The following is a 109,000-nucleotide window of genomic DNA, read 5'->3' on the forward strand; positions in this document are numbered from 1 at the left end:
CCTTCACCCATGGGTCTGGCAGAAATGCAGCATCTCAGATACCACAGAATAAAGAAGAAAAATAGGGGTGATAAAATCAGATCTACAGAGATGCCAGGGACCAAATTCATCCCTGGTCTCATTCCACTGACAGAGTGTTTAGTCCTGGGTTATACGGAATGGCCCAAATTTAGAACTGGTTAACGTCATTAAAACAGGTGCAGTTCCCATGAGCCGGAGTCATTACTTGCTTCTGCATTAGTGTACATTGTCCATAGGGCCTAAGAGGGTTGGACAATAAAAATGTGATGTAACTCACTCCAATGTGGCATTCAGGAAGAGTGCAACGTGAGTATAACTGACATGCTAAGCGGATGGAAGAGGGCTGCATAACGGGAAAAGCATTTAACAACATTGTAGTACAAAATAGCCCCTCCACACTTCATGGCATATGCTCCCATTACTTGCTTTTCCTGATGCAGTTTTAGACCCTGGGCGAGCAAGTCACACTCATTTCTCATACTCACTCAATACCAAACTGGTTCAATATTACAACTTACACCCCTTTATGACGGACTCTTTTCCAATTCATGTCACTGTTTAAGTCGCAGAATCATTTGGTCTAGTGGGCCTAACTCCCCTTTATATTATGGCCCACTTGCACCACTCTGCCAGTGTTAAAGGTCTGTAAAGTGGGCACCCACTTTACAGACCTTTAACACTGCCAGAGTGGTGTAAAATGGCCTTAGTGTAACTGAGAATCAGGCCCTAAATATCTATAACTCTATAGATGTGAAAAGAAAAGGAGTACTTGTGGCACCTTAGAGACTAACCAATTTATTTGAGCATAAGCTTTCGTGAGCTACAGCTCACTTCATCTGTATGCATCCGATGAAGTGAGCTGTAGCTCACGAAAGCTTATGCTCAAATAAATTGGTTAGTCTCTAAGGTGCCACAAGTACTCCTTTTCTTTTTGCGAATACAGGCTAACACGGCTGTTACTCTGAAATCTATAGATGTGACTGTAAAGAATGGGACACCTTCTCTCATAGATAGTGGAGGCAACTTTAATGTCAGATTTCTTTACATTAAAAATCTACGCTTCCAAACTAGACATCAGCTGTTTCAGACCCAATTTAATTTTTGATTATTCCACAGATGCTAACTTGGAAGAAGCATGACATATGTAATTGATAATGATGTTACACAGAACAATAAAACACCACCCCAGGCATAAAATAAACATAATTACAGAACAGTTGCCAGTAGAGCAACAGCTTAATTTGTCTCTAGTCAGCAAACTTAGAACACTTAAGTAGGTAGACTGCGGTGAGAGGTGGAGCTGCAATACTCACAAAATGGCTGGAGCAAAGTGGTGTCACTTCCACCATCTCCCTGTCCGGTATTTGGCAGATGTAGCACTTCCAGGGCTGGAACATCTGCTCCTTCATTCCCTTTCTTCCCCACATCCTGCAGCGTTTAGAAGCTCATCCCGTGAGGCAACTGAGTTCAATGCACTAGTGAAAGTAAAAAAAAAACAAACAAACAGGTACTTCAAGGTTTCAAAAAGCAGAGACCTGTCCTGATCCCAGCCCTTAAGCATGGCCCCAGGGTCAGCTCTGTCCAGGGGCTCAATATTCACAGGGTGCAGCCTTTTACTCCCCTCCTGTCCTGGACCTTCAGCATGGCCTCCTCTGCTTCCTCTATGCAGTTGAGAAGTGCAGGGGGATGGGTTCACAGCCAAGATAGCCTTGCAGTGGTCTGCCATTCTCAACTACTATGTGGTGAGTATCCTCCCCCTGCCGCCGCACCCTCCCCCCAGAGTATCAGGCACCCCTCCACCCCACTGCCCTTCATTTTCAGGTTTTACTGATTGTCACCCTTTTTTAACATTTTTGAATAAACACCTTTAAATTCCAGGGAAATTAAACAAACCAACAAACAAACACACACATCCTCCTCAGAAAAACAAAGGGCCTTAGCTACGTAATAATGTTGAAGTCTTTCTCCTTAACTTCTTATTGCCATGCTTTTAAAGCTTGGAGTGGATGGAGTATGTCCTGATGCCCCCTTAACTGGCACTAAATGTAGCTTGGGTTTGTTATTAGTCTATTTTTCATCTCGTGGGCTAATTCAGATCTGTTATTAAACCCTCAAATAATTCGCTAGCCCTATTTTAACCCACCTCTTAACTAATCTGTCATTATTCTTTTATTTGTATGTCTCTAGCTATGATCACCACCACTGTTCCCTTTTTGATTTGTATTGCTAATTAAGGACATAATTCAAAGCCCCTTAAAACCTCTTCATCACTTGTGCTTCTTGCAAATGACCCACTATTATTTAATCTTCCTCATACATCATTAAAAAGACAATGTGCATACAGAGGCCATGACTGTTGGTTGGTAACAGGTGCATTACAATAATTAAGCACAGGGTTCGCACTAAGGTTGTAGGTAGAACCTTCATTCCAAATGTCACCGCTTTAGACTATTTGTTTTAAAAATTGCAATATTGAATGCTATCGTTTCAAATTAATGTATATGTATTTTCAACCTTAACGAGTTTGGGCTTGGTCTGGGAATACACAGTTAAGGATGAGGGAAATTAACAGTGGCTCAGGCACAGGCAAATCTTCACGAGCTAAGAGCACTGTCCCTTCAGAACGGAAATTGCCCTCCCCCAATGCCAGCGCACTTGCCATAAAACAAAGAGGGCTGGCAGCACCGCCTGTCTAACCTGTCTGTCTGTCCGTCCGTCCGCCCCAGGCTGGCGGCGGCGGCGTCTGTTGGCCCTGCAGCCGGGCCCGGGGCCGCCGCCCGACGCCCGCCCTCGAGTCCCAGAGCTCGGGCCTCCGCCAGGGGCCGCCCGAGGGCTCGCGGCGTCCGGTTCCCCTGGCAACCGAGGGGCCGGCTGCGGGCGCGGCGGCGCGATGGAGGCGCCCTGCCGGGGGGTCCCGGCCCCGGCCCCGGCCCAGGCCGCGCTCGCGGCCCTAAGCCACCTGCACGGCGTGGGTGAGCGGGGCGGGGCGGGGCTGGAGCCAGGGGGTCGCTTGAGGAGGCCCCAATAAGGCGCTGCGGGGGCGAGCACCGGGCTGGGCGTGGATCCTGGGTGGGGTCCCGGGCTGGGCACGACCCCTGGACGAGGACGTTGGGCTGGGCACGGCTCTGTGGGGGAGGGGACACCGGCTGGGCACGGCTCCTGGGGCGGGACACCGGGCTGGGCATGGCTCTGTGGGGGAGGGGACACCGGCTGGGCACGGCTCCTGGGGCGGGACACCGGCTGGGCACGGCTCTGTGGGGGAGGGGACACCGGCTGGGCACGGCTCCTGGGGCGGGACACCGGCTGGGCACGGCTCTGTGGGGGAGGGGACACCGGGCTGGGCACGGCTCTGTGGGGGAGGGGACACCGGCTGGGCACGGCTCCTGGGGCGGGACACCGGGCTGGGCATGGCTCTGTGGGGGAGGGGACACCGGCTGGGCACGGCTCCTGGGGCGGGACACCGGGCTGGGCATGGCTCTGTGGGGGAGGGGCACCGGCTGGGCACGGCCCCTGGGGCGGGACGAGACGGGACACCGGGCTGGGCACGGCTCTGTGGGGGAGGGGACACCGGGCTGGGCACGGCTCCTGGGGCGGGACACCGGGCTGGGCATGGCTCTGTGGGGGAGGGGACACCGGGCTGGGCACGGTTCCTGGGGCGGGACACCGGGCTGGGCATGGTTCTGTTGGGGAGGGGCACCGGCTGGGCACGGCCCGTGGGGCGGGACGAGACGGGACACCGGGCTGGGCACGGCTCTGTGGGGGAGGGGACACCGGGCTGGGCACGGCTCCTGGGGCGGGACACCGGGCTGGGCACGGCTCTGTGGGGGAGGGGCACCGGCTGGGCACAGCTCCTGGGGCGGGACGAGACGGGACACCGGGCTGGGCACGGCTCCTGGGACGGGACACCGGGCTGGGCACGGCTCTGTGGGGGAGGGGACACCGGGCTGGGCACGGCTCCTGGGGCGGGACACCGGGCTGGGCACGGCTCTGTGGGGGAGGGGCACCGGCTGGGCACAGCTCCTGGGGCGGGACGAGACGGGACACCGGGCTGGGCACGGCTCTGTGGGGGAGGGGACACCGGGCTGGGCACGGCTCTGTGGGGGAGGGGACACCGGGCTGGGCACGGTTCCTGGGGCGGGACACCGGGCTGGGCATGGCTCTGTTGGGGAGGGGCACCGGCTGGGCACGGCTCCTGGGGCGGGACGAGACGGGACACTGGGCTGGGCACGGCTCTGTGGGGGAGGGGACACCGGGCTGGGCACGGCTCCTGGGGCGGGACACCGGGCTGGGCACGGCTCTGTGGGGGAGGGGCACCGGCTGGGCACAGCTCCTGGGGCGGGACGAGACGGGACACCGGGCTGGGCACGGCTCCTGGGACGGGACACCGGGCTGGGCACGGCTCTGTGGGGGAGGGGACACCGGGCTGGGCACGGCTCTGTGGGGGAGGGGACACCGGGCTGGGCACGGCTCCTGGGGCGGGACACCGGGCTGGGCACGGCTCTGTGGGGGAGGGGCACCGGCTGGGCACAGCTCCTGGGGCGGGACGAGACAGGACACCGGGCTGGGCACGGCTCTGTGGGGGAGGGGACACCGGGCTGGGCACGGCTCTGTGGGGGAGGGGACACCGGGCTGGGCACGGCTCCTGGGGCGGGACACCGGGCTGGGCACGGCTCTGTGGGGGAGGGGACACCGGGCTGGGCACGGTTCCTGGGGCGGGACACCGGGCTGGGCACGGCTCTGTGGGGGAGGGGCACCGGCTGGGCACAGCTCCTGGGGCGGGACGAGACGGGACACCGGGCTGGGCACGGCTCTGTGGGGAGGGGACACCGGGCTGGGCACGGCTCCTGGGGCGGGACACTGGGCTGGGCACGGCTCTGTGGGGGAGGGGACACCGGGCTGGGCATGGCTCTGTTGGGGAGGGGCACCGGCTGGGCACGGCTCCTGGGGCGGGACGAGACGGGACACTGGGCTGGGCACGGCTCTGTGGGGGAGGGGACACCGGGCTGGGCACGGCTCCTGGGGCGGGACACCGGGCTGGGCACGGCTCTGTTGGGGAGGGGCACCGGCTGGGCACGGCTCCTGGGGCGGGACGAGACGGGACACTGGGCTGGGCACGGCTCTGTGGGGGAGGGGACACCGGGCTGGGCACGACTCCTGGGGCGGGACACCGGGCTGGGCATGGCTCTGTGGGGGAGGGGACACTGGGCTGGGCACGGCTCCTGGGGCGGGACACCGGGCTGGGCATGGCTCTGTGGGGGAGGGGCACGGGCTGGTCATGGCCCCAGAGCAAAGGGTGATTACATAATACTCAGTTGTCATTTGCCCTATCTCTGGTCCTGAAGGTCAACGGGGTTCGTGACACTGGGGTGTAAATTGCCCCCCTCTCCAGCCCCACTGTGGGATCCAGACCAAGAGCAGCCCTGCTGCTGGGAAAGGGGTAGGGGAGTGGGATGGGGGTGAGTTGTCTTCCTGTCCAGCTCCACTGCCAGCTAGTTGGGGGTCCCAGAGGCAGAACAGGGGAACAGCTCTTCGAGCATATGTCTCTTGCCTCCTGTGGATCCAGAGGGGGTAATTTGCTGCGATAGGGGGATGAAACAATGGCTCATCCCACTGGGGTTCCCTTCCTTACCCAGATGGATTTTGGGGCAACTCCATGAGGATTCAACCCCCAATTGCCCTATTCCCATCCTACAAGTATTTCCACAGGAGGGTATTCTCTGGGCCAATGTTATTTACAGGACAACCTTTGTAGAGTTTTATTCATGTGTAAGTAGGAAAAGCTACCTTGGGAGGCATATACTTGGGATGCTTTATATGTATTTTACACTATGTATTTGTTCAGATATACCCACACTATGGCAGGCATATTGAGACCCCTATCCTGCAATGAGGTTCCTGTGGGCAGACCCCTGTATCCATGCAGAGCTCATTATGGTAGCAGGGCCTGATTTTGAAAATCGGTATTATTCAAAGTATCAGTTACACATTATTTCAGATATGTCTATAAAATATGACTAAAATATTATTTGTCTGTCATTGCTATGGGCTGTCTTGTTCCTACTTGACCCAGGAGGTGTCTGTCTATTAATGTGACTGCCATAGGCATGTAAATCAGAAAGCTGCTAATCTTTCAGAAACTAGCATTTTGTGGGGGTGGGTAATATGTGTAGACAATACATTTATTTGGTTTGATTGTCACATACACAACCATCTGGTTTCTCTGTGGGACTCAGACTTTTTGGCAAGCATATATGTCATGATCTGTTTAGGTCCCTAGATCCTCATGTTGTTCTATTGCTTCTTATTTTTGCAAACCATTCTTTTAAAATCTCCTTGAACAGGTAATGTTTCCACATGTGTAAAATCCCCTGTACCTACACATAGCACTAGCACCTTGGGAAAACCATACATGGCAAAGAATCCTTCTTTGACCTCCATTTCTGCTGATACATTGGAGAAGTGAACACATTTTACACACTGGGCAAATATTGCATTCAGGTGCTGAGACAGGTGGTGTGAGACAGACGCCTGTGGTCTCCTATGAGCTTCTGCAATGAGCACATGGCATGGCATCTGAAGGAAGAAGGTACTTTGACAAACACTCAAAATACAGAATCTTTCCTTTTGGGCCTTAAGAGTTTGGAAAGTCCTTGAACTGACTTGAATGTCAATTTTGTTCAGGCGATATCTGACAAGAAGCTGGTTGTGGTGCTCCCGAAAGGCCTGGAAAATAAATCTGCCATCTGAAAACACATTTATCACTATATCTGTCACAAGAAATAAAACGCACTCTTGGGACAACAGAAAGGGCTAGAAGATAGATACAACATTGGGAAACTTCAGCAATCAGGAGTTTGCTGCTAAAGCATTAGTGAAAGGAGGTTTTGCAATAACTAAGAATGGAAGAAATTGATTCAGGAGGAAAGATTAACCACTATCTAGGGAGAGGCATTGTATTAGAATAGTGTAAGCAATGAGGTATAGCCAAGAGTAATGGAATTAACTAGAACAAAGAAAAAAATAGATTAGATATTGGGGGCGGAAATTCCAAACTCAAGTTTTATTAGACTGTGGAATACCTTACAAGGGAAATTGTGGAAACCTTTTGTTGGATTCATTTTAAAAATAAATTGTACGGGAGGGCTAGACAGCTCTAGTGATTGGTAATGGGCTATGGAACATTTTTCCTTTAGGTTGCCAGTCAAATCTGGTTGATAGAGATGGAAAGTTGTTATTGTCTGATACCTGTTTAGTGCCCAATGAAAAACATGAATTGTTAGTCTTGGACTAGTTCCTTGTGGTGAGATGTCCGTGTCATAACATATTTACCACTGATAGCCTCAGCTGAGAGCTCAAGGACTGAATGGGGATGGAGGCTGCATATCCTTGTTGTTATCCCTGAGTAGATTTCTTTAGTTTAGGTTTGAGGCAAGTTGGCAGGGCTTTCTGACAACCAGGTTGAGCCCATTGTGCTAGGCACCATACAAATATATAATAAATGTCGGTCCCTGCCCCAAGAGCTTACAGTCTAAAAGACAAGATGTAACAGAGGGATGAGACAAACAGGTGGGTCAGAGTGGCATGAGATGGCGTAACATATAAATATAATAGGATGTGAAAATGCCTAGCCAGTAGTAGTGATCACAGCTCTCTACTTGCCTGGCCATTATCATTTTGCAATTTACCATATGCGTTACAGAGGAGGTGAGTTTTGAGGAGGGACTTGAAGCAAGACAAGATGATAGCTTTATGGATTTTGATTGGGAGCTTTTCTCATGTGTAAAGGGCGGCCTGGCAGAAAGAGCGTGTCAGAAAAGGGGAGAATTGGGAGATCAAGGCTGGTGTTGTTGAGAGAGTGAAGGGAGTCAACATTATGATAACAGAACAGTTACATAGAGAGGGGCTAAACTATCGAAGGTGGGGACTTTGTAAGTAAGGATAAAAAGGTTGTGTTTGATATACTGGAAACAGGGAGCCAATGGAGAGCCTTAAAAGGGATATGTGGCATAGTCAGTGCAGTGAGTCATGAAGATGATCTTAGCAGCAGCATTTTGAACGGATTTGAGGAGAATGAGGTCAGAGTGTTGATCACAGTCGTTAAGGCACAGGATGGTTAGGTCTTGGACAAGAATTTTGGCAATGTGGGCAGATGGATCACTTGATTACCTGTTCTGTTCATTCCCTCTAAAGCACCTGGCATTGGCCACTGTCGGAAGACAGGATATTGGGCTAGATAGACCTTTGGTCTGACCAGTATGACTGCTCTTATGAGAGGAAAAGTCGACTTTTGGAGATGTTGTGGAGGAAAGAAGTGGCAAGTTTTAGACACGGCCTGGGTGTGAGGGTAAGAGGACAGGGCCACGTCAAAGAGGAAGCCAAGATTATGTTCTTGAGTAACAGGAAGGATGATTGTGATCGAGAAAATAGAGGTCTTTGGTGGGGAGGGAGAATAGGTCATGTTAAGTTTCATTTGACAGCTGGATATCAGTAAGGAAATGTCAGAAAGACAGTATGAGATTTTGGGTTTAGATAGACTAAGGTTCCAGAGGGGAGAGAAATTTCTGTGAATTATTAACATAAAGATGGTAATTGAGCTGCGATTATGGATGAGATTCACTCAGAGATAAGGTGTAGGAGGAGCAAAGAAGGGGGCTGAGGATAGAGACCTGCATATATTGCCTTGTCATCAGCAGAATCTTCCTGTGAATAAAGAGTACTTTTCTGCATTTTGCAGGTTCCCTTTCTTAAGCCTGTGTTTGGTTGGGATTTACTTCCTTTAAAAAAAACTACATACCACCTTGTAAATGGGCACTATCCCGTTTAACAAATGGTCCTGAATGTAAGTATGCCAGAAAACTGGCAGATGCATTGAGTCAGATAATAAATGGCTGAATTTTTTTTATTTTATTTTTTTGCCCAAGGATGTGGAAGCAGCAGTTCATAAAGAGCTTTCCCGTATAAAGTTAGAGATCTATCATTCAGGACTTGGCATTCATAGTCAGCTGCCTATAGGCCTGCCCAGTGGGCCTCCTAGCTCAGCCTTTTTGTCTGCAAAATTGGGTGGGCAAGAGGAGAGGCCATCACCATGGAAAGCAGAGAGAGAGGGTGGGGAAACAAGGAAAGACATACTGAGGGAAGGGAAGGACAGCAATACAGAATAGGAAGGATACATTATAATGGTTTGTAAAGGGGACAGCGTTAGCTTTTGAAGTAAAAATGAGGGAGAGAGAGAGAAGACCAAATAAATAAAAGAAATCAAGAGGGAATCTGGGAGAGAGGACAGAATTAAAGCAATGGAAAAAGATAAAGAAAAATCAAGAAAAGACTTGACAAGCAGCAGTGTAATTAGTGACATGATTTTTATTTTTGCACAGTATGCCCTACATTTATCATGTTTCTGGGGAAAGTAGCTCAGAGATCTGTTGATCTGCAAGTGGTAAAGAGATTGCAATGACAGAATGTTGTTGTTGAAATAACTTGTCTCTAATTGCTGCTTACTGCTGGGCCTATAGCGCAGGGCCAAATTTTGCTGTGATTTACCTCCATTCAAGCCAACTATATCCGATGGACCTCCCTTCTGATCTCACTTACGTTGGTTGAATCATGAGTAACTTAATTCAAGTCAAAGGAGTTACACCAGCATAAAAGTGGTAGATTGTTAAAATCGGACCTAGAGACAACAGTGGGGTACGTAGGGTGTAAGTTAGAACTTGGCATGAAGGCCACTAACTTGACATAAAATTCTAATGAAGACAAGGTAGTTTGTAGTTTTCACCCAAGTTAGCAGGTCAAATAAAGAATATGGGCGAGCCTAGGGTTTTACTTTAAGTTAAATATTAAGAGTTAAGAATACACCATTTTTCCCAGTGAAGACAGCCTCCATTTTGTGGTCACAAGTTCATGACAGCCCCAGCTCAGAACTAGTACCCCTGTTTTATGGCACCTCAATAGACCAAAGTCCTTCCAGTTTTTCCTTAAGGATTGGGGCCCTCTGTGGACCAGAGGTCCTGACCATTTGCTGGATCAGAAAGAAGGCTATGGATCAGGTTACTACCAAGCTATTTAACCAAAAATCTTTCTTTGCCTGTTGGTCACTGGAGAATCCAGTTTGAACTAGATTATGTGAACCTCTCCGGGGGGTAGCTTCAAAAGGCATCCCGAGTACCTCTTAGGACAGGGGTTCTCAACATTTTTTTTCTGAGGCCCCCCCTACCATGCTATAAAAACCTGCATGGCCCTCCTGTGCCATGACAACTGTTTTTCTGCATTGAAAAGGTCATTGTTAAGAGGTAGCAAGCAGGGCAATTGTCCAGGACCCCACGCCACAGGGGCACCATGAAGCTAAGTTGCTCAGGCTTCAGCTTCAGCCCTGGGTGATGGGGCTTTCTGCCATGGGCCCTAGTGAGTCGAAAGTTGGCCATGCTTGGCAAACACCCTGAAACCTGCCCATGGCCCGCCAGGGGCCCCCAGACTCCTGGTTGAGAACCATTGTCCTAGGAAACCAGATTCATATGTATTGTCCCAAATAGTTCTTTGAAGATCTTAATTCTTCCCAAATATTGCATTAATTGTGTCTTCTTCCTAAAAAAGTTCTGTACAGTCCCACAATAATACATAAACCTTTGCATTTTAATACAATGAACTCCTAAACTACTTAAGCCTAATATAGTAGGGTTTAACTTAGTTCAGTAAGGTTTATCCAGTATTTTGTCATGTCTGTCATGATATGTTCCCCTAGAACTTTATACTTAATTTCTTATGTCTTTAATTTGAGGAATGTAAAAGGTGCTGCCCTAGTTTAGAACCATGAAAGTAATCAATTTAACAAATAGTTTTGGAATAAAGCCTTCTCTTTTAGAATAACACTTATAAAATAATGTAGCAGTATGAATAGATAATTTAAGGTTAAGGGAAAAAATTTGAAGCTTTTAATTTTATAATGTTTTCAATTTAGAAATACAACTGAAAAATGAAGCGTATGCATTCAGTGAGGAAGCTGTGCAGCACCTTGAAGATGCTGTTGAAGCTATTAAGAAACTGGTAACATAAAACGTGAAAGTATATTTAGAGTCACTTGTACATGAGAAAGATTTACAGTGTGAAATGTGTGAAATTAATATTTTACTGTTGTATCGTAAGCAACTTTCTGTCTGAAGGTCATATTTTCCCATCAGAGAAGGGAAGACAACTCCAGCTGAAAAAGTCAGTGGAAGCTGTGCATGCACTTTGCAATGTGCACAATTTGGCCCTAATAATATAACCCAACTAATCCAACCCTACCAAGATAAATCACACAGCCAGGGAAAATGTGGGATTCTGTTACTTTGGAGCAGGGGCAGATGTAAGCTCCCAATTCAATGGGTGTACTAGACCACATCCAGCCCTGCTCCTGCTCCCCCTGCTCCCCTTCTCATCTCCCCCCAGGATGTAAGGAAGTTGCCATTGCAGCCTGGAGTGGGCAGGAGCGTACTAATGAGGTACCCCTGCCCCAGAGGCAATGGCACAGGCTCCCCCGCTTTCCCCACACCATAGCTCCCTGCCAGGCTGGACAAGGAGAACAGTCTGATTTGCCCCTTCTGCCCCCACACCTAAATCCTTAGTGCTCTCTGCTTATTCAAGGCTTCCTGTTGGTGCATGGCACTGAGAGGAGCTGTAGTGGGTTCTGACAGGAGGGACAGGAAGGCAGAGTTGGACCTGGATGCTGGCCATGCTCCCCCCAAGCAGGAGTGCTCCCTGTCCACCCTCTATACCTTCCTGCTGGCTCGAGGCTTCCCGCCGCTGCTTGGCACTGAGAGGAACTGCTGCAGGTTCTGGCAGGAGAAGGGATCTGGGTGCCAGTTGGGAGACATGACATGCAGTCATGGAAGTGCACATGTGGGCTCGATGTCTATGGGTGCAGTTGCAGCCATGGACCCTGACTAGAGCTGCCAGTGCTTTGGAGAACTTCCCTAGGACTAGGACCAGTCCACACTTTGCGTAAGTGTATGCACTTGCACTGAAGTCAAGAGAGGAAGGATGCTCTTGTGGTCAATGCAATGGACTGGGACTCCAGATCTGGGTTCCCAGCGCTCTCACAGATTTCCTGTTTTGGTTTAGAGCAAATGATTTAGGCCCCAGTCTTGCAACGAGCTTGTGTACGTGGAACCTCACTGAAATTAATGGGGCTCCACATGAGTGCCAAGTCTGCTTGTGAAGGGCTCTTTGGAGGATAAGAGCCTTATTCTTTCACTTAATCCCCTCTGTATGAATGAGAAGAATACTTCCGTGTCTCAAAGGGTTATTGTGAGGATACATCCATTATTGATTGTGAGGTGCCCAGATGCTACAGTGATCAGCACTACAGAGAAGCCTGTATTAAAAAATAAAGCAAATAAGTAATTTTGACGTGGGTGTTTTTCCCTCTGACCCCAATGCACTCTTTCCTGGAGCAATTCTTAGTGTCCTTCACTACAGAGAGATGAGAACTCCCATATGCATGGTTAGGGTGTCATCAGTGATATTTCTTAACTGGGAATGGCTGTTCATAGATGATTGGCATCTGTCATAAGGACATGGTAGACATTTAAAGCCAAAGTGGTTTCAAATAAAATGTGTTTTAAAAAATCTCTTTAATTGATCTGCTGGTAAATGTAAATCTCTTATAAAACTCTCCTTTCCCACTTCAATACTACTCTAACTCACCTATTTCAACCCTTCTCTTCAGTAATTAATCATTAAGGCTGCAATTCTGTCATGGAGGTTGCAGAAGTCATGGATTCCGTGACTTGCCATGACCTCCATGACTTTTGCGGCTGCTGTGGCTGACCTCAGGGCCAGCTGTTCGGGCGCCCTGCAGCCAGCCGCACTGGCTGCTGCTGGAGCAGCCCTGAGGCCAGCCCCACTGGCCGCTGCTTGGAAGGCCTCAGGCAACAGGCCCCAGGGAGTACCTGAGCAGCAGTCCTGGGGGCAGCCCTGGGGAACGCCCAGACACCAGGACCTTGGAGTAGCCAGTGGCTGAGGGCAGTCAGCCCCTTCGGCCAGTGCAGGAGCTAGCCATTGGTCCCTGGGACCCCCCCAGAGCAACAGTGTTCTGGGGCTCCCCAGAGCAGCAGCACCCCATGCCCCCAGGAGCTGCTAAGTTTTAGTCAGGGGTATTTATATTGTAAAAGTCATGGACAGGTCACGGGCCATGAATTTTTGTTTATTGCCCGTGATCTGTCCATGACTTTTACTAAAAATACCCGTGACTAAATCTTAGCCTTATTCATCTTATTAATCAGCTTACTCATGAGTTATTTTTATGTCACTAGCTCAGTTCAGTAAAAGTGTTTTCTTTTTCACTTTTACTGCTAATTGAGGCTATAATTCCTCTCCAGTGAAACCTTCATATTTTCATTGTGTTTCTTGTATATTATTGCCAGCTCTTCAGTCTTTCTACACTTAAGAAGAGCAATGTGTACTGGGTGTAAGTGTAGGCATGTAGAATTGAGTATTTGAGGAATGGGTCTTGGGCTACCTCTTTTCTTTCCATCTTGCTTAGGCTGGTGAAGATAGCCGTTAGCAAAACTGAAGGGAAGGCACAAAAAGGCAGGTCAGGCATTAGGCAACCACCTAATTGTCTTGTAGGCAATCGCCTAGGTCACCACTTATTTATGGATCAGCCACTCTTCCTCACCCACCTCCAGCTGGAAGCTGTATCAGCACAGCATTGATCCAACCCTCCCTCCCCTCCCATACAGTTTCAGAGGTCTGCCCCTTTAAGAGCTCCTCTCAGCACTGACTCCAGCCTAGCTTTGATGGGTGCCTATTTAAGGGTGCCTCCAACACACACACCCTAGGGGTTCATAGCCAGGAGCTGACCTGCCAGTGTGCTAGCCCAGGATTTGAGGGTTTTTTTCTGACATTTAAATAATGTCCCCCCCCAAAAAAAACCCAGAAGCTGAGAGCCAGGATCTGCCCCAACAATGTTGTTCTTGCGCAGCTGCTCCCCCAACACAGCTTTTAGAGTGGGGAGAGGGTCTGTCCCTTTAAGAACTGTCCCACATGAGAAGCCTTTTACCACACCAACATGGCTCTGGCCAGCCCTCCATGGGACAAGGTTTTTTGGAGGGTGGGAGTGCCTAGGCTAGGGTAGCCATGTATAAAGGGGGAGAATTAAGAGTTTAGTAGCCCCAAAGCACTTTTTCACATATTGTTCTGTTAAGTGATTGAGGTTGAATCTAACCTTTACGTGATCATCTATTTGTTAATTGTCAGGAAAAATTAAGAAGACATACCCTTGAACTTCTAGAAGAGGAGACTATAAAAAATAGTAATCTCCGTTTAAAACTCCAGAATCTTCCAGAAATGGTTACCAAGGAGTTGGAAGGTAGTGTCAAGTTAACCAACTCTGAGAATATAAGTGGGGAGACAAAATAGAAATAAATATAAATAAAGTAAGAGAATCGCAGCTGGGGACCTATAGTTGACAGTTCCTACAGTAATGCATTAAAGATTACAGAAAATAAGCCATATTCAGATTGTTGTTATACAGGTTTGTTTGGTTTTTTGCAACAACTGCACATGTTATATTTCTAGCTCTTGTTGCTGCGGCCCGTGAATCCAGTACTGCTAAGATAAATCAATTACAGACTGCACTGAAAAACATCACGTGTGAAATCGAATCACTGAATCGGGAACAAATCCTTTGTGAAACACAGAATGCTGCTATGTGGTATGTATGTATTAGCTTCAAGGTTCAGTAAATCATATTGATAGAGTATTAAAGAGAAATGAAATGGAATCAGAGCCTGGTGAACGAGTGCTTGTCCCTCGCTTTTGCAGCAAGCTGCAAATCTTCCTAGGCAGCTCTTTGCTGCAGTAGCAGCCCTGCTTTTGAAGATCTTGTTTATTGAGCTGCTGTCACTGCCTGAGCCTGATGCCATCTGTCCCTTGCTGTAATGATAGATTGGCTTATGGAAAAGTGTCTACAGATCTGGCTATGATGACAGCGGCAGAGGGAGAGCCTTCTGCCTGCAACAGTGAATGTCAGAGGACAGTCAGAAATAAGGATAGTTTTAAATTTGCAGCCCCAGATCACCACCTGTGGGAGAGAGCTCTGAGTTAGGTGTTTATGCTGAGATAGTCCCCTAATGCTTTGGGGGGCAATGCCATGCATAGTTGTGTCAGCATAACTTCCTAGTATAGACGCAACATACAGTGACAGAAGGAGGAGTTCTGCCAGTATGGGAACACCACTTCTGCAAACAACATTAGTGATGCCAACAGACCCCCTTGTCTGTCAGCACAACTGCGTCTACACTGGGGATTTTGTCAGCATAGCTATCCTGGCTCGGAGGTGTGAAGTTTCCACTTCCCTGAGTGACATAACTATATTGGTATAAACTTTAATTGTAGACCAGGCCAAAATCTCTGCAAACACCCCCTCATGGAGATTCCTTTTCCACATTGTCCCACTGAGATGTAGGGGCATTTGCTTTGTCCATGCCAGATTTTATGTTCCTGTCACTTTCTGCCAAGGAGCTAGAGTTGTTCAAAAAGAGATCATAGCGTAGTTTTTTACTGCAGGAAAACTGATTTTTTTTCATTCCTTCTGTTTTGGAAAACAGTTCATCTATTTTTTATTAAACTTTCAGAAAATATTCACACCTGAAAAAGTAAAACTTTGAGAATGTTATAAGCAACTGAAAATTAACCTTTAAAATGGACAGGCTTAGATAGTCTTAATGATAGGCAATTCTATATGCACTTCTGTACCTATATTTTATATCTATATGGTGCTATAGTTGTCAGAGTCATGAATGTAAGCTTTACTGTATTGAAAGGTAGAAAATAAAGGTTCAGGTCTAGAGCTACACTGCAGTGTTTTTACTGACTTCCGCAGGCTTTGGACCAGGACTTTAATCCTTATGGCAGGTATGCAGTATAATCTGTCTCTGATTTATTTTTGCCAGTAAGGAGCAAGAGTGGCTGTGGGTCCAGCATGAAGAAGCTGTAGCCTTACTGAACCAGCAGATGGCACAAAAAGCTAACACAAATATACTTTTAAATGAGTTTTGCAACAAAAAAAGGGATGCAGAACAAGAAATAATCAACCTAATGAATGCTGTGCAAGAAGTGAAAGATGTTCTAGCTAAAGAAATAAAAATATTTAATGATGAAAAAGAAGTGTGGGCTAGAAAGGTAAATATCATGCACTGTACTCCAGACTCATAAACGTATACAGGTTAATATAGCTGCAAAACTGAAATGGTTTTAGGAATTATACTGAAATGTTGATGTTTGTTCAGTGCCCAGCACAATGGGGCCCTGGTCCATGAGTAGGGCTCCCTAGTACTATGATCATACAAATAATAAATCATAATAATATTTATGCTAAACATTTTACACAGTTTGCTCTCATGGAGTCAAATTATGTCTTCATACCAGTACAACAGAAAAGTGACTTCTAACAAACTCTTTGTATTGGAGAGGGGGTGCAAAACACACACACGTGATAGAATTTAAGAGAATATAAGAGCTTTTATATACATATATATATATATATATATATATATATATATATATATATATATACACACAATTTCTTATATTCTCTTAAATTGCCTATTGAATTTTGACTCATGTTTAATTACTTTAATATGAGGAGAGAGAAAGGAGAAAAATATCTTTATTTTATAGCTTTTATATTTTGTCTTTCTTGATTTCTGTTTTGAAAAATGCCATAAAATACCTCTTAAAGGATGTTATATTCTTTTAGTTTGACAAAAATATTTTTCTGTAGAACAAATTATAGGCCCAGTACTGCCAGAACCTAATCACGTGCCTAATTTTATGCACTGTGAGTAGTCCTATGTAAGTTAGTGGGACTGTTTATAGCATATAAAACTAAGCATGTGCGTAAGTCTTTGCTGGGTCAGAGCCTAAATTAATACTGTATTTTAATGAATTATTAATAGGATTTTCCTGTAGGGTTTGTACACACAAATTATAGACAGTGCTCCTGTAGAAAGTTCTTTTCTTCTAGTATAATTTTTATTGAAAGGCTCCAGAGACTGCCCTATTTACAAATATAGAGACTTTCTTCTTTAGTTAAGCAATACATAGTAGCTTGTAAAACTGGTTATATTTTTAAATGTAGAACGCAAAGATGAAAACAAAACTTGATCTTCAGAAGGCAAAAACTTCAGGAAAAAAGGATGAATTTGAAGAATTGTCCAAAAAGCTATCAGCTGTGCAGTCTGAGATAGCTCAAAATTCAGCGGTAAGGAGAAAATAGCTTCTCGCAATAGAGTTCTTATTTCAATGCAAATTTTTACTGTAAAGGGCATCAACTTTGAATTTAGTAGCTAGACAAATTGGAGGGAGTTAAGAGAAGAGGGCTGGAGGGACCAGCTTCTATGAAGAAAGAATGAAAGAGCTAAGGACTTATCTACATCAGGAAATTAACCGGCATTATTAACCAGTAATTATTCCATAATAAAGTCACTTTTGTTCTGGAATAGAGTGTCCGCATGGGGGAATTATACCAGTATTGCTATAGCACAGTGGTTCCCAAACTTGTTCTGCTGGTTGAGCAGGAAAAGCCCCTAGCAGGCCAGGCCGGTTTGTTTACCTGCCGCATCCGCAGGTTTGGCTGATCCCTGCTCCAGGCCAAGGGTTCACTGCTCCAGGCCAGTGCCAGCGCCGATTCCAGCAGCTCCCGTTGGCCTGGAGCAGCGAATTGCGGCCACTGTAGTGCAGACATGGCCTTAGCTACCATTGCCTGGGAAGGTGATGTTTCTACAATGACGGAAAAATTCCTTCTGTTGCTGTAGGCTGCGAGCACACTGTGGAGTTGTGCTGGCACAGCTATGTTGCTACAGGACCCTGAAGGGCAGACATGGTGAAATAACACATGAGCATCACAGAGTGATTGGATTAGCAGCTGATGGGTTGGCTCATACTTCCTGATGGGTCAGCCAACTTGAGTTAAAAGCACTACTGCACTTGTTAAGGCTTTTGTGTGTGAACAGGTGTTGAGTTAGGGGCTAAACTCAAATTATAATTCAAGTTAACTCTGCAGCGAAGACAAGTTAGAGGATAGTGTTCGTAGCTCAAAGATCTTTAAATCTCTTTTGGTTACCACTGTGACTCAGTTTATTAACACTGTTAGTGATAAAATAGAGTACATATAGAAAAGCACTGGCTTGACTAGTACCTTAAATATCTTTTTTTTGTATATTGGCTAATGGTTTTGTTTGTGACATTTCAGAATAAATATTAAAAAGTTATACAAAAATCATATGCAAAAATTACATGGTCTTTAAAAAAGAAAAAAAGTAGCAGTAAATGAATAATGTGAATACTATTTATGGAAATATTGTATATCAGTACTAACTAAATTAATTTTAATAGACTATTTTTAATGAGAAAGTTCAGATAGCACAACTGAAAGAAAGAACCGAACAACTAATAATGGAATTAGAACTTAAAATAACGGAAAAGCTGGAACTCTGCAAAAGGAAGTAAGTGATTTGATTGTACTCTTTGCTAAACTTGTATCGGCATTTAATATTTCTGTAATCTTTAAGGAGTTAACAACAGTATTTTTTTGTAACCAGCCAGATTTAATAAATTATTTGAATAATTGAATATATGGAATGGTAAGTAACTTCAAGTCAGCTATTGTATTTATAAATGTAGCTTTGGTATCTAATCTGTTCATTGGTTGCACAATCCAGTGCTATTCCTGGGAATCAAACTACCCCTCTTTCTAAAATATTGCAGGTCACCTGTCAGTCTTTCTGTTTGTGTGATTGTTTATAAAGACAGAATGGCTGACTTCATTCAAAATAGCAATATTTTAGGGGCCAATCGAGTGTTCACTGAAGTCAGTGGGATTCTTTCCATTTATTTCAGTGGGCGCGCACACACGAAAAGTAACCCAAATGATATATTGGTGAATTTGAGGTAGTTGCCATAGAATAAATATTCACATACAGTGTACATAGGGCTAGAATTGTGCCCAGCTGCTCCTCGTGTGTGGGCTGGGGAGGGTACACGTCACCACCAATGCACTCTGTTGCCCTCCTGCACAGCTACAATCCCTGTGTTCTGTAGGGCAGGGACACTCCTTCCATGTACTCCCAAAGGTGAAAGACACCCCAAAGGGGCAGGGAGGAAGCTGAGCCATGGATTACTTTAAATGGTACTACTGAGCTCATCATTTGGCTCCCAGATTACCCCGACTGAAGGGCGATAGTGAAATGTACACATTCTCAGTAATTTCTCTGAGCTTTTTAACAATTTTGAAATTAAGTGGTTTTTTAGTTAATGGAAAAATACAACATGGAAATTTTCTTCGCAAATCAGACTTCCAGTTGAAATCCAAGATCTTGCCTCCACCAATGGCCAATACCTGATGCTTTGGAGGAAGGCAAAAGCACCTAACCGTAGGGAAAATATTAATCCTGGGAGCTTATTGCCTTGAACTCTGAATTTTGACTACCCTTTTCCTAGCTGGCATGACTACGCGCATCTTTTCAAAATCCAGCTGCAGTCCAGTACCCGAACATGGCCCTGACCTGTCAACATTTATGTACATGCTTCATTTTACTACCATGAGTGTTGACTTCAGTGGGACTATTCATACTAATAAATTGAAGCACATGTATACATGTTCACAGGCTCAGGGCCTTTGTGACATGCTGCAGTGAATTTCACTGGCTGGTATGACAAAAGCATTCCCTTTGTATGATTGTTATATTTTATAGTCCCCAAACTGTGTGAGGTGCCTTTTTTGCTCTACATTTTCTTGCCATTATCTCTAGCTCCACCTCATATTATATAATGGGCAAGGGCATTAGTCAGTTAAGTTAAACTGTAGACCTGCCGTAGTATGTTCTTTCTTTCCCTGTAAATGGCACAGATCCCAAAGCCCACGCCACATGAGGTTCTCAGGTTTCCACATTTCTTTGTTATGAAGCCAGCAGTTTTTCTCCTCTTCCTTTCTTAAATTCTTTCCTCCTTTGTCAGATTTCTTACTTCTCACATTTTTCCTCTAGCTAGGAGGATGGGCCAGCTGGCTCCTTGCTTGACCATGGTCAATCCTACATGAGGAGCAAGGAAAGTGAATAGCTGTCATGCTTCTCCTGCACTCTCTAAGACACACAAGCACACAATGTCCATCAGAAGCAAGAAGTATGAATTTGTTTTCAATTTGAATTCCTTCCACGAGGCTGGTATCACTGGGTATGTCTACACTGCAGTCAAAGGTGTGATTGCAGCTTGGGTAGGCCTCCTAGCTCTAATTTTGTGGCTAATTGCAGTTTGGGTAGGCCTTATTAGAACTAAATTGGTTAAAATTAGCAGTGAAGATGCAGCTGCACAGGCTTCAGTGCAAGCTAGCAACATGAATAGATACCCAGGGTCTCACGGCAGTCTAGTATAGCTCACACTGAAGTCTGTGCTGCCACATTTTCACTGCTATTTTTAGCAAGCTAGCTAGACCACAGCTAGTGCAGGTATGTCTACACATGCCGCTATCAGATCTCCGGTTGCAGAATAGACATACCCACTGTCGTTGGCTGGCTTTATCAGCTTCATAAGTTGTATATTAATCAGGTGTGTACCTGGGAAACGCCCACTGCTGAGTAAAAAATCTCTGTATTTGATAAAAGTTCAAGGTGTATTCAAAAAAATTGTATGTTGTGTTTACACTAAAGGTATAAGAATAAGACTACGTAATATTTAATGGCCTATTGGTCATAGTGCTTTGTTCATGTTCACTCCTTAATATGTCTGCATTGGCTTTGCTTCATAGATATAGCCTTGATTCTGACCTCCTCCTTTTGCAATCAAAAATTGCCCAAGAAAGAGAGCATCTAAATATTGATATAGCAAAGGTAAGAAGTAGAAGATATTTTTTTACTACTTCATTGGTTTTTAAAATATATGAATATATATGAAATGTATGAGATCTTGGACCAGAGTTTATGAAAATGCCTGAAAAACTACACCAACAGCCAGCGTTTCTAAAATGCGGCCACCAGTGGTTTTTCTTGCGACCACGGCCTCCTGGGCTGTGATTGGGGGTGGGGGAGGGCAAAGCAGCCCCCCTCCCTTGCCCCCCGTTGCTCCTGGATTAAATGCCTTGGTGTTGTCTGCTGGGGCTGCAAGCAGGGGTTGGGCCCTGCCCCCCTCTGGAGACTGCTGGGGCACAATGCTGGAGGAACAGGCAACTGGTGAGTTCCCCCACCTTCCCAAGTGTGGTGGGGCTCAGGCTTTGGGTTTCACCCCTGGGGTGGCATGGTGGCAGGCTCCGGCCACAGGGCTTCGGGCTCCAGCTCTGGACACACAGTTTCAGATTCCATCCCCAGCCACAGGGCTTTGGGCTCTGGCTTCGGGCTCTGGCCTCCCACTGTCTCCCCTGGACCCCCCCAACACTGTCACCCCTGGCCCCTACTTCTTACCCCAACCCCCCATCTAGGGCTTAATTTGTTCACAGGCTTGCCGGGAGTGAGTAAGCCTTCTGTGAAAAGTGGTACGTGTATGTTTGTTAATATCACTTTTTATAACAGGCTTACTAGCTAGCAATAAATAGATTACAATGATTTGGACATGTGTATGTGCATATTTATTTGTTTTTCCTAAAGCTAATTAAGTATTTTAGGAAAAAGTATGACAGCGGCCACCAGCAAGAGTTGATGGCTGCACTCTGAGGCCACCAAAAAATTTGTCCTGGAATCCCTCTAAACAGCCAACAGGAATCATGAATAAGGCTCAGTGTTTGTCACGGAAATCATAGATTCCATGACCTCGGTGACTTCTGCAGCAGTTAGTGTGCCTGGCTCGGGGGGCCGCCTGAGCAGCTCAGGCAGCCCCTGGGCCAGTTGCACCGGCTGTTGCTGGGGCAGTCTCATCCATCCCGCCCCCCAGCAGCAGGCATTTGGATGTGGGGGAGGGCCTAGGGCTGGGGGTTCAGGTGCAGGGCAGTGCTTACTTAGGGTGGGCTCCCTGGCAGGGCTACAGGAACTCCCCTCCCTCAGCTCCTAGCTCCACATGCTGCCTCTGCCCGCAGGCACTGCCCCCGCAGCTCCCATTGGCCATGGTTCCCAACCACTGGAAGCTGCAGAACTGGGGCTTGGGGTGGAGCAGAGGCAGCACATGGAGCTCAGGAGCCGGGTAGGGAGCCTGCCCCAGCCTCGCCAACCCTCCCACCCAAGAACCCACAACGCTCCCCCCCCGCTGTGCTCCCCACTCCCCAAGCACCCACGGTGCCTCCCAGGCTACCCCCCAAGGCGTGCCCACCCACCCCACATCTTTTAGTCAGGGGTATATAATAAAAGTCATGGACACGTCATGGGCCATGAATTTTTGTTTACTATCCATGACCTGTCCGTGACTTTTACTAAAAATACCTGTGACTAAAACATGGCCTTAATCATGAACAATTGGCCTTCTTTTACACTTTCACATGATGGTGTGACGTTTGTAATTAGCTTTTGTATATAAGCCATTTTGGTATATAGTACTATGAATACAGCGCAAATCTATTAGCCATAAATAACTGCAAAATACCTGTGATCTGATCTGTTAATAGGTATAATTTATATAAGCAGCATTATTTTATGTTGTAGTGTGTATGCAGAACATTTATTTCTTGATCAGAACTACTTTTTGTCACTTTTTTTATTGTTATATTTGTGGGTGCACTCTAGGTTAATATTCTAATATTGGACTAATTTTTTTCAAGTAATCACTTGGGCCCAGAGTCTGCAAGTGGGTGAGCCATCACACTTGCACAGAGCCTCATTGACTGCAATTGTTTGCAAAAGTGGGGCCTGACAAGGCACAATCCTTTGCATGTTCAGGGTTTAAATAACATTTGTTTTATTTTGATCCATGTTTGTTTTAGGGCACAGAAAACATATCTTGGGAATCAGACAATTTTTATAGCAGGTATTATTTTCGATGTACCCTGCTATAGCATTGTGTTTGAGTTGTTTACATAGGAGTGAAGTAATAAACTCTAAATAAGTGGGTCCCAGTGCACAAGAATCAATGACAAAAAGTGAAATAGTATAACTGACCATTGTCTATAAATTGAGCATGTTTTCACCTTTGGATTTTACTGCTGTTTCATCCTCTCTTTTTTAATACATGCCATTTCCTTAAAACAGCTCTGTAGTGGGGCGGCTGCCCCACTCCTGCAGAACAGGGGTTAAAAGCCAGCCCTTGGAGAGGGCTAAGACTGAAAGCCGATAAGAAAAGGCTGATTGGGAAAGCAGCCACAGCTGCGGGCGGCTCAATCGGGGCCCAGCTGGCCCTTATAAGAGGGATGGGGGCCAGGAGCGGGAAGAGTCTCACTCTAGACCTGGAGGGAGAAGGGCTGGCTGCCTGGGAGATGAAGGTGCCTAAGCAGAGCAGGGCTGGGGAAGGGTAAGGGGAGCTCCCGCCTGGTAAACCCCCAGGCTGCAGGCCTTGGTGAAGGCCTACACAGGTACTGGGCTTGCAGAAGTGCAGCCCCGGGTTATGCAGAGATAACTGGTCCTACCCCCTTGCCTGTGATGAGTTGCCATTACAGACTGCAGTCTGCCCCAGTGAGCGGGGGCTATATGATGACTGGCAGTAGCCACTGAGGCAAGGTGGGTTTAGAGGGTTGGGGGTTCCCCTGGGAGGGGAGACCCAGAGTGTGGGGGTACTGCTGGGGCAGAACCCCAGGGTAAAGGGCACCGGGGTCCAGTGGCAAGCGAGACACTGGCCTGCAAAGGACGCTCCAGAGCTGGACATGAGCTAATTCCCAAGACGACCAGCAGGAGGCGCCACACCAGTGAGGCATCGCCTCGCTACAGGCTCACTCTTAGGCAAATGAACTTATTTCTCTAGTAGCTATCATCAGGTAAAATTAAGGACCCAAATTCACTGGTACAGCTCTGGCAGTTGTTTTTTTGTTAATCACTCCCATGATTCAAAGTAGATATAAACCTGACTTAACCAGCCAGTTAAATTGGGTTTGTGGCTTTTGTCTGGAGCTGGAGCAGCACAAAACGGTCAGAGTGGACTGGTGAATGTTTCCTAGGGTCTGTTCCAAAGAAGCTGTGCTACAATGGAGCTGAAGATTTGGGTGAAACAATAGATGAGGGTTATTGCGTGTCCCAGGTTGTGATATTTTCTTGGGGTGCCCAAGACTGAGAGTCACCTTGTTACCCACTGCTTCCAGTGAGAGGGAGTCTAAATTGTAATAACTGGGTGTCAGCTTCCTTACACTGCCAGCCTGTCAGCCACTCAAGCATTCTTCTCTGGGCTTATGACAGCCCTAACTTTGACTTGCAGATTAATACTAGATGCAACCCAGTCCCTGAGCTCCTCTGAAGTGTCCCCCAGTAGTATCTGGCTTCTGTCATGGGACACTCTCAGAAATTACCAGGTAAGCTGTTCCCAAGGGAACAGTATACACACAGCTTGACTGGTGCAAATCAGGATGCGGTCCTTTATAACATTCCTATGCTGAGCTGTATTTGTAAGGAAATAGTCGTAAGTGTATTATCAAAGATTAAGATTTAAGAGATACTGAGTCAGGCTGATGGAAACATAAATGGTTACATAAAAAAACAAGTATAACACACTTCTTATAGTCTGAACTTAACTTTAACAGGCTAAACATCTGTCTGAAAGCAGTTTTATCTCACGCAAAGCTTTCTTCCAACATCACTAACCAATATGGCTAGGATCCAACTTTCATGAACACAAAAAGGGCTGTTCTTTTTGCTTCCTCGGTGAAGGATAAAAAAGATGTCTGCCCTCTTGCCTTCCTCTTATACGCCAAAGACCGCTGTTTTTGTCCCCATAGTCAGGATGACCCCTGAGGTTCTTTTCCTGGGATGCTGGCTCCCAGGTGTCTTCACATACTCCTGCTTAGTCTGCAGGCAGATTTGGCTTCCATTGTGTTGGCTTATCATGCTTAAACTACATAGTCAACAGAGAGACAGGTGGCTAAACGTCCTTTGTCTGACCCCAAACCTGTTTGTCAGCTCTACCTTGGACACCAATTTTGGGACATATACACAGCTCCTTAAATAGTATCTGTACATACATCTTATAACAATTATGAAGATAAGTATGTTATAGACTTTGCTAGTTGGTACTGAGGGTTTCTTAGGGTCACACAGGGGTGCTGTGAAGTTTAATTAAGTAAAAGTCTCTCAGATTTTCTGATGGAAGGTGATGTGGCAGTACAAAGTATTATTACAATGACTATTAGATATATGTAAAATAGACTGGGAATTAGAATGAATATTTAGTAACTATCTTTGGTCTTTATTTCTAGGCTAAGGAAGAATTAAGTACAGCTGAAGGCCTGAATAGAAAACTTAAACATGAAAATAAATTTATAAGTAGCCAGTATCGAATATTACTGGTGGAAGAGGAACACTTACATGCAAAAAGGGACGAGGCAGCAACAGAGTAGGTTTAAACTGTCAATTTCTTAATTCTGAGAATTAAAAGCGTCGTAGAGCAGTTTTTAAACTAAGAGCTGAGGGAAAGCCGACAGGTGTGGAGGAGCATGTGGTTTGGACAGAGATGTCCCGTAGGGGAGGATCTATTAATGGAGATTCTCTGTATCTTAGTAAGGAGGAGAGGATGGAATATGATAAAATACAGGTAGGATCTGATAAGAAAACAGCCAAATGAAAAAGAGTCCCATTCAGTTATTTCACATAATGGCAGACAGCTAAAAAGTGACAAATTTTTAAGTGCTTATATACAAATGCTAGAAGTCTAAATACTAAGATGGGTGAACTTGAGTGCCTCGTATTAAATGAGGATATTGATGTAATAGGCATCACCGAAACTTTGTGGAATGAGGATAGTCAATGGGACACAATAATATCAGAGAACAAAATGTATCAGAAAGACAGAATAGGTCATACTGGTCAGGGAGTGGCACTATATGTGAACAAAAGTGTAGAGTCAAATAAAGTAAAAATCATAAATGAACCAAATGGTACCATAGAATCTCTATAGATAGTAATTCCATGCTTGAATAATAAGAATATAGCAGTAGAGATATACTACTGATCAGGATGGTGATAGAGACTGTGAAATGCTCAGGGATATTAGAGGAGCTATACAAATAAACTCAATAATAATGCGGAATTTCACCTATCCCCATATTAACTGGGTACATATCACTGTGACAGGTTCCCCAGGGCACAACCTGAAAGTGGGGTATCACCGAGCCCTCTGTCATAACAACCTGGGCTCCCTCTCACACTATGAAGCTGTGCCAAGCTGCAAACCTCTCCAGGTCTTGCACTTACACAGACACCCACAGGCAGGGACACAAGCAGCTGAGTTACATGAATGCTTCTCCTAGCCACTCATGAACCAACAATAGAGAGGCTCCAGCCAATTCCCCACGGCTCCCCAGCCTGACCAGTGTAAATTTATTACCCAGTTTGCCACTTCTACAAAGGAAAGCAGACATGTGCCAGCTTTTGTGCACTGAGCAGATTCCCCAAGCACTTCAAGGAAAACACACTGTTTTAGGTAAAATATAAAACAGATTTATTAACTACAGAAAGATAGATTTTAAGTGATTATAAGTAATAAACATACGGAATAAAGTTGGTTACCTAAGAAATAAAAATAAAATCACAATCTGAGTTCTATAAATTAGACAGGATTTCAATCAAGCCATGTCTCACCCTGATGGTATAGTTCCTTAATACAAAACCTGGGATTCTCCTTTCCAGCCTGAGACCGCCTCCCCATTTCAGTCTTTGTTCTCCAGACATGTTTCCAAGTGTTGAGTTGTGGGGAGAGTGAGGACAAATGATGATGTCACTTCCCCTCCTTTATAGTTCTTCCATCTTACTGGAAAGACCTTTTGCTAAGAGGTGCGTCAAGCGGTCTCCATTGTCTGTGTGCTCTCTCTGAGAGGCCTCCATTGTATACAGTTCCTGGAGTAGTCCTTGAGAGAGTGTATTCCTCTTAATGGGCCATTATCAGTGTCTGGCTGCTTCCTTGTTGCACCTGAAAGGCTGGTTGTGGGTGTTCCCAACCTTGCACCATATTTCAGTAACACACACATAGCAAAACTTCATAACTTCCCATACAATGATAGCACATACAGTCCAACAGGGTATTAATGTTCAACAGATCAAGACTTTTAAAATGCTACATCACAAGGCATACTTTGTACAAAGCATATCATAATCACAAAACTATGGTAAATATGGGGGTGCCAGGGAGTTGCTTTGGGCTACAGAGGGTCACAGTCACCTCAGGATGGGATGCAGAGATAAACTTTCTTGACATAAGTAGGGGCATAGCGAGCAGATCGAGGGACGTGATCGTTCCCCTCTATTCGACATTGGTGAGGCCTCATCTGGAGTACTGTGTCCAGTTTTGGGCCCCACACTTCAAGAAGGATGTGGATAAATTGGAGAGAGTCCAGCGAAGGGCAACAAAAATGATTAGGGGACTGGAACACATGAGTTATGAGGAGAGGCTGAGGGAGCTGGGATTGTTTAGCCTGCAGAAGAGAAGAATGAGGGGGGATTTGATAGCTGCTTTCAACTACCTGAAAGGGGGTTCCAAAGAGGATGGCTCTAGACTGTTCTCAATGGTAGCAGATGACAGAACGAGGAGTAATGGTCTCAAGTTGCAGTGGGGGAGGTTTAGATTGGATATTAGGAAAAACTTTTTCACTAAGAGGGTGGTGAAACACTGGAATGCGTTACCTAGGGAGGTGGTAGAATCTCCTTCCTTAGAGGTTTTTAAGGTCAGGCTTGACAAAGCCCTGGCTGGGATGATTTAACTGGGAATTGGTCCTGCTTTGAGCAGGGGGTTGGACTAGATGACCTTCTGGGGTCCCTTCCAACCCTGATATTCTATGATTCTATGATTCTATGACACCTTACATGACTGCTTCTTGGAGCAGCATATTCCTGAAACCCACAAAAGGAGAGGCAATTCTTGATTTAGTCGTAAGTGGAGTACAGGTTCTGGTCCAAGAGATGAATATAGCTGAATCGCTTGGTAATAGTGACCATAACGTAAGAAAATGTAACATCCCTATGGGGAGGGGGACACCAAAGCAGCCCACCACAGTAATATTTAATTTCAGAAAGGGGAGCTACACAAAAATGAAAAATGTAGTTTACAGAAATTAAAAGGTACAGTGCCAAAAGTGAAATCCCGGCAAGCTGCATGGAAACTTTTTTAAAACACCGTAATAGAGGCTCATTTTAAATGAAAACCTGTAATTAAAAAATATAGTAAGAGGACCAAAAAAGTGCCACCGTGGCTAAACAGCCAAGTAAAAGAAGCAGTTAGAGGCAAAAAGGCATCCTGTAAAAAGTGGAAGTTAAATTCTATTGAGGAGAATAGAAAGGAGCATAAACTCTGGCAAGTGAAGTGTAAAAATATAATTAAGAAGGCTAAAAAAGAATTTGAAGAGCAGCTAGCCAAAGACTCAAAAAGTAACAGCCAAAAAAAAAAGTGCATCCGAAGCAGGACCCCTGCTAAACCAACAGTGGGGCCATTGCATGATCGAGATGCTAAAGGAGCACTCAAGAAAGATAAGGCCATTGTGGAGAAACTAAATGAATTCTTTGCATCGGTCTTCATGGCTGAGGATGTGAGGGAGATTCCCACACCTGAGCCATTCTTTTTAGGAAACAAATCTGAGGAACTGTCCCAGATTGAGGTGTCATTAGAGGAGGGTTTGGAACAAATTAATAAATTAAACAGTAATAAATCACCAAGACCAGATGGTATTCACCCAAGTGTTCTAAAGGAACTCAAATGGGAAATTGCAGAACTACTAACTGTAGTCTGTAACCTATCATTTAAATCAGCTTCTGTACCAAATGACTGGAGGATAGCTAATGTGATACCAATTTTTTAAAAGGGTTCCAGAGGCAATCCCTGCAATTACAAGACAGTAAGCCTCACTTCTTTACTGTAGTTGCAATCAATTTGCCTAGTGCTGAACAGAATTATGACAGATAGATGAATGTGATTTGTTAGGGAAGAGTCAGCATGGTTTTTGTACAAGGAAATCATGCCTCACCAATCTACTAAAATTCTTTGAGGGGGTCAACAAACATGTGGACAAAGGTGATCCAGTGGATAGAGTGTTCTTAGATTTTCAGAAAGCCTTTGACAAGGTCCCTCACAAAAGGCTCTTAAGCAAAGTAAGTAGTTATGGGATAAGAAGGACGGTACTCTCATGGATCAGTAACTGGTTAAAAGATAGGAAACAAAGGGTAAGAATAAATTGTCAGTTTTCAGAATGGAGAGAGGTAAATAGTGGTGTCCCCCAGGGGTCTGTACTGGGACCAGGACTGTTCAACATATTCATAAATGATCTGGAAAAAGGGTAAACAGTGAGGTGGCAAATTTGATGATGATACAAAACTACTCAAGATAGTTAAGTCCAAAGCAGACTGCGAAGAGTTACAAAGGGATCTCACAAAACTGGGCAACAAAATGGCAGATGAAATTCAATGTTGATAAATACAAAGTAATGTACATTGGAAAACATAATTCCAACTATGCATATAAAATGATGGGGTCTAAATTAGCTGTTACCACTCAAAAAAGAGATCTTGGAGTCATTGTGGATAGTTCTCTGAAAACATCCACTCAATGTGCAGCGCCAGTCAAAAAAGTGAACCAAATGTTGGGAATCATTAGGAAAGGGATAGATAAGACAGAAAATATCATGTTACCTCTATATAAATCCATGTATGCCCACATCTGGAATACTGCGTGCAGATCTTGTTGCCCCATCATGATTGATGTGGAGAAGGTAAATAAGGAAGTGTTGTTTACTCCTTCTCATAACACAAGAATTAATGATAGCCAGCAGGTTTAAAACAAACAAAAGGAAGTATTTCTTCACACAATGCACAGTCAGTTGGTGGAACTCTTTGCCAGAGTATGTTGTGAAGGCCAAGACTATAACAGGGTTCAAAAAAGAATTAGATAGGTTCATGGAGGATAGGTCCATCAATGGCTATTAGCCAGAATGGGTAGGAATGCACAACCATTCTCTGAAGTGTCCCTATCCCCTGTTTGCAAGAAGCTGGGAATGGGCGATGGGATGGATCCAAAGAGGATGGCTCTAGACTGTTCTCAGTGGTAGCAGATGACAGAACAAGGAGTAATGGTCTCAAGTTGCAGTGGGGGAGATTTAGGTTGGATATTAGGAAAAACTTTTTCACTAGGAGGGTGGTTAAACACTGGAATGCGTTATCTAGGGAGGTGGTGGAATCTCCTTCCTTAGAAGTTTTTAAGGTCAGGCTTGACAAAGCCCTGGCTGGGATGATTTAATTGGGGATCAGTCCTGCTTTGAGCAGGGGGTTGGACTAGATGACCTCCTGAGGTCCCTTCTAACCCTGATATTCTATGATTCTATGATTACCTGTTCACGTTCATTCCCTCTGAAGCACCTGGCATTAGCCACTGTTGGAAGACAGGATAATGGGCTAGATGGATCATTGGTCTGACCCACTATGGCCATTTTTTTGTCCTGATTTTTAGAGAAGGCAGTTTTATTTCTGAAGCTTTTCTTTTTGAAGAGTAAAATCACTTTTTATGACTGAAGATATAACTGATCTTTCTCCCTTGGTAGGCTTGAACGATTATCCAGTTGGCTGGATGAAAGACTTGACATTATGTCAAAGCGTGTGGTGGAGGAGCAAAACTTGGAGGATGAAGTTGAGAGACTCGAAGATATCTTTCAGTATGTCACTTTTCAATATTGACTGTATTAATGACCTGGCTGCAGCTTAATCATGGGCCCATGTGAGTTTGGGAAAGACTAAAACTTAAGTATTCAAAGATACTTTAAAGAGAAAGCCAAATGAGTTTATAAACCATACCAGCAAATTGGTATAAAATTACATGCAAAGAAGTCTTGCTTTTTTAGTTACCGATAATGCCGTCTGCAATTTATTATCGCCAGGCAAAGTACACACAAACAAGAAGATTAAGAACAAGACACTGATTCAGAGAAATATTATAGAAATAGTATTGAATACAAAACTTCAAAATCAAACAAGTGTAATGGCTCAGATCCCAGTCCAGGCTAGAGCCCTTTTTTGGTGGGGCAAAGGGGCTGTAAACCTGCCCTAATTGGGTGGCTGAGGTTTTCTCTGATGTGGTGCAGTCCCTGGGTTGTGTAGACGTGGTGGTATAGCCTGCATCTTGCTCCCTGGTGTAGAGGATGTGCTTGGGATGAGTGTTCACGGAGCATTGGTGCACTCTTGTGATCTGTGGTTGCTGGCACAGCTTTTTGGGGCCTGTTATTGGCTGGTACATTAGAACAGCGGTTTTCAAACTGTGGGTCGTGGCCCAGTACTGGGTTGCGGAATGTAAGGCACTGGGTCACAGCAGTTCTGGTCAGCACTGCCAACGGGGCCATTAAAAGTCTCATTGGTGGTGCTGCCTCCCCACCTGTTCCCTCACCACGCTGCACTCCAGAAGCAGCTAGCAGCAGATCCAGCTCCTAGGCCGGGGGGGCCACAGGGCTCCATGAAATGCCCCTGCCCCAAGCACCGGCCGGGGGGAGGGGGTGGGTGCCTGCGGGCGAGAGCTGCATGGAGCCGCTTGTGCACCTCCGCCTAGGAGCCGGACCTGCTGCTGGCTGCTTCTGGGGCGCAGCGTGTTCCGCGGTGCCAGGACAGGCAGGAAGCCTGCCTTAGCACCCCCACTGCTTCGCTGACCACGAGCCACTCAATGTAAGCCTGTGCTCCAATCCCCTGCTCCATCCCAGGGCCCCTTCCTGCAGCCCAAACCCCTCATCCCTGGCCCCAGGCCAGAGCCCTGACCCCATCCTGCACCCCTGCCCCAGCCCAGAGCCCCTTCCCACACCCTGAACCCCTCATTCCCAGCCCCACCCCGCAGCCCTCACCCCCGCACCCCAACCCTCTGTCCCAGCCCTGAGCCCCTTCCACACCCCAAGCCCCTCATCCCGAGCTCCGTTGGGTCACGGGCATCAACAATTTTCTTCAACTGGGTCGCCAGAAAAAAAAAGTTTGAAAACCACTGCATTAGAGCAACTCATCCAGGGGGCTAAAAACAGCAGTGTGAATCCTGCAGCTTGGACTCTCAAGCACATCTGACCATAGGTTTAAGACCCTGAGCTCCAGCCCAAGCGGCAACATCCACACTGCTATTTTTAGCATGATAGCCCTGTATAGCATGTAGCAATCAGAATATATTATCCCTGATCCTTGAATCGCTGTGAAATGACAGAATTATGCTCTAATAACTGTCCTAAATGGGCAGGTCCCACATGGGGGAGTGGCAACTCCTTGAACTTCAGCTCTCAGAGCTTATTTTTCTGCCAGAAGGCATGGTCTGTCCCTCTCTGCAGAAAAGGGTGGGGGAGGTCAGTGCTCTAAGCCTACGCAGAGGCAAGGAGCGCATCTGCACAGACACCCCTTGTCTTTTAACTGCCACCTATTTTCCTGGCTTCATGCTGCCTCTTGTTAGCATGGTTCTGGCAGGAGCTGTGCTGCCAGCCTCTCCTTGCCTGCTGTTATCCCCCCTGAATCCTTCTCAGGAGCATTTCCTGGCACCTCATAAATATGCAGGTGCCCTAGTTATGGATAAAATGTAGGAAAATAATTGTTCTCACTTTTTATGTTGAAAAAGGAAAAGACCCAATAGATATAGTCTGATGTCTATCTTGGTATTTAACTTGAACTGACCCAACAGGATATACCTTCTGTGTATATATGAAATTGAGAAATAAAGGGTAAGGAATAGCCAAACAATGTTGTAAAGAGAAGGAAAATCTCATATTGAAGTACTCATGCAGCGAAGTCAGTAGTTTAAAAAATGTAAGGAATAAATTAACAAGAAGAGGAGGTGAACTAATTATCACTGTCTCAATATTATTTGGTTATCCGAAATAATGCTAGGAATCTCCTACAGAAGTGGTAGAAGCCCCATTGGTTAAGACTTTTAAAACTAGACTGGACCGAGCTCTATATCTTATGGAATAATCCTGCACTCAGAGAGCTGGATTGGAAAGTCTCTTCCATCTCTAATGTCTTACATTTTATTATACAATTCTGTGAACTCCCATTGACTTAATTGGCACTTAGTATTTCTCAAGATCAGCCCCAGTGTTATGTGCAGTGTTACAGGAAGGCAGCATGATATTGTGGATAGAGCACTGGATGGGGATTCAGGAGACCTGGATTCTGTTCTTAGCCCTGGAGTGCTGCGTGACCCATAGCAAGTCACTGCATCTCCGTATGCCTTAGTTTCCCCATCTGTAAAATGGGAATAATGATACTGATTCCCTTTTTAAAGCACTTTGAAGTCTGTTATGAAAACTGCTGTGTAATGTATTATTATTAGCAATTCCGTAGGAATTTAGCAAAGCTTTTGATACTGTCTCCCACAGTATTCTTGCCAGCAAGTTAAAGTATGGGCTGGATGAATGGACTATAAGGTGGATAAAAAGCTGGCTAGATCGTCAGGCTCAATGGGCAGTGATCAATGGCTCTATGTCTAGTTGGCAGCCAGTATCAAGCGGAGTACCCCAATGGTCGGTCCTGGGGCTGGTTTTGTTCAATATCTTCATTTATGATCCGGAGGATGGCGTGGATTGCACCCTCAGCAAATTCACAGATTACACTAAACTGGGGGGAGTGGTAGATATGCTGGAGGGTAGGGATAGGATACAGAGGGACCTAGACAAATTAGAGGATTGGGCCAAAAGAAATGTGATGACGTTCAACAGGGATTAGTGCAGAGTCCTGCACTTAGGACAGAAGAATCCCATGCACTGCTACAGACTAGGGACCAAGCAGCTAGGCAGCAGTTCTACAGAAAAGGACCTAGGGGTTACAGTGGATGAGAAGCTGGATATGAGTCAACAGTGTGCCCTTGTTGCCAAGAAGGCTATTGGCATTTTGGGCTGTATAAGTAGGGGCACTGCCAGCAGATCGAGGGACGCAATCATTCCACTCTATTTGGCATTGGTGAGGCCTCATCTGGAGTACTGTGTCCAGTTTTGGGCCCCACACTACAAGAAGGATGTGGAAAAATTGGAAAGAGTCCAGTGGAGGGTAACAAAAATGATTAGGGGGTGGAGCACATGACGTATGAGGAGAAGCTGAGGGAACTGGGATTGTTTAGTCTGCAGAAGAGAAGAATGAGGGGGGATTTGATAGCTGCTTTCAACTATCAAATTGAGTGGGGAGGGATAGCTCAGTGGTTTGAGCATTGGCCTGCTAAACCTAGGGTTGTGAGTTCAATTCTTGAGGGGACCATTTAGGAATCTGGGGCAAAAGTTGAGGATTGGTCCTGCTTTGAGCAGGGAGTTGGACTAGATGATCTGCTGAGGTCCCTTCCAACCCTGATATTTTATGAATGTATATGATAAGGAGCATGGGAACACACACACACAAACAAAGGAGAAGAAGGGTAAAGTCTTTGTTTTGGTTTGTTTTTTAAATAGCCACCTGTACACAATACTATTGTCTGTAAGGGTTCTCTCAGATAATAGTTCTAAAAATCCAGGAAAAATAAATCCACTGATGAGGGGTGAGCAAACAGAATTTTATAAATTGCTGAATAGCAAAATACTAGTATTATTTTGCTAACCAAATGTGGACAGAATATCAGTTAGGGCATGTTCAGCTGTCTCTGCGGGGCCACCCCACCTGCATACATTTTAAGTCTACTGGGGTGGCAGCCTGAGGGTTGGTGTAAGCCCTGCCCTTCAAGCACAGGAGAGTGTCCACTACCACCTACTGCCAAATCTTCTTGGGGCTTTGGGTAGTCGCTTTTCCATCTCCCTCTTGTATCTCAAAGGAGAGCAGGTCACTGGTAACAGTGTCTCCTGAAAACGCAGTCAGACATATGGGAGCAGGATTACATCTGCCTCCAACTACCAGCGTTTTTATTTTCTTAAACTAAAATCCTCTTGAATGTGTTGAGTCCACAAAAAATTGTTGCATGCTAGTGTTTGCCTTGGGACTTTTACATTAGCAAATATATATAATGTGTGCAAGTGAATGCATGCATCCATCTGCCTTGAGGCTCCAATCTGTGCAAGTTCTTCTGTATTAGTTACTGCACCTAAATCATACCAATGTAGCATCTCTGTTCTTAAACTTTTGCCCTAGTGTTTTGGGCTTGATTAATAGGATCTCTGATTGCCTTCTCTTGCAGTTTGTTATTGATTCTGGCATAAGTCAGGACTCTTGGCTTTGTCATAGCCTTTACCAAGTGCCTGTTTAACTTTGCAATCATGTCGCCTACAACAACAAACCATATGAAGCACAGAACCATGACTGCACACCAAAATAGGTGCATTTCTGAGAAGTGAGTCCCCAGCTGGTAGGAGTGCTTAGCTTGCTGCCTTGGAAAATGCTTTTAAAAATTGTATATTCAAAAAATGACTTATAAAATAAAGTAGTATGCAAAGGTTTAGCATTACTTTGAACCTTTATTCTTGTTTCAGAAACACAAAGGATGCCTATGCAAGAGAACTAGAGAATCTAGAGCAATGTTTAAAGAGAGAAAGTGAGATGAGGTAAAATTACAAGTCACCATCTTCATAAGGAACAGATCAACATATTAATGATTTACAGTGACTTTGTTTAGATTTTTCAAATAAGACCTAAAACCAAGGTCCTAACCACCCAAAGCTCCAGTGGTCCTTTTTGCTGGATAAAGAGTGATTCATCTCAATGTCTTGGCCAAATTACATCTGGGGTAATTGTATTCTGTCTTCTAAATTCCTCTGCTGTCTCATTTGGATGAGATATTCTTCACTTCCTGGCCTGTGGTGGTGTTGTGTGGTAACAGCTGCTAAACTTTACCAAGTAGATGGCTCTGTAACAGCAATTCATTAAATTGTTCTGGTTTGGGTAACAATTTAATTTTGTAAAGCACTTTGGGATCCTTCCAGATGGAAAAACACTGTATACTTGTAAGCTATCGCTGTTGTTTTCCAGTTTAGGGCTGATCTTACACAATTGAGGTCAATGGGAGTTTTGCCATTGATTTCACTGGGAGCAGGATCAGACCTTGAGTCTGTGTGGCCTAATTTTCTCAAGTTCCAAGCGCTCACAACTCCTGTTAAAGTCAATGGGTACTTAGAATGCTCGCACCTTTGAAAATCATGCCACCAGTCTGGTAGACATTTAGGACTCCAGCTGTCATGAGCACAGTGGACTGGGAAAGAGGATGGTCTGTTTTAAAATGATTTTGCATCTTGGATTATAACAGCTGCTTTCTTGGGGACTGCATATTTTTCAGCCTTTAAATAGAGCCTTCCATTGAGTTTGTTTTGTTTGAGGTGTGGTGGTGGGGAGGAGGGTGGAAGCATGTTCTACAAAGACCACTGAAAGCACATTATAATAAGAGTTATGCTAAATGCATCCCTATTGATGAGATCTGCCAAGATGTAAATTGCATCACTCTGCATTCTCTGTTTAAGCACTGATGCTTGGATTTAGATGCCAGGAGGCCCTTTCCTGTCTCACTCTTTTAGTGTGTATGGGCAGGGGGAAGCTAGCTATGGAAGAGGCCCCAAGTTGGATAAATCTGAATTAACTATTGTAACTGGAGTTGTGTGTGAAAGGATGATAAAATTTTCCCAGTTTGCTTTGAAGTTTACTTGGCAAACTCAGAACTCCAAGTGAACCTAAGGGGTAGGAAGGGGAGAAATACTCACAAGCTGAACCATCTTCAAATTCTGGTCTAAAACCCAGTTTTACTCAGCTGTGCTCAAGACGTGCTGCTCTTCCAAACCAAAAGGGACATGTGTTATTTTTAGAGAGGCAAGTTCTACATACTTCTCTTAGGGCTTTTCTCCATGAGAGCCTCCAAGCTGTTTGACTCTGTTTTCCTTACAGAGGTAAGAACTGAAGCTCTCTGGCCATATTGTTCCATCCTCTTTATTATCCACATCATTACCCCATTGCATGGCTAGATCTTCTCTAGGACTTATTTTTGGAAAAATCTACAGCCTGTGTTATGCAGGAGGTTAGACTAGATGATCACAGTGGTCCCTTCTGGCCTGGAAACCTGTGAATTTATGCTGTTGGTGGGATCCTCTCAGAATCAAGTCTGCTTTGTTACTTTACACATGCAATGCAGCTCTGATTTCCCAGTCAGTTACAATGCAATGTCATGTAATGGGTGATATTGTTTATCTACTTGCCACTAGAGCTTTGCTTCAGTGGAAGCAACTTCACCTAGCAAAGAAGAAGGAACTCTTGTGGGTAACAGAGGAGAAATTCATGAATGAAATGAATGTAAGACTTGAGACTGGTAAAAAACGTCATGCTGAGCTAAGTGGAGAGGTATGTTAACCAGTTGGCATTACAACAAAGCCTATCCATTGTAATCCCCTACCTTTCATGCGGTTCTTGGCAAAGTGGTTAAACTTTAAGGGCCAGATCCTCAGTTGGTGTACATTATGATTTTGAAGGCATTGTGTCAGTTTATATCATCTGAGAATCTGGCTTTAACCGATGATTAATAAAATTGTAAAGCAGTTATGATTACACAGCACTGTGTTTCAAATGACGACTACATCCATTTTACTTTTATGATGAGATTACTGGTTCTGTGGATGAAGGGAAAGCAGTGGATGTATTGTTTCTTGACTTTAGCAAAGCTTTTGACACGGTCTCCCATAGTATTCTTGTCAGCAAGTTAAGGAAGTATGGGCTGGATGAATGCACTATAAGGTGGGTAGAAAGCTGGCTAAATTGTCGGGCTCAACGGGTAGTGATCAATGGCTCCATGTCTAGTTGGCAGCCGGTATCAAGTGGAGTGCCCCAAGGGTCGGTCCTGGGGCCGGTTTTATTCAATATCTTCATAAATGATCTGGAGGATGGTGTGGATTGCACTCTCAGCAAATTTGCGGATGATACTAAACTGGGAGGAGTGGTAGATACGCTGGAGGGGAGGGATAGGATACAGAAGGACCTAGAGCAATTGGAAGATTGGGCCAAAAGGAATCTGATGAGGTTCAATAAGGATAAGTGCAGGGTCCTGCACTTAGGACGGAAGAACCCAATGCACAGCTACAGACTAGGGACCGAATGGCTAGGCAGCAGTTCTGCAGAAAAGGACCTAGGGGTGACAGTGGACGAGAAGCTGGATATGAGTCAGCAGTGTGCCCTTGTTGCCAAGAAGGCCAATGGCATTTTGGGATGTATAAGTAGGGGCATAGCGAGCAGATCGAGGGACGTGATCGTTCCCCTCTATTCGACATTGGTGAGGCCTCATCTGGAGTACTGTGTCCAGTTTTGGGCCCCACACTTCAAGAAGGATGTGGATAAATTGGAGAGAGTCCAGCGAAGGGCAACAAAAATGATTAGGGGACTGGAACACATGAGTTATGAGGAGAGGCTGAGGGAGCTGGGATTGTTTAGCCTGCAGAAGAGAAGAATGAGGGGGGATTTGATAGCTGCTTTCAACTACCTGAAAGGGGGTTCCAAAGAGGATGGCTCTAGACTGTTCTCAATGGTAGCAGATGACAGAACGAGGAGTAATGGTCTCAAGTTGCAGTGGGGGAGGTTTAGATTGGATATTAGGAAAAACTTTTTCACTAAGAGGGTGGTGAAACACTGGAATGCGTTACCTAGGGAGGTGGTAGAATCTCCTTCCTTAGAGGTTTTTAAGGTCAGGCTTGACAAAGCCCTGGCTGGGATGATTTAACTGGGAATTGGTCCTGCTTTGAGCAGGGGGTTGGACTAGATGACCTTCTGGGGTCCCTTCCAACCCTGATATTCTATGATTCTATGATTCTATGATACTCAGAGCGGTTATTGTTTAATACTGCAAGTGAGCCAGTGTGTACTGCAGAAATGATTGTCCCTGTTAATTTTGTTTTCTGCAACCAGAATGAGTATTTCCGAAAAGAAATTTTGCAGGCTGAGGAACAGGTCAAACACCTTAGTGATGATATAAATAAAAGGGAAGCTGAATGCGAGAAGTATGAAAACAGCTTAATAGAACACATACAATGGCTTGAGGTAAATGTCATTTTTTAAAAAATTCTTAAAAAGAGTTGTTTAAATGGGGAGATGACGTTTGCTCGTGTAAATTGACACCACTCTATTGACTTCAGTGGTGCTACACCAATTGCCACTAGCAGATAATTTGGCCCATGATTACTAATAGTTTCAGGAAAAAGTGATTCAGTGCCATATTAACTCTTTGAATGCTGTACTGACGTTCCTAGAACAGGAGAGGTTTGGGTTGGCTTTTTTGGGTTTTCTTTTTCTTGCTAAGCAGTTATGACCTGATCCAAAGCCCACTGATATCTCTGGGCTTTGAATTGGGCCCTTAGCACTTACTAGCAGTGGGTAAAGTCTTCCTTTGCAACTCGTACAAGGCTTTGTGTGCACTGAAAATAAGAGCAATGAAGTGGTGGATTCCATGCAGGGAGCTTTCCCACAGTTACTTGATTGCTAGATGCCAAAGGCAAAGAGGTCTGATCATTGTTTGGTTTAAACTGCCTTAATCCCACCTGTTCCCTGAACTGCTAGATGAGACCTAAGTGAGAAATAAAATAAAACTGGTTTCTTCTTAGTAGTCTTCCAGACAAACCAACAACAAAGGCATCAGTCTGAGTTTTGTGGCTGATATATCATCTAGTACAGGAAGTTGATTGAACAACTCATACTGCTACTAAATTGTGGCATGCCCTCCACATGTGTGTCCTTATCCATATGTATGTACTCATATCTATCAAATGGAATTCCATGCCGAGAAAGTGCCCATAAAAAGTGTAAAAGATCTGCAATAAAAAATGTAAAATAAAATATAGTGGACCAAATTCTTTCGTGATTTTCAACCCCGTTAACTTTGAAGCAGTTGCTTGGAGTTGATCAGTGTGAAATTTGTCCCACAATATTTAGATAAACAGCACAGGCTTTATGAAAATATTAGTCTCACTGCTGACATGATGGGCCAAATTCTGTTCGGAGTTACAGAGCTGTAAATCCATTGACATCACTGGTGTTGTGTGAGGCGTAATCCAGGGCAGTTTGGTCCTATGTGCACTAATCTTCTGAGTGCTCTATTATAGTTTCCAGCAGCCCTCCTTCAAAGAGAAAGGAGGACAATATGAGACTCTGAATGAGAACTGACTGGAGCTTCCAGAAACATCAGGCACTTCTCCCATCCGGTGTATGTAGCATTTCCTCTGTCTCTAGGTAACATTTCCTGGTTGTATGATTCTCAGCCGTCAGTCTAATGGTTCAGAATAGGATAAACCAGACATCCTTAATGTATGAAATATCCCAAGCCTCTTCTTCTCTCTCTCTTTCAATGCCTTTGTGTGTATGGATCTAAAATAATTACACACTGGATCTCTCCTTATGTGCACTTCCTGGCAGCTGTGCTGTTCAAAAACATACATAACGTGTGATAAATGCTCTTTAATTCCTACTCTAGTGTCTTTAATAGGGTTGCTCTAACATCCCACAATAAATGTGACATATGAGGATTACCCTTTGCATGTGGACTAGACTGAGTCAAGTCAAAGATAATGATATACCCTTTGGGGTAGAAAAATAATTGTAACTATTATTTCTCCTTCAGTGGTTCTCTCTCTGGTTTTTCTCTTCTTTAACTGTCTCCGTTTCTTCCTGTGTCTTCACTTTTTATCATTTTGGTGTTGCAACAACTTGTGCCTCTTCCTGGGGCTTCTACTCTTTTGTACTCTTCTCCAGTTGTGCACACCCTAGTCATTTCAGTCATACTTGCTGCAGTCTCTGCTCACTTATTTATCTTATTATAGTCTTATTTGTCTGTAAAGCAATGTGAACACCCATGGCTCTATCTGCTGTTTCTTCTATTGCGGTGTTCTGTGCACCCAGAGCATATTCCTGTGCCAATACAAGTATTGCTACTTGAATTCACTGCTTCTATTTAAATCACTTTGTAATGTGGCTGGAGATTCACGATGTGTAATGTCAAAAGAATTAATTAGGCTGTCTCCTCATTCTGGATATTCAAATTGCCTTCATTTTGCCACTCTTCACTTTCAAATCTATGTCTCTCAACTCTGCAGTTTCCAGTTAATCTGTTCATTTTGTCTTCCTTTGCTACAGTGATTATGTCCACTTTAATAGATCGTTAATTAACATTTATTTTCACTAAAGGATGATGTCAAAGGTAAAACTGAAGAGATATATCAAAAAGAACAACAACTAATTCTGAGCATCCCTCTCATAGAAGTAAGACAGAAAGAGTTGGAAGAGAAGCATGAAAAATATGAAGACTTGAAAAAAGTAGTCTCAGGTAGATATTAAATAACTCCGATGCACTTCGAAGCTTTCTGCTTCTGTCTTAGAAAGAGATCTGACTTGGTAATATGGGTGACCTCAAAGCTAATGAGCAACTGGCATTCCACAAAAGAGGAATGCCTGAAAAATTTGAAGATGACTTTGTAGAGGTTTAAGATTAATATAGACCCTGAAGATAGGTATTTTGTTTCCCCTCCCCAATCTTTATCCTAATCCTCTTTACTTAACTTTGTGTATTATGGTGAATCTGGTATTTTGATATATTTGTTGTATTTGAAAAAATTATTAAAATTATATATAAATAAGAGGTCTGACTGTACCAGAGCTGTCTACCATAGTTCAGATGAACTGTAAAGTACAGTAAAGCTCTGAGGGCTTTGTGCACCAGATAGATTATGACATCTGGACACTACTGAAACATTAATAATGAATAATAATGTCCCTATACAGAAGATCATTTGTTGATGGAACATCTAGTTCTGTCGTCTAAAAAAACCTTTTCCTGATGTGTAGAACTAAAAGATGAAGAGACAAGACTGACAAAATCCATTGATCGGTCAGTCAGGATGATTGGTAAACTCAAGAAGATCATGGTAATGGTTTAAACCTTATTTAACGTTATTTGTTAAAGTTTCCTAAATCAGTTTTCTTCCTCTCTGTTCTTGTGCTTTTTAATGATCTCCCTCCGCCCTTCCAATACCATCTTCCTATAGCTGCTGTGCAACTGGTCATGCACAGAGATTCTGGCTGGAGGATGCTTGCATAGCTTGATTCAGAGCAGCACTGTCCTTTGTCATGCAAAAAACTGACCTTGATCTTGTGACCCTTAGTCATAAGCGCTGTCCCAATGGAATTAAAAGGATGACTTAAGTGAGGAAGGGGCTGCAGTATTGAGCCCTGTGTGAGCTCTGTCCCTGTACAGAAGCTGACCGTGGCTGGTGCAAGAGCCTTTGCTGCTTCTTGGTAAAACTGTCGGGTATCTTTGTCTCATGATCTCTCCAGCTCATTGCCTATCTTGACTATATCAATAGATAACAGCATAAAGGGAGAGAAATTCAGAGTCACAGATGGTTTGTGTGAAAGACACAGTACTAAAGAAAGGTGTCTGAGTCACAAACAAAACCGCAAGGTTTGTGCCTGGCTGGCCTGATACTGCAAGGATGGAGCTCTGTGGTTGCTGACGCACAAAAGCCCACAGTCACAGATGCTAATCCTTATTCGAGAAGGAAATGCTCCTTCTCCAAGCATCTTTAAATAGGCAATAGCTTACCCAGAATCTGTGTTCCAAACATTTGTGTACCACCAAAGCCTTCATCAATAGAAATATGTTGTGTGTGTGTGTCGCTAAGCTCATCAATGTGACCCCATGTCTGATTTAAATAGACAGGAAATGAGGTTCAATGGTTAGTGTATGAGACAGTGTCAGGAGACCTGGGTTCTATTCCCAGCTGTGCCACTGGCTTGCTGACCTTGAGCAATTCCACTTCACCTTTCTGTGCCTCTTTTCCCTACTGTGTAAGATGAAGATAACTAGGATTCCTTTTGTAAAGCTTTGAAATCTTTCTGCGAAAGGTGCCCCATATGTGAAAAGTATTATTATTATTATTAATTTTTTAGGTTACAACAATTATAGTCCAAATACAAGATCAATTACAAATGAAGCAAAATAATGAAGGATTTATTCATTAATAGGCTGAGCTGAAGAATGAATTAAGAATAAAGCGTGACCTGGCATTTGACCAGTTGAAAGAGCATACAGAAGTTCTGAAGTTGCTAGAGAGGGACATCTATGAGGTCGACAGGAAGCTCGACATTGTGAAGACAGAAAACTGCAGACTGAAATTAGTGAGTATACTGAAGTATACTGATGGTTTACATCACAGCTTGTCAGCATGCAGGTCTCTCTTCAATTTTCTTTTCACAGGGAAAAATAGAATTGGAGAAGGATGAAACAGAATAAACACTATAAATGCTTCAGCATGCAAAATAGGAGCCAAATTTTGCCTTCTGATGCACCTGTGAGGCTCCCGGTAGCTTCGTTGGGAGACACGTAGGAACATCTAAAGGCAGGATTTGTCCCTTTTACATTTTGTCTGTGAAGGGATCTTTCATCATTGAGTAGAAAAAGCACTGGTGCATCCAGTCAGGTATATAGGGAAAGGCTTCCCTGCTAGCTGTGGAAGACTGTGTGAAAACTGAGGTATAAAAGCAGCCTGTGTTGTTTGGTATTGCAACAAGGGAGACAATCCCTTTTGACTTACACAGCCATTTTAGCTCATTCTTTTGTTCTGGAGCAGTGGCTGGAGCACTGTGTGTCAGAAAACCCAACCCCACTAAGTGATATGAAATGGTCTCAAGCTGAAACTAGGTGGTAAGCTATCCCCTCTTAGAATGGTGCACTGTTGTGATGAGAGGTGAGAAACACTGGGATTCATTGTGGTTACTGCCCAGAGAGGGTTAACAGTGCCTCCCGCCACTCTACAACAAAGATCACAGGAAAGCTGACTTGTTTTGACTCTACAGAAGGTTTGCATGCAGCATGCTGATGTTCAGCTTTCCAGGTGCATTTTCTTTCAGGGACTGTAGGAATCCCTACATTTTCCTTGATGGATCCAGCTCTGGACTCGAGTGATGATGACATGATCAGTCAGTTCTATCCTGGCTAAGCATTTGTTGCTGCCTATTGTTTTCCAGGGTTAACGTAGTTTTCAAAAGGGCCTAGTCCCATGTTAGAAGCGACTTCGAGCTGGAGGTGTGAATTCCAGCTTGAGGAGACATGGCCACACTAGCTCCGATCAAGCTAGCACACTAAAAATAGAAGTGTAGCTGCTGTGGTGCAAGCAGTGACAGGGGCTAGCCATTCTGCATGCGTACCTATGGTCTCAGATGGGATTGTACTTGGAGTGGTTAGACCCGCGTGCCACCATGGCTACACTTCTATTTTTAGTGCACTAGCTCTATCAGAGTGCAACTTATGTTTCCTCAAGCTAGAGTTTACATCTTCCCGCTCTAGACATACCTTTAGGCATTTAAGAGCCCAATTTTCATTGAAAGTCAATAGACTTAGGTTCATAAGTGCCTGAGTCATTTCTGAAAATGGGACTTAGGCTCCTAAGGCTCCTAGATATTTTTGGGAATGTTACCCTAAGTCTTCCATTGCTAGGTCCTGTGCTAGGTGTCAAACTAGCCTACAAGAATAAAGGAGTTACTTCTCCAGAAAAGATCTGAGCACATTAGACTATTGTGGAAGCAAAGTCTTGATTGCTGATCTATGTCAGGCCACAACTCAAAGCTGAAGCTACACCTTCATTAGACACAGTGAGGTAAATTTCCAAAGGGCTTTCTGAATTGTGTGTTGTATTTGTATGCGCCCCTGTTTGAATGCACAGAAGCCTGGTTTTACGAGTGCAGTTGCCTGTATTTGCATGCACTAATATTACAGATGCTCCTTAGGAGGTGCTTTGAAAATGTGACCTTATAATTTATTTTCCGTCATATAAACATAAGCCTTCTTTGGAAAGACAGCCCTTTTACCATAGTACAGTTATCCCTCTCCTTGATGCTCAGTATAGGAACAATTTCAAGATGGTCTGTTCATGCTGACACCCAAATGCTGGTTGCTGTACGTCAGGGGTGGGCAAACTTTGTGGCCCAAGGGCCACATCTGGGTATGGAAATTGTATGGCAGGCCATGAATGCTCACGAAATTGGGGTTGGGGTGTAGGAGGAGGTGAGGGCTCTGGCTGGGGGTGCGGGCTCTGGGGTGGGGCCAGAAATGAGGAGTTCAGGGTGTGGGATGGGGCTCTGGGCTGGGGCGGGGGAGTAGGGGGCAGGAGGGGGTGAGAACTCTGGCTGGAACTGCAGGCTCTGGGGTGGGGCTGGGGATGAGTGGTTTGGGGTGTAGGAGGGTGCTCCAGGCTGGAACTGAGGGGTTCAGAATGTGGGAGGGGGCTCCGGGCTGGGCCAGGGGATTGGGGCACAGAGGTGTGTGAGGGCTCCGGCTGGGGGTACAGGCTCTGGGGTAGGGCTGGGGATGAGGGGCTTGGGGTGCAGGAGGGGGCTCTGGGCTGGGATTGAGGGGTTCGGAGGGTGGGAGGGGTATCAGGGCTGGCCAGGGGGCTGGGGCATGGGAAGGGCTCAGGAGTGCAGCCTCTGGGCAGCACTTACCTCAAGCAGCTCCTGGAAGCAGCAGCATGTTCCCCCTCCGGCTTCTACGTGGAGGCGTGACCAGGCAGCTCTGCACGCCGCTCCGTCCGCAGGCGCCATCCCTGCAGTTCCCATGCCACAGTTCCCAGTCAATGGGGGAGTTGCGAGGGCACTGTCTGGGGCGGGGGCAGCTTGCGGAGCCCCCGGCTGTCCCTATGCGTAGGAGCCGGGGGAGAGACATGCTGCTGTTTCCGGGAGCTGCGGCATGTGCGTGCAAGCCTCAGGCCCCACTCCCCAGTGGGAGATGGAGGGCTAGATTAAATCGGCTGGCAGGCGGGATGTGGCCCATGGGCTGTAGTTTGCCCACCCTTGTTCTACGTCCTCTACTGCTGATGATGTAGCAAAGGAACTATAGAAAGAAGAAAATCAGTTTCAACTCCAAAAGCCAGAGCCACTGGTACCTGAAGTACAACAAAGATACGAGTTTGGAACCTGCTTTTGTACTTCACTATTGTCTTGGGACAGTTAGATATAGTAAAGAGACACAGGGAAACTAAACTGCGAGTGAAGAGTGAGGGCCAAAGCCTCAGCGGGTATAAATCAGCACAGCTACATTGACTGACTGGTTTAGAGCTGAGGATCTGGTCCTGAGATTTCACTTATTTTGGTTATCATTAATGTCATTGTTCTGGAAAGTGAAATGGATGCCTGATGTTGAGGAAAAGTGTAGCAATGGAAAGAGTTTTGTCCTGGGGAGTACACCACCCTCTGTATATCTGTAGGTCACAAAAATAGCTAAAGAGATCAGGAAGAAGAGACCAAACACAAATGTTTACATAGCTGCAATGATTTTCTCTGCAGTGCAATGCACAGATGAAAGCAGATATTTTGACAATGAGCCATGAAGCCGAAAACCACAAATCAACAACAGTAAAAATTCTGAGTGATCTGACAGTCCTTCATCGTGAGTAACATGTCATCAAAGGAAATGTTCAGTTATTTAAAAACAAAAATGATCATATTCTCAGTATTTGAAAAGGAAGACTATTTTAGAATGTTTGTTTCTCTGACAATCTGCTAACATTTTAAAACTGAATTTATTTTAGAGCTTTTTCTGAAGGGATGGTCAGAGGACAGTAGCATGCAAAAGGTGGGTTTCAACATTTTTTGACAAGGTATTTTTTAGCATTGAAAATAATTTGGTTACCATGCAAAAAAGAATAATAGAAGATTTGGCACTGTAAATAGTCTACTACCATTACTCTGCCACAGGGTAAAATACAGGAAATTAGAAATTTTCTAGCACTGCATAAAAATAATGATTGTAAAATTTCTTTGTCCTAGGTTGGTTCAGATTCTATTTCCCTCATGCTAGGTTCAAACAAACCTAAAGGTTGTCATCTTTCTTTAATGTTTTTTAAAACTCAACCTGCAATAAGAAACTCATGAAAAAATCTACAATAAGAGCTGTCTCTGGATCTCAAGAGTGGGTATGCCAACCCAGCAGAGCTATACATTTGGTGTTTGGACAATCTATGAAAAGTCAGGAAATGCAAAACAAAAGCATCCGAATGTTTTGTGATTTCTTTTTCTTTACAAGAAAATGATTTTTCCACTTTGTCTCATTATAGGAATTTGTGGCGAATGAGAAGGAAATCATGGCTGCAATAGCAGATCTTGTAATGAAACTTCATCAGAGAGAGAAAAAGATTGATTTTATTAACAAAGGGCTACAAAATAACTTTGATGGACTGGATTCTTTGTTAGAAAGTAAATCCAGCACAGAACCCAGTAAGATACACCAATCCCTTTTCTTTTACTTTGTATCCTGATGGAATTATGGTGAATTTGTTCATTTGGAATAAACAGTGATAACACTTCAGAAGTAAGCTCCATGGAGCTACATCAGTTTCCACCAGCGAGGATCTGGACTTACATTCACAGTGGAAAAGCTATTGTGTTCATTGGGAAAAGTATGCATATTTTATTGCACAGCCTGGGTGATGATGATACATTTAATTTCCTGTTCCTAAAGGCTAATTCAGTAAGAAAGCTGTGAAAAATATTTAGAGCTTCACTGTTCTCTTCAGAAACACATTTTAGCTTTTCCACAATGGACGTGCGAAGGCTAACAAGTCAGAGCTGCTGCCTGGCCTGGCGCTATATGATTAGCATTATGGCACTGTAAGTTTAATTGATGGTTAGGATGCCTAGAATTTTTTGTATCGGCAACTTCTATTGTTTACATTTTAAATAATAATACACTGGGACTGAGCATGAACGTGTCTCCTCTTAGGGCCATTCCCTCCATCCCCCATAATACCTTGCTACTCATTTTAGTTCCGGTGGTACAGGCTTGTGCTTTGGATGCTAAAAGTCCTAAGCTCTATCCCGGGGAATGTCCGTGGTATGTGCATGCATATGGCTATATTCCTGTAACAGAAGTACATTGGTTTTTTGATTATAGGATTTTTAAGCAGAAAGGTTCTTGTAGTCATACACCTTTGAGGTGATTGGGATTTGGATATTTGGACAGCAAACTAGAGAAAGGGATGGGTTAAATCTATAAGGAAAAGAATATTTCTGCTTCAGCTTAAGGCCTGATGCTGCCATTATTTCATGTGTGGAATGTTCACTGTGGTCAATGGAAAGTCATTTCATAAAAGGACCACAAGGATCAGGCAAAAATGGGTCTGTTTAATTACATCCATCTTAAACTAAGTATCTATAATTAACTTTTTTGTGCAAATGAGAGCAGATACTGAGAAAAGCTTGCTAAAATATGTATTTTATATTTAAATTCCAGATGTTTCTGAAGGATAGAATATTGGAGTGAAAAGGTAAGTATCCATATATGATCCCTAGGCTACATTTACCTACTATAAACTATGCTCTTAACAGATTACTGACTAATAGAAATTTTAGGATTAATATACAAGGTTCCCCAGTCTTATCCAATGACATGCTTATCATTAGTGCTACTTGGGTTTTGTTTTCACATTTCTTTTTGACAACTTAGGGCCAAACTTTTAAGCCTGGAGTCACGCTGTCCATGAACAGAAATGCATATGCAATTGCTTTTTTGTCATTACCATAGCTGTGCGTGCAAATGTACATTGCAGTTGATCCAGAAACCCAGTCACCCCAAGTGTATGTGCAGTCCCAGTAATTGTGTCTGAAAATACAGGTACAAGACTGTGCACAGAACACTTTTATTTAAAAAAAAAAAAAAGTGACAAAATACTAACCAGGGTAGTTGGTATTTTAATGTCTATATTTATCAGAGCCTTATGGATTTCGGTACATAAAAAATGGGAATGTTTGTATGCAAACAGATAGATGTACCCAATCTCATTTAAGTAAATGCCTATTTTCACACCCAAATGTGTTTTTGTGTGTACCATTGTAGAAGTCCTTTTTGAAATAGTGGCTCTAATTTTCCAGTTAGGCAGTATAGTTATTAGGACAAAAATCCTAAGTCTTGTAGTAAGAGAGAATACTACATAGTTTGCATCTGAACAAGGAACAGTGACATCTGGAGGCAGGTAAGCTGGTGTAGAGTCCAAAACAAATACCCTGAATTATCTGAAGGTTCCATAGTATGGTCTCCTTTGACTAGATCTGCATCAGCTTTGCTTTGAGAAGTAAGCTCTCAAGCAGCTCTCCAATTCCTTACAGCCTAATTGGGTAATAAAACACAACATGCTTCTGTGACTCTTAAATAAACACACTGACTGTTATACCAGGGTATGCCATGATCAGTACATTTTTATCCTCCTCTCCCCTCTTTGTAATTACTTCCACAGGCTCAAAATTTAAAAAACAGGTCACTGGTTAACTTGCCCCAAAAGAGTTGGCTGATCAAAATACCCTTGGGAAATGGCTGCTCATATTTTTACATCTGAAGCAGTTAAAGGCTATGTTGGTTACCATGTCACTTCCCTCTGCAGATTAATGATCATTTAAGTGTTGTAAGATGATGATTCTCAGTCTGTTTCATACTGTCACCCTTGTCTTATGCTAGCACACCTCTTGTGAATACCTCCATTCTAGCATGTAGATTGCTGTGTTATGTGTAAAAGTAATACTAGGAGAGCATTAAAGAATCCACTTAATGGGACAGGGACTGCTCCTTCGTGTCAGCAACCCCATTTCTTTCTCTGCCCTTTCTCCCTCTGTGTGTGTGTTACATACACTAGCATCAAGCTTTCTATCATTGCCTACAGTCCCCCTGCTCTAACTCCTCCAGATCAGTGCTGGGTGGCAGCCAACCAGCCACATTTCTCACCTTTACAATGTTAGTGGTGGCTCAAGCTTTATCAGCGTGATTGAGTGTACACCAAAGCAAAACCAACGGATATGAAGCACCCAATGAGGAAACAGACAATTATTTAATTGCACCAAAACCCAACAATTTTCAACAAGGGTGAAAGGCATGGAGAGGTCTCCCCCATGGAGGCTCCTTCATTGCTTAGAGATTGACAGATGCATCACATGTTTTACTGCAGAATGTTTGCTAACAACAGTTGTTAGCTAGGAGAACCAATTTCTGGATAGGAGTATGCAGGCAGCATATTAGGAAAACTGCCTGAGTGGAAGGGACAGTACTCTTTAATAGGCTCCATATGGAAGATTGTACAGTCAGCACATCTCAAACAAGACTGAATGATGCAGTAAGAAATGTACTATAGAGAACAATCCTGCTCTAACCATTCTGTGCTTCGTTTCCTCGCCCGTGTTTTAAGATCTAAACTGAATTGGGCTGCAAGTTAATAGGAGGCTGTAGCAGGGGAAGGGAGGGGGTTCTAGTGGGAGTAAAATGCTAATATATAACTACAGCTGCAACTTTAGACATTGAGTGTTCTCCACAAACCTCTTATTTTTAAGGAGATGGTAATTCCAAGTGAGCGGGTGACAGAAGCCAGACACTTTACCAGAAAACCACAGCTCTATTTTGCAACTTTATTCAAACAGAGGCTAATATATGGCATTGTGAAATAAATAAATAAGGTACATGTTTTTTGTTTGTATTACAAGGTATGTCCCACCAGTATTTACACATAGTGAAAAATGTATATAGATTAAGACATTATCCACTTCGATTTTTTACAAGCCCTTCATGAAGTTAAAGTACAGCACTTTAAGATTACATACTCTTAGATTCTGTACGGTGTTTTACCCAGAAAATGTTTTGTACAGAAATGACAACTGCAGTCTAAGAAGAGCTGAAGGGCATAACAAACAGTGAAATTCTTTAATCCATGTTACTGCGATGGTTTCATTGCGGGTGTTGGCACAAATTACATTTAATGTCCATTTGCTCCTTCTGAAAGGATGCGTGAAGGTTCAGTGTACTTTGCAGTAAGTAAGTAAAAGAGGGCAGGTGCAGGTACCAAAGCCAACAGTGGTAAATCCTGGCCAAGTCTCTCCAGTTTGGAAATAGAGATGATTCCATAGGCATGAAGTAACCAGTGGCTAGAAAGAACAACAAGCCTTTTCTTCCTGACAAGAAGATCCTTGAAAGACTTGTAAAAGAAAAAGTGGTGTTAATGTTTTCACACCTACATTATATCTGACACTTAAGTGAGAGGTTGTGCACAATGCAGGGAGAGGCACTATATATAAAGTCTATTGGACTTGAGAATGATTTGACTCTAATCACTCTCTATGATCTTTCCCTAGTCCTCCTTGGGAGAGGGAGTTGCATCAAGGACTACCAGTTCATGCTAGTTTCCTTGAGCTGGACCCATATGCCAAAAATGAAAAAGGCTTATTCCCAGAATAAGCACAAGAGTACAGACAAATACATGAGGCAAGGCAAGCTAGCAGTCTCCACTCAAGTCAGTATTCCAGAAGATATTGTAGCATATGCCAGATATCTGATCATGCATTAACAATGAGCTAGTGTTCCTTATCTTACTTCTCAGGCCTCAAGGCTCTGCTGGTAAAATTAAGTTTTAAAATCTATGACAGAAGAGACATTTCTACCTACCTCTACTTCAGAGGCAGACATGTACACAGCCAGAGTAACCAAAGATAACACCAATATAATATATGGGAATGCATAATCTAAAGGCAAACATTGCATGTATTAGGGGGAGGGAAAAAACACCACCACTTTAAGTACATTTCAGCAAAAGACGTTAACTACTGCTATGTATGCAACTGTTCCACTGAATCAGTCCAGCCTACTTTAGCCCACGGATTTGAAATTTAACAATCATGCACTACAGTATGAATGAGTGATAAACAAGCACAGAAGTTTACTTTTTGACCTTCTAGAGCAGTAATACTCAGATTGTGGCTCACAAGCCGCAAGTAGCTCTTTAATGGGTCTCCTGCAGGTCTTTGTAGCACGATATGAAAACACGGTGTGGTTTAACCAATCAGGATGCTTTTACTAGGTTAACTTATTTGCTGTGAGAATAATTTATATCCAAAAACTAAATATTTCCCCTGTCATTCACACTACTGTGGCTCTTTTGGGTAATGTTGTTCACTAATTTGGCTCCTGAACCACTGAAGTTTGAGCATCACTGTTCTAGAGGTTTCAAAATCCATTTCCTCCAAGGCCCAAAGGATCATATTTCTACATAACATAAGAACGGCCATACTAGGTCAGATTAATGATCCATCTAGCCCAGTATCCTGCCTTCCGACAGTGCCCAGTGCCAGATGCTTTAGAGGGAGTGAACGGAACAGGGCAATTTATTGAGTGATCCATCCCATGCTGTCTAGGCCCAGCTTCTGGCAGTCATAGGTTTACAGACACCCAGAGCGTGGGGTTGTGTCCCTGACCACGTTGGACAATACCCATCAATGGACCTATCCTCCCTGCATTTAACTAATTTTTTTAAACCTAGTTATAGTTTTGACCTTCACCCCATCTCCAGCAATAAGTTCCACAGGTTGCCTGTGAATGGTGTGAAGAAGTGCTTCCTTTTGTTTGTTTTACACCTGCTGCCTCTTAATTTCATTGCATGACTTCTGGTTCTTGTGTAACGTGAAGGGGTAAATAATTCCTTATTCACTTTCTCCACATCATTCATGCTTTAATAGACAGGTTTCAGAGTAACAGCCGTGTTAGTCTATTTGCAAAAAGAAAAGGAGTACTTGTGGCACCTTAGAGACTAACCAATTTATTTGAGCATAAGCTTTCGTGAGCTACAGCTCACTTCATCTAATAGACCTCTCTCATACTATTTCTAATTAGGCTCTGTACATTTTAACATGCATCACTGAAGTTTAATAGCCCTCTGGCTCCCTCCTCCACAGCTAAAGCACAAATGTGAATAGAAAAGTGGACAGAAGAGTCCGCTGAAATGGGAGCGTGCATGCTGAGTGATGGCACGGTGACATGCTGCCCTTTCACACAGGAACCCACAGCCTTATAGCGCAAGGCTAGAACTCGAGAATGGAGGGGGCCTAAGAATAGCTACATTTTCCAATTTGCTTTAGCCCCTTCTGAAAGGAGAGGTATTTCTGCTGGAAAAGAGAGATTAAGTTCATACCACTAAAATGCAGCATAATCTTCCAGTCCACACCCGCTGCTTTGAGGGGTAAAAGGCAAGGCACAGAGCCATGTGTCCAGGAGGGAGGGAATAGCACACGAGGCAACCTCTCCTCGTGGATTCCTCAAGGTCTGGAGGCCACAAACCCCTCTTCATATTGGCACAGGCAAGTAGCTTTTAGAATAATTTAGAACAATAATTTTCTCTCTTGAGCTGCTGACTGCATTTGAGTGTTCTCTAGCCTCCCATTGTCACCGCTTTCCCAATGCATTCCTTAGCATTTGCTAATTCTTGCCTTTATTTAAAATATTTCTTTCTGGAAGGCTGAATTTACAGAACTGCAATGAAGCTTGGAACAGCATTCCTACTACCTAGGGAGCGAGGCCAATGCTGCTTTGGAGAGGTCTGAAAGTTATCTGTGGTTTTAAACCAGTGTGTGTGTGTTAGGATATAGATATTCAGGCCAGTCTGCAAAGGCCTATACTTTAAGAATTTGTGTGTATTGTTATCACTTAGCTAGTTCTAGAGGTATAAAAGAAAATCAAAATCACAGTCTGCCTGTTTATGGGCCTTCTCTTACAGTGACAGTCTTAGGCCCTGTTCTTAGGCTAAGATCTCTGGCTAAACAGCAGAGGCAGCCATAAGCTAGGAAATGTATGGTCACATCCCAAACTAGTCACATTGAAATAAGGCAATCTGATCTATCATCTCCAGAGAAAGGGAAGAGCCTAGAGAATGTAAAAGGAGGTTTAGTTTGATAGCATTCTATTCAGTAAGAAATTATCAATAGACACAGCTGGGAAACCTTTATGGCTTAATAGATGTAGTTGTGAAATCCTCACTTCTGTATTGTTTTGTCATTATAGTTCCCACTTTGCTATTATTTGCATGGTCTGTCTGGTTCTGTGACTGTTTCTGTCTGCTGTATAATTAATTTTGCTGTTTCTGTCTGCTGTGTAAACTAATTAAGGTGGGGGGATATATTGTAACATGATTTAACCAATTATGTTACGATTGGTTAAGGTATAGCTAAGCAGAACTCAAGTTTTACTCTGTAGTCTGCAGTCAATCAGGAAGTAAGGGTGGGGAAATTGGAATCATGTTTTGCTACAGGGGGGAATGGGAACAGGGACACAGGTACGGCTCTGTGGTGTCAGAGCTGGGAAGGGGGGACACCAAGGAAGGAAACTGGAATCATGCTTTCTGGAAGTTCACCTCAATACACATCAAATTGTTTGCATCTTTGGACTTCGGGTATTGTTGCTCTCTGTTCATGCGAGAAGGACCAGGGAAGTAAGCAGGTGAAGGAATAAGCCCCTAACAGCATGCGTGCAAAGAGCTATCTTAGCTAAACTGATAGTATACTTAATGCACTGTCATGTTCTGCTAAGGCAGCACTGAGTTGATTGGCTAAGGAACTTACTATTGATTTACAACACCAGCTCTATGATTTGTCAATGTTTTCCCAAGAAGCGGGGGGGGAAGGGGCACGTTTCTTCATGTAATAGATGGCTGTGTGGAGTAATCTCATTTTATAATAGCACTGCGGGCAGATATTTGAACAACAAAGGTAATTTTGATGAATGTTTCTTTATACATTTAACGCAATAGCCTTACGCAAGCAAAGCAAAAAAGGACATACTTTGTCCACTGAGCAAGGTGTTCTTTTTGTTAAGGGCATACGTTTTAAAAACAAACTAAACAAAAAAAAAACACAAACAAACAACTTACAGAGCAGGCCTCCTCCAACTGCTTGAAGTACAGTTAGAATAGGAAAGAAGTAGAGTGCTGCATAAATACTTTTAAATCTATCTGACTTTCCTAACCCACAGGCAATCTTCTTAACCAGAAGCGGTCGGAGCAGCATCATCAACACCAGACAGAAGGCATAGTATATAAATACAATGGTGTATCTATAAAGAAAAAAATACTTAGTATTTGCATTACAGTAGTAACTACAGGCTCTAACAGACCTAGGATGCCTTGTGTTAGGCACTATACACACTCTCACACAAAGAAAACTTTACAATCTATATAGAGGGTGGGAGGGAAAAACAGGCCCAGAGAGTTCAGTTGACTTGTCATAGTTCACCCCAGAAGGCAGTGACAGAGGTGGGAGCAAACTGCAGGTTTCCTGACTCATAGTACAGCATCCTCTCTAGACCAAACTGCCTCCCCAGGGCAGTGAAAGCAACATGTAGGTTAGTTCTTAAAGGCTGCCCAAATCTATAGGTGTTTCTTAATTCTCTCTCCTGAAGTGTAACGAAGATGTATTGAAGCTCGCTGTTAGAGTCTCTGTACTCCTAAACCCTCATGAACAGGCTCCCTTGCATGGCTGCTCGCTGTGACACTAATTTAGGAGATGTTAAAAGGTACAGGTTGCTACTCTCCAGTGTAAGACTACTATAATTACCATTACTTGAGTTCTTTGTGCAACTACCTAGAGCAGGGGTGGGCAAACTTTTTGGCCCGAGGGCCACATTGGGGTTGCAAAACTGTATGGAGGTCTGAGTAGGGAAGGCTGTGTCCCCCAAACAGCCAGCCCCTGCCCCCTATCTGCCCCCTCCCACTTCCCACCCCCTCAGAACCCCCAACCCATCCAACTCCACCTGCTCCTTGTCCCCTAACTGCCCCCTCCCAGGACCCCCCCCCAACCACCCTCCAGGACCCCATCCCCTGTCCGACTGCCCCAACCCCTGTCTGCACCCCCACCCCCAACAGGCCCCCGGGACCTCATGCCCTATCCAACCCCCCCCGGCTCCCTGTCCCGACTGCCCTGACCCCTATCCACACCCCTGCCCCCTTACAGGCCCCCTAGGACCCCATGCCTATCCAACCCCCCCCGTTCCCTGACCCCGCCCCTAAACTTCCACCCCCTGACTGCCTCCACAGAACCTCTGCCCCATCCAACTGCCCCCCAGGACCCTCCGCCCCTTATCCAACCCCCCTGCCCTGGTCCCCTTACCATGCTGCTCAGAGCAGCATGTCTGGCAGCTGCCCTGCCCAGCCCAGCCAGAGCCAGACATGCTGCTGCTTTGCCCTGCAGGAGTGCACAGCTCTGCTGTCCAGAGCGCTGCCCACGCAGCAGCATCGCTATGGGGAAGGGGGACAGCAAGGGAGCAGCCCGGGGCTAGCCTCCCCAGCCGGGAGCTCAAGGGCCAGACAGGACGGTCCTACAGGCCAGATGTGGCCTGCAGGCCGTAGTTTGCCCACCTCTAACCTAGAGATATGTAGAATTTCTCCCAAAGAGCCAGCATGCTGCAATGTGCCAAAAACGCTGCCAGTAAAGCTGCAGTTACAGATTGTTGGCTTGCTGGTTTACTATGATTCACTATGCTGGTGCTTTAAAGAAGCAGCACAAAAAAGAAAGCTCACAAGACTTCAAAGGGGGTTTGGTAGCCCACTGGTCTGGGTTAGATAAGCCCTTTTACATTCTACACTGTCAAAGAGGAATTTCTAAAGAAGTCAGTCATTTAAACAATTGTTAAAATCAACATTATAAGCAGAAGAAAGGAAAATTGATGCACTCTACCAGATGAAAGAATGACTTCGTATTTGTGAAGTGTTGTGAATGTTCAGATTTTTTTTCTTCAATTAGTGGCATATGGCTATATTTCAGACTAAGGTTATAGTAAGCTGACTTCCTTGGTTTATCCTCATTTCATCTAGAACAGCACTCAGTATAAAGTTTTCTATCTCTACCTCTGTTTGAAAGTTATACAAACTTTAGAATTTAAAGCATGTATTTCTACCAATACCTGGAAAAAAATTTATTACTGTTCACTCATAATTAGTATAAGCTGCTGTTATAGACAAGCAGATTCACAAATAAACTGAAGTCTAGACTACCACTAGGACTTTCCATTTCTCACACAAGGGCCAATAAAAGAATTAATAAGCACTTACAGTGTTCCATTTTGAAGTGCCATATAAACACAGCCCCCAATTCAAGACAGCACTTGGGCACATGCTTAAGGTTAAGCATGTGCTTAAGTGCTTCTCTGGGTAGGGATGCTTTCCTGAATCCAGGCTACATTAAGTACATTTTGGCAAGCAGATTACCCTTCTTACAAGAAGTACTAACTTAGCAGAATACGGCCACATTTCAGGGTTAAATGTACCATAACCCAGCATTTTATAAATTTCTGAAACACATATGGTGAAATAGCAAACTGATAAAAAAATACTCTGACTTTATACTCACAGAGGATAGACAGCTTCATGAGTACAGTGTATAGTTGTAATGTAATCAGGACTTGGGTTGTAAAGCATCGTATACCAGTCAGAAAGCATCTCTACCTTGCAAGAACGGATATACAGAAAACCTACTGGATCACTCACAAGCAGTGTAACTATTGCTGCAATACTGCATTCGAATAAGGCAGTAAGATGCTGAAACAATGCACTGGAACTGCAGAGGGAGGAAGAAAAAAGTTCTTTAATACCACTTGAAAATCAACAGGGAAAAAAAGTCAAAAATATCAAATGCTGAGTGAAGTATAAAGACTCTTTCAATTCTAAACTGTCTATTGTGTTTAAATTCACTATGAAAGATGTGCCAAAGCCACAGTTATTACAAAATGAAGATTGAAGTAAGCATGATACTGAAAATAATCTTCTCATTTATCTGAGTCACACTATTTAGTGCACAAGTGCAGTTGTACTTCAGCTAAACTTCTGAAACTAACATTCACACCACATTTAGTCTAGCAAAATGAAAGATCAAATATGCAAGGCAGGTGAGAGTTATACAACTTCCTACAACGCAGAAAGCATATTCTTTGTTCAGCAAAACTAAACTATTAAGTATTGCAACATTATAAAGCCCTCTGCCTAATTCACTGGCAAAGTGAGAACTAAGCACCACCCTTGATATTTCCAAGGCATTAATTTCTAAGTTACCTATTCTTTATAAATGGTGGTTTTCATTTTCATAGTGACTTGCTACATACGTTTTTTAAATAAAAGGGCAAACATTTTAAATCAGATGCATGAAACTCTCACTGGAGCTGAAAGCTCATGTTAAAATGATATATTTTAGTGGGTTGAGAGTTTATAGTATGAAACATTAAGTGTTTAGTATACTGTTTGCACACCACATTAAATGGGCATCATTTGTAAAATATTTACACAGCATGAAAATACAGAACGCAGCCACGTTCTTTAACAAGTCTGTTATAAAGTGCATTCAGAAACCTAGGATACTACAGTAAAGGTTAAGTATCTTCCCGTCAGAGTATTACTATATCTTTATAACCCCTTTAGGCCAAAACCTGACATATGTGAGCGTTCCCTCCTACACCAATGAGGATTCCTTCAATACATTTAAAACAAGGAGTTGGGTATAGGGCATTTCCTGGGCACTGTGACCATCTGGGAGGAACTTGCAGCTCTAAGATGAAAATTAATAAACCCATAAGCACAGTGTGCCCAGAAAATTAGCAGCCTGTGTATCTGCCTGCCCAGTAGCCTGACTGCTTTAGCACAACTCAATTTGCCTTCTCATATGAATGATATACATTTATGGTGGGCCTTTTTGTTTTTAAATTAAATAAAAAGATTACTAACCTCTTTTTCCCTGAATACCATTCAATGAAGAACCAGTGCAAAATCAAAGGAAGCATAGCCATAAAGCCAAGGTATAGCCAATCATAATGCCCTGGAGATCCTGTACACTCCCGACAGATTTTATCACCATCTGTTCGCTGTCCTCTCGGACAAACCTACAAAAACAGCACCACAAAACTGTATTTACAAGTGCCTAAAAACCCAATAACTGATTGATTGCTTTGTTGGAAGCCCAGTTAAAGGGAGTGTGTGGGCTGACAAATTTACATTATTCAAGGAAGTTCAATCCCTCAGCCCTCCACTTGCCCCAATGATCCCATCCCCTGAGCAAACTCGTCCCACTCTCATTCCATCCCTTACGCTCACTTTCATCTAGCTTGTTCCCCTCACAATACAAAAATGCTTTAGTCTCTTGTGTCCTACAAAATCCCACCCACCTTTAACCCCGCTTGTCTCATTAACTACTGCCCCATATCCCTTTCATCTCTAAGCTGACTGCATGCACTGTTTACCAGCATTGTCTGGAGTTCTTCTCCTCCAATTCCATTGTAGATCCTCCAATCTAGCTTCCACCCCTTGCACTCTACTGAAATTGCTCTTGCCAGAGTCTCTAATGACCTCTTCCTTAAAGCTCAGAACCAGTACTCCATCTTGACCTGTCAGTCACTTAGTCAACTGTGCTCCTCGAAATCTTGTCCTTCCCTAGCATCCATGACTCTCCACTCTCCTGGTTCTCCTCCAACCTTTCTAATCGCTCCTTTAGCGTATCCTCTGCCTCCCTTCAGCTTTCGGGGGGGTCCACAGAGCTCTGTCCTTGGTCCCCTTTTCTTCTCTCTCTCTGCCTTATCGCTGGGTAATCTCAACAGCAAACACAAATTCAACTACCATCTCTATACTGATGACTCACAGATCTATGTCTCCACTCCAGACCGGACTCCTGTCTGAACTAAAATCTCAGCCTGTCTCTGACATCTCCTTGTAGATGTCTAGCCATCAAGCTCAACATGGCTATAACAGAGCTCTTAATCTTCCCCTACCTATCTTCTTGATCATTGGGGAAAATGCCACTCTCACACCTGGCACTCAAGCCCATAACCTCGATGTCATGTTTGACTCAGACCGCTCTCTAGGTCAGTGGTTCCCAAACAGTGGGTCCCAGGCATGGTGCAGAGAGCAGGGTTGAAGTGTGAGCCCACACTGCACTCATCTCACAGTGGTGGCTCCTGTCCTGCAGAGTCTGGGCCTGCTCCAGGCATTGCAACCTCATGCATGGGGTTGCAGCACCACTCAGGCTTGAAGAGGCAACCAAGCCAAACCTGAGTGCCGTTGCAATCCTGGGCACTGGGCTGCAAACACCCAGAGCAGGGACCCGGACCCAGGCCCAGCTCCACTGGACAGGAGCTACCACTGTAGGGTGAGTACAGATCAGGCTCTCTCTCCAACTTCCCTTTGCACCAGTGTTAGGGTTGCAGTGGTGGGGTGGAAAGTGCTGCTACAGGTGGTCGGTGCCCCCTCAGTGGGGCAGAAGAGGAGAAGGATACTGGTGAATGATTTTTGGCTCCTTCCTTCCATGAATTTGGACCCTGGGTGGGTCACAAAAAAAAGACAAAATGCATTTGGTGGGTCGCCTTAGTAAAAAATTTGGGAACTGCTCCTCTAGGTCTTCACAGCTAGGCTGTGCCTCAAGCTTGCTAATTTTTTTCTGCATAACATCTCTAAGACATGGCCCTTTCCATCCATTCACACATTTAGAACTCTTATTCAGGGTCCCCGTCATCTCATGTCTTGATTCCTGCAACATGGTTTTCTCTGGTCTTGACAGATGAAATCTTAGACCCATTCAGAATGCTGCTACTGCTACTAAGATAATTTCCCAAGCACGTCACTTTGACTATGTCACCCCTTTCTTGCATCCCTGTCTTGGTTCCCTCTTCTCTATCACATCGAACATAAGCTACTTGTGTTTCAAGGCCCTTCACAACCTATCCCCAGCTCTTTTTCACTATTCAGATGTCAGCTCCCTCCTCCGATGGGCCTAAGATGCCAGCCTCCATCGTCAACTTGGTAAATCTTCAAACACACAGCTACGTGCTTCCTCCCATGCTGCCCCTCTTGCTTAGGAGCTCCCTGTAAACATCTTCCTTCAAATCCCTCCTTAAAACTCTCCTTTGCTGGGATACCTATAAAAAACTTGACAAAAGTCAGGCCACTTGGTGTGCTGAGACCATTGATTAGCATGCTGATCAATGCTACCTCAGTTTCCTTGCACTCCCGTCTATTTGTCTGTATCTATCTGTTGTCGCTTGTCTTACACTTAACGCTACGATTTAGTCGCAGAGGTCATGGATTCCGTGACTCTACCGAACCTCCGTGACTTCTAGGGCTTGAGGAGAAGGCGGGACTGTGCGCCCCTGCCCTGCAACTGGGGCTGGCTGGAATCAGGATCCTGCAGCCCCAACCCCACGACTTCTGCCAGGGGCTGCAGCTGCGTGCCCCAGCCCCACAGCCTCCACTGGGGCCGCCACTGCCACCCCTGAGCTGATCGAGGTAAGTGGCACTGGGCTGGGGCCCACACCCCTCCTACCCCCCACACCCAAACCCCCTGAGCCCACTAACCCCCTGCCTTGAGCTCCCTGCCACACCCCTCCTGCACCCCAACCCCCCTGCCCTGAGCCCCTTCCTGCACACCGCACCCATTCCCAAACTCCTGCCCCAGCCCTACATTCAACTTCCCCACCCCGATGTAGCCCTCGGGCCAAAAAGTTTGCCCACCCCTGGTTTAGACAACCTTATGCCTCCTTTGCACGTGACACAGGCGACACCACATCACAGGCCAAGATCAGGCCCTAGATCTCGTTCACAAATTCAAGAGTCTGTCGGAATTCGGCACTTACCCCACAGTCGCCGTAGATTTGAGTGGACGCATTTAAGTATTGTGCGGTTCTCCCGCAATACAAGCCAAGGCAGGCTGGCTGGATAGCTACAGCTTTTAAAAATACAAGGAGTTGCAACACTGTAGTACCTCACGTTACTGGAGATGCAACAGCAAAGCCGGTGGAAGAGTTTGCGGCACCGCACTTAAGAAATGGAGTTCTAGGCCCCCACTGATCCCCCCCCCCACTCTTCCCCCCTCCAGCTCCCAGGCATCCCTCCCCTGCCCCCCTCCCGCCCGGGGGCAACCCCCCCACCCCGTCCACTCCCTCGGCTCCAGGGACCGCCCCTCCCCCGCTGCAGGGAAGGGGGGGCGGGGCTGCTTTGACCCCGGGACAACCGGGTCTCAGGCTGGGTCCCGTCAGGGGTCCCCGCCCCCACGAGGGGGCACCGGGAGGGGCCCGACAGGCGGCGGCCCGGGGAGGAACGGGACGGAACAGACCCTCCCGGCCCGGGCCCCGGCACGGTCACCCCGGGGGCTGCGCTCACTCATCTTGCCGCAGCAGGGCCCACCCGCCGGAGCCTCCCCGCAGAGCACCAGCACCAGCCGCCGCCGCTTCCGGACTCCTGGGGCGGGGAGAGGCGAAGCTCCACCCCGCCCGTCTGCGTCACTTCCTTCTCCCCTGCGTGGCAACGGCGGGCTGACTCCGCCCCTACTGGGGGCGGGGTTTCACATCCCCCATCCCGCGTGTGGGCGAGGCCAGGATAGCCCCCGCCTACCTGAAGGCGGAGCTCCTTGCGGCCTCTCGCCCGGTTGGGCGAGGTTTCCCCGGCGCTCCTCCAATGGGGGCCCGCTTGGCCGCGCACCCGCCCTTATGGGCGCGGTTACCGCGCAAGCCGCACCCCGTTGGTGCACGACGTCGGGCGGACTCCGCCCATTTGGGCGTGGCCAGCCTGGACCCGACAGGCTCCATTGGTCCTGCCCCCGCCTGGGCGTGGCCGCCACGCGGCGCTGGCGGGGCGAGCGGCGATGGCGGCGCCCGGCTGGCTGCCGCCCGGCGCGCGGGCCGTGGCGCGCGTGGTGGACATGCACACGGGCGGGGAGCCGCTGCGCATCGTGCCGGGCGGGCTGGAGCCGGGCCCCGCGGGCCCCACGCTGCTGGCCCGGCGGCGCCACATGGGCGCGGAGCTGGACCACGTGCGGCGGCTGCTGGTGCACGAGCCCCGCGGGCACCGCGACATGTACGCGGCGGTGCTGGTGCCCAGCGAGCTGCCGGCCGCCCAGCTGGGCGCGCTCTTCCTGCACGGCCAGGGCTACAGCACCATGTGCGGCCACGCCGTGCTGGCGCTGGGCCGCTTCGCCCTGGACGGCGGCCTGGTGCCGGCGCCGAGCCGCCCGGAGACCGCGGTCACCATCCACTGCCCCTGCGGGCCCGTCACCGCCTTCGTGCCCTGGGACGGGCAGCGCAGCGGCAGCCGCGTCCGCTTCCACAGCGTGCCCGCCTTCGCCGCCGCCGCAGGTACCGGCCCCTGCCGCGGGCAGACCCCGGGCTCCTGTTCCTCAGAGCCGGGGCGCCCCCGTCTGTGTGGGATCCCCCCCCCGGGGGCGACCCCTGCCGGTGTGGTACCCCTGTGAGCCCCTGTCTGTCAGCCCCCTAATCGTAGTGTGGGAGCGCCCCTTGTCTGGGTGATCCCCGAGCCCCCCTCTGTGGGACCCCCCGGGGCGACCCCCGCCTGAAAGCCTGACCCCTTGTCTGTCAGCCCCCTAATCGTAGTGTGGGGGCACCCCTTGTTTGCGTGATCCCCGAGCCTCCCTCTGTGGGACCCCCCGGGGGCGACCCCCGCCTGTGTGGCACCCCGTGACCCCCTGTCTGTCAGCTCCCCAGTTGTGGTGTGGGAGCGCCCCTTGTCTGGGTCATCCCCCAGTCCCGCTCTGTGGGACCCCCTGGGGTGACCACCGCCTGTGTGGCACCCCTGAAAGCCTGAGCCCCGGTCTGTCAGCCCCCCTGTCGTGGTGTGGGGGCACCCCTTGTTTGGGTGATCCTCGAGCCCCCCTCTGTGGGACCCTCATCCACTGGAGCCTTGGGGACGGGTGCCCCTGTTCTCTTCCCCCCCCCCAGACTGTACGGCCCCCACGGGTGAAAGTGATGACTGTGTGCATGACTAACAGCACTAAACCTGCTCTCGCTTTCCCCACGTCTGCCCCCCCGCCCCCGGTGTGAATTTGTGAGGTATCTAGGGAGGGGTGTTATGGGTGCTTTGGTTCTGATGCTGCAACCAGCTTCAAGCATGTTTCAGAGTAACAGCTGTGTTAGTCTGTATTTGCAAAAAGAAAAGGGAGGACTTGTGGCCCCTTAGAGACTAACCAATTTATTTGAGCATGAGCTTTTGTGAGCTACAGCTCACTTCATCGGATGCATGCCGTGGAAACTGCAGCAGACTTTATTTATACACAGAGAATATGAAATTTTTTCATAATTTTCATAATTCATTTTTTCATATTCTCTGTGTATAAATAAAGTCTGCTGCAGTTTCCACGGCATGCATCCGATGAAGTGAGCTGTAGCTCACGAAAGCTCATGCTCAAATAAATTGGTTAGTCTCTAAGGTGCCACAAGTACTCCTTTTCTTTCTTCAAGCATGTGTGCAGGCCCCTTGCCTTTGGAAGCAGGTGGCAGCATCAAAGGGCGTGGCAGGGCTCTGGCAGCCAGCAGACTTTCTGCAGAAAGGATTATAGTTTGTGCCCTGCATGATGCTGCCACCTGAGCCCATATTGGGCTGGCAGCCTCCAGCTCTGCAAAACTGAGTGCACCCTTATTCCTGGGAATTAGAGTGGGTAATTTAAGACTGTGTAAACATCAATAGTTTGAAGGAGAAAGCTTGTCCAAGATTGGTGTCTCTTGGTCTGCAGGGTAGTTATGGAGATACCATTTACTGAGATCACTCCAGAAAACAGAGGAATGATTTGTTTTTAACTTTGTATACTCCACTCATTAAGGGTAGGAAGAGGACAGGCAGGTGAATGTTTTGGTGGGGAAAGGTTTCAGAGTAACAGCCGTGTTAGTCTGTATTCGCAAAAAGAAAAGGAGTACTTGTGGCACCTTAGAGACTAACCAATTTATTTGAGCAGAAGCTTTCGTGAGCTACAGCTCACTTCATCAGATGCACTGGCAGTTTCCACGGTATGCATCCGATGAAGTGAGCTGTAGCTCACGAAAGCTTCTGCTCAAATAAATTGGTTAGTCTCTAAGGTGCCACAAGTACTCCTTTTCTTTTGGTGGGGAAAGGGGTTTTTTAATGAAGTTTGTACCTACTTTTGACTCCACAGAAGAATAGACCTGACTATGGATCTGCCCGATGTTGAAATTGGTGACCAGGTCGAGAGGATGAAGAACTCTGCTTTGTAGGGCTCTCTGCAGATGACCTACCTAATGTTTCTGAGACCCTTTATTAAGTAACAAAAGAGCAGAACTTCGGATAGATTAGAGACTTCACAATACCTGCAATGTTTTAGGATGATATGCTATCCCAAATTTGTGTCTTCATTATTGCATAACCATATTCAGCTTCTGTAAGTACACTAGGAGTCACTCACACTCTTCAGTCTGATGGTCTCCTGCGTTTTGCTATTTCATTTTGCTACTGCATTAATTCCTTTAGCTGTTCCGCTTCCTGCCCTCCAGCATCCTTTCCTTTCCAAGACTCCTTGTTTCCATTTTATATCTGCATCTAATAATTGGTCTACTCACTGTCGTTTGTTTTTTGGTTTGGGTTTTTTAATATTTCTAATGATTGAAACTCATGACACGATTTCTAGCATTGTGTTCCTTGACTTTCCTGTGGAGTTCTGTGCCATTCACTTGCTTTAGCATCTAACTATATTTACATCTCACTTCAAAGTAAATCTGACACTGTAATTAAGTTGATTTACCCTACTGTGTTTGTTGGAATCCTTCTGAATTGATTGAATCTGATTGCATTATCTTGCATTAATAAGCATGAGATAAATTGTTTTTAAAAAAATCTAATACTTCTAATTTGGAAAGAGTACAGTCTGTATAGTTGGCCAAATTCAGCTCAGCAAGGACAAGGACAAATTGTTCCCTGATTTAGAACCCAAACTGACCTATGGATTTTAACAGGAGAGTTTTTCCATTGACTTTAATGGAAGTTGGATCAGGCTCTTATAAGACTCAGCACTTACCTCTATCCTTTGTCAAAGTGCTACACAAAATTATCCTTGTTACTATGCTAACAGTTGCATTAAAATCAGCAACGTTGCACTGGGGTGTGAATTAGGATAAAATTTGGTTTCCTGTGTTGAGAGGGTTGGGGTGGGGGGGGAGATAATATTAGCCATATATGTTCATGCACGGTTCTGTTTGCTTTTCCCTCTCTCCTGTTCTGTTTAGATGTGACCGTTGATGTTCCTGGCCATGGGAAGGTGGTGGTCGATATTGGATATGGTGGTGCTTTCTATGCCTTTCTCAGTGCTGAGAGATTGGGATTAGATGTTTGTTCTTCAAAGACTCAGGATCTTGTAGATGCAGCAAGTGCAGTAACAGAAGCAGTAAAGAGACAGGTACAGAAGATGCCAACATACCCCAAATACTTTTCTAACAACGTAGTAATATTGCAGGGTTTTTCTTAGAGGAGATTATTCATGACGTTGGAATTCTATACCTGGAATTTAAAACAAAGAGTAAATATCATAATAGACTTTCTCAGGTGTTTATGGGTGTGACTGTTCTTGCCCTGTTAATGTAATTTTACAGTTTAGTTAACTTAAACTGTTGATTATATTGCTAGAAATGTGTTGAATAATCCAGATAGCCAGAGGTGCTGGAAGTGGGGGAGTTTGTGTCCAGCTGCAAATACAAATTTTTTTAAAATGCAGAAAACACACACAGCACAACTTGCTTCAGGAAACATAGGCACTGCCCTTCTGGATCAGACCAAGGTCCACCCAGTCCAGTATCCTGTCTCTGACAGTGGCCAACACCAGCTGCTTCAGAGGACGGCATAAGAATACTCCAGTAGGCAGGTTTCATAGATTCTTTTTGTTTTGTTGGTTGGTTTTTCATAGAATATCAGGGTTGGAAGGGACCTCAGGAGGTCATCTAGTCCAACCCCCTGCTCAAAGCAGGGCCAATCCCCAATTTTTGCCCCAATCCCTAAATGGCCCCCTCAAGGATTGAACTCACAACCCTGGGTTTAGCAGGCCAATGCTCAAACCACTGAGCTATCCCTCCCCCCTGTGTGGCATAGTCTGCCTCCCACATTAGGTCTCAGCATACACTACTGTGAAGCAACTGCATTGTTGTGTTTTGTGATGTGTCTAGCAAGATTAAGTGGCGTGTACGCCATATACCTATCAAATACACGCCCGACACATTAGGTGCTGAATGCAAATCATTTATTTGTAGAATTGGGCATTACTCATAGCAGGTTAATTTAATGTTTTCTTCACTGTGGAAGATGTTATGTTATAACTTCTCCGTGTGATCAATATTCTGTGTTTTTTTGACACAGTTTCTATATCACGCTTTAAGGGGAAAAAAGCCATAAAGTTTCAACTATGTTCTATATTTCCCATGCTTTAGTTGTCTTAGCACAATACCGAATTACAGATGCTTTGTGTCACAAATGGCTCTGTTTTAACCATCATAATACCCAAATAATATTTAGCATCTTTCTAGCAATTTACATTTTCAAAGCTCTGTATAAATATTAGTCTTTCCAACACCCATATAAGGTAGGCAGCTATTATCCTCATTTTACTGTTAGGGAAACCTCTTCATCTCAGTGTGCCTCAACTAAGGGCTTGTACACACTTGCGCTTACTTCGCTATAACTTAAGTCGCTCGAGGTATGGAAAAGCCGCCGACACAGCTACCGCTGCTCAGGGAGGTGGAGTACTTGTGCCAACGGGAGAGCTCTCTCCCATTGGCATAGAGTGTCTGCACTCGTACCACAGCTGCATCGGTACGGCTGCCTCGCTGTAGCCATTCTAGTGTAGACTAGCCCTAATCCAAATTCAGAGCCAGGGCTGAGGACTCTGGAGTTGCTGTTTCCAGTCTACTGTACTGCCTTCTGAATGAGTGATCTTACTAAAAAGTGTAATATTAGCATATTTTTAGTTTGAATTTTGTATTTATGTCTTCTTAATGACTTCAGGAGCGCCCATATCTAGCATCAAATTGTCTACTGTAGTCTGTTTAAATGTCTGTCATGTTTGTGCGTGTCCCACCTCCCACTCAATGCACACATCCCTGTACAGCCCCAGGCAACAACATCACACTGATGGTTTGTAGTCAAGCAAATATTAGACCTGAAAAATGCATCCTGAACAGAGCTTAGGAAATCAGTGAAGTCAAATCTTGAAGAAATACCTGAGGGTTTGAGTTGCACATGGGAAATTCCACAGTTCCACGATGTCTGTAGTCTTAAGTGAACACAAGATAAAAAAGTTGTTGTCCTCACTAATGAGCCTCAGTTGTGTTACCTGTGGGCTAGAAACAAATGTGCCCAAGAGTCATTAGAATGGCACATTTATACCTGTGTGCACGCCCACCTCGGTCATCTTGAAAAAATCTTACTGCAATTTCATTGAAAATATTTGATTGTTGTATATGTCTGTATATCCATTTTGTGTGTTGTTCCTAGTTTAAACTTCATCACCCTGATAACGAAGAGCTTGCTTTCCTCTACGGTACTATATTAACAGATGGAAAAGATGCATTTAGTGATGAACCAACAACCAACATCTGTGTGTTTGCAGATGCACAGGTATGAAAACATGCTACTTTAAGAGATACAAGATAAGTAATGCCTGGTCTGTGTGTCTATTAAGAATGAGTTAAATTCTCTCACGGTGCTGCAAAGGCATTGTCTTTGAAGTGTCATCTGTTCCTTAACAGTAAACTATTTCAGTACAGAATGAAAGCAGGTAAATATTTCTGAAAACATGAGAGAGGCTTTCAGTAAGGATTAAAAATGAGTTTAGTAGGTAGGACTCTCCCAACTGTCACATAGGAATGATCCAGAGAATACCAGTCGAGAGAATTTAGTTGCTCTGGATTCTGTTAGTGATTATCTGCAAGTGTTACAGACCTGAAAGTAACATGAAGGTTTAATACTTGAGTAGTAATTATGAATATTGTCAAACTAGGATCCCTCACTCCTAGTATTTTGCCAAACAGAATCATAGTCTAAAAGTGCCAGAACCCACTTAGTTTCTTTTGTGCTTCTCTCAGCCTGTCTATTTACAGAACCCCAGAGCTAGGAAATGCCAATGTCTGTAATGCTATGGACTGTAGGGGGAGGCGTTTTTCGTGTTTTTGTAATAAAAGAGAAAAATTAAAAGCTAACGAACATTTTATTTTTTAATTTAGGTCGACAGAAGTCCGACAGGCTCAGGCGTAACTGCTCGCATTGCCTTACAATACCATAAGGGACTCATCCAGCTGAATCAGACCAGAACCTTTCGAAGCAGCTCAACTGGTTCCTTGTTCACTGGAAAAGCAGTGAAGGCAAGCAGCAAACCTCTTCTTTTCTGTGTATTTTAAGGTGTTTGTTGTGAATTCTGTGCTCATGCCAGTGAGGAACTAACAGCACAGGCTTAAACCAGGCATAGTTGCACTGTCTACAGACAGCTCTGCCACTGTAGTCACTTCTGATCTGTAGCATCCCTATAGTTTCAGTCCTGGGCCTGTTTTGAGCAGAGATTGCAAGTCTTGACAGATTGTGTGTCTGAGAGCAGTGTGTTATGGATAAATAGGGACGAAGATTCACCTGACACAGTAATCTTTCCATTATGATCATAGGCTATACAGAAAGGAATAAACAGTATGATGATGAAATTCACAGATGATACAAAATTGAAAGGAACTGAGGCTGGAGGAATAATTCAGAGACCTAAAATAATTAGGAACATAGGCAGAAAATAATACAAATGGGGGCAGGGGCGGAATAATCCAAAACAGACATTGTGTGTGACAAACCGAAGAAGTGGCACTGCTGAAAGAGACTTGGGGGTGACAGCCAACTCCAGATCAAAGATGAACTCGAAGTGAAAGGAAAAAAGACCAGTGCAGTTTTGCACTGTATATACAAAGGCTCCTCATCAGAGGAGAGCAATATTTGTATGGCTTTCGTATGGTTACAGCTAGAATCTTGCCTTCTGGGCACTTGTTCTCCAAAAAAAGATTTCTGAATTGGAGGGAGTTGAGTGAAGAGCACCAGCAACATGGGCTGGTGGGAGTGATTTACAAAGAAGATTAGGTTCAGCTGAGTAACAATTAGAGAGAGACATAGGAGGCTGCATACATTGGAAGGAGGAAAATTGGGTTGAACTTGGGATGGGAAAGCTTGTGAATGTCAGAAAAATTTCCCCAACAACTATTGGACTAGGAAAGGGAAGGAGCCATGTGTCTGAGGCAGGCTTGCCAGAGGTAACTGCAGTTCCATTTAAAGTGCAAAACTATTGATTAACAAAACCAATAAGCAAACCGCACGATCTTAGGCCATGTCTACGCTACCACCTATGTCGGTAAAACTTATGTCGTTCAGGGGGCTGAAAAAAACACACGCCTGAGCGACATACGTTTTGCCGGAATAAGTGGTGGTGTGCACAGCGCTATATCGGCGGGAGAGCTTGTTCTGCCGCCGTTCGTTGGGGTGGTTTAATTATGTCGACGGGCGCGCTCTCTCCCATCGTCGTAGAGCAGCTACACGAGAGATCTTACAGCGGCGCAGCTGCGTTGGTGCCGCTGTGAGGCCTCTAGTGTAGACACAGCCTTAAACTGTGATTTCTGTTCCTGCAGCAATAGTGGAGCCTTTCCTTGACTTGACTTGCCTTCCTGGAGCTCCCCGCAGAAGTCGTCATAGGCTGCTATTTCAAATCTTTTATACAGCAGCTATACACTTCCTGCCTGTTAACTGATGGCTCAGTCCAAGCTAGGTTGGCCTGTGCCAAATAGAAGCCATTATCAAGGTGTGGCTCAGTAAGGCCTAGTTTACTCTTGAAAGACAGGTTGACATAGCTAGTTGGTCAGGGGTGTGAAAACACACTCCTGACTGATGTAGCTGTGGGTGTAGGTGGGTTATATCTGCGAGTGACTCTGTAAGTAAACAAAAGCCCTCTGACTGTAACTGCAATTGGTAAGAGCTGAGGAACACCCAGAGAAGCAGTGCCATTGGTGACCCAATTTTATTGTACTCCGCTACCTACTGTGTAGTAATGCTCTTTTGTAAACAGCGAAGAACCCCCTCAATGCCCATTCAATTTAAATCTAAACCTTTTCTCTTCTCAGGAAGCAAAGTGTGGGGACTATAACGCTGTTGTAGTAGAAGTCTCAGGAGAAGCCTTTTATACTGGAACAGCAACCTTCGTTGTTGAAGAGGAGGACCCACTGAAATACGGATTTTCTCTAAAGTGACCTTTGCCATCATTCAATTGCCAGCTTTTAGATAGTAACCAATATCAAAAAGATGATCGTTGTAATCTGTAGGGGGGAAATATAAATACACTGTATTTACTTAGCTCATATATTCCTCATAGACTGCTGCAGCTATGAATGGTTAAAAACAAATTCATTTAAATATCATAGAGCAGAGCTTAAAAAAAACTTTCCTGGTATCATGATTACTTGTATTACAAATAAAGATCACAGGCCACATTATTCTGTAGTGATTAGCATGTATTATACAAGTCTGGGTCTGTTTGAAACTGCATTTACAATTATATTTCAAATGCTAGATAGTAAACAAAGCGAAGTTTGAAGGGACAATTTCAAATATAAGTGCCTCTTGTAAAGACATTATGTACTTTAAACTCTACTTCAGTGCAAGGATTCTGTTAAAATGCAGTATTCTAATCTCCCATTTTTATTGTTTTAATTCTTGTAACATGGCCTCCGTCACTGATCTTAAGCGTTTCACAGTCATTGTTTTTGGCTCAATTGCCCTGACTTGGTCATCTCACTTTAACTACTGTAACCTGTCTGGCCTGCTTCCTTGTTCAGATCTCTTAAAAGATACCAGAGCTGAAGTTATCTTTCCTGCTCTACAAACATTACCCCTGTCAGTGGGTACTTCCATTGACATCCTGTCTCAAGTCACTTCGTATTCAGGCTCCTTGTCATGACAAACAAGGGGCTACCATGCCTCTGCCTGCTATTCATCTGTCTCCTTTCTGCATTCTTGGCATTGTGTCTTTTGATATGCTGCCCTCTGCACCTGGCGTAGGCTGGGTCATACTTTGCCAATACTTTTGTCCTTCCAATCATTTAGCCTCCATTTCTTCAAATATGATCCCTCCTTACTTCTCAATAATCCCCACACTATGTTCAGATATGTAGTCCAGTGTCCTCTTTGTTTCAGATCACAAATCCGTTGGGGGCAGGGAATTTCTCTATATGGGCTAAATCCTAATCCCAAAGAAGTCAACCGTAAAAATCTGACTTCAGTAGTGCCAAGATTGAGCCCTATGTTTGTAAAATGCTGGGTATGTTTGTAGCACTACATAATATGCAATCCACTGTTGTGGTTGGATGTAACGTACTAAATAGTAAATAATGCCTTTCACTTGTGTAGCTAGACCCTTCATAATCTATTGCAAGCTAAATCTAAATTGTGAGCCTGGAGTCTGTGCTACCATGATAGAGCAGACTAGAAAAAAATGTGGCAGCTTGATATAAAAATGCTAGTAAATGTGATGAATTGGTACAATCCAACCCTAGTGCCTGATAAACTCATTTTATACTGTCCCATAAATTCAGATTTTATATTTACAATGCATATCTGTAGTTGGATGAAGAAGCTGGTGGCTTTAACAGCTAGTTGAGACATGAACCCGTTTGGCACCTAGGAAAGTAGTTTGGAGTCTTGGAGTAAGTACTTTAACTAGAAGTTTCTGTTGAAACTGTTACCTATGAAACAGTTAAACTGATGCTGAAATCTATAAGTGATTATAAGAGGTGTAACGCCCACTGAGATAACTGAGGTCATTCACCCTCCAAGTTTTTGTTTCAGGATGCCTGCAGATTCAGGAAAGCAACACTACTCATTTTGCTCTCAGGCATGTTTTCAGTGTTATCTTCAAAACTTCAAGGACTTGATATCTTTCTCATCCATTTCATCTTGCCCTTTAAAACCACAAAAGTGTTATGAAACTCAGTTTCATAAGACCTCTTTAAAGTCTGCTAAGTCATTCAATGCATGCAGAACTGTTTAAGTTAGCATTTTTGGAGGGGGATTATATATTTGCTACTATGTGGTATATATACATACAATGGAAAAATACAAAGAGCATGAGGCTTTGTCTGCGTGGGAAATATACTTCAGTATAGCATAAGATGTGAATTTAAACTGCTGTAGTTATACAAGTATTGCCCCCAGGTGGATGCTCTTATTCTGGTTTAAGAGGGACCTTTTCTGTGGTTTAGCTTATTGCTTAGGAAGGAGTTTAAGCTATACTGAAAAAAGGCACTCTGTACCAGAATCAGCATCCACCTAAATTATACTGCTGTAACATAAAATTTCCCTGTGTTGACAAGCCCTTAGTAACAAATTAGATTAGGCCTTGTTCAGATGTGCTGAGCAACCCTAGCTCCTGTCAAAGCCAAATGGAACTGCAGGTGCTCAGCCCCTCTGAAAGAGAGGTAATTTGTTCCTCAGTTTCCCCACTTGTAAAAATGAGGGCAGTAGGAGTGGGACCCCTGAAGGGACTTAGGCATTGCAATGCTGAGCATCACAGTGCCTACTTTAGCTGTGTAGAAAATTAGGAACAACACTGTGATCCTCAAAGCTGAGTTAGGCAACCAGGCTCTCTAGACAGTGAATGGGAAGAGAGAGGGAGGACTTTAGAATGTGATCCACAAAAGCCATTGTGCTAAGCATGGAGCTGCCTAATCTAGCCAACTGGAGATGCTGATCAGAGGGGGGATTGTGCTAAGCCCTGCCACTCTAAGACTGGGCTGCCTGGAGGTGCCTAGCTCTGCTTAGCGATCCATGAACGGGCACCTGCAATCAGGCAGCTTAAATGCCTAATACTCACTGGGCCAGGGAGCGAGATTGTCTAGTGGTTAGGGCCCCCATGTGGGAGATCCCAAGTCCAGTCCCTGTTACAAAATGTTTTATTTATCTACAGTTGAACAGCTTCAAGGGGAGAAACTGAAGAAGCCCCCCTGCCCATCAGAATATCCCAGGTGCTTTTTTAAAAAACCAGCTGCAATGAACCAGGCTATTGTAGCATCAGAGTAGATACAATTGGTGGCATACTATGATGTATGGTTTGCTGGGACACGTCCTCAGTTGATGTAAATTGAGGCCAATGGAGCTATGTCAATTTAGGCCAAGTGAGCATGTGCTCCTCTGTAGCTAGGTACTGATGTGCCCTCATCGTTGTAGCAGAGTCCCTGTATTTTGCTAGGCTTGTAGGGCCAAATCCTGCAGTCCATACTGTGGTAAATCAGGACAAAGAGACAGCAAATGAGAAAAAAAATCACAATCACACCATTTCTGAGCCAGAGAAATTCTTGGATGTGGTCTGGAAAAAAAGAGTCAAATTAAAATTCCATGTACATTTTAAAAAATGTAAAAATATATATTGAATAGTATCTGATAACTCCATTTGAGATCAATCTCTCTATTAATTTCAATGAAGAATGAGTACCTTACTGTTTTCAGTGATGTTGCAGCCATATTGATCCTAGGAGATGAGACAAGGTGGTGTGGTCATATCTTTTATTAGACCAACTTCTGCTGGTGAAAGATGTTTCTAGCAGGCAAATGGCAGCTTCCATGGAACAAGCTAGGAGATATCCATAGTTTGAAAGGAGTTTAGGCATTGAGGTATTTCTTAATGTTTGTCAATTTTAATTAAGCTCTAGGGCATATTTATCCACCTATAGAATGCACAATAGGAAAACAGTGGAATCGTCCCTTAAAAAGCTTAACAATGATTTGAGCCAATTTGATTTCTGCCTTTCCTATCACCTAAGTCTATGGCTACAGCGACACAAACTTGCCGTGAGCTAGCATGAGTATAAACAGCAGCATAGCCAGGGTAGCATATGGGTAGCGGCAGCAGAGGACATGGGTGAGCTATGCCTAAAAAAAACCGTCTGGAACCTGGTGGGTATGTAGTAGCCCAGTGCCTCTGCTGTGGCCAGGGGCGGCAGGTTTCTATAATTTTTTGTGGTGCCCAGAATGGTTTATCTTCAAAATGTTTTGGGCTAGATCCACCAAAGGCTCAGAACTACAAAGCCTAATATTTAGGCACCCTGCTACCTAGTGGAATCCACAGCCACAACCAGCACCTGTCAGGGGTGGTCAAAGTATTCTGAGTCCTGCCCCTGTGCAGAAGGCTGGACTAGATGGTTTCTTGAGGTCCCTTCTAGCCGCACATTGATTCTAATAGTTAGGTGCTCAGTCTCCCTATATAATCTATGGGGAGGGATAAGTGCCTAAAAAAGGGATTCACAGAAACCAGCAAGCTAAGCGGGCAGCTACCCTAAGGTACCACTAGGAAATGGTGAGGGCTGTGGGTGTTAGCCTGCCCCAAAGAGAGCCAGGTCAGCCCTTTTTTACAGACACTCGTGAGGGTGGTATCTGTGCCTTCCCATATACACAATAGGCCAGTGTTCAGAGCACTGCCTGATTCAGAGCCAGGTCTTGAACCCAGAGCTTCCCCTCTGAATGCTCCCTCCACTCGGCTATAGGGTAGTGTCCTTATTATCAGGGGTGTCGTAGGTAAGACATGGGCGATGATTTTTCCACCATACGTGGCACTGATGAGGCCCCAGCTGATGACTGTCAGAGATGATGGAGGTATACTCAATCCTGCGCATGCAGGGGGCTGGATGAGATGACCTCCTGAGGTCCCTTCCTGCTGACATTTCTATGACTCAGGGGTGGATCTCTTTTAATCCCGCTTCTTGGAGCAGTTCCACTTTGTATTAATACTTGAATAGTCATTGGGCCAGTGAGCGAAAATTACACTATAGCCAGTGGTTAGCAAACGCTCCTGGGAGACCCAGGTTCCAGTCCCTGCGCCAATGACTAAGTCAATAGTCCCCAAACTGTGGGGCGCACCCCTGAGGGGGCATGGAGGAATGTTCGAGGGGGCACGTGGCAGGGCCCAGACCAACCCCTATGGGGGCGCCACTCAGTCCAGCTCTGCCCCTAGCCGCAGCTCAACTCCGCCCCCTACTCTTCCCCCACCCCAATTGCAGCGTCACTGCACCCCATCCCTGCACTGCCCTCAGCTGCACCTCCACTCTGCCCCAGCCCAGCTCTGCCCTCAGTCCCACTCTGCCCCCCAGGCCAGCTCCGCCTCCAGCTCCAGCGCCTTCCCCCAGCGTCAGTTCTGTCCCCAGCTCCACCTTCGACTCCCCTGCTGAGCCAGCCGTGCAGTAATGGAGGGGGCACGGACAGCTTCCATTACTAGTAAGGTGGGGGGGGACGCGGCAGGAAAAGTTTGGGCATCACTGGACTAAGTGAAGCAGCTTCAACAGGAGAGACACAGAAAAGCGCACGCACGCACACCCCCTTCCCCAGGCCCCAGTGATGAGGGCGCTCACCTCGGAGGTGGACGATGTTGTTTCAAGTCCCTGCTTCAAAGCTGGCAGTGTGGGGATTTGAAACTAGGTCTCCTACGTTGTTGGTGCGGGCTTTAACCACTAGCTAGTGGGCTGAGGGAGGCAGGAAGGGGGTACCATCACTAGGGTTGCCAACTGTCTAATCGTGCAAACCCAAAGACCCTTGCCCCGCCCCTTTCCTGAGGCCTCGCCCCTGTCCTGCCCCCTTCTCTGAGCCCCCCCACCCTCACTCACTTTCTCCAGGCTGGGGAAGGGGGTTGGGATGCAGGAGGGAGTGCAGGTTCTGGGAGGGAGTTTGGGTGCGGGCTCTAGGCTGGGGCAGGTGGGTGGGGTGCAGGAGGGGTCAGGGGGTCGACACTTACCTCGGGCAGCTCCTCAAAGCAACCGACACATCCCTCTGGCAGCAGCTCCTAGCCAGGGGGAGCCGGGGGGGGGGGGTGTCTCCGCATGCCACTGCCTGCAGGTACCGCCCCCGCAGCTCCCATTGGCTGCAGTTCCCAGCCAATGGGAGCTGCAGAATTGGCGCTCAGGGAAGGGGGCAGCATGTGGCAACCCCCTTCCCCACTCCCAGGGTCCACAGGAATGGTGCTGGCCACTTCCGGGAGCAGCGCAGGGCAGGTAAGGGTGGAGTCTGCCTTCACTCCGCTGCCACGCCAGCCTGTTAGTGCCCAACATCTGGAGTCTGGCTGAAGTAGCCACTGGGGGAGAGAGAGAGAGAGAGAGAGAGAGCGCGATTCCAGGAGACTCCTGCTGAAAGCAGGAGGGTTGGCAACCCTACCCATCACCCCAGAACACCCTATAGTGCCATGGTTAGGCCCCTCACCTGGGACATGGGAGACCAGCATTCAAGTACCTGCTCCAAATCAGGCAGTGTGAGGCTGTGAACTATACGTGCTCTCACCACTGAGTTATAGGGTGCAAGGCACTATTCCCTCTGGCTTGGATTTTTGTGAGAGAGGCTTGACCTGGCTTAAATACCGAACTGTGGGAGAGGGCTCACAGCTGTGCATCCCAACAGGCGATAGATGCCTCCCTCATGTCCAGATTTAGCCCCCCCCCCCACAACTCCGTTTGAGGGACTAGGCTTAGGCCACCCCATCCCTCTCCGCTGTATTTCCTACTCGCTAGCTTGGGGGGGGGGGGTCCAGCTTATCGTGCTGCCTTGTGTGTATTCCTTTTGCAGACACCGAACTTGTCCCATGCATTGTATGGGCAGCCTGGCCTTAGGCAGCACAATGCTGAGCCTAAGTCCTGGATCTGGTGCCTACAGGGCTAGGTGATAGCTGAGCAAGGGGGCTGAGGCTCTGCAATTTGGAGGCAGTGGCGGTGAGGTTTCTACACCACTCTGTGTCTAGGTCTGTAGCTACGTGGTGGAGCCGTTAAAAAAATAACCCACTGTTAACGACTGCATTTCCCCTGGACAGTGCGGGTTCTCGTCGGTGCTCAGCGCTGCTGGCTCATGAACTAGCCATTGCCAGAGCAACTGAAGCCCTGTAGCTTCTCCAGTCAGGCGCTTTGTTTCAGCAGTGCTTTGACCAGCAGTAATGGCCTTGCCGGCCAAAGGGCAATGCATGCGCGACGTGGGTAACACACGCATCAGCCCTGCAGCTAACCGCCGCTGGAGCCATTTGTAGTTATGAGCCGGCGGCTGCACAGTAGAATCAGGAGATTAAATGCCAAGCTGGGAGGGAAGAGCCAGCGTGCTCGTCAGCAGGGCCATGGAGGCACAGGTCGAGGGGGGCAAATTCTGTTTCGGCCACCCGTGTAATTCCACGGCGCCCAGATGTCCTCTTGCCAAACACCCGCTACAACAGTGTCCTGGGCCGTCTCCCCTGTGGCTGGGTGCTAAGTTCTTTGGTGGTGAGCGTGTGCTCATCAAAAGGTGTAAATGCTGTGCCGTATAGTTGAGGGCGGTCACACACATTAGCTGTAGGTTCGTGTTTATGGCCTTTTGTGTGCGACTGCCTTGCAATTGTTTGTACTAGTAAAAAGCCAAGCTGTGAGTTAAAGATCATAGAATCATAGAATATCAGGGTTGGAAGGGACCCCCAGAAGGTCATCTAGTCCAACCCCCTGCTCGAAGCAGGACCAATTCCCAGTTAAATCATCCCAGCCAGGGCTTTGTCAAGCCTGACCTTAAAAACCTCTAAGGAAGGAGATTCTACCACCGCCCTAGGTAACGCATTCCAGTGTTTCACTGTCACTGCATTACATGCTCCAGCTGCGTAAACAATTACATGCGTAATGGAGGCTGCCAGGGTAGCGAGTGCCAGCCCAGCATCTATTCTGGGGAGGAAGGATGGAGGGAAACGTCTCAGCTCCCCTTTGTAAGCTTTGGGGTCGGGGGGGAGAGCACTTGTCCCAGCACGCTAGTGGGGTGCAGGGCTTGTACGCTTGCCTTCCCAGGATGGCCTTACATCTCAGGAGCAGGGATGCCTGCCAGTAATTCTCCACAGGATAGCTATACGTTCGATGAGTAAAGTTAAGCATGTGTGGATTTGGAAGCTTGAGTATTTAGTTCCTTGGCATTGTTTATTAGTAATAGAAACTATTATCCATTGTGGGGCTGAGTCCCTGGCCTTTTCTGTCACTCGCCTGCTTTTAACAGGCAACATACTGTCATCTCTCCAGCACCAATGAACCTGTGCATTATGAGTCGCCTTTAGCTCTCAAAGGGGATCTAAACCTGTAGTTACATGGACAAAAGATCCAAAGGGCGTTTTTATGAAGGGCAATCTACTATTCTTCGGACAAAAGTTTCCGAGGGGCCAGCGGCTAGGAAGACAGCTGCTGGATGCATGCTGCGGCTGCGTGGCATTGCATCCTGTGCATCCTGTGCCAGTTGTCAGCCAGGCTGTTGCAGAGAATGTCTGCCTTTTCGGGGGTGTTGTATGCAGGGCTATGTGTCTAGTAGCAGTCAGGGGCGCTGGGATCCTCACATACACACAATCTGCTTGGGGGGATAGGAGGGGCTGTTTGAGGGAGCAGTCTCAGGTCCTATTCTGGGGGGTGGGAGGAGTCCCAGCTCCTGGAGGAAAGACAGGATGCGGTGCGCATGTGTGAGGGCAGGGTGGTCCCAGTCCCGTCTGTATCTGTGTATGGGGGGGACCGACGGTTCCAGCCCCTGTGTATATGTGTGTGTGACAACAGGGCGGCTGCTCCGGTGTCCTACCTCTTTGTATGTGTCTGTGTTGGGGGGTAGTGGCTACTCCCAGCCCCTATCTTTGTGTTGCGGGGAGATGTCTGTCTGTCTGTCTGGGGGGGGGGCGTGTATTGGGAGCTGTCTCTGTGCTGGGTGTGTGTGTGTGTGGTGAGGGGTTCCTGGGTGTGTGGTGGGATGTGTTGAGTGTCTGTGTGTGTTGGCGGTATGTGTCTGTTTTGGAGTGGGTGGGTGTCTCTGTGTGTCTGCCTTTGGGGTATGTCTGTGTGTGTATTGGGGGTCATTTGCTGAGTGGGGGTCTGTGTGCCGAGTGTGTCTCCAGGGTGGGTGGGTGTGTTGGAGGTATGTATGTCTGGGTGTGCTAGAAGGCATCTGTTGGGTATGTCTGTCTGCTGGAGGTGTGTGCGCTGGGGTGTGTGGATGGCTGGGTTATGTCTGGCTGTGTTGGGGGTCTCTGACGGCGGGGACTCTGTGTTGGGGTGTCTGTGTGTGTGTTGGAGGGTGTCTTGGTATGTGTTGGGTGTGTTTCTGTGTTGCGGTGTCTGTGTGGAGTATGTCTGTGTTGGGGTGTGTCTATCTGTGGGGGGTGGTCTGTCAGTGATATGCCTGTGCGTGTGCTGCGGCTGTGTGTTTATATGTTGGGGGTATGTTGTCTGTCTCTTCATTTGTTGTGGGGTCTGCTGTTGGGGGTGTCCTGTGTGTCTCTGTGTATTGGGGGTATGTCTTTGTGTTGGGGGGTCTGTGTGCTGGGGTGTGTTTGTGCTGAGGGTCAGGGGGTCTGTGCAGGTTTTGTGGGGGGTGTCAGGTGGTGACTGTGTGTGTGTTCGAGGTGGCCACATTGGGTATGTATATCAGTCTGTTGGGGGTGTCTGGCAGGGAGTGTCTGTTGGGGAGGGGCATGCACAAGGGGACAAGCACACCGCCCCATAATCGTCGGGGGAACAGAACTCCTCCAGCCCTGGGACCGTGGTGGCAGAGAGAGGGAGCGCTTCCTGGCCACAAGGCTGTGAGGAGGAGAGCGAGTTCCTGCTGGAGCGCAGGGGTGCACTTTTTGACCCCAAGGGGTCAAATTTAAATTTCTGCACATGCCCCTGATGTTGGGTATATATATGTGTCAGTCTGTTGAAGGGTGTCTTAATGGGGGGAGGGTGTCTGTCAGGGGGTGTCTGTTGCATATGTGTGTCAGTCTGTTGTGGATGTCTGTGTCAGGGGCTGTCTGTCGGAGATGTGTGTCAGTCTGCTGGGGATGTCTGTGTCAGGGGCTGTCTGTTGGGGGTGTCTGTGTCAGGGGCTGTCTGTCGGGGATGTGTGTCAGTCTGTCAGGGATGTCTGCTTCAGGGAGTGTCTGTCGGGGATGTGTGTCAGTCTGTCGGAGGTGTCTGTGCCAGGGGCTGTCTGTCGGGGATTTGTGTCAGTCTGTCGGGGTGTCTGTGCCAGGGGCTGTCTGTCGGGGATTTGTGTCAGTCTGTCGGGGTGTCTGTGCCAGGGGCTGTCAGAGATGTGTGTCAGTCTGTCAGGGATGTCTGCTTCAGGGAGTGTCTGTCGGGGATGTGTGTCACTCTGTCAGGGGTGTCTGTGTCAGGGGGTGTCTGTCGGGGATGTGTGTCAGTCTGTCGGGGGGTGTCTGTGCCAGGGGCTGTCTGTCGGGGATTTGTGTCAGTCTGTCGGGGTGTCTGTGCCAGGGGCTGTCAGAGATGTGTGTCAGTCTGTCAGGGGTTTCTGTGTCAGGGGGTGTCTGTCTGGGATGTGTGTCAGTCTGTTGTGTATGTCTGTGTCAGGGGCTGTCTGACGGAGATGTGTGTCAGTCTGCTGGGGATGTCTGTGTCAGGGGCTGTCTGTTGGGGGTTTCTGTGTCAGGGGCTGTCTGTCGGGGATGTGTGTCAGTCTGTTGGGGGTGTCTGTGTGAGGGGCTGTCTGTTGGAGATGTGTGTCAGTCTGCTGGGGATGTCTGTGTAAGGGGCTCTCTGCTGGGGGTGTCTGTGTCAGGGAGTGTCTGTCGGGGATGTGTGTCAGTCTGTCGGGGGGTGTCTGTGCCAGGGGCTGTCTGTCGGGGATTTGTGTCAGTCTGTCGGGGTGTCTGTGCCAGGGGCTGTCAGAGATGTGTGTCAGTCTGTCAGGGGTTTCTGTGTCAGGGGGTGTCTGTCTGGGATCTGTGTCAGTCTGTTGTGTATGTCTGTGTCAGGGGCTGTCTGTCGGAGATGTGTGTCAGTCTGTTGGGGGTGTCCGTGTCAGGGGCTGTCTGTTGGGGATATGGGTCAGTCTGTTGGGGGTGTCTGTGTCAGGGGGTGTCTGTCGGGGATGGCTGTCAGTCTGTCTGGGGTGTCCGTGTCAGGGGGTGTCTGTCGGGGATGTGTGTCAGTCTGTTGGGGGTGTCCGTGTCAGGGGGTGTCTGTCGGGGATGTGTGTCAGTCTGTTGGGGGTGTCCGTGTCAGGGGCTGTCTGTTGGGGGTGTCCGTGCCAGGGGGTGTCTGTCGGGGATGTGTGTCAGTCTGCTGGGGATGTCTCTTTCAGGGGGTGTCTGTTGGGGGTGTCCGCGTCAGCGGGTGTCTGTCGGGGATGTGTGTCAGTCTGTCGGGGGTGTATGTGTCAGGGAGTGTCTGTTGGGGATGTGTGTCAGTCTGTCTGGGGTGTCCCTGTTAAGGGGTGTCTGTCGGGGATGTGTGTCTGTCTGTTGGGGGTCTCTGTGTCAGGGGGTGTCTGTCGGGGATGTGTGTCAGTCTGTTGGGGATGTCTGTGTCAGGGGCTGTCTGTTGGGGGTGTCCGCGTCAGGGGGTGTCTGTCAGGGATGTGTGTCAGTCTGTCTGGGGTGTCCGTGTCAGGGGGTGTCTGTCGGGGACGTGTGTCAGTCTGTCGGGGGTGTCCCTGTCAGGGGGTGTCTGTCGGGGATGTGTGTCAGTCTGTTGGGGGTGTCTGTGCCAGGGGGTGTCTGTCGGGGATGTGTGTCAGTCTGTTGGGGATGTCTGTGTCAGGGGCTGTCTGTCTGGGGTGTCCATGTCAGGGGGTGTCTGTCGGGGATGTGTGTCAGTCTGTTGGGGGTGTCTGTGCCAGGGGGTGTCTGTCGGGGATGTGTGTCAGTCTGTTGGGGATGTCTGTGTCAGGGGCTGTCTGTCTGGGGTGTCCATGTCAGGGGGTGTCTGTCGGGGATGTGTGTCAGTCTGTTGGGGGTGTCTGTGTCAAGGGGTGTCTGTCGGGGATGTGTGTCTGTCTGTTGGGGATGTCTGTGTCAGGGGCTGTCTGTCTGGGGTGTCCGTGCCAGGGGGTGTCTGTCGGGGATGTGTGTCAGTCTGTCGGGGGTGTCCGTGTCAGGGGGTGTCTGTCGGGGATGGCTGTCAGTCTGTCTGGGGTGTCCGTGTCAGGGGGTGTCTGTCGGGGATGTGTGTCAGTCTGTTGGGGGTGTCCGCGTCAGGGGGTGTCTGTCGGGGATGTGTGTCAGTCTGTCGGGGGTGTATGTGTCAGGGAGTGTCTGTCGGGGATGTGTGTCAGTCTGTCTGGGGTGTCCCTGTTAAGGGGTGTCTGTCGGGGATGTGTGTCTGTCTGTTGGGGGTCTCTGTGTCAGGGGGTGTCTGTCGGGGATGTGTGTCAGTCTGTCGGGGTGTCCGTGTCAGGGGGTGTCTGTCGGGGATGTGTGTCAGTCTGTCGGGGGTGTCCCTGTCAGGGGGTGTCTGTCGGGGATGTGTGTCAGTCTGTTGGGGGTGTCTGTGCCAGGGGGTGTCTGTCGGGGATGTGTGTCAGTCTGTTGGGGATGTCTGTGTCAGGGGCTGTCTGTCTGGGGTGTCCATGTCAGGGGGTGTCTGTCGGGGATGTGTGTCAGTCTGTTGGGGGTGTCTGTGCCAGGGGGTGTCTGTCGGGGATGTGTGTCAGTCTGTTGGGGATGTCTGTGTCAGGGGCTGTCTGTTGGGGGTGTCCGCGTCAGGGGGTGTCTGTCAGGGATGTGTGTCAGTCTGTCTGGGGTGTCCGTGTCAGGGGGTGTCTGTCGGGGATGTGTGTCAGTCTGTCGGGGGTGTCCCTGTCAGGGGGTGTCTGTCGGGGATGTGTGTCAGTCTGTTGGGGGTGTCTGTGCCAGGGGGTGTCTGTCGGGGATGTGTGTCAGTCTGTTGGGGATGTCTGTGTCAGGGGCTGTCTGTCTGGGGTGTCCATGTCAGGGGGTGTCTGTCGGGGATGTGTGTCAGTCTGTTGGGGGTGTCTGTGCCAGGGGGTGTCTGTCGGGGATGTGTGTCAGTCTGTTGGGGATGTCTGTGTCAGGGGCTGTCTGTCTGGGGTGTCCATGTCAGGGGGTGTCTGTCGGGGATGTGTGTCTGTCTGTTGGGGGTGTCTGTGCCAGGGGGTGTCTGTCGGGGATGTGTGTCAGTCTGTTGGGGATGTCTGTGTCAGGGGCTGTCTGTCTGGGGTGTCCATGTCAGGGGGTGTCTGTCGGGGATGTGTGTCAGTCTGTTGGGGGTGTCTGTGCCAGGGGGTGTCTGTCGGGGATGTGTGTCAGTCTGTCGGGGGTGTCCGTGTCAGGGGGTGTCTGTCGGGGATGGCTGTCAGTCTGTCTGGGGTGTCCGTGTCAGGGGGTGTCTGTCGGGGATGTGTGTCAGTCTGTCGGGGGTGTCCGCGTCAGGGGGTGTCTGTCGGGGATGTGTGTCAGTCTGTCGGGGGTGTATGTGTCAGGGAGTGTCTGTCGGGGATGTGTGTCAGTCTGTCTGGGGTGTCCCTGTTAAGGGGTGTCTGTCGGGGATGTGTGTCTGTCTGTTGGGGGTCTCTGTGTCAGGGGGTGTCTGTCGGGGATGTGTGTCAGTCTGTTGGGGATGTCTGTGTCAGGGGCTGTCTGTTGGGGGTGTCCGCGTCAGGGGGTGTCTGTCAGGGATGTGTGTCAGTCTGTCGGGGGTGTCCCTGTCAGGGGGTGTCTGTCGGGGATGTGTGTCAGTCTGTTGGGGGTGTCTGTGCCAGGGGGTGTCTGTCGGGGATGTGTGTCAGTCTGTTGGGGATGTCTGTGTCAGGGGCTGTCTGTCTGGGGTGTCCATGTCAGGGGGTGTCTGTCGGGGATGTGTGTCAGTCTGTCGGGGGTGTCCGTGTCAGGGGGTGTCTGTCGGGGATGGCTGTCAGTCTGTCTGGGGTGTCCGTGTCAGGGGGTGTCTGTCGGGGATGTGTGTCAGTCTGTTGGGGGTGTCCGCGTCAGGGGGTGTCTGTCGGGGATGTGTGTCAGTCTGTCGGGGGTGTATGTGTCAGGGAGTGTCTGTCGGGGATGTGTGTCAGTCTGTCTGGGGTGTCCCTGTTAAGGGGTGTCTGTCGGGGATGTGTGTCTGTCTGTTGGGGGTCTTTGTGTCAGGGGGTGTCTGTCGGGAATGTGTGTCAGTCTGTCGGGGTGTCCGTGTCAGGGGGTGTCTGTCGGGGATGTGTGTCAGTCTGTCGGGGGTGTCCCTGTCAGGGGGTGTCTGTCGGGGATGTGTGTCAGTCTGTTGGGGGTGTCTGTTCCAGGGGGTGTCTGTCGGGGATGTGTGTCAGTCTGTTGGGGATGTCTGTGTCAGGGGCTGTCTGTCTGGGGTGTCCATGTCCGGGGGTGTCTGTCGGGGATGTGTGTCAGTCTGTTGGGGGTGTCTGTGCCAGGGGGTGTCTGTCGGGGATGTGTGTCAGTCTGTTGGGGATGTCTGTGTCAGGGGCTGTCTGTTGGGGGTGTCCGCGTCAGGGGGTGTCTGTCAGGGATGTGTGTCAGTCTGTCTGGGGTGTCCGTGTCAGGGGGTGTCTGTCGGGGATGTGTGTCAGTCTGTCGGGGGTGTCCCTGTCAGGGGGTGTCTGTCGGGGATGTGTGTCAGTCTGTTGGGGGTGTCTGTGCCAGGGGGTGTCTGTCGGGGATGTGTGTCAGTCTGTTGGGGATGTCTGTGTCAGGGGCTGTCTGTCTGGGGTGTCCATGTCAGGGGGTGTCTGTCGGGGATGTGTGTCAGTCTGTTGGGGGTGTCTGTGCCAGGGGGTGTCTGTCGGGGATGTGTGTCAGTCTGTTGGGGATGTCTGTGTCAGGGGCTGTCTGTCTGGGGTGTCCATGTCAGGGGGTGTCTGTCGGGGATGTGTGTCTGTCTGTTGGGGGTGTCTGTGCCAGGGGGTGTCTGTCGGGGATGTGTGTCAGTCTGTTGGGGATGTCTGTGTCAGGGGCTGTCTGTCTGGGGTGTCCATGTCAGGGGGTGTCTGTCGGGGATGTGTGTCAGTCTGTTGGGGGTGTCTGTGCCAGGGGGTGTCTGTCGGGGATGTGTGTCAGTCTGTCGGGGGTGTCCGTGTCAGGGGGTGTCTGTCGGGGATGGCTGTCAGTCTGTCTGGGGTGTCCGTGTCAGGGGGTGTCTGTCGGGGATGTGTGTCAGTCTGTCGGGGGTGTCCGCGTCAGGGGGTGTCTGTCGGGGATGTGTGTCAGTCTGTCGGGGGTGTATGTGTCAGGGAGTGTCTGTCGGGGATGTGTGTCAGTCTGTCTGGGGTGTCCCTGTTAAGGGGTGTCTGTCGGGGATGTGTGTCTGTCTGTTGGGGGTCTCTGTGTCAGGGGGTGTCTGTCGGGGATGTGTGTCAGTCTGTTGGGGATGTCTGTGTCAGGGGCTGTCTGTTGGGGGTGTCCGCGTCAGGGGGTGTCTGTCAGGGATGTGTGTCAGTCTGTCGGGGGTGTCCCTGTCAGGGGGTGTCTGTCGGGGATGTGTGTCAGTCTGTTGGGGGTGTCTGTGCCAGGGGGTGTCTGTCGGGGATGTGTGTCAGTCTGTTGGGGATGTCTGTGTGAGGGGCTGTCTGTCTGGGGTGTCCATGTCAGGGGGTGTCTGTCGGGGATGTGTGTCAGTCTGTTGGGGGTGTCTGTGCCAGGGGGTGTCTGTCGGGGATGTGTGTCAGTCTGTTGGGGATGTCTGTGTCAGGGGCTGTCTGTCTGGGGTGTCCATGTCAGGGGGTGTCTGTCGGGGATGTGTGTCAGTCTGTTGGGGGTGTCTGTGCCAGGGGGTGTCTGTCGGGGATGTGTGTCAGTCTGTTGGGGATGTCTGTGTCAGGGGCTGTCTGTCTGGGGTGTCCGTGCCAGGGGGTGTCTGTCGGGGATGTGTGTCAGTCTGTCGGGGGTGTCCGTGTCAGGGGGTGTCTGTCGGGGATGGCTGTCAGTCTGTCTGGGGTGTCCGTGTCAGGGGGTGTCTGTCGGGGATGTGTGTCAGTCTGTCGGGGGTGTCCGTGTCAGGGGGTGTCTGTCGGGGATGTGTGTCAGTCTGTCGGGGGTGTCCCTGTCAGGGGGTGTCTGTCGGGGATGTGTGTCAGTCTGTTGGGGGTGTCTGTGTCAGGGGGTGTCTGTCGGGGATGTGTGTCAGTCTGTTGGGGATGTCTGTGTCAGGGGCTGTCTGTCTGGGGTGTCCGTGTCAGGGGGTGTCTGTCGGGGATGTGTGTCAGTCTGTTGGGGATGTCTGTGTCAGGGGCTGTCTGTCTGGGGTGTCCGTGCCAGGGGGTGTCTGTCGGGGACGGCTGTCAGTCTGTCTGGGGGTGTCCGTGTCAGGGGGTGTCTGTCGGGGATGTGTGTCAGTCTGTTGGGGATGTCTGTGTCAGGGGCTGTCTGTTGCGGGTGTCCGCGTCAGGGGGTGTCTGTCAGGGATGTGTGTCAGTCTGTCTGGGGTGTCCGTGTCAGGGGGTGTCTGTCGGGGATGTGTGTCAGTCTGTCTGGGGTGTCCGTGTCAGGGGCTGTCTGTCGGGGATGGCTGTCAGTCTGTTGGGGGTGTCTGTGTCAGGGGGTGTCTGTCGGGGATGTGTGTCAGTCTGTTGGGGATGTCTGTGTCAGGGGCTGTCTGTCTGGGGTGTCCGTGCCAGGGGGTGTCTGTCGGGGATGTGTGTCAGTCTGTCGGGGGTGTCCGTGTCAGGGGGTGTCTGTTGGGGATGTCTGTGTCAGGGGCTGTCTGTCTGGGGTGTCCGTGTCAGGGGGTGTCTGTCGGGGATGTGTGTCAGTCTGTTGGGGATGTCTGTGTCAGGGGCTGTCTGTCTGGGGTGTCCGTGTCAGGGGGTGTCTGTCGGGGATGTCTGTGTCAGGGGCTGTCTGTCGGGGGTGTCCGTGCCAGGGGGTGTCTGTCGGGGATGGCTGTCAGTCTGTCGGGGGTGTCCGTGTCAGGGGGTGTCTGTCGGGGATGTGTGTCAGTCTGTCGGGGGTGTCCGTGTCAGGGGGTGTCTGTCGGGGATGTCTGTGTCAGGGGCTGTCTGTCTGGGGTGTCCGTGTCAGGGGGTGTCTGTCGGGGATGTCTGTGTCAGGGGCTGTCTGTCGGGGGTGTCCGTGCCAGGGGGTGTCTGTCGGGGATGTCTGTGTCAGGGGCTGTCTGTCGGGGGTGTCCCTGTCAGGGGGTGTCTGTCGGGGATGGCTGTCAGTCTGTCGGGGGTGTCCGTGTCAGGGGGTGTCTGTCGGGGATGTGTGTCAGTCTGTTGGGGGTGTCCGTGTCAGGGGCTGTCTGTCGGGGATGGCTGTCAGTCTGTCGGGGGTGTCCGTGTCAGGGGGTGTCTGTCAGGGATGTGTGTCAGTCTGTCGGGGGTGTCCGTGTCAGGGGGTGTCTGTCGGGGATGTCTGTGTCAGGGGCTGTCTGTCTGGGGTGTCCGTGTCAGGGGGTGTCTGTCGGGCATGGCTGTCAGTCTGTTGGGGGTGTCTGTTGGAGGGTGTCCGTGTGCGTCGGGGGCGCGCATGGTCCCCGCCCTGCGGGTGACCAGGGGTCTCGGCAGCGCGGGGGTGGCCGCTGAGTCTCGCCGGGCGCCGTGTGCGCAGTCTGGCAGGCTGGAGTCGGTTCCCTGGGCAACGGGCTGGAGACGTCAGCGGCTCCCGGAGCCCCCGGAGCCCGCACGCGGCAGGGGACGCGGGCGCGCGGCAGGCAGGGCTCAGAGCCCGCCAGGCCGGGCAGGGAGCAGCAGCCCGAGCCGCGGCTCCCCCGACGCGGGCGGCTCCGCGACCCCGCAGCAGCCGGGACCCCAACCCCTTGGCCGGCCTCGGGCCGAGCGTGCGCCCCACGCCCGCCGCTCTCCCCGGGGCGGCGGGGACGGGGATGCTCGCTGCTCATGGAGCCGCCGCCGGCGAGCCCGGGGCTGCTGAGCGCCCTGTCCCGGGCGGGGGCCAATGAGAGCGGCGGGGCGGCGGAGGAGGCGGGCTGGTCGGGCGCGGCGCTGGCCTCGCAGGCGCTGCTGCTGGCGCTGATCTTCGCCCTCTCGGCGCTGGGCAACGGGGCCGTGGTGCTGGTGATCGCCCGGCACCGGCAGCTGCGCACCGTCACCAACGCCTTCGTGCTGTCGCTGTCGCTCTCCGAGCTGCTGGGCGCGCTGCTCTGCCTGCCCCTCGCCTTCCTGCGCCTGCTCAGCCGCCCGCGCGGCGCCTGGCTCTCCGGCCAGCGCCTGTGCCTGGCCAGCGCCGCCCTGCACGCCGGCCTGGGCATCGCCGCCACCCTCACCATGGCGCTGCTCTCCTTCGACCGCTACTGCGCCATCGTGCGCCAGCCGCGCCGCAAGATGGGCCGCCGCCGCGCCGCCCAGCTGCTGGCCGCCGCCTGGCTGGCGGCGCTCGGCTTCGCCGCGCCCTGGTACCTGCTGGCCCAGGCGGCGGGCGCGGGCCGCGGGGCCGGCGCGGGCCGCTGCACCTACGTGCTGCTGCCCTGGGGCTCGTCGCGGCTGGGCCCGCCCTACAGCGCGGCGCTGATCGTGCTCTGCTACCTGCTGCCCTTCGCCCTCATGTGCTTCTGCCACTACAACATCTGCCGGGCCGTGCGCCTCTCCGAGAGCCGGGTGCGGCCGCTCTCCACCTACGGCCACCTGCTGCGCTGCTACGGGGAGATGCGCACCGCCACCACCGTGCTCATCATGATCGTCTCCATCATCTGCTGCTGGGGGCCCTACTGCGTCCTGGGGCTGGCGGCCGCCGCCGGCCACCTGCCCTTCTCGCCCACCGTGGACGCCGTGGCCAGCTGGATGGCCTGGGCCAACGGCGCCATCAACCCGCTCGTCTACGCCGCCCGCAACCCCAACATCGCCATGCTGCTGGGCCGCAGCCGCGAGGGCGGCTACCGGACTAGGAACAACGTGGCCGCTTCCCTGGCCGCCCGGGGCCAGCGCCTGGAGGCCCGCGGCCGGGCCGAGCCAGGCCCGGAGCGCTGTGCCCGGCAGCGGCCCGGCGGCCACGCCGCCAGCACCCTCTCCTCCTCCAGCCCGGCCAGCGGCGGCGAGGTGGCCATGTGGGCCTGCAAGAACCCGGCCGTGCTCTTCTGCCGCGACGCGCAGCCCGGCGCGGCCGCCCTGCCGCCCAAATCTGACGCGGCCGATACCAGCCTCTGACGGGGCCCGCTGGGGAAAGCTGCCTGGCCGCGAGCTGGCTCGGGCGGCGGCACGGGGGCCCACGGGATGGGCTGGGAGACCTGCGGCTTGGGCCGTTGGAAACTCGGCTGAGCAAAGCGCTGGGTCCTGGGGAGCAACGTGCAGGGGGCTGCCCTGGATGAGCTAGTGGGTCTGCTCCAGTTCTTCATGCGCTGGCTCTCCCCATTTCAACAGGGGCTCAAAGATGCCCGGGAAGAGCTGCTGAAATGAGCCCAGGACACAGCTGAAGAGAGGGAGGGTGGCAGTAATCATCCTGTGACTGGCTCTCTATGAGCTCATCTCGCTTTAGCCAAAAAGTGCCAATAGGAAGTTAAGAACAACACGAGCCCCCTGGCCCTTGGGAACCATTAAGTGCCAAAAAAAAAAGTGTCTGAAAGCTGAGTATTGCCAGCTCAAAGACACACAAAACGTATCACACTGTGAAAACCACAGCTTTGCAGGAGACAATTGCTTTAACACATTATATGTGGAAATACACCAAGTCTCAGCCTAAGACGGACTGAATACCTTGAGGTTCATTTTTAAATCCCAAACAAGAAAAATCCCATTCAGAGCTCTCCAGATTTAAAGAAAACATGCAAGATTAGCAGGCAGAAGAATGAAACTTGAAGCCCCATAAAATCTGTGATATTTCAGTATATACATTCAGTGTGAGAAGTATTTCAAATGGGGAAAATTCCCAGAAATGGGAGATCAGTACTATATTCTGATCCAGACAAAATTGAAGAAAGATAAAATATGGGTTTGGAATAGATGCGGCATCATTCAGTTTGTAGACTTTTGAATTTCCTCTTGGAGATGGACAAAATGTCTAATTTCATTTAACATCCTTTGAATAGATTTATATGAGCCCCTAGGGAAAGGCAGGTATTCTGCTGAAGGAGAGAAAAAGCAATGTAATGAGTCTAGTTTGTGTTTTGGGGTGCACATTACCTGCTCACTGCATTACTCAGTTGACCTCTTAGAATTTAACGATATTTGGAAAACAGCTTTGATTGCCAGTACTGATATTATATATAAAAACAAAAAGAGCACAAATCAATATGTTGAAACCAACTCACATGAAATGCTGCTGCACAACCAATCCTCAATTTGGGATTAGGGAAGGTCATGCCTGACTAATCTAATCGCCTTTTATGATGAGATTACTGGTTCTGTGGATGAAGGGAAAGCAGTGGATGTATTGTTTCTTGACTTTAGCAAAGCTTTTGACACGGTCTCCCATAGTATTCTTGTCAGCAAGTTAAGGAAGTATGGGCTGGATGAATGCACTATAAGGTGGGTAGAAAGCTGGCTAAATTGTCGGGCTCAACGGGTAGTGATCAATGGCTCCATGTCTAGTTGGCAGCCGGTATCAAGTGGAGTGCCCCAGGGGTCGGTCCTGGGGCCGGTTTTATTCAATATCTTCATAAATGATCTGGAGGATGGTGTGGATTGCACTCTCAGCAAATTTGCGGATGATACTAAACTGGGAGGAGTGGTAGATACGCTGGAGGGGAGGGATAGGATACAGAAGGACCTAGACAAATTGGAGGATTGGGCCAAAAGGAATCTGATGAGGTTCAATAAGGATAAGTGCAGGGTCCTGCACTTAGGACGGAAGAACCCAATGCACAGCTACAGACTAGGGACCGAATGGCTAGGCAGCAGTTCTGCAGAAAAGGACCTAGGGGTGACAGTGGACGAGAAGCTGGATATGAGTCAGCAGTGTGCCCTTGTTGCCAAGAAGGCCAATGGCATTTTGGGATGTATAAGTAGGGGCATAGCGAGCAGATCGAGGGACGTGATCGTTCCCCTCTATTCGACATTGGTGAGGCCTCATCTGGAGTACTGTGTCCAGTTTTGGGCCCCACACTTCAAGAAGGATGTGGATAAATTGGAGAGAGTCCAGCGAAGGGCAACAAAAATGATTAGGGGACTGGAACACATGAGTTATGAGGAGAGGCTGAGGGAGCTGGGATTGTTTAGCCTGCAGAAGAGAAGAATGAGGGGGGATTTGATAGCTGCTTTCAACTACCTGAAAGGGGGTTCCAAAGAGGATGGCTCTAGACTGTTCTCAATGGTAGCAGATGACAGAACGAGGAGTAATGGTCTCAAGTTGCAGTGGGGGAGGTTTAGATTGGATATTAGGAAAAACTTTTTCACTAAGAGGGTGGTGAAACACTGGAATGCGTTACCTAGGGAGGTGGTAGAATCTCCTTCCTTAGAGATTTTTAAGGTCAGGCTTGACAAAGCCCTGGCTGGGATGATTTAACTGGGAATTGGTCCTGCTTTGAGCAGGGGGTTGGACTAGATGACCTTCTGGGGTCCCTTCCAACCCTGATATTCTATGATTCTATGATTTATGAATTTATTTTTCCTCAGAGGTTCAGGATCTCAAGCCTTAAATTAATACTTTAATTAATCCATATGCTCTAGCTACATTACTTTATTATAAAAGTACCTACATGCTATAAAACTACAGAGATAATAGGAATTTGTAAGGTACATGATTTCAGAATACTATTTATCAGTTTTTCACCATCATTTAATTTATTATAATTGCAAACATGCAAGCAGGCTTGGTTTGTGTGTCCCTCAACAAACAGCATCTCCAGCATTGTGCTCGAGGGCTGGTTTAGTACTGGCTTAAGTTGCATCTACTCTTGAGACATTGAACATCCCTTAGCAAGTTTGTGCCAGAGTAGGGGTGTTAACTGGAGTAACCTGGTCAAATTCCAGCTCAAGATATTACCTTCCACATTCCTAAAACATCCCCTGAACTTTCAACTGAATAGAATATTCTTTACCTTCCTATCTGAAATCTTGTTGCTGAGTGCTGTTAAACCATTTCAGACATAGATGTTTTGATCTCAGTGTTCTTTTCCTATCTGTTTAAGTTCCCAGTCCTGTAACCCTTTCACACACAAATAGTTTCACATCAATGGGGAGCACCTGTGTGACTAAGGATTATAGAATCAGGCCATTAAAGTTTGTAAAACAGAATGGAAGACTGTATAAAAAAGCTTCAGGTGGGAGCTAGAGAGTAGTAAAGTTAAATAAGCATGGCCAAGATAGTTCCTCTTAATTAAATTACTAAATATCTATACATTTAAGCTGTGTCTATAAATTGCTTCTTGATTGTTTAATTGATTCCACATAGATAGGCTAATAGTCTTCATAACACTTCATCAACACATCAAATTTGTGAATTAATTTTGCCATGTTTGATCTTAATATACAGCTAAAAGACCCCCCAAAAAGTATATTAGTGCGTACAAATTCTGGAAAGAAGAGGGTAGAATTCACCACAGCACAGATGTATCAATTCAAACATTTTTTAATGTATGCATAACTATTATTATTATCCCAGTTTTTCCTTGAGCAGGATTGTTTCTGCCATCTGTTCAGATCTTCTCTGTGGTTACCTTCTGAGGAAACATGGAGATGTCCTGACGCTGGTCTCTGATAGGTGTACTATTGATACATAGCTCTGCCAAATGGAATTCACTTGGTCTAAACAGACAAACCAAGGAATTGATCATTTTTCTCTTTGGGTTATAATCTGTCTGCCAATATGTCTTAATTTATTATTATTATTATTATTCTTGTTGGTTTGTTGTTGTTATTATATAGCTAACAAAAATCGAAGAACAAACAAAAACCACAGTGGGATGATGGAATGGATTTAAATAGTGCAGTAGAAACATATCTAAGAAAAATAAACCAAACCATTGTGAGGTTTAACCACTGTTTACACAGAGCTGTAAATCTGATGCACTGGCTTAATGTACTTTGTAGTGCGAACCTGGCTGGCAATTTTTAAACCAACTGTGTGGCAGACACAATAACTATTTTATGTGCTATATCTTAGGACCAAATGTTGCATCAGTGGGTGTGCAACTGCTTGCACAGGTTTTGTGTACTATGTCTTGTGCACACAATGAACGAAAATTTCTCTAGGTAGTACTCTTCAATGCTTACTCTTATTACACTAGTATCTGAGCCCTGTCTAAACAGAATGGGATAGCACCCCTGTGAGGTAGGCTATTAGTTCTATTTTAGAGCTGGGAAAGTGAGACACAGAGAAATGAAGTGACTTGCCCAAAGTCACAGGCAGAGCTAGAAATTGAACTCAGATCACCTGAATCCCAGTCCTCTATCTGACCCACAAGACCACCTGCCATTCTTTACATCTTCAACCGTGCTTGCATGCACGGAACAAGAGCAAATGCAGTACAGAGTATAATGTTTACAAGCGAATGTTAGTGCATACCAATCGAAACATGCAAGTGATTCGTATGTGCAAAGTTGCATGTGCGCAAATGGATGCATGGTTGAGGGCCCTTTGCAAATTAGGCCCCTTGTATGAAACACCAGCTTTTTCAGGAGTCTCTGGGAAGGAGTCTCTTCACTTGCTCTCTTCTGAAGTGGAACTGCATGAATATCTGCTAGAAATCCAGCCTTTTTAAGCAAACATCTTCACCCTCCAGTCCCGGCAACAACACTAGAGCTTGGCAGTTCAGGTACAAGCCACAGGATGTGCACATTTTTAAAACTCTTGTTTTCAAAGTAAAACTGAATGATAAGGTATGTTCAATACACACTGCAGCAAAGCCTAAGTAGAGAGATGGAGTTAAAATTGTTCTGTCATTTAAGCAACCTGTGCTTGTTCTGATGGACGAATCCCTCAGCCCACATGATACCTGACCAGAGATGGGACCTTGCGTCACTAGCAAGGATCACAAGATGTAAGATTCCATTTCCAACAGGTACCTTCCTCATATACTGTCACGCTTCATCCAGCACTAAGGAGTCTGTTCTCAAGTGTAGCAGCCGCACAGTAACTGTTTCTGCAGGAAAATCCTTCCCCTTGTTTCTCATACCGCAAGGCTCACGTCCTTGTCTGAATTTCCTGTTCTACCCCATACAAGTTTGTGCCTAGAAGCCTGCAATACCTCTTTCTCCAGGACAGTCTGTCTCATGGGATCCTCACGCTGTACATGACAATTTTCCTTCCCTCCTCCACCACCCCTCCTGGGCTACCTTGGTAGTCATCCCCCTATTTGTGTGATGAATGAATAAAGAATGCATGAATGTGAAGCAACAATGACTTTATTGCCTCTGCAAGCGGTGATCGAAGGGAGGAGGGGAGGGTGGTTAGCTTACAGGGAAGTAGAGTGAACCAAAGGGCGGGGGGTTTCATCAAGGAGAAACAAACAGAACTTTCACACCGTAGCCTGGCCAGTCATGAAACTGGTTTTCAAAGCTTCTCTGAGGCCTACCGCGCCCTCCTGTGCTCTTCTAACCGCCCTGGTGTCTGGCTGTGCGTAACCAGCAGCGAGGCGATTTGCCTCAACCTCCCACCCCGCCATAAACGTCTCCCCCTTACTCTCACAGATATTGTGGAGCACACAGCAAGCAGTAATAACAGTGGGAATATTGGTTTCGCTGAGGTCTAAGCGAGTCAGTAAACTGCGCCAGCGCACCTTTAAACGTCCAAATGCACATTCTACCACCATTCTGCACTTGCTCAGCCTGTAGTTGAACAGCTCCTGACTACTGTCCAGGTTGCCTGTGTACAGCTTCATGAGACATGGCATTAAGGGGTAGGCTGTGTCCCCAAGGATACATATAGGCATTTCAACATCCCCAACAGTTATTTTCTGGTCTGGGAATAAAGTCACTTCCTGCAGCTTTTGAAACAGACCACAGTTCCTGAAGATGCGAGCGTCATGCACCTTTCCCGGCCATCCCACGTTGATGTTGGTGAAACGTCCCTTGTGATCCACCAGAGCTTGCAGCACTATTGAAAAGTACCCCTTGCGGTTAATGTACTCGGCGGCTTGGTGCTCCGGTGCCAAGATAGGGATATGGGTTCCGTCTGTGGCCCCACCACAGTTAGGGAATCCCATTGCAGCAAAGCCATCCACTATGACCTGCACATTTCCCAGGGTCACTACTCTTAATATCAGCAGATCTTTGATTGCGTGGGCTACTTGCATCACAGCAGCCCCAACAGTAGATTTGCCCACTCCAAATTGATTCCCAACTGACCGGTAGCTGTCTGGCGTTGCAAGCTTCCACAGGGCTATCACCACTCGCTTCTCAACTGTGAGGGCTGCTCTCATCTGTGAGGGCTGCTCTCATCTTGGTATTCATGCGCCTCAGGGCAGGGGAAAGCAAGTCACAAAGTTCCATGAAAGTGCCCTTACGCATGCAAAAGTTTCGCAGCCACTGGGAATCGTCCCAGACCTGCAACACTGTGCAGTCCCATCAGTCTGTGCTTGTTTCCCGAGCCCAGAATCGGCGTTCCACAGCATGAACCTGCCCCATTAGCACCATGATGCATGCATTGGCAGGGCCCATGCTTTCACAGAAATCTGTGTCCATGTCCTGATCACTCACGGGACCGCGCTGACGTCGCCTCCTCGCCCGGTATCGCTTTGCCAGGTTCTGGTGCTGCATATACTGCTGGATAATGCGTGTGGTGTTTAATGTGCTCCTAATTGCCAAAGTGAGCTGAGCGGCCTCCATGCTTGCCTTGGTATGGCGTCTGCACAGAAAAAAGGCACAGAACAATTGTCTGCCGTTGCTCTGATGGAGGGAGGGGCGACTGAGGACACGGCTTCCAGGGTTGGCTTCAGGGAGCTAAAATCAACAAAGGGGGTGTCTTTACATCAAGGAGTATTTCAGGCAGGACTTCACGGAGGGTTCCAATAAGAAATGGTGCACCTAAGTTATTGTTCTTATTGGAACAAGGAGGTTACCCTGGCCTCTGATTGATACATGGCTAGATTTACCTCGCTGCACCTTCTCTGTGAGTGACTGCAGTGTGACTTAGAGGAATGAGTCCCCTAGACAGGGGAGGGCGGGAAGCAAATGAGTACAAAACAAATCTGGTCTATTTCTTGTTTTGATCCACTCCATCTATCTTTTACATCTTTGGCTGGCAGCAGACGGTGCAGAAGGCCTGCATGCCATCCTCATCTCTTGCCTGCCCGGCAGAAGATGGTACAGTACGACTGCTAGCAATCTGTATCGCCTGCCTGCTCACCATAAGACGGTTCAATAGGACTGACTGCAGGACTAAAGAGAATGACCTGGTCAAGTCACTCCAAATTTAGTCCCTGCGCCCATGTCTGCCCAGGCGCTCCCAGCCGATGTGGCCAGGAGCACCTCGGACACGACGAGGATGGCTACCAGTCGTACTGCACCGTCTGCTGCCACAAGGCAATGGGTTGCTGCTACTGTGTAGCAATGCCTTACCGCATCTGCCAGCACCCAGGAGACATACGGTGACGGTTACCTGAGTGGGCTCCATGCTTGCCGTGGTATGGCGTCTGCACAGGTAACTCAGGAAAAAAGGTGCAAAACGATTGTCTGCCCTTGCTTTCACAGAGGGAGGGAGGGAAGGGGGGCCTGACGATATGTACCCAGAACCACCCGCGACAATGTTTTAGCCCCATCAGGCATTGGGATCTCAACCCAGAATTCCAATGGGCAGCGGAGACTGCGGGAACTGTGGGATAGCTACCCACAGTGCAACGCTCCGGAAGTCGACTCTAGCCTTGGTACTGTGGAAGCACTCTGCCGAGTTAATGCACTTAATGCACTTAGAGCATTTTCTGTGGGGACACACACACTCGAATATATAAAACCGATTTCTAAAAAACCGACTTCTATAAATTCGACCTTATTCCGTAGTGTAGACATACTCTAATAGTAGTTAAGCACTGAAATAGGCTTTCAAGGGAGGTTGTGGAATCCCCATCATTGGAAGTTTTTACGAACAGGTTAGACAGTCAGCTGTCAAGGATGATCTCAGTTAACTTGGTCCTGCCTCGGTGCAGGGGACTGGACTGGACGACCTCTTGAGGTTCCTTGCAGCCTAAGATTATAAGCTTATATGTGGTTCCAATTTGTTCTGTACTTATTCTTTTGGTGGCAACCAAATCTTGCAATTTCAGCAAAAGTAGGCCATTATAGAAGACCACTGAACTCAGCTTTGCATGTGTGGAACAATGTTTTCCAAACAGTGGAATCCCTAATTTAATGAATAAATTCGCATCCATGATCTTTATGTACATTTTCAATTCTACCTTATACATAAATGATTTGTAAACCTAGCCCTTCTTATAAATTAGTAATCATGATGGCCTCTTTAAAGTATTTATAATTTTAAGCATCACCATAAACCCCCTGTCTGTGCTAGGCAATCAATTATTTATCTGTAAGTACAACCGCTTGCACTAGATGACCCTATTTATAATTTAGATGGAATGCTCATCCTATATAATATTACACACACACAAAAACGATGTATTTTCCTCATTGGAGCAAAGCCATTTAGGATGTATCCCTTGGCACCTTGCTGATGCGCAGTGTCTCATTCATCCTTTCCCAATCCCAGAGTGGAAGGTAGCTGCATGGTAGACACTTACTTGGATATTGTTCAAATCCAAGTGAACTTTGATTTGTTCTCTCTCGAGGTATTTGTATTTCCCCATATAAGGGTAGCTGAAGGGATCTGTGTAGAAGGTCATGCTACAGCTTCATGAAGAACAAAACCAAATGATTCCTATAGACTAAGAACCTCTGAGTCATATACATGGACAAAGCAGTGAGACAAATTTATTTTGAATCACTGAACCAGCAATTCCCTCACAACAGAATACATTTAATTTGATTATCCAACCCAGGCACACACACTGACCTAGTCTCAGTGTTAGGAAAAACATTCTGAATAAAAAGGTCACTTATTTCTACTGTGAAATCTAATGTACCAAGGCATTTCTCTTCCTCGCTGAACTATGCCCATAGCTGCTGTGTTTAATCTGGTGCATTTTACAGAACATTTGATAATATATTAGCCCCAAAGTTGTGTCAAGTTTTGAATTAAGCATCTCGGTGTGGATCATTTCCAGAAAATGTTTCAAGCTGTAATCTAGCCCTTCTCTTTGACTGGAATGACCCATTATACAACCCTTCATTTAAAAACAAAATTATTTTGAACAGATGTTACAGTCTGGCTTGACTACACAGCAAGCGATCTCCGCACAATCATTTTGGCGTCCTGAAATGCAGTGAGACACACACCAAATTAAAGATGGGTCGACCCTGTTCACAGGGCTGCCTGGGCTCTACAGCTGTGGCAGTATGTTTCAGTGCTGAGACTTCGTAGCCAAGGTGGTCAATAGTTCATTGTTTGCTGAATCACTAGGATGGCATTTTTAACCAGTTAGGGAGCAAATGCCTATTGGCCTTGGAAATCACATGCCTTGTATTGGTTTATGGCAGGGGTGGGCGAACTTTTTGGCCCAAGGGCCACATCTGGAAATAAAAATTGTATGGGGGGCTATGAATGCTCACAAAATTGGGGTTGGAGTGCGGGAAGGGGTGAAGGCCCTGGCTAGGGGTGCGGGCTCTGGGGTGGGGCCAGAAATGAGGAGTTCAGGGTGCTGGAGGCAGCTCTGGGCTAGGGCAGGGGAGTGGAGTCTGTGCGGGGGGGGAGGGCTCTGGCTGGGGGTGTGGGCTCTGGGGATGAGGGTCTTGGGGTGCAGGATCTGGGCTGGGATCGAGGTGTTTGGAGGGCGGGAGTGGGATCAGGGCTGGGGCATGGAGAGAGGCTCAGGGATGCAGACTCCGAATGGTGCTTACCTCAAGCGGCTCCCGGAAGCAGCAGCATGTCCCTACTCTGGCTCCTTTGTGGAGGCGCAGCCAGGTTTTCTGCATGCTGCCCCATCCACAAGCACACCCCTGTAGCTCTCATTGGAGCGCCAAGGGGACCATTGGAGCACGTAGGAGCCACAGGGGGCCATGCCGCAGCTTCCGGGAGCCGCGTGGAGCGTCCCCCGACCCTGCGCCCCGGCTCTCCTTCCTTCTGGAGCAGGGGCCCATGAGCCAGGAACATGCACACAAATCTAGACCCCTTTATAAGGCTAAGTATTGCAGAACACTGACCATACATTCTGCACTGGGGAGGATGGCTCCGCATCCTTTTAAAAACAAATGGCAAAGTGAATTCACCGAGCTCATCAAGAGTTCAGTTTTCTGAGCTAAGATCGCCTGTCAAACGCGAAACTAAAATGATAATTTGAGGTTCTCCCCCCCCATTGTTTGAACGGCACTGTAATCCATGTTCACTAACCAATAATCGGTTTATGGGCACAAGTTTGTTCAATAATTAAAAAGGCCTCAGATAACCAAGCAGGACTGAGTTGATTAAATGATTGTTAGTGCATAACAGAAAAGATAAGCATTAGCAAATTCAACCCATTAGAACCAATTCCTACAGCCCTTTGCAAGCAATCGATATCAGCCTGCTTTGGTCTGCTTGCTAGTTTTCAGCCTGTCACACTTATACCCCAAGATTCTTGGGGATGAGGGGAAGGTTACAGTTTCAGCTCCTAGGAGTTCCTCTTTGCTCCCCTAAATATATCATAGTTTGGTGCTGTTCCAGATTTTGTCATAGGTCATAAATTTCCTACCTGCGTAATTAACACCTGCTCCTTACCCATTGTTTCTGTGTTGGGGCACTATATTTATATATATTCCTGCCAGTTGAGGTTAAAACATTACTTGCTCAGCCAAAAGAGCATGGCACTTGTGTTAAACATCACTAGATCTTTCTTAACAAGTTTAGCAAGCTTGTATTTTTTTCTCTTCTTAGCATGACCACAGCAGTTTATGGGAGGTCTGGTTCACAAGTGAGCTATAGGCCCTTAAAAAGTCCGGCTCGGAGGTCAACATCACATACTGAAGACATTCACAATGAAATGCTACCCCATATTTTTGTGTTCAGTTATTTGCACAACTGGATGTCGCTAAACCTGACTGTCACAGGCATGTTTAAAATGAATCTTTATTAACGTGGGTATCAGGGGAGTTTAGATATAGCACGTGACATTTTGGCTGTCCCAGGCCCTGCAAAATCGCACACCTTTAGGTATGCAACAGAAATATGCGAAATGCAGAGACAAGGGCATTCTGGAGTTCTCCATTAGGGATGGCTATGAAAGTTTAAAGAGCTCAAAAGTGCCACCAGATGGCACTATTGCTTTCTGTAATGGGCCTTTGCCGTTGAACTGTATAATCTCACGCACACACCTACACAAAAAGAAAAGGAGGACTTGTGGCACCTTAGAGACTAACCAATTTATTTGAGCATAAGCTTTCGTGAGCTACAGCTCACTTCATCGGATGCTCACGAAAGCTTCTGCTCAAATAAATTGGTTAGTCTCTAAGGTGCCACAAGTACTCCTTTTCTTTTTGCGAATACAGACTAACACGGCTGTTACTCTGAAACACACCTACACAGAATCTTGTTCACAGAATTTCAGGGTTCGAAGGGACCTCAGAAGATCATCTAGTCCAACCCCCTGCTCAAAGCAGGACCAATCCCCAATTTTTGCCTTATAGCTGAAAAATAGAAAAGGTTCTGAAATCCGTCCAGACATTTTGATCAGAGCAGTGGAACCTCCTGCCTAACGAAAGGAAGTAGTTTTTGTAGGGCAAGTATCTCCTTGTTATATACAGTACCCAGCACCAGTCTGGCTATTATGGCCCAGATTTTGTGAAATGTTAAAGGGGGGGGGGCAGGGAGGAGGAAGAAATCCTGTGGGTTTTCCCAGATGGATTTTTCTTGCAGAGGGGGTTTTCCATCTGCAGAACAACCAGCAGTTCTTTCCCCAGACTCCACAGATCCCAGGGACTGCACCAGAAGCCAGGGTCCACAGATGTTGGGTGCCTTCACACTGGTGCTGAATCCCCCCACTTCCCTCCCCAAGCAGTACAGCTTACAGTACATAAACTTTATGCTAGATTCCCTGCATGTCTTGGGGGTATGAGATGAATCCCTAACCCCCATGAGCCTGATCTTCCTGGATCTACAGTCCCCATGCAGGGTTCTCCGTGGGATCTGGGCCATAGGTTCCAGCCAGTTTCTGAAATGGTTCTGAACATGGTACCTGCTTGGCTACACTTACAGCTAAACCACATCCTTTGTCAGCCACAGGCTGTTCCACAGTTCAGACAAAGCTCAAGAGGGCAAGTGCACAAGGCCAACCCATGAGTCAGTGGGACAGCTGGGATTTGAACTCTGGCCCTGGGTGCTATGCTCTGACCACTGGACCACACAGCCTCCCATAAACCATACAGGCCCCCCAGGCTGCTCTCACACAGATGTAAAGCAGGAGTAACATTGTTGCTGTCAATGGAATTACACCCCTGTAAAACTAACGGGAGAGGAGAATAAGTTGCGTTTTCTGCTCAAAGGGGAAGGAAAAGTGACCACCAGTGGAAAGCAGTACCCGTATTTTACAACTCCAGGCAGGCCGTTCAAGTACAGGCCACTTTTCCCGGGCAGGGGCAACTGTTTTCCATTGTACACCTGCAGTCTACATGACAAAATAGCGATTTACTCCAAAACAACAGATACCCAGCATGAAAAACCACTCACTTCCCTCACCGCACTATCCTGACTGAAGACATAAAAAAAGAGGCCGACCACAGGCCCCAATCCTGCAATCGCACGTGCAGCAGAGTAATGCCATTCAGCTCACTGGGCCTGTTCACGGGCAGGAAGCACAGCACATGCACAAGGCTATGGCTCTCCATGGTACAGCAGCACTCAGCCATGGGGGAGCAACCCAGGCTGCACGAGGACCCCTGCAAAGCGTGGGTGTCGGCAGAAGCAGCAGGCTGAGAAACGACACTGGAACTGGCTTTGGGAGGAGGTCAGCACCAGCACTAGGAAACACTGGCCCAGGCCAAATAAATGCTTCCAGCTCTCTTCTAGCTCCTCCGATGTGGGGCAGAGTGGGGCCTGCTGCCCCCCATCCCTCCTGGCCAGCGCAGGAGCAGCCGGTTGTGTAGAGAGCGAGCATGGAGGGAGATTGAAAGGGGAAAGTGGGCGAGAGGGAGGACAAATGGACCTGGGGCGGGGGGAGCCCGAGAGGGTTTTATATCACCTCTGGGCCCCCCCCCCCCCGACACCAGGGGCCAGTTTGGTCTCCAGCACAAGTTCCTGCAGCTGCCATTGTGGGACCCTGCGGGCAGCACGCTCCAGCCATGCCGCCTCCCTGCCATACTCAATGTGTGCAATTACAGCCATGCCTCTGGCCAGTGAAGAAGGGGGACCCCCTGTGGTAGATGCTGTGTGAGCACAGAGTTGCAGACAGTCCCTGCCCCAAAGAGCTGATCGGCTCCCTTTGCCAATGGCTGTGAGAGGGGCTGGCTCTGCACCGCCTGGGAACTCCCCGCCCTGCCAATTGCGCCAGCTTTACGGCTGCTTTGCACCACTGAAACAGTACCAAGGATCCAGCCCATTATTGGTACAGGAGTGCACGTCGCCAAGGAGCCGCTGGCCAGAGCACTGCCCTCAATGAGCCTGACCCTCAGCCCCAAAGCTCGCGGGGTGGCCATTGGCGTGTTTACCTCAAACAGCACATACACAATGACACATTATTGTGAGAAATAACCTCGTGTACAGCAACCTTCAACCATTACAGCTCACGCCATCCCCCTGCCGGATGCAGCGAATATAAATGTGGAGCGACGTCCAGAATTCAGAAGACAGCAAACCAGGAGCAAAGGCGCTGGCCTAGTACCCACAGTGCGCCCGGAAATGATCACAGCCGCAGGGGGGTCCTGGCACACTGCCCGTACGTACGCTGCATTTGGGGATGAGGAGGCAATGCTGTCCCGCTGGGTGTGATGGGCGTTGGCTCGGTTTTGCTCTCTGGCTTTCAGATCTGAGCTCCTTGCAGCCCAGGAGTTAGTGTGCAAGAATCACACCACATCACAGGCCAATTATCACCTGGGAAGTGCTGAGCGGTACAAGGACAAACAGCACCGCCGCTGGTTCAAGTCCAGGTGTGGTGCGAGGGAGAACTGCCTGAGCCCACGTAGGCTTCCTGAACGGCCAGGCTCATGCTGCTTGCGGGCCAAATGCTGAAGAGCTAACTCATCCGGCAGAAATCCTACTCCCTTTGAGGGTTGAGAGGGAGCGTGCACGTGCATGGTGGGTGTAACGAAGACCAGCTCAGCTGTGGTTTATTTCATTTTGCAGAGCTCAGTATTCACATGGGACCAGATCCTCGGCTGGTGTCAATCAGCATAGCTCTGTTGACATCAGTGGAGCTATGCTGATTTACACCAGCTGAGGCTCTAGACCACTGTGTCTTCCTCCACTACAGCACTGCCTTCACCCCTTCTCTCCCCTCTGCACGGATTTTCGCTCACTTGCTGCCCTCTGTCCCAGTTTTGGAGTAGTCAGGAAGAACATGGGTGAGTTAATTCCTTGGTGGGAGAGAACGCCCGTCTGCTGGTAAAGGGATCCTTTCCCAGTGTAGTCATGGGTCAGTACAAACACCTAGGTCAATAGACTCCTAGTCTGATTTTATTGACAAGGTGCACTTGTTTTCATGAATGAACAGCTAAAACAGGAGCAAACCTCGCACAGCTGGAGTAACCCCCTTCGGAACTCCAGCAAAGCGGCTGTGTTCACACCGTCAACCAGATGGCTTTGCCCACCCAAACAGACCCCAGGTGCTGTCCAGAACTTCTGTGTCTACTCCCCCGGCACATTTCAAAGTCCTCCATGAGCTGAATGCGCTTGACCTGCCATTTCACAGTCAGTGCAGTAACCGGGATGTGGGGAGTCTGGCGAAGGATTGAGTATTTTATATCCAGCCCTTCAGGACGACACTCCAGCTGACCAAGATTTTAGGCTGCTCTTAAAGCTCAACTCTCCCACCAGCTTCTCAAATCCACCTGATCCCACCTTCTCCAGACGAGCCAGGCCTCTGTGAGCCCCTCCCCGGTTTCCAGACTCTCCAAAGGTGGACGGTGGGTGCTGCTTTGCTTAGTGCCTTGGCCAGATGAGCACCAGCCCTCCTAGCTGGTGGTGGGGACTGGCTTAGGTTTCTGTGTCCTTTCTTTCCCGACACTGGCTGGCTGCATCGTACATCACCAGACTGGAGTACGCTCAGCAGATGCCTGGTAAGGGAAACCCTCAGTCACCTGCCTGGACCAGTAGCAACAGTGCACCAGCCTCCAGGGTCAGGCGGCTGAAATGCAGAGCCTGGAGTGAGCCACAATCTGTCGCTGTGGCGCATAAGGAACCATCCACACTGGGGATGACCGTGGAAAATCTGGGGATGGCTGCCCTCTTGGTGGGAACTAGGCGCCTGTGGTAAAGGTTTCATGAAGTCTTGTAGCCTATTCAGAATAATGGGTGTTTACTGCTCTGTGACTAGGGTGACCAGACAGCAAATGTGAAAAATCGGGACGGGGGTGGAGGGTAATAGGAGCCTATATAAGAAAAAGACCCCAAAATCAGTTCTGTCCCTATAAAATCGGGACATCTGGTCACCCTACCTGTGGCGTTTGCTCTATTCCTAATCCTTAAAATAGGAACTACTACAAATGCAGTGATGAATTTAACAGTAAAGGTCTGCTTAGTAAAGGCACAAGCTTGGCTGGCTGTTCCTGACCGGTGTGTTTTGTGTGACGTTATTCTGAAATTCAGGATGAATCAAACGTTTCTATAGAAAAAGCAAAGGCTATTGCACTCCCTCAGCATTCATTCAAGGGATCATTTGAGTCTATTTACCTTCACCACAGCAGGCCGGGCGCTGCACCATGTCCGAGACACGGAGACTGTACGATCAACAATTCAAAGCAGGTTGTTCATCAGATTGTTTATCAAGTGCTTATCAGACCCTTAGACAAAGCTCCCAGCAGGGAGACATGAAGTAGTGAGAGTGATGGATTGGGATTATCCCCTACTAGGGATGAAATCAGGAAGGTGTGCTTTTACTTCTGTTTCTAATTAGTATGGAAAGAAGTGGGGGGAAGAAAAGAACACTCCCACCCCAAAAGGGTTTGGATCCCTCCAAAGAATGCTGGTAGCTTGTCCACCTCCCCAGCCCTTAGACACAGGAATAGATAGGAGAAAATATTATTGTGTAATATATTTTTACATGTGAAATGTTACTTTAAACCCTTCCTTTCTCCTTGGTTTTTCATGGTATAAAGCCCTGCACTGGTTTCATGTTATGTTAACAATCAAACCGTACGGCGAAACTCTGTAACAAACAGCTGTGATGTTAATCACCATTACACATGCCAGGGCAGCTGGAGTTTGACAAAACATGAGGTCACACAAGCTCTCTTCAGTGGGAAGCACTGGTCTATAAATAGGAAAACCATCCTGTATTTGCCAAGACTGACATTGCCTGTGCGTTTGACCACACCAAAAGGAAGCTACAACGAATAAAGACTAATGGTGAGCTGGACAGAGGTGCTCTGAATTACAGACATCATCAATGTACAGTGTTGTGCTTAACGGGTGCAATGCTGCTGTTAGTGGCCAGCTTGAAATTAAAGTTTTTAAATGCAGGCACTTCTTTTGAGCAAGAATCCTGAAAAAATGAGAAAGCACTGAAAATCCAGGAATCTTGATGGAAAGTGTATAGAAAGAAGAATTGCGTTATGATCGGGGATTTCAATCTGGAGGATATATGCTGGATGTGTCATGCTGCAACTAGTAAAGTAACTCTGGAGTTCCTAAAAATCATAGATGATAACTATCTAAGGGCTTGTCTACACTTACCGGGGGATCGACGCATGGCGATTGATGCATCGGCAGCCGATTTAGCGGGTCTAGTGAAGACCCACTAAATCGACTGCAGATCACTCTCCCGTACTCGACCTGAACAAGAAGTGCAAGGGGAGTCGACGGATCGACATAGTGTAGTGTGGACCCTGCGGTAAGTAGATCTAAATACGTCGACTTCAGTTATGTTATTCATGTAGCTGAAGTTACATAACTTAGATTGACCTCCCCCTGTAGTGTAGACAAGGCCTAACACAACAAATATTGTAACTCAGTGTAATTCCATATTAGCCCTCATTTTGACAGATAAAGATAAATTGATCAGTGACCTAAATATTGACGGTTGCCTAGGTGCAAGTGATCATGACCTAATCTCATTTGCTGTGTGCAACCAGACTATAGTCCCAACAATAAATATATTTGGTGCTTTTAAAAAAGCGGTTTCCCAAAGCTGAAAACAATTGTGAGCAAAATTGAGTAGGAGAAAAAGAATGTGAATGATAATTGGGAATTGTTTAAGAATGCTTTTCAAATACCTAAACCACACTATACCACAATCTGGAAAGAAAGCTTCTTTGGGTAAAAAACTTCCTGATTAAGAGGAGAGATGAAAGTAGAAATGAAAAATAAAAAAAAAAAATATATAGCAAATGGAAAAATGTGGAAGTTAATAGCAATGAGCACAAATTGGCACTTCGTACATGCAGACGATTGATAAGGGAAACTAAAGGTATCAGTAAAACATCTGTGGCCAATGGGGAAAGGAAAATAAGGAATTCTTTAAATATATCAGTAACAAACAAAATCCTAGCAATGGTATAGGTCTGGTACTAGATAAGGATGGTGAAATTGTAAATCATGAAGTAGAAAAAGCAGAAGTGTTCAATAAATATTTCTGTTCTGTATTCAGAAAGATGATGATGTATTCATATCTTACTCTGATAATACAATACTTTCTACTCAGTCAGTAACTGGGGAGGATGTTAGACAGCAACTATTAAATGTTTTTAAAACTGCAGGAATGGATAACTTGCACCCAAGAGTATTAAAAGAATTGGGCAAGATGCTATCTGAAACATTTAAAAAGTTGATTTAAAATGGAATGGTAAGTAATGAAAGAGACAAGTCAGTTATTCAGGTCAACCTGGACCACTTGGTAAGGTTGGCTTGTTTGAGTAACATGCTTTAATATGCCCAAATGCAATATCTAGCAACAAAGAATATAGGTTACACTTACAAGATAGGAGACTGCAGCCTGGAATGCAGTGAGACAGAAAAGGACTTAGATATAACAGTAGATAACCTATTAAACATAACCTCCCAGTGTAATGCTGTAACTAAGAGGACAAATACAATCCTTGGATGCATAAGCAGGAGAATATCAAATAGGAGTAAGGAGGTGGAATTACCTCTGTATATGGTAAGAGTGAGACCATTACTGGAATATTGTGCCCAATTCTGATATCCACACTTCACAGAGGATATTGTTGGAATTAATATTAGATAATTACAAATATTAATATGGGTGTCTGGGGGGGGGTGTCTCTAAGTTAATAAAGGAATTTATGATTAAGTTTGAAGGCCAAATGGTATTTTATACAATTGCTCTAAACCTGCCTACCAGCTTAAAATCAGCTGTCACTACACCCAAGACCAAGGCAGTAAGGTAGTATTCAGAAGCATGTGATCGGTACACTTACAAATAGGCAGCCAGTGGGGAAAACCGGTTCATCCTGGTGTGCTCCAGCCTGTTCAGGTAAGGTCTGACAAAGAACTTGCCAATTCCAAATCTTTTTATACCTTTTCACAAATCAACAAGGTCACCACCAATTACCACTGGAGCTAAGAACTAATTTAAAGGCAGTTCACCTGAATGTTCAATTTTAATCCAGAGAAGAATTACAACCTCCTTTCTCCCTAAGATCTTTCCTCCCTATCTCTTCCCTTCCTTCCTGCTGACCATCAGCTTTTCACTGCACCTGGTTCACATAGGCTTGGCTTTGCAGATGACACTGGTATCCGGGGTGAAGTTCCATGTTGGCTCCTTAAGACAGATTCTTATTGTCTTATTTAAAGCCCTCTGCAGTCACCTCTATAGACAGAGACCTTCTTTTTAGAAACTTCCCCTTATCTCAGCAGTTGTTCTTTGAACCAGATACTCTCCCTACCTCATTCCTTCTGGCCCTATAACTCATTGTTTTCAAGGCCTTCCTTCTCCTTGCTGGTCAGGGCCTTTCTTTACAACACACATTTTTCCTTAACCAAACTTAAGCTAATTCGAATTTGTTGATTTCATATTTATCCTACAGATGTTGACAAATTAAAAAGGGTTCAGAAGGGCGCCAGAGGCTTCTGAAGCTCAATCTGTGTAGTTTATCCAAAAGAAGATGATTTGGTCACAGTCTACAGCACCTATATGGAGAAGAGATTTCTGATAGCAGATGGCTCGTTAATGTAGCAGATAAATGTATAACAAGATCCTCTGGTCAGAAGTTGACTCGAAACAAATTCAGACTAGGAATACGGTGCAGATTTTTAACGTTAAGGGCAATTCGCCATTGGAACAACAATGTGGTGGTTTCTCCATCACTTGAAGTCTTTATAATCAAACTAGCTGCCTTTCTAAAGGAGATGCTGTCCCACAAACAGAAGTTATTGCTCAATGCAAGAATTACTGGGGGAGGTAAGATGCAGGAGGTCAGCCGAGATGAGCACCATGGTCCCAGCTGGCCTTCAAATATATGCATCTCCCCTTATAATGAAGCACTTCCCTGTTGGCACTGTGTTTTCTCCCCCACGAGCGAGAACATGTCACATCCCAGGACAGCCGCTGCCCAACAATTGCTTCATTTTTCTAACATGGGCACTTGTTTTGATAAATGGCTGATAAATACCTTCTTCATGCTCAGGATCAATGTCATTTTCCCCAGCACTCACTC

General features: G+C 47.2%; 4 protein-coding genes across 6 annotated transcripts; 3 read left to right on the plus strand and 1 right to left on the minus strand.

Moving 5' to 3' along the window:
* The first annotated feature begins 2,370 nt into the window (after nt 1–2,370).
* CCDC175 (coiled-coil domain containing 175) lies at nt 2,371–48,281 on the plus strand. Its single transcript, XM_073350359.1, has 21 exons — nt 2,371–2,380; nt 2,748–2,993; nt 10,976–11,061; nt 14,257–14,368; nt 14,578–14,713; nt 15,954–16,182; nt 17,141–17,263; nt 18,397–18,506; nt 20,804–20,885; nt 25,310–25,446; nt 30,629–30,739; nt 35,483–35,554; nt 37,196–37,331; nt 38,883–39,014; nt 41,151–41,289; nt 41,808–41,887; nt 42,987–43,139; nt 46,302–46,404; nt 46,547–46,590; nt 47,072–47,413; nt 48,247–48,281. The coding sequence occupies exons 1-20, from the start codon at nt 2,371–2,373 to the stop codon at nt 47,270–47,272; spliced, it is 2,442 nt and encodes an 813-aa protein (XP_073206460.1). The 3' UTR covers nt 47,273–47,413; nt 48,247–48,281.
* Nucleotides 48,282–50,388: 2,107 nt separating this feature from the next.
* On the minus strand, nt 50,389–62,063 carry JKAMP (JNK1/MAPK8 associated membrane protein). Of its 3 annotated transcripts, XM_073349961.1 has the most exons (7): nt 61,940–62,063; nt 61,414–61,505; nt 58,520–58,674; nt 57,156–57,362; nt 54,683–54,864; nt 51,433–51,509; nt 50,389–50,965 (listed from the first exon to the last, which is right to left on the minus strand). In XM_073349961.1, exons 1-7 carry the CDS (start codon nt 61,941–61,943, stop codon nt 50,747–50,749), a joined length of 936 nt encoding a protein of 311 aa, XP_073206062.1. In that variant the 5' UTR covers nt 61,944–62,063; the 3' UTR covers nt 50,389–50,746. The 3 variants fall into 3 exon arrangements, with proteins under 3 accessions (XP_073206062.1, XP_073206063.1, XP_073206064.1); XM_073349962.1 differs by lacking the exon at nt 61,414–61,505; XM_073349963.1 differs by lacking the exon at nt 51,433–51,509 and having other exon boundaries at nt 50,818–50,965.
* A 337-nt stretch (nt 62,064–62,400) lies between these two features.
* On the plus strand, nt 62,401–71,275 carry L3HYPDH (trans-L-3-hydroxyproline dehydratase). The gene is made up of 5 exons (XM_073349965.1): nt 62,401–62,910; nt 65,803–65,972; nt 68,057–68,179; nt 68,785–68,922; nt 70,705–71,275. Exons 1-5 carry the CDS (start codon nt 62,421–62,423, stop codon nt 70,828–70,830), a joined length of 1,047 nt encoding a protein of 348 aa, XP_073206066.1. The 5' UTR covers nt 62,401–62,420; the 3' UTR covers nt 70,831–71,275.
* Nucleotides 71,276–88,159: 16,884 nt separating this feature from the next.
* On the plus strand, nt 88,160–90,772 carry GPR135 (G protein-coupled receptor 135). Its single transcript, XM_073350740.1, has one exon. It carries the CDS (start codon nt 88,160–88,162, stop codon nt 89,420–89,422), a length of 1,263 nt encoding a protein of 420 aa, XP_073206841.1. The 3' UTR covers nt 89,423–90,772.
* The last annotated feature ends 18,228 nt before the right edge of the window (nt 90,773–109,000 follow it).

Source organism: Lepidochelys kempii, chromosome 6 (genome assembly GCF_965140265.1).
Source record: "Lepidochelys kempii isolate rLepKem1 chromosome 6, rLepKem1.hap2, whole genome shotgun sequence".
NCBI classification, from domain to species: domain Eukaryota; kingdom Metazoa; phylum Chordata; order Testudines; family Cheloniidae; genus Lepidochelys; species Lepidochelys kempii.

Excerpts from the sequence above, each read along its gene's own strand:
- CCDC175 (XM_073350359.1), top strand. Across the intron at positions 37,332-38,882 it reads ATGCTGAGCTAAGTGGAGAG|AATGAGTATTTCCGAAAAGA; the intron begins GTATGTTAACCA and ends TTCTGCAACCAG. Across the intron at positions 39,015-41,150 it reads AACACATACAATGGCTTGAG|GATGATGTCAAAGGTAAAAC; the intron begins GTAAATGTCATT and ends TTTTCACTAAAG.
- L3HYPDH (XM_073349965.1), top strand. The coding sequence starts at position 62,421 with ATGGCGGCGCCCGGCTGGCTGCCGCCCGGCGCGCGGGCCGTGGCGCGC. Across the intron at positions 65,973-68,056 it reads CAGAAGCAGTAAAGAGACAG|TTTAAACTTCATCACCCTGA; the intron begins GTACAGAAGATG and ends TGTTGTTCCTAG. Across the intron at positions 68,180-68,784 it reads GTGTGTTTGCAGATGCACAG|GTCGACAGAAGTCCGACAGG; the intron begins GTATGAAAACAT and ends TTTTTAATTTAG.
- JKAMP (XM_073349961.1), bottom strand. Across the intron at positions 57,363-58,519 it reads TGGTATTCAGGGAAAAAGAG|TTCCAGTGCATTGTTTCAGC; the intron begins GTTAGTAATCTT and ends CTCCCTCTGCAG. Across the intron at positions 50,966-51,432 it reads TGTCTGCCTCTGAAGTAGAG|TCTTTCAAGGATCTTCTTGT; the intron begins GTAGGTAGAAAT and ends TTCTTTTACAAG.
- GPR135 (XM_073350740.1), top strand. The coding sequence starts at position 88,160 with ATGGAGCCGCCGCCGGCGAGCCCGGGGCTGCTGAGCGCCCTGTCCCGG.